Source organism: Megalobrama amblycephala, linkage group LG15 (genome assembly GCF_018812025.1).
Source record: "Megalobrama amblycephala isolate DHTTF-2021 linkage group LG15, ASM1881202v1, whole genome shotgun sequence".
NCBI lineage: Eukaryota > Metazoa > Chordata > Actinopteri > Cypriniformes > Xenocyprididae > Megalobrama > Megalobrama amblycephala.
This window is the reverse complement of record NC_063058.1, coordinates 26,235,693-26,370,822: the sequence shown is the minus strand read 5'-3', so window position 1 is coordinate 26,370,822 and position 135,130 is coordinate 26,235,693. Positions and strand designations below refer to the sequence as shown.

Genomic DNA, 135,130 nt, shown 5'->3' with positions numbered 1-135,130 from the left:
AGATAGATAGATAGATAGATAGATAGATAGATAGATAGAGATAGACAGACAGATAGATAGATAGATAGAGATAGACAGACAGATAGATAGATAGATAGATAGATAGATAGAGAGATAGACAGATAGAAAGATAGAGAGATAGAGAGATAGACAGATAGATAGATAGATAGATAGATAGACAGACAGACAGACAGACAGACAGATAGATAGATAGATAGATAGATAGATAGATAGATAGATAGAAAGATAGACAGACAGACAGACAGACAGATAGATAGATAGATAGATAGATAGATAGATAGATAGATAGATAGAGATAGATAGACAGACAGATAGATAGATAGATAGACAGACAGACAGACAGACAGACAGATAGATAGATAGATAGATAGAGATAGACAGACAGACAGATAGATAGATAGATAGATAGATAGATAGATAGATAGATAGATAGATAGATAGATAGATAGATAGATAGATAGATAGACAGACAGACAGACAGACAGATAGATAGATAGATAGATAGAGATAGACAGACAGATAGATAGATAGATAGATAGATAGATAGACAGACAGACAGACAGATAGATAGATAGATAGATAGATAGATAGAGATAGACAGACAGATAGATAGATAGAAAGATAGATAGGTAGACAGACAGACAGACAGACAGATAGATAGATAGATAGATAGACAGACAGACAGACAGATAGATAGATAGATAGATAGATAGATAGATAGACAGACAGACAGATAGATAGATAGATAGATAGATAGAGATAGACAGACAGATAGATAGATAGATAGATAGATAGATAGATAGACAGACAGACAGACAGATAGATAGATAGATAGATAGACAGACAGACAGACAGACAGACAGACAGATAGATAGATAGATAGATAGATAGATAGATAGAATGATAGATAGATAGATAGATAGAATGATAGATAGATAGACAGACAGACAGACAGTAGCTGCATTGAAACACAAGATTGATTGATAGATAGATGAATAGTTCTAAAATGTCTGTGTACTAAAGGCTCATGGTCCTTCACTGTGTCTAGATCATCATGTCTTTGGATGAAGACCCTGCCGCCCAGAGTAAACAGTTAACACTGAGACTGCAACAGATCGCCGCAGCACTGGAGAACAAAGTGACCGACCTCTAACCCTGTCAGAGAGAGAACGCTGTACGAACACTCAGTGTGTATTTAGCTCATCACTATAATCAGATGTTCAATTTCTTCCTGTGTAGAGACAAAAGGTTTTAAGAATTGTATTCTATATTTTTTTTAATGTGCAGTCTTTATGCAGAAAGCTTTATAAGAGGAAAATAACTTTTTAAATAGACGGCCTTGTGTCAGTTGTTTTTAAAGCTTCTGTGTGTGTGTGTGTGTGCGTGAGTGTGTGTGTGTGTGTGTGTGTAAAAGGATGCCTATATTTTGACCAAAAGGGAGCTGCCCATGACCCTGCAGTGTGTGTATGCAGGGGGTGTGCCTACAGTGAGGTCATATCTGGTTATCGTCCAATCAAAAGCAGCTGAAGGTGACAGAAAGGATCGCATGGGATGTGTTTGGAAAAATCACACTAGCATACTACTCGTACTATCTCTGTATTTGTATAGTGTGCAAATTATCTGTATCCGTAACATTTGCCAAAACGTTCTGCAATTTTTTGCTGGCAAATTTCAATAGGAATCCATGTGATTGTGAATTGAGTTTGAGTACTCCTTTTAAATCATTATTTGACTGCCAAAAGAAATGTTACTAGACAAAATTGGTTGTACAATTTCATAATTCTATCAGATAAATACAGTGTATACTGCAGTTTGCTAGTGTGTGATTCCAAACATATCCATTTGGACGATCAAACGGCCGTCCATTTCATAACCACCTGTTTCAATTGAGCCATATGGACTCACTAGTAGATCCACGATAATCAACACAGGCAATAATAAATATAAAAAAAGGCATTTCATTTTTGTGTATGATGGTAGCTACGAAAAGTCTTTGTTTAATTTCAGAAAGTCATTTTATTGTGAAAGCTTCGCTACTGACTGAATTTATTCCGTACGGCACAAATAGTCGATGCACAGGACAGATTTTTGGCAGCGCCTGATACGAACGTGTCTGAGGCCTAAAACAGAACTCGATTTCAGCTTGCACAGAGTGTGCCTGGCCTTCGAGATGTTTTCGCGCCCAAAACTGAGAGGATTGACTGAAAGCTTCTCATTTGACTCTTTGTGGCTCCGTTGGAAGGGTTTAGATGTGTGATCTGGAACGTTAATGGCTTTATTTTGGCAGAGAGGATAATGACACACTAATTTGTTTGTTATCCGCCACTAAACAAGATGGTACTATAGAACTCAGCCAAAATTCTGCTCCGAGAGATGCTTTTATCTTTGTACAAAACCTTTTTTTTTTTTTTTTTTTTTTTTTTTTTTACACATTTGTGGCATTTGCATTTGATTTAGTGTCTTAAAGACAACAAGAAAAATTCAAAGCTTTTTATTTTTGTGTTACAGCCTGATTTTTCTTTTCTTTTTCTAATTGCTAATGCTAGTCGGAGCAGGTGTGTATAAGTTAGGTGGAAAGGGACACTCTCATTCTAGAGAGCTTTGTGGACAAAAAGACAAGAGTCATCAATATTTTTGGTCTGTTTGCTACGATTAGGGCCAAGCAATAATAAAAAAATAAAACCATCTCGAGATTAAACTCGTTAAATTATGAGAAAAAAACTCGTTAAATTTCGAGAAAAAGGTCAAGATAAAATGTTGAGAATAAAGTCATTAAATTTCGAGAAAAAACTCCTTAAATTTTGAGAAAAAGGTCAAGATAAAATGTTGAAAATAAAGTCATTAAATTTCGAGAAAAAAACTTGTTAAATTTCGAGAAAAAAGTCAAGATAAAATGTTGAGAATAAACTCGTTAAATTACGAGAAAAAAGTTGAGATAAAATGGTGAGAATAAAGTCATTAAATTACGAATTTGTTCTCATAATCTAACGACTTTTTTCTCGTAATTTAATGACTTTATTCTCAACATTTTATCTCGACTTTTTTCTCGTAATTTAACGAGTTTCTCAACATTTTATCTCGACTTTTTTCTCGAAATTTAACGACTTTTTTCTCATAATTTAACGAATTTGTTCTCATAATCTAATGAGTTTTTTCTCGTAATTTAATGACTTTATTCTCAACATTTTATCTCGACTTTTTTCTCGTAATTTAACGAGTTTATTCTCGTAATTTAACGAGTTTATTCTCAACATTTTATCTCGACTTTTTTCTCGAAATTTAACGACTTTGTTCTCATAATCTAACGACTTTTTTCTCGTAATTTAGTGACTTTATTCTCAACATTTTATCTCGACTTTTTTCTCGTAATTTAACGAGTTTATTCTCGTAATTTAACGAGTTTATTCTCAACATTTTATCTCGACTTTTTTCTCGAAATTTAACGACTTTGTTCTCATAATCTAACGACTTTTTTCTCGTAATTTAGTGACTTTATTCTCAACATTTTATCTCGACTTTTTTCTCGTAATTTAACGAGTTTATTCTCGTAATTTAACGAGTTTATTCTCAACATTTTATCTCGACTTTTTTCTCGAAATTTAACGACTTTGTTCTCATAATCTAACGACTTTTTTCTCGTAATTTAGTGACTTTATTCTCAACATTTTATCTCGACTTTTTTCTCGTAATTTAACGAGTTTATTCTCGTAATTTAACGAGTTTATTCTCAACATTTTATCTAGACTTTTTTCTCGAAATTTAACGACTTTTTTCTCATAATTTAACGAATTTGTTCTCATAATCTAATGAGTTTTTTCTCGTAATTTAATGACTTTATTCTCAACATTTTATCTCGACTTTTTTCTCGTAATTTAACGAGTTTATTCTCGTAATTTAACGAGTTTATTCTCAACATTTTATCTCGACTTTTTTCTCGAAATTTAACAAGTTTTTTCTCATAATTTAATGACTTTATTCTCAACATTTTATCTTGACTTTTTTCTCGAAATTTAACGAGTTTTTTTTCTCGTAATTTAACGAGTTTATTCTCATAATTTAACGAATTTGTCATAATCTAACAAGTTTTTTCTCTTTATTTAATGACTTTATTCTCAACATTTTATCTCAACTTTTTTTCTTGAAATTTAACGACTTTTTTTTCATAATTTAACGAATTTGTCATAATCTAACACGTTTTTTCTCGTAATTTAATGACTTTATTCTCAACATTTTATCTTGACTTTTTTCTCAACATTTTATCTCGACTTTTTTTCTCGTAATTTAACAAGTTTATTCTCAACATTTTATCTCGACTTTTTTCTCGAAATTTAACGAGTTTATTCTCGTAATTTAACGAATTTGTCATAATCTAACAAGTTTTTTCTCGTAATTTAATGACTTTATTCTCAACATTTTATGTTGACTTTTTTCTCGAAATTTAACGAGTTTTTTTCTCATAATTTAACGAGTTTATTCTCATAATTTAACGAATTTGTCATAATCTAACAAGTTTTTTCTCGTAATTTAATGACTTTATTCTCAACATTTTATCTCAACTTTTTTTCTCGAAATTTAACGACTTTTTTCTCATAATTTAACGAATTTGTCATAATCTAACAAGTTTTTTCTCGTAATTTAATGACTTTATTCTGAACATTTTATCTTGACTTTTTTCTCGAAATTTAACGAGTTTATTCTCAACATTTTATCTCGACCTTTTTCTCGTAATTTAACGAGTTTATTCTCAACATTTTATCTCGACCTTTTTCTCGAAATTTAACGAGTTTATTCTCGTAATTTAACGAGTTTATTCTCAACATTTTATCTCGACTTTTATCTCGAAATTTAACGAGTTTTTTCTCGAAATTTAACAACTTTAATCTCGAGATGGTTTTATTTTATTTTTTGCTTGGCCCTAATCCTCTTCCGTAGTTTGCCCAGATAAAAAAGGCGACGTGTGTATATATGCATTTCATGCATGTACACTACCGTTCAAAACTTTGGGGTTGGTAAGATTTGTTTATGTTTGTTCATCAATGCTGCATTTACTATATTTAATCAAAATAGTAAAATAGTAATATTGTGAAATATTATTACAATTTAAAATAAGTTTTCATTTAATTTAAATGTAATTTATTCCTCTGATAAAAAATAAAAATAATTTATAACATTATAAATGTGTTTACTGTCACTTTTGATGAATTTAATGCATCCTTGCTGAATAAAAATAACTTCCTTCCTTCAAAAAAAAAAAAAATCTTACCCCAAACTTTTGAATGCTAGTGTACTGTATATGCTAAAATTAAGCAATAAGGTACAAGAATATAGGCTGTGTCCCAATTCAGAAGCTGCATCCTTCAAATGTTGCCAAGTTGTCAAATGGTACGGTCTAGCCCACAGAGGATTGTTCTTGTCGTCTAGCAACTGTGACAGCTGCCACATTTAAAGGAGCCTTCGAACTGACCGTTCGCAAAGACCCACCCACTTTAGTTACCGTTGCTATGTCCGACAAGCCATGCCGATCTCTCGCCACACATCATGTTTCTCACAGTGAAAAATACATTGCAGAGCAAAGAGCAGGTTACTTTTGATATGAAACAAAGTCTCAAATTTCAAATGTTGTAATTTTTAAAGAAATTTCAACAATAAATACCATTTTGTGGCTCTTTAACGTGTCGTGACAGATCGCTGTAGTGCCTCAGTTAAAGCGGCTCGTGAACCGATAATCTCTTTTTACTAGTTAATTTATAGCATCAAATAAACATGAATGAACATCAGAAGGAATGTTGTTTCAACCGCGGAAAGACGTCAGTACACACCATTTTTCAAGTTCAAGTCCATTTACGTTAATCTACTAACTCCCCTGACTGCAATGGCAGATTCGGTGTTATGATTGGTTAGATCGCCTGTCAATCAAACCCCCCCACGTAGACTGTATTGGGACGCAGCTATAGTAATGGCTTAAGGCTATTGTTAGGAGTTACATAACATAAATCAATTACATTTAACATAAAGTACATTTCATTAAAGCATTATTTTATTATTGTGTCATCCTTCTGCCATAAAACACAGTCAATGACTCATTTAATTTGTCAGCGTTTAAGAGTACATTCGCAAATAGACGTTAGCCTCGATACATAAAAAACACAAAACTCCAATTTAAATTTCACAGGGTCTTTAAACAGGTTTTCTGTCAACGTGGCCCACAGAACTCGTGTTTTTTAGCGGTTCAGGGAGTTTCACAGCCTGCCGGTCACTGATCTGAGAGCAGCGCTATCACAGTAGCAGATGGCTTGCGATGTCGGACGTTGAGATTCCTCCCGTTTCTGTTGAGAGTTGGGCGGCGCTGCTTGGCGTGAAGCTTTTTGGCGTGTCCCTCCCTCTCTCTTCCTTTCCACTTTAATACAACCAGCGGGAGCTGCGTTTGATCCTAACTGCATGCGTGATGCTGACTCCATGCTTTCCAATCTACCCTTGCCCCTTTCGCTTTCATCTTAAAGGGATTGTTCACACAAAAATAAAAATGGAATCATCATTTACGCAACCTCACACTGCAAAAAAATGATCTTGCTCAGTATTTTTGCCTTGTTTCCAGTACAAATATCTAAACATTCTTAAATTAGAGGGGAAAAAAATCAAAATTGAGTGAGTTTATGCTTAAAAACAAGGAAAAAATCTGCCAATGTAGGATAAGAAAAGTAACCGTGTTTTCCCTTTGAATTAAGTTTATTTTTCTTACCCCATTTGGCAGATATATATTTTTTTGTTTTTGTTTTAAGCATAAACTTATTTTGAGAAGTCGAATGTATTTTGATTTAAGAATGTTTGAAAATGATTGAAAAATACAAAGAAAATAAATCATTTTTTGCAGTGCATGTCATTCCAAATTCCATGGAACACAAAAGAAGGAATTTCTGAAGAATCTTCACACATTTCCTGCCATAAAAAGACAAAAAGGACATATAAACAATTCAAACATTCCTACTTTTGCGTTCCACTGAAAAAAATAAAAGCTTTGGAACGACGTGACGGTGAACAAATAATGCCGTAATTTTCATTTTTACGACGAACTATCCCTTTAAAGCATAAGCACAGATGCAAGCCTCTGTAGTCAAGTGTAAAACGCTTCTTTTAACGCCTTTCTGTAGCCAAAACGTGCCTTAAAAGTGTTTAAATGTGACGGTGAGGTGATGTTGAAGACGTCGGGGTGGGTGGGGTTTCGGTAGTCGTGGGGCGTGTAGAGGTCAGAGGTCGTGGCGTACGTGAAGTGTGGTGTTAGACATCAGTCAGTGCAGTATTCAGAAGTGTGCTGTAGCCAGAATATGCCAATATATTTGAACATGCTGTATGTATAGAGCAAAAGCGCCGTTTTTAATACCGTGCAGATCTTTTGGGTGTTTGTGGTGAGTGTGTGTGCGTGTGCTTTTTAGGAGTTTTACTGCATTGGGAAAAACGCTCGAGCTGAATAAATGTGCGGAGGAGAATGTCAAAACGTTCCCTCCGGACAGCTGCCATTACGTTTGGTCTTTATGCAAAACGAATTATTGATTAGCACAAATGTTTTTATTATTGTACTGACCCGAAATTGTGTTTCAATGGTGTGTATGAACAAACAATCTGTACACGACCTTTTCTTACTGCTGTGCAGTTAATATCTTTATTTTATGTCCTAAAGAAAATATATGCCTTTGTATTAAAATGCAAATCTGTCTACACTGTTCTCCTATGCGTTATGCTCTGAGAAAACTTGTTTGTTGTTGTCGACATTTCTTTTTTTTTTCACCCTTTCACTTGTGAATGTGCAGAGAGCAAAGTATTCTGGGATCGCGGAGGACGACGAGTGCTCTTTCGGGCTCTCGGAGGACTGATGCCGTATGTGTGAACTGTGCCACCGCAGGTCCAACATGCCGTCTGATCCTTGTGTGAATAAATATACACGTCCATTTCTCTAGTGTTGGGTTTCGCCTCTTTTCTGGCCCCTGATCTACAGGGTCTCTAATGAATCGGGTGCCATAAAGACATTATGTGACCTTTAATGATGAGATCTACATGACATTTTGGTGTCAGCACAGAAGTTTATGTCTTTAAAGAGAGCGGAGCTCCAGGAAGAAGCTTCAAGAGCCAGATTTTGTGTTGGACGTCAGGTGAGGATAATATTCAGATTTAAGTTTGTGGTTTCTAAATGTCTTGATTTCATGTTCTCAGCAGCCAATATTAACCACACAAACCATGTTCATCCTATTTTCATATAGTTTTGGTCATGGTTTTTGTGGATGAAGGTGTGTTACACAACCTGAACATCTGCTTCGTTTGATTGGCGTCTAACAAGCAGGTTGACGGCGGCAATAATAAAAAATATGGGAAGTGTTTTGTCCTCTAGTTATTTCACAGTACTCTTTTATGAGTACTGTGAATTCAGATATACTTCTTTTGTCGCATACTGTTTTTCGCCTACTATATAGTAGGGAAGTATATGATTTCAGATGCAGCCTGTTTTGTAGCTCCGCCCATAGTGAAATACCATTGGTCAAAAAAATCTAGATTTACATAAAGCTGTCGCTCGTGTTGAATTAAATTCACTGAAAACAAATGACTTTTGGTTGCTTTGTGATTAAAAAACTGATTTCATTAAAACTATTATACAGATTTAAATCAGGATCCTCTATTTGTTTGGGCTATAAAATTATATTTTTGTCTCTTCAGAAGCAGATAATTATAAAAATAAAGGGCCTGTCCCAATACCCACACTTGCGTTCTTTGCACTTAACCACTTGTCTACTTGCATGACATACTCCTTGTATTTGGCCCAAGTGTTCAAGTAGGGATGAAGACTGCTAGTATGTGTAGAACATTTGATTACCCGATGGGACACGCTTATAGTGTTGCAAAAATACACAGCTTTATTTTGATTTTCAATACTTTGCATTTTAAAATAAACTTAGTCCCTATGTAAAAGAAGACACAATTTAAAAAATTGCGGTGCTTTAAGTGATAAAAAGCAGTTGCAAATGTACAAAATACACATACTCATCTTTGCACCAATAAAATGTGCAATAATTTGTTTTACTATCAAATTTTTATGTAATATCTAATTACTTTAACTTAGAGTGTAATGTTTTACTTGACATCTCGCAATTTTGAGGTACGTGAGTTCCCGAACATGATGCATGATGGGATACGCTTGTAGCCTTGAATACCACTTCGAAGCGATAGGCTGTGTCCCAATTCAGAGGCTGCATCCTTCAAAGGACTCAGACTTCAAAGGCCTTTGAAGAGCATTGTTACATGGGAAGTTCTAGCCTATGGAGGGCTGTTCTTGTCGCCTAGCAACTGTGCAGCTACTATTGATGTGGAAGTAACATTTGTACTGGACTTTTTTTTATAAGTTACATTAAACTGTCTGAAAACAAAACAGGGATCAGAAACTGTCTAAATATGTTCACCATGGACCATTTCTGCATATAATAAAGAGTGTAAACTATATATAATCACATCTTAGTAAGATAGAAGTCAACATTTGAACCAATTTGTATCATTAGATATTTGAGTAAGTCAAATAGTCAAACCCAATACTTATGTTTAAATGTGTAATTCGGCAATTCCTCTCAAAAAAATCCTGTCGTCACTGGTGCACAATGAATTCTAGGGTAGGCAAAGGATCCATCTGTTGTATTCTCCATTTCACGGGAAACGAAGGACGCATTTGGAGGCTGCATTTAAAGGAGACTTCGAATTGGGACAGCCTTTGCCGCGAATTGGGACAGCCTTTGGTGCTGCGTTCCAATTCAGAAACTGCATCCTTCGAAGGCCGATTGCGTCACGGCGGTGTGACAAAGGCTGTCCCAATTCGAAGTCTCCTTCAAAAGCGAACTGAACATGTTCGCTCCCTTCATATTGGAATTTTACTTAAGATGGCAAAATACCCTGTGAAGTCCACTTCGCAGTCTATTTATGGTCAAATGGAACGCACCTTATGGCTGCATTCCAATTTAGAAACTGCACCCTTTGAAGGCCGCATTTGAAGGACGATTGTGTCACCACAGCGCGGCAAAGGCTGTCCCAATTCGAAGTCCGCTTCAAATGCGAACTGAACATGTTCACTCCCTTCAGATTGGAATCTTGCTTAAGATGGCGAAATACCCTGTGAAGTCCACTTCGCAGTCCACTTACGGTCAAATGGAACACACATTATGGCTGCGTTCCAATTCAGAAACTGCATCCTTCAAAGGCCGCATTCGAAGGCAGATTGCGTCACCGCGGCACACCGAAAGCTGTCCCAATTCGAAGTCTCCTTCAAATGCGAACTGAAGTCTCCATTCGCATTCAAAGTCTCGTTCAAATGCAAACTGATCATGTTCGCTCCCTTCAGATTGGCCTTTGAATGAAGAAGTTTCTGAATTGGAACGCAGCCATAAGTGGACTGCGAAGTGGACTTCACAGGGTATTTTGCTGTGAAGTCCACTTATGGTAAAATGGAACGCACCTTATGGCTGTGTTCCAATTCAGAAGGATGCGATTCCAATTCAGAAATTGCATCCTTCGGAGGCCGATTGCGTCACCGCGGTGCGACGAAGGCTGTCCCAATTCAAAGTCTCCTTCAAATACGAACTGAACATCTCACTCAAGATGGCGAAATGTGAAGTCCACTTCGTAGTCCACTTACGGTAAAATGGAACGCACCTTATGGCTGCGTTCATATTCAGAAACCGCATCCTTCGAAGGCCGATTGCGTCACCGTGGCGCGACAAAGGCTGTCCCAATTCGAAGTCTCCTTCAAATGCGAAATGAACATGTTCACTCCCTTCAGATTGGAATCTCACTTAAGATGGCAAAATACCCTGTGAAGTCCACTTACGGTCAAATGGAATGCACCTGAATTGGAACACAGCCATAAGGTGTGTTCCATTTTACCATAAGTGGACTTCACAGCAAAATACCCTGTGAAGTCCACTTCGTAGTCCACTTGGGGTAAAATGGAACACACCTTATGGCTGCGTTCCAATTCAGAAACTGCATCCTTCAAAGGCCAATCTGAAGGGAGAGAACATGATCAGTTTGCATTTGAAGGAGACTTTGAATGCGAATGGAGACTTCAGTTCGCATTTGAAGGAGACTTCAAATTGGGACAGCTTTCGACAAACCACAAACTTTGCGATTGGTGATGCAATCTGCCTTCGAATGTGGCCTTCGAAGGATGCAGTTTCTGAATTGGAACGCAGCCATAAGGTTTTTCACAGGATATTTCGCCATCTTAAGTGAGATTCCAATCCGAAGGGAGCGAACATGTTCAGTTCGAAGGGCACTGCGAACGGCATAGGTAATAATTAGGGAGCAGTGAACACTGCGTAGGGACCCTGTAGAATGGAACACAGCTATAGTGTGTGTTCGCTTTGGCACTTAATTCCTGTCACATACACATGCTCTCAAGTGGTCAAGACCACAAGTGTGGGTATTTCGGCAGGCCCATACAGTATAAGCATTGTGTTGTCGTTTTAAGACCCCCAATGAGGGCTTAAAGTGGGTCTGTTCAAACATCATTCAAAAAGATTCAAGTGTTTTTGAAGCAGTGAAGGAATAGGACAATATCAAAACCAACACATCTGAAGTCTTGAGCCCACCAAATGGATCTAAAGCGCCGGTGCCAAACCAAAATATTTCAGTCAGATTATCAGAAATCCCCTCACGATTTACACAGCAGACAGAAATCGAATCACACCTCTTCCTTATTGGATTTTTAGAGGAGATGACGACACAGTTTAAATATAAACCCTTCACCTTTTATGCCTCTTGACTTATGTAAATTCATAAAGTCCCAGTAATAAGCATTATATGAGTCTCTGTCTTCTAGTTAAACACGGGGAAGAGCAGGTCTGTGTGTGAGACTCTCTGTTTCATAAGAGCTTCTGCTACCCGTGATTCTATAACCGAATTAATCCGATCAGACCGTGCGGCCCCCCTGCATGGGCACTGAATTAACTTAGTCACGATTCCATGCAACTGGACTTGAGCCTCGAAAAAACAGCTCAGATATTCCACATGCTGGGAAAATAAGAAGATCGGGCCCTTTCATTCTCGCTGTGAGAGCCATCACTCAAGGAAAGCCCACTCTGGCAGGTGTTTGTGTTTGTATTCACCTGCAGTGGTGTCTCACCCTCAGATATTAATGAGATTTCTTCGGCTTTGCCTTAAAGGGAGACACGGACCCTCAAACTCGCACACACTCATGGATTCTCCCTCGGCTGCAGTTCAAGTAAACCTCAGAAACTGAAAAAAGGAATTGTCATGATTAATAATGCAGTGCTTGGTCACAAACAGCTGTAGCTTGTGGACGTGTTCAAAGCATCAGCATATCTCACAGGAGCCAGAGGGAGAGTTTGAACCTGAATGGGGTTGTTGTTCCTCGTGTTCAGGGACATCTTCCCCTACTCTGGCTTGTTAGAAAGTTCATTTCTTGCTCTGTTTTCCCTTCGGGCGAATGCCTGTTTTCACCTCATTTTCTAACAGGAGAAAAATGCATCTGCATGTAAATGTAAAAGTTAAAGGTGCAGTATGTAATAATTCTGTCTGCTAGAGGTCGCTAGAAGCCTATTCAAAACAAAGGCGTAGCTCGATGACGCCAAGTTTGAGCGCGGAAACTTGGGACATGTGGTCTTCACCTCAACAGACGGCGCAAAAGAATAAGGATTGGACTCGGGAAGAAATCATGTTCATGGATGCGATTATTATTAACGTTACTGTAGTATGAAGCAGAGCAGGACCGAGTGTTGTGGGAGCTGAACGAGGCCGCTGGAGCGATTGCGCAACACACGCCTCACAAGCAGCAGGACTTTTATTATGACACAGACACAGGCGCTGCTTCTGCTTTTCCGGTCATGAGTATGAGGTAACGCATCTCTGTTTATCATATTAGATACATTTAAGTGTTGAAAATGATGTTATAACGTTATTCTGTGCGTTCGCTCGGCAGCTGCTGTGAGACATTGTTACACACTGCAGTAAGATAGATCGATTTTAGAATATCATATTAAATGCTGGATGGCTTGTGTTGATAAATGGCATGCAATTAATTTTAAAACGTATTGTATGATGGAGAAAAAAGACTAAACTTGTTGAGCTATATAACAACAATTAGTTTTCTGTCTATAAATATATCAAAACCGTTGTTCCCTTGTTTATTAAAACGTGTAATATATTAAAGCGTCTTTGGTGTTTCCATGGTTTCTACAAAATAAAACCGGAAACAGAGGGTAACGCGGGTATGACGCAATTGACAGGCGACTCCTCACACGTCCCGGAGCCTTGGTTAAAATTGCAATTTTCTCACGATTTACAAATAGTTGGAAACATTTAGGATATTGTAAATACTGAAGTGAACAAAATATATAACACTAGCCTAGTGGTTTTTGGGTATTTTACTGCAAAAATATTACATATTGCACCATTAATTTGGTATTTAAAACTGTATTATTATGAATACATTCAGAGCCATTAACCAAAACAATACTACAAGATTCATAAATAACAAACGACTTGACTTGTTGCCTATGGGGTGAATCAAAAATTTAGTGTGCTCAGAGTTTTATGTACTAACAGGCCACATCTGGACTGGAGCCATTTTGAAGGAATGTTGTTTGATGAGAAATAAAATATTAATAATTAAGAAAATGTGTATCAAATATAGAAAAGAAAACTTAGTATGAATATAAATATACATTTATGGATTAAAAAAACAAAACAAATGCATGATTATTTGCTGTGACGCCGCTAGCGGACGCTCTATCCGGAAATGAGTGCGTCAGGGCGTATCAAGATTGATCCAATGAAATTACTGAGAGGGCGCCCACATGTCTGTGGCTTAGCCAATGAATGTACATCTCTCTTCCGTTTCATCCAATGAGAGTGGAGAGAAGGCGGGACTTCTGTGTGTAGCGCGGCGGTTAAGGAAATCTAGCTCGTGTGCTTATGCTCATCAAATGCTTCTTTTTTATTACCAATAATATTAATTCACTAATGCGGAATAAACATTTGCACCTCGGACAGCTTAAACTCTCGTTCCAACGTGAGTAAATGATCTCAGACACGTATATATGAGCGTGCTGGCGTTTGTTTACTGCCTTCGGTATGAAATACGTCGCATACAATGTGTTTATCTGCTAGCTGTGAGTCTAATAAACCTTAATTGTTCATATGAAAGAACATATTATACTAGTTTGATGTGGCTTTTGGGTTTGGATCATGTATGCTTCATTCTTTGAATCAGAAAGGTATGACTAATATTACAAAAGATGATAACAATAATAAGCAAGTATTAAGACACTTTACCATTTAAAACAAAAGAAATAAAAGCATAATTAAAGACATGATCATATATTTTAAGAACTGTATATATTTTTGTATCAATTCCATAAATGTAGTTTGTTTTGTGCAGGTCTCGCTGCGTCATGATCGCGCGCTCTCGCTGAGATGTCCGGTTGCCACGGCAACAGCATCACGGGGCTGCTGGGCGCGCTCTGCGACTGCAGCATCTCCGGGTTGTCATGGAAACGTCGCGCTCTGGGCTCAGCTTCGCGGGAGTCAGCGCGTCGGACCCTGCGCAAGCGTGCGTACGGGGCGCTGCTTGCGGGTCTCTTCCAGGATGGGTTGCCCAAACCGCCACCGAACGCCCTGGCGAACACACCTGCCCATAATAAAATACTGATGATCTCCTTTGACCTGCGCGTGTCCGGTCGCGATGAGGAGGCGGAGAGGTTGGAGGAGCTCCTGGGTCAGCTACGGAACGGGGCGGGACTGTCTGAACTGGATTCCGTCCTGGAACTCCTGGTGCAGCTGGCCGGATCCGTGGCTCCGCCTCCTCTGTCTTTCAGTCGCGACTACATGCGGCGGGAGCGTCCCGTGCAGCGCAGACCCCCGTTGGGCGGGTACCTGAGCCAGGACATGCAGCGGTTGGAGGAGAGGGCGTGGTCTTTGATCTGTGGGGAGGAGTGGGGCGTGTTCGGGGGCATCTGCAGGACCGTGAGCATCATGGACGCTCCGCCGGGCACCGGGCTGCTCGGCCTGGGGCGCAGGCCGGATGTCGAGGAGAAGTTTGAGAGAGAGACCCGACTGTCACTGTTTGGTGCCCTCCAGCACTCCAGAACCGCAGATATGGACATCCGACTGGACCTGCCGCCCGTTCCCAGTAACGCAGACATTACTGGACTCAGCATACGGGTGAAGATACTATCCATTCTTCTTTATTATATATTTTAGTCTTGTCCTCCCTGGTGTCTTATATGTTGTTGTTTCTGCAGGTTCCTGCAGGTTTGGATCAGTCTGATGACGAAGGCTTCCAGTCTTCCTCTAATCTGACTCCAGATTCCCAATCCGAGCCGAGTCCCAGCCCTGAGTTCGACGTATGGGAGGCCCTTCGGACGTTCGTGCCTGGCAGACGGCGCTGTTGGGAGAACATTGGCTGGTGAGAGAGAGAGTCGAGCTGTAAACATCTGCTCTGACTGACAGTGGTTTGATTCCATTATGATTCTTTTCAAATCTGCACTACAACAATTGAATAGAGTGGTGCAAAACGTGGAAACAGGTTTGCATATTAGCACTTCCGGATCCATCATCCCAGAGTCAATGGGTTTTTTAATTGGGTTTTTGGTTAAATGGCTGAAATAAGGTCTGTGGTGAACTTTGAAGGCTAATTGGCAGTTAGCATCACACTAGGTGCGTCCCAATTTGTGTACTGTGTACTATTCTATGACGTTTATAAATAGTGCAAGTAGTGCGTTCACACTGAAAATTCCAAAAAGAAAAAGTACACTTTAAATACCCGGATGATGCACTAAATTAACGGAAAAAATGAAGTGTGGAATGTTGGACACTTCATGCACTCAACTGTCGCAGCTTTAATTACGTAGCGAAGGAGGAGAAGGTATCAGACTCCGTTGTTAATTGACAAAATAACCTTATACAATTTACGCACTACATAATGCGCACTATACACTATGCACTTGGGAAGCAACTACTGGTTCCCTCGACAAAAACGCAATAGAATTTTCCCACAAAAACAATCTGTGTGATCAACAAAAGTTTATGATACTTCCACGTTTTGTCCATCAAGATAAACAGAACTTTTATGAATTTTGAAGTCTGAATGAAGTCGCCAGAGGTAAAAAGCTAAGGGTAGGCTATAAACGAACTACACCACGGTCACCATCACTAAGCTTCTGAGAACTCTTTCAGTATTTTCAAATATTTTCCCAGGAAGTTTTAGTTAGAATAGTTTATAAGAATAATGAAGCTGTAAAAGTGGACCGAGTTTACCTGTTCGACGTGATGACGTTTAAAGGGTCATGAAACCCCAAAACACATTTTTTGAGATGTGATCAGATATGTACAGGCTGCATATCTCTGATTGTGTTCGTCTGAAAGAAGATGGGTCGAACACACATGAAATTCCAGCACCTGCCACTTTTAAAAAGCTGTGTACACAGCCTATATATTTACTCCACGAACTAACTCTACAAACATGAAGAACAGTGGTAGGTGGACCTCTGAACCTCATGCGAAGGAGAAAATCCAGGATGAATTTGAGCAGACCAAGAGAAACATGATTATGTATTTCTGCTCAGCTAGCGACATTGGGCGTGAACCACACGGCAAAAGCTAATACTTTTTTCATATACTGTCTACTTTCTTTGTATAACAGTTCTATCTAATAACATATTAGACAGGACTGTTAAACAGATCGTAAACTAATGAAGACGGAGAATGTGAGCAATGTGTGCTCAGGCTCTGTCTGAACTGTTCTCAGCGCCTTCAAAATAAAAGTAACAACAACAAGCGCGGTTTACGTCACTTCAGGCCCTAGGGGAACATTAGTTCTCGGGGATCCACACTGGTGGCAAAAGCCACTATTATTATACCATGCATATGTTGACTTTTTTTTATTATTATTTAAAGAAGAAACCAAACCAATATATAGTTGACATTTGAGGTTTAATGCTAAAGAAAAACAATAAAACATTGTTATGATTGTTTTATATATATATATATATATATATATATATATATATATACGAAGAGTCCAAAACGCGATAAACGCCATTTTCAAAAAATTGAGTTTCCACCAAAATCAGTATTGTATCTGGTCGGTATTGAAAAGTCATTTATTAATTTTGCGCAAAATGCGATATCCGTCGTGTTATTCTGTCATGTTTTCTCCATTTCTTCCCAAAACGCGACAAACGCCAGTCTCCTTTTTCTGCAGAACGCGATATATCCGCTCTCCACCAATCACAGCGCACCATTCCACACACTGTAAACATTAAAGGCTTTTTTAAAAGCCGTTTTTAATACCAATGTACTCGGCAAATGTGTTTATTTAACCGTGCGGTGGTGCCAGATACTCTTTAATCGGTAATGACAAATAATTCATAACATTAACAAGATGACCATTGGAGCGACGGCTGAATGTATTTTTAGTAAATTGGCTGAATATAAGATAAATATTGGCAAAGTTTAGACTCTGTTATACATGTGAATCAACTTACTTTGTTGTGTATTTTCAATTTGAAAAATAACTTTTATATTGATGGATTAATTGCATTTTGAAAAAAAAAGTGTCATGGATTTATTGCATTTTGGGGAAAAAATAATACGTTTTTATAATAAACTTTTTAAAATCAAAATGTAGATTTGAATTTTTTTATGTTTTTATATCCAAAAGATGCTATGTGAAAGTTTAAAACAGAAAATAGGGGTTTTCATCTTGCCAATTTTTTGGTAAAGAAAACACCTTTTTACTCAAAATAATCAAAATGGAGTTATTGCGTTTTGGAACCAAACTCTTTATATATATATATATATATATATATATATATATATATATACAAAAATATGGCATGCAGTTGCTACAAATAATAGTATAAAGCTATTCAGTTAATAATTTAATAATTTAATATAATTAATAATCACAATTACAATTTCCAGGGAATAATTGACAATTATGATTTTTGTCATAATCATGCAGCCCTAATCATTTTTGTGCGAACTATCCCTTTAAGACAAATCTGATGGTGTTTAAGCGAATACTTACCAAGCTGTGTATTTTGACATATTTCTGTGTATTTAACTGTTTGTATTTAACAGCTAACTGCTGTACTATATTTTACATCAATCACTGATCTAGATGATTTGGATGTTAAGTTTGGGCTTTTAGGGAGGAGCGAAAGTACACCGCTGTGAAGGAAAGATGCAATATCACAATCCTAGTTTCTTGTGGTCATTGCTGTAGGGTTGCTGTCATTGCAATGTCTCCATTTTCTGCAAAGATGTTGAAAATTTATTGTCCATTTCAGACAGCTGGTAAAACTGCCAGACCGGTGAATGTAGTGAAGCAAATTTAGTTCCAAATAGGGCTGGGCAACAAACTCAAGCTCCTTTTCTCTTATATCGAAATCCTCTGACATTTCTCCTTTAAAATTATCGTTTTAGACTTCTAATTTGTGACCGGTGTTTTGTTTTGCTCTGTCCTCTGCACTTCCGTGTTCATCATTATGTAATTCGTCAGGTCAGAGGTTACTCTTCCTCTGCAAATCGATGTGTACAGCTAGTTATTATAGTTAATAAAGTTTTAAATATGGATATTTTTCTTATAAAAACTTTTATTAACCCCCTGGATCCGTATGGATTACTTTTATGATGGATGGATGCACTTTTTTGGGAGGGCTTCAAAATTTGGCCCCCCTTCACTACCATTATAAAGCTTGGAAAAGCCAGGATATTTTTAAAAATATCTCTGATTGTGTTCATCTGAAGGAAGGTAGTCATATACACCTAGGATGGCTTGAGGGTGAGTAAATCATGGGATAATTTTCATTTTTGGGAGAACTCTCCCTTTAATGAATACCACAATCAATGCATTGCAGTACACCCCTGCCGACTAGTTTAAAAGAAGTAGTTTGTTCACATTTGTCATCGTTTTTCTTTCTCTCCTTCAGTCCACCGGGTCAGAAGGAACCCCCGTACCTGACAGAGGCCGGCAGAGAGGCGTTTGATCAGCTGTACCGGCTGTGGGAAGGAGAAATGAGGAACATTCTGTCCACACAGACACCATCACCGCTCCTGCCACTGCCGCTGGACTGCCAGAGTCAGCTGGTCAAAGACGTGCTCAACGTGCTGATCGGGGTCTCCTCCGCCACGTTTCCTCTCAACGAGGTAGCTGAATTCAGTATGCTTTTGTATGTATTGTACATTTTAAAAAACATATCTCATTTTATTAACAATGCATTTCTCCTGACTTCCTCTTATGCTTCATTCTCCACTCAAGGCTAGTGTGCAGTTTGATGTTCGTCCGGATATATGTGTGTCCGGGACATCGCCTGAGAGTGTGTCTCGGCTGCTGTGTGAGCTGGCACAGTACGGCACACACTATCTGCGTCTCAGCCGCTTCGCCCTGAGCAGCGGGAGTCAGAAGGGACTCGTCTTCCAGGTGACGCACGCTGTCATTTCTTACAGGTCTTTAGTTTTTTTCCCCCATAACAGCGTGTGAGACAGATTGTGTGTGTGTCTCAGGCCTTCACCGGTGGGCTGCGGCGTTACCTGCATTACTACAGAGCGTGTGTGCTGAGCACACCGGCCTCTCTGAGTCTACTCATTATCGCTTGTCATTTCCGCAAACTGGGACGTCAGCTCAGGTAAATCTTCCCTCCTGTCACACACAAAAAAAAAAGTCAAATCAGTTTCAGCAGATGTTACTCATGTTTATCAGGTATCTGTCAGAACTGTGTTGTGTGGATGGAATCGCCGGTGTGGGACGAGCAACATTCCCCATGGTAAGAAACACACACTTCACATACTTCCGTCAGACACGGTAGCTTTGAGGTCAAGTTGTTTTCAGCTCGGAAGTGTTGTAGACAGGTGGGTGTTGCAGGTCTGCGGTGCTGTGTGTGTAATTGGCAGTGTGATGTCTGTGTTTAGGGTGTAAAACTGCTGTCGTGTCTGTATAATGAAGCTCAGAGTAACTGCAGTAATGAGAATCATCCGGTGCTGCTGTCGCTGCTGAAGAGCAGCTGTGAGCCGTACACGAGGTGAGAAACTCATCTCCTCTATCGCTCTTTACTTATTTATCTATTATTCAACTCGAGAAGGTCACTTAAGAGCAGAGTGGTTTTTGACACACTATATTTTTCCAAGTGACTGATACTGTGAAATGGTTTCTGTAGCGTCTGGCTGCCATTAAATGCACAATAGAGGTTCTCTGCTGTTATTTTTCTTGTGCAACATGAACGTAGAGATCTCATGCTGCTCTTTCCCATACAACCACATAAAGGCCATGTCTGTCAAGCTCCAAAAACAACAAAAAACCCATAACTTGACCCATAATCTTGCCCTTTGCCGAAGCACAGAAATCATATTTATGTACTACATAATTATGTGCTGTTGCTCAAACAGTAGAGCATGGTGCTAACAACTCCAAGGTCATGAGTTTGATTTCCAGGGAATGCATGATTTGAAAAGCTATACTTTGAATGCAATGCAAGTCATTTTGGATAAAGTTACTTGCAAAATGCATAAATGCAAATCTAAATGTTTAATGCAGAAAAAAAAACTTTTTATATATAGTTGTATAGTTTGTAGTAAAATGCATAGGGTTAGTCTATATTGTGGTTTTATATAAAAACATGGTTTGTAAGAAAAAAAGTAGTTGTCTCTGGTATGTTTTTATTTAAATAGTTAAAGGTACACTATGTAACTTTTGGCCCTCTAGTGTTTAAAAAACAAAACTGCATGCTTTTTTGAGGAAGAACATTATTTTGGTTGTGCTTCGGATGTGCGGATGAATACGTTTCTTTCTCATAACTAAAAAAAATAACCCCTCGTGTCCTTCCAAACCTGTAAGACCTTCGTTCATCTTCGTAACACAAATTAAGATATCTTTGATGAAATCCGAGAGCTCTCTGACTCGTCCATATACAGCAATTTAATTACCACTTTCAAGGTCCAGAAAGGTACTAAAGACATCATTAAAATAGTCAACGTGGTCGACCTTAATTTTATGAAGCGACAAGAGTACTTTTGTGCGCAAAAATCAAAACAATAGTAACAACTTTATTTAATGAATTCGTCTCATCCCTGTCATTCTCCTACGTTGTTTACGTTCAGCACTTCCAGGTTCAATGTCAGAACACTGACTCATTCAAAAATGAAAATTATCCCATGATTTACCAAAGACTATAGAATAAAATAAGACGCATCACTCACGTTGTTTTGAATGGGAGAAAGTGCAATGCGCAATATGGTGGAATAAGTCCCGCCTTCTAAATAAGAGCCAATCAGGTAAAAGTCATCGTGTCACTGCAGCGGCCGTTAAAAGCTCCGGTTCCTATAGAAACAGTCAGACGTGCACTTAGGATGCGCATTAGGTTGATCCAGCCTGAAAAATACAGTTTTTTTGTCATGATTCAAGCATTTAGAAACAAAATGTATGTGACAGATGTTGTCAGATTTCATTGGTGATTTCAAATATGAAATTTAATCGAAAGCTTGGCGAATTTGATGTTTCCCCATTCAAAGAGATAGGAGCTGCACTTGGATGCCCAAGAGGCATTTCTAAGATTTGGATTTACTCGCCATCAAGCCATTCGAAGTGTATATGTGACCCGCGAAATGAGTCGGAAGTCGCAACGTTCTATTTTAAGATATGGGCCGATATTGTGGAAAAACTCTCTCTCTCTCTCTCTCTCTCTCTCTCACTCTCTCTCTCTAACTCACTCACTCACTCACGCGCACGCACACACACACCCTCTCTCTCAAGCAAAAATGTAGCACCTCTGTTCAATCTTTCTGATTTTAGTAAATCTTTGTAAAAGTGCCTTATAAAATAATTCAAATAAATACTTTAAAATAATTTGAGCTTCAGCCTGGTTTAATAGCATTTATATATATATATAAAAATGTCTTTGGTCAAATTAAGCTGTAAAATAAATAGTTTATCCCTTTAAATGCAATGGATTTTGAAAGATATCAACAAAAAAAAGGGCAAAAAACTTTAAAAGCGATTTTCTCAGGTTTTCAGTTGGAAAAAGAGGGCAGTCAACCATAATTCAAATGGGTATATCTTTAAAACCATTCAAGGTATGACTTTGACTAGGATATCATTTTAAAGCGTATTGTCTCATCTTTCCATTGATACCAAAATCTCAATTTTGAAATTTGGGTCACTGTGACTCATTTTGCTGGATCAGGTCACATATGACTATCTTCTTTCAGACTAATACAATCGGAGATGTATTTTTTAAATATCCTGGCTCTTCCAAGCTTTATAATGGTAGTAAAGAGGGGACCAGATTTTGAAGCCAAAAAAATGCATCCATCCATGATCCATCATAAATATAATCCATACAGCTCCAGGGGGTTAATAAAGGCCTTCTGAAGTAAAGTGATGGGTTTTTGTAAGAAAAATATCCATATTTAAAACTTTATTAACTATATTAAATGATGAGGATATTTTTGAATTTATCTCCGATTGTGTTCGTCTGAAAGAACATATACACCTAGGATGGCTTGAGGCTGAGTAAACCGTGGGATGATTTTCATTCTGGGGTGAACTATCCCTTTAAATGCCCTAAGGCCTAATCCTGACTTAGTCTAAGCCCTGTCTGTTAAACAGACTTACCATAGTGAATCAGGGTAAGACAAAAACATGTTTTGGAAGAAGGATTAATGATGATGATGATTGACTAATAATTAATTTAATTTTGAACAAAATAGTTACATAGTGTACCTTTTTAACTAAATGTCTGTGTGGGTGTTCAGGTTTGTTTCAGACTGGGTGTACAGTGGCGTCTTCCGTGACGTTTATAAAGAGTTTATGATTGAGGTCAATGAGGATTATCTGACCTACAGAGGTGAGTTTCTCAATCTCACGCTTTAATAAATCCATTCATTTTCTGCTGCATTATTAGATTAAATTTAAAACCCTGATGGTGTGCAGTTACATCAGTGATAACAGTCTTAAAATCAATATGTCAAAAAATGAATGAATCTCTGTTCCCTCAGATAAGAACTTTTGGACGCAGGGATACACTCTCATTTCGCGGGATGCAGAGGACTGTGTGCCGGTCTTCCTCAAACACATCGCCAACGACGTTTACGTCTGCGGGAAAACGATCAATCTTTTGAAAATCTGCTGCCCACAGGTGTCCCACTTCACTTCATAATGCTTTATGTACACTACTGTTCAAAAGTTTGGCGTCGGGAAGATTTTCTAATGTATTTATTTGATCTAAAATACAGTAAAAATAGTAATATTGTGAATTATTATTATTAATATTATTACAATTTAAAACAGCTGTTTTCTATTTTAATATATGTTAGTGTAATTTATTTCTGTGATGCAAAGTTGTATTTTCAGCATCATTACTCCAGTCTTCAGTGTCACATGATCCTCCAGAAATCATTCTAATATGCTGATTTGCTGCTCAAAAAAACAATTATTATTATTATTATCAATGTTGGAAACAGCTGCTTCATATATATATATATATATTTTTTTTTTTTGTGGAAATTGATATTTCAGGATTCTTTGATGAAGAGAAAGTTCAAAAGAACAGCATTTATTTGAAATATACATCTTTTGTAACATTATAAAAGTCTTTACTGTCACGTCTGATCAATTTAATGCATCCTTACTGAATAAAAATACATTTTTACTCGAAAGGAACTTCGGAAATTCCGATCTAACTTCATCTGTCCGTTAAACAGCACTATATCTTCTGGTCGGATGTACCGGTGCCCAGGATCGCTGTGACGTTTTCCCTGCAGGAAGTTGAGGAGATTGAGAGAGACTGCGCCGTGTACCGAGGGCGAATGGAGACGATCGCTAGGCACAGCGCCATCAGCAGGGAGGAGCAGGTACTGCACCTGTCATGATGCTGATTTGTGGAGATATTTTTGGTGATGTTGCTATATAGTAAAGTAATTATGAGCTTTTCAGAATAGCTCATCCAGGTTAAGTGTTTATATGTCTGCAGTATGCTCACTAAATTTAGAGACACCGTTGTCATGGCAACAGATGAGATTTTAAAATCTGGTCCATTAACCCAGTTTTACCAGGACAATGTGACCTGGGCTAAAATCTGCTTCATTGTTTTGCGCTGAAGTCCGTCTTCCTTTATTTTCCCCTCTCTCTATAACTTATTTTTCGTCAGGCCACGCGGACTGAACAGGCCCGACAGGAGCTCATTAACCAGGTCAGAGAGACAGCAGCCAAGACCCTGGAGAGAATCAGAGGTCAGAAATCTGTCCCCTCAAAACCCAAGCACGCACACACATGCACCTGATGCTGTTAGCGGCTTCTGTCTGGGTAAAATTAGTCTTGCGTAGCCAGACTTGACTTTCATCATAGGCCCTGTCCCAAATAGCAGCCTTCTGAATTATAAATTGAGAAATGGGACGCCCTAAGGGCCAGGAAGTTCATGTTGAGTGAGCCATTTGGGAGAGAACCGGTTTCTGCTTATCCTGACCAAAAGCTTTTTGTTTAGTTTAAAGGGTTATTTCACCCAAAAATAAAAGTTATCCCATGATTTACTCCCCCTCAAGCCATCCTAGGTGTATATGACTATTCTCTTTCAGACAAACACAATCGGAGATATATTTAAAAATATACTTGCTCTTACAAGCTTTAAAATGGTAGTTTTGATTTTGAAGCCAAAAAATTCATCCATCCATTATAAAAAAAAAAATCCATACAGCTCCAGGGGGTTAATAAAGGCATTCTGAAGCGATGGATTTTTGTGAGAAAAATATCCATATTTGAAACTTTATTAAATATAATACCTAGAGGCCACTTGTCCAAAAGTAATCTTGTCAGATTTCAGCTATCGGATTGGATTAAGTCTTGAAAATGGGTTGTTCAAAAGGAAAAAAGGATTCTGAAATCAGATTAGATCACAAAATCCGATCTTGGTTTTGATCTGGATAAAATCATCAGTTTGTGTTGTTCAAAACGTTTTAGTAAGATTTGGATACTTTTGATCCAAAAAATCTGTATTATACTGATCCCATCAGAAGGGTGGATTTCAGGAACAGAAATCTAATAAAATGTAACTTTAAAACTGGTCAAAAAATACAACATTTTTATCATGTAATATACATACACACACATTTTTTATTTTGCTCTTGAATTAGTTTAACTGTTGAAGTAATAAATTAGTAGACATTAGGCTGCATATTTAGCCTTTCGATAACCTAAAGTAAAAAAAGAGATTTTTGTGCCATAAAATAATCCCCAAAGAGCTGTAAATATCAAACAAAAATATTATATTTAAAGGTGCCCTAGATTCAAAAATTTAATTTATCTTGGCATAGTTAAATAACAAGAGTTCAGTACATGGAAATGACATACAGTGAGTCTCAAACTCCATTGTTTCCTCCTTCTTGTGTAAATCTCATTTTTTTTAAAAGACCTCTGAAGAACAGGCGAATCTCAACATAACACAGACTGTTACGTAACAGTCGGGGTGTACGCCCCCAATATTTGCATATGCCAGCCCATGTTCCCAACATTATGAAAGGCATTAGACAAGGGCAGAACGTCTGGATCTGTGCACAGCTGAATCATCAGACTAGGTAAGCAAGCAAGGACAATAGCGAAAAATGGCATATGGAGCAATAATAACTGACATGATCCATGATTACATGATATTTGTAGTGATATTTGTAAATTGTCTTTCTAAATGTTTCGTTAGCATGTTGCTAATGTACTGTTAAATGTGGTTAAAGTTACCATTGTTTCTTACTGTATTCACGGAGACAAGAGAGCCGTCGCTATTTTCATTTTTAAACACTTGCAGTCTGTATAATTCATAAACACAACTTCATTCTTTATAAATCTCTCCAACAGTGTAGCATTAGCCGTTAGCCACGGAGCACTATCAAACTCATTCAGAATCAAATGTAAACATCCAAATAAACTCTGTACTTACACGATTAGACATGCTGCATGACGAACACTTTGTAAAGATCCATTTTGAGGGTTATATTAGCTGTTTGAACTTTTTTTATGTTGTTTAAGGCAAGCGTGAGCTCTGTGGATGGGGAGCACCAGATTTAAAGGGCCACACACCCTGAATCGGCTCATTTCTAATGATGCCCCAAAATAGGCAGTTAAAAAAAATGAATTAAAAAAAAAATCTAGGGGGGTATTTTGAGCTGAAACTTCACAGACACGTTCAGGGGACACCTTAGACTTATATTACATTTTTTAAAAAAAGTTCTAGGGCACCTTTAGTTCAAGTGTACTGTTTGTAAACTACATTGGCACAATCATAAGAGAGGAACCAGTCAGAAGTTCTTTGTGAGCAAACGCAAAGTTTCTCAGGTGAACGCTACGTGGAACTTCAAAAGCATTGAAATGTTTTGGGGGTTTTTCCTAGCTCACGTTCTTTCTATCACCATGTCCCTTTAGGGTCTCCATAGAGCACTAGTAATCTAGATTTGGTAATATGAAAAAGCGATCTGGAGATCTGGATCAGGGTGTTCCAATCCAATTTTGCTTTAAAAAAAAAAACCCAGCACAAAAGTAAGATGGATTACCTGATCATGGATAGCAAAACATGGGATTTCCAAATCCAGATAATTCTGATCTAGATTAAACTTTGTGAACAACTGGCCCTAGCTTCCGGCAGACATTCGTACGCATTGATTTGTGGTAGAAGAGTAACCTCTGACCCGATGCATTACGTAATGACGAACATAGAAGCTCAGAAGATAGAGCAAATCAAAACACTTCTAGTTCACGAACTGGAAGTCTAAAATGATAATTTTTAAAGAAATTTCGATATAAGGGAAGAGGAGCTTGAGGTTATTGCACAGCCCTGTTTGTTTGAACCACAAGAGACGTCTGAGATAACGATATTCCAACATCCTGTGTCATACATCTCGTCAGGGGGTCACTCATTTGGCGTAAGTCAATTTGCGCAATGTGTGTACGGTCGTCCGCCGGAAGCTAGTTATTTGAATTTAGTTTTTGCTTTGCTTCAAAAGGCCTTTATTAACCAAAGATATTTGGAAGATTGTTTGTAACCAAGCAGATCTCGCCCCCCCATTGACTGCCATATTAGGAGAAAATACTATGGTAGTCAATGGGGGGCGAGATCTGCTTGGTTACCAACAAACTTCCAAATATCAACAAAATTAACAAAATTCATACTGGTTTGGAACAACTTGAGTGGGAATAAATGATGACAGAATTTTCATTATTGGCCTTTAACAAAAACTAATGATACAAAAATAACACTGATTTGTATAATAAATAGTGTTTTTTTACGTGAGGAGGACAGTTGTTCTCCTCGTGGAGGTCAAGTATTAATTATCAGGGCGCCCAGTGAGAGGGAGTTCCTCCCCACAGAGGCAGATGAATGGAGTTTACAGCTGACGTCCCGCTGTTTTCACTCTCGCCCCCTGCAGGCCGCCAGGTGTCGCAGCGTCTGGCGGAGGAGGCCCAGAAGAGAGAGCGATTTAAAGAGATGAAACAGCAGCTGGAGCTCGACCAGGAGGTGAGGAGCATATTAATGACCAGTCAGTAAAACCATCTTCAGCGGCTCTAACTCGTGTGGATGTGGTTTCAGTGGCGTAGTGCTGCAAGACGGAAGGAGCAGGATGATGATTTCAGCTACGCTCGGGAGCTCAGAGACCGAGAGCAGAGGCTGCAGGCCCTCGAGGAGCAGCTGGAGCGCCGGGCACGGTGGGCGGCATACAGTAAAACTCAGGAAAAAGAACGATTGAGGCTGAGGCTGTAGAGCGCGGCAGTGACTGCCCACAGGAAGTTTATTTCCCATTCATATTCTCTCCACAGGCATTTGAGCAAATTATTCGGTAAAGCATTATGTGCCATGAACCAAAAACAGCTCTCAGATGAATCATATCATTAGAATATTGGATTCGGTCCAAAGAAGTATTTAAGAAAAAAGACAAAGGTACAAGATTGTGTACTCTTTTATGAGGGAATGAACTACTCATCCCATAAAGCACTGCAAATTACCGAAATCAATGATAAAATATAAAACTATTGACTAAATGCAAGTTATTATAGGTATACGTTTTTTATTATTTATGTTTATTGCAAAACGGTCAAATATAAGTGCAACTTGATAAACCCATACAAATATATAAATACAACTTGATGGTCATTTCATTTGCAATGCATCATTTTTGCACTCTTGCAATTTTCAATCAAAGGCATTTAGTATCAAGGAAATTGAGAATTAAATGATATATTTTCTGTGTGTGTTCAGGATGGATCTGATCGCTCAGTACGGTCAGTTATCAGAAGCTGCTGCTAGACGAGAGCTCAGAGCCATGTGGAAGGTGCAGAGGATGAAACTCGACGAGCGCAGAGTGAACTTCCTGCAACAAGAACAACAGAACGTACAGGTCTGATATCATTCTTCACAATTTTTATTGTAATTTTGTTGAGTTTGGGTCATTTAGATTTTTTTTAGGACCTGTTTATTATTTTGCTCCATTATTAATAATATTATTTGTAATTTTATTAAAAATAAGTTTATATTTTATTTTGCTTTTGTAATGTTATTTATATCATTAATATTATGTTAATATTATTGACATATTATAATTGACATTATTTACATTATTGTTATTTATAATTTTATCCATTTTCAATAAATTATTTTACTAAAATATATTTATAAATATTTAATTTACTTTTTTGCATTTTTAATAGAGAATTTTTAGTACCTGTTCAGTAATGTAATAGTGATATTATTATTTGTAATTTTATCAGCTATTAGTAACTTATTTTACTAAAAATGTGTATTTTCAAATATTTAATACATTTATTTTTTACAAGAAAATAATACAAATAATTTATTAATTTTACTAAAAATAAATGTCTATTTTTTTGCATTTGTAATAATGTTATTTATAACATTAATATTACGTTAATATTATTATGTTATTATTGTTATTTGTAATTTTATCAATTTTTAATAAATTATTTCACTAAAATTTATTTATAAATATTTAATTTATTTTTTAATTACTTTTTCTCTTTTTTTAAATTTTTAATAGAGAATTTTTAGTACCCGTTTAGTAATGCAATAGTGATATTATTATTCTTTATAATTTTATCAGCTATTAGTAACTTATTTTACTAAAAATGTATATTTTACAAATATACAATACATTATTTTTTACAAGAAAATTATACAAATAATTTTAATAAAAATGTTTATTTTTTGCATTTGTAATATTGTTATTTATATTATATTATTATTAGTAGTAGTTGTTGTAGTAGTAGTAGTAATTTTATCCTATTTTCAATAAATTATTTTATTAATTATTATTTTTTTGTAATTTTATCAGTTATTAGTAACTTATTTTACTAACAAATTTATAAATATAATTTTTTTTTTACAAGAAAATAATACAAATAATTTATTAATTTGCAATTATACTGTATCTAGAAATTATGCAACTACAATCTAACACAAACCTTTGTTGGTGTCATGTGAAAGTCTGCAGTTCTCAGTTTATGGACCATCCTTTCTAAGTTCCTTCAACTTTTAACTGTCTTGTAGTTGTACTTGCATTAGTAATCATACGTCCAGCAGTTAGCAAAGGGTATATGTTTGCATTTGCCATTAAAGTACTGTTTTAAAGTGATAGATGGGGGAAATCTTTATCTCTGAGGTGTTCTGATTTATGTTCAGGCTCTTCTGGAGAAGTTTCCTTTAGGTCTGGAGGTCCCCCATCCGGAAACACCCTTTAAACAACAGCCGGCACAGCTACACGCTGAGGTCTGTGTGATGTTCTTTACATTTACACATCTATAGCATCATAAATTCTGCCTACACTGGTGTAATTGTTTTCATTTTACAGCAGAATCTTAGTGAACAGCAAACAGCAGATCCTCCTGTCCCAGAATCCTCTGCTCCTCCCTACTCTCTTGCCAATGATGTAACTCATGCTCTCATATCAGAGGAAATCAACATTGCTGACTTCCTCCCCAAGCCTCAACGCATCCCTGACAGTGGTGCCCTGACCCAGGCCCTCCGCGATATTGGTTCTGACCTGTTGCAGTTTCCTCAGAAGCCACACCCAACAAACTCCCACATACGTCTTGGACAAAATGTTTCAGAAGTCTTACAGTCAGTCCCTGTGCCTAGTCAATATGGACAAGCATCCAAGTCCAATTTCCTATTGGGCCAGTTTACTCCAGAGGTGTCAGTAGGTCAGCCGAAGGCTAGTGTTCATGGACACCCTTCACAGAGCTCAGTGCAGCTGGGAGACTCCACTGCCTCGGGGCGGAACAAGGGCCTGATCCGCTCGGAGTCAAACACCCCTGCACAAACCACTCAAGAGGTAACATGTGAGGCACAGATCGGTAGCCAGAGTACAGAAAAACAACCAACTGGAGAAAAGACAGGAATTGAGCCCTCGGCGGCCAGCACAGGTTCAGAGCCAAAGCAAGCCACCCAGGAGCCAACAGAGAAAGCCAAGTCCTGTGAGAGTGTCAGCCAGCCCTCTCACTGTTCTCAGCCAGAGGAAGAACAATCTGTGTCTCCTCTCATAAGCTTCCATGAGTCAGAGTCTGATACTCATATGAGAAATAACAGCCGTGATCCTGATCCAGCACTGATCTCTTTCCTGCCCTCCTCTGATGTCCCTGGCCACGCCTCTAATGCCCATATAAGGGTTGGTGATCATGTTTCCGAGTTGACCACTCCCATCCACTCTGCTAAAAGTTATGGCCACGCCTCTGATGCCCATATTAGGGTTGGCGTACATGTTTCTGAGGTAACCACTCCTCTTCTAACCCCTCATATGCATGGCCACGCCTCTGACGCCCATATAAGGGTCGGTGAACATGTTTCTGATGTAACTGCTGCTTTTCCAACCCCTAACATCCATGGCCACGCCTCTGATGCCCATATAAGGGTTGGCGAACATGTTTCTGAAGTAACCGCTCCTTTTCCAACCCCTAACATCCATGGCCACGCCTCTGATGCCCATATAAGGGTTGGCGAACATGTTTCTGAAGTAACCGCTCCTTTTCCAACCCCTAACATCCATGGCCACGCCTCTGACGCCCATATAAGGGTTGGCGAACAAGTTTCTGAAGTAACCGCTCCTTTTCCAACCCCTAACATCCATGGCCACGCCTCTGACGCCCATATAAGGGTTGGCGAACATATTTCTGAAGTAACGGCTCCTTTTCCAACCCCTAACATCCATGGCCACGCCTCTGACGCCCATATAAGGGTCGGCGAACAAATTTCTGAAGTAACGTCTCCTTTTCCAACCCCTAACATCCATGGCCACGCCTCTGACACCCATATAAGGGTTAGTGAACATATTTCTGAAGTAACAGCTCCTTTTCTAACCCCTAACATCCATGGCCACGCCTCTGACGCCCATATAAGGGTTGGTGATCATGTTTCCGAGTTGACCACTCCTCTTCTAACCCCTAATATGCATGGCCACGCCTCTGACGCCCATATAAGGGTCAGTGAACATGTTTCTGATGTAACCACTTCTTTTCCAACCCCTAACATCCATGGCCACGCCTCTGATGCCCATATAAGGGTTGGCGAACATGTTTCTGAGGTAACCACTTCTCTTCCAACCCCTAACATCCATGGCCACGCCTCTGATGCCCATATAAGGGTTGGTGAACATGTTTCTGAAGTAACTGCTCCTTTTCCAACCCCTAACATCCATGGCCACGCCTCTGACGCCCATATAAGGGTTGGCGAACATGTTTCTGAAGTAACTGCTCCTTTTCCAACCCCTAACATCCATGGCCACGCCTCTGACGCCCATATAAGGGTTGGCGAACATGTTTCTGAAGTAACTGCTCCTTTTCCAACCCCTAACATCCATGGCCACGCCTCTGACGCCCATATAAGGGTTGGTGAACACATTTCTGAGGTAAATACTCATATCCCTGTCGCTAATATTCATGGCCACGCCTCTGACTCCCATATAAAGGTGGGTGAGTTTGTGTCAGATGTCACCTCCTCTCGCCCACTTTTGAGCAAGTTTGGTCACTCTTCTGACAGCACTCTTAAAGTGGGTTGTGTGATGCCAGACGCCGCCCCTTCATCCACCCCTCTGCCTGGCAGCGCTTTCGGACATGCGTCCGACTCCGTGCTAACATTAGGGTGTGTTGTATCAGGCATAGACCCTCAGCGCTCCCCATTGCCTGGAAGTGAGTACGGACATTCCTCACAGTCTACTTTGGGTATTGGGTGTGTGGTCAGTGGGATTGAGACCATTCGGCCCAGCTCTCTTTACAGCGGAGCCCGTGCACATACATCAGACTCTGCTCTGGGCATGGGTTGCGTGGTTGGCGGGGTGGTGCCAGGCAGTTTGTACGGTGACAGGCTTCCAACGATATTTGACCGAGCATCAGAAGACACAGAGAAACCAGCTGACACAGACACCCAGGGTGAGAACGCAACTGCGCAAATGTTTAGCACCCTTAAATGTAACTGCCGTTTTCATTAGAAGTGATATTTTACTCAAATATCACAATATCTCTCATTTTATCATAGGTACAGATTACTTATTTTAAGAATTAATTATTTTTGTTGATGTCTGTTGGTCATACACAAAGTGAATTCACTGTGGTTGATGATTTCTTATTTGTATTTAATATGTTGTAATGCAGCGCCCCCTAGTGAGCTGTTCTCCTTGGATGAGGGACTGACTGCCTGGGCTCTGGGACTAGGATTGTCCCCTAAAAAGAGTCCAGAGGATCGCTATCTTCTCAGCCTGGCCTCACAGTACCAAGTCGAGCAGTACCAGGACTCGTACGGCCTGATGAGTGAGTACCGGAGCAGCTGACTTCATCCTGAACCACTAGAGCTTTCTTTCTTTATATCAGAAACAGAGAGGTTTGTGTTGTCCTTCCTGCTCTAGCTGCATCTCCAGAATCTGAGCTGCTGCTGCAGGTCACACGGGGCCCGAACGGCCTTCCTGTCGACCCCTCCCTGCACCGGGCCACCGATGCCACTGCTGTTCAGCTCAGCGAGATGATGCCACTTCCTGTTCTCATGAAACACTCTGTTACAACTCCACTGATTACACAGTATGTAAACTAGAGCAGGGTTCAAATATTGATTTTCTAATTAACAATCACGATCTTTATTTGAACTATCCAATTTAGCCTAGTTATTGATTGGAATCAGTTCATAAATCACATATTCATTCATCAGAAAAAGTTACTGAACTGCTATTTTACTCACTGACTAGATGTTTCTATGGCAATTTTAATATATACACACTTTCTCTCTCTCACACACACATGTGTATATATTAGTGTTGTCAAAAGCACTGACTTCGATACAAAGTCGATACTTAAATTTTAAAAATGTGGCGCTGTTGAGCGATTCGTAAACACGTCTAATTGGCCATTGTGTTCAAGCACTCAACAGATATGTCTGTGCTTACAAACGCTCCCATGCGTTGATCATTGTAGCCAATCACAAACATATCTGTTGAGCGCTTGAACACAGTGGCCAATCAGAAGTGTTTACGAATCCACTCAACAGCGCTCAAAGTGTCACATTTTAAAAAATTTCAGTATTAACTTGGTATCGAAGTCGGTACTTTTGACAGCACTAATCTATCTATCTATCTATCTATCTATCTATCTATCTATCTATCTATCTATCTATCTATCTGTCTATCTATCTATCTCTGGAAATAGGGAGGGATTAAGGGAAGTGAAAGCATATCATTTTAAAAAATAAAATTATAAATAAATACCTCACTTGTCAAATTGACATAAATTTGCATATTAAAAACTTGAATTCATATTTATACATGTAGTTGTGTAAAAATAAATAAATTTGATAAATCAGGCACTTATGTACTTTGGCCTCTTTACATTGTAACTAAAAAAATGTTCAGAATCGAGCCAATATCGAGCCCTGATGCACAAATCCCTGTACACTAAAGGACCAAATTTGTACATTTGAAACTCTCTCTCTTTCTCTCAGTGTGTCCATGGTAAATAAGGCCGTGGTGGATTATTTTTTCGTGGAGTTGGGCGTGGAGAAGCATTTTGAGACTCTCAGGCATTTCCTGTTAATGGAGGATGGAGAGTTTGCCCTCTCTCTCAGCGATCAGCTCTTCGAGAAGGTCTCGACACAGTTTCATCTTCTGATGTGAAGAGCTTGATAAAGGGGTCCTATTATGCATTTTTACATTTTCAGTGTTCTTTAGTGTGTGATGTTGCTGTATGAGCATGAAAAAGCTCTGCAAAATTACAGTGAGTTATTCTCTATATCGGTGCACACTGATTCTGAACTCCCTGAAACGCTTTAATTGTAGTCTTGAGTTTCTAGGAAACAATGTTCCTTATTTAAATAATTCCCGCCCAGGTCATATGCAAATAAAGGGGCGAGGCCTGGTTGAGTTGCGTTCAGTGTGTTGAAACACGTGGTTATGATAAGGGGCGTGACATTCCCCAAACACGCTCAAAACAGTTGACCAATCACAACACACTGGTCCAGCCGACCAATCAGAGCACACTGCGCTTTTCAGAAGGAGGGGCTTCATAGACCAGAACTAAACAGCATTACTGACAGACTGGGAAGAGAGGTGCTGCAATAATATCAAATATGTGAAAAATAATGTGTTTTTTGAAAATTCAAGCATGAAAATGTATTCTAGTAGAGCCCAAAAACAAAATCAAGACTTTGAAAAAGGGCATAATAGGTCTCCTTTACACACAATTAGATTTAAAAGTGAATTAAACATTCAGTATAATGAGGTCATGTGACATACGTGTTCAAAATGCATATTATTGTGTGTTCAGCTGGGCAGTGGTCAGACCCCCGGTGAGCTGCTGACCCCGCTGGTGTTGAACTCCATTCTGAATAAGGCGTTACAGTACAGCGTTCACGGGGACAGCGAGCTGGCGGCTCACTTCACGTTTGCGCTGCGATACCTCCCTGAGATCTTCCACCCTCACGCTCCAGACTCGCTGAACTGTCTCGAGCTCCGATACAAGGTCAGAGACTCTCACTGTCTGCATGTAATCTAAAGTTTCTGAGGAGCTGGACATTTTTTTTTTCATGATACTTCTCTGGTCCTGTAGGTGGACTGGCCAGTGAATATCGTCATCACGGACAGCTGTCTGAATAAATACAACAGACTCTTCTCCTTCCTGCTGCAGCTCAAACACATGGTGTGGTCCCTCCGAGACGTCTGGTTTCACCTCAAGAGAACTGGTGAGATTTCTGCCCCGCTTTCTTTCACTGTTCACCTAGTAAATGTATGAAACTCTTCACACAAGTACTTACGTCTTCCATCCGATTCAGTCTTCGGTTCTCATTTGAAAAAACAGCTGCTATTTAAATCTGTCAGAATGGGTATGTAAGGCTTTTGTTCCAAAACCCAAAAATAATTTTTCCTTCTCCTGTCTCTCAGCACTGGTAAAAGGTGCCGGTCGTTCCGTCCAGTTCCATCAGCTGCAGCTGTACAGACACGAGATGCAGCACTTTGTGAAGGTGATCCAGGGCTATATTGCTAACCAGATCCTTCAGGTGTCCTGGAGCGAGTTCACGCACAAACTGAGCAGTGCCCACGACCTGGACGCCATTCACCGCACGCACGCCGAGTACCTCAACAGAGCCATCTTCAGGTGAGGACTCGTGTCCCACTCAAGCATGACATATCCATTGTTTAAAGGGGACCTATTACGCCCCTTTCACAAGATGTAATATTAGTCTCTGGTGTCCCCAGAATGTGTCTGTGAAGTTTCAGCTGAAAATACCCCACAGATCATTTATTATAGCTTATCAAAAACACGCCGCTTTCCAGAAGGGGGTGGAGCTGTAACAGCTCACGCTTCGGTTGCTCAACAACAACAAAGCTGGAGAATCTCACGCAGCCATAATGAGAATTGTCAGTAACGGTGTTCAGCCTTACATTGTTCAAACCGGAGTCGACACTGATGGAGAGACTCAGGAAGAAGTTACAACTTTTAGAATGAAACTGGACGTTTCTGAATGGTTAGTGGATAAATTTATGTAGTTGCTGTGGAGTTGATTCAACTCATCCACTAGCATGTGCCGTCATGTTAATCTTTTGTATTGAATTGATCCTCGTTTGTGAAGCAGTCCGGCGTAAAATGACGGCATGATAACAACACTCTACTACAACAACTCTTCCTCTTCTCTAAAGCAGCCCAACATGACCTCGCGCCCTTTGTTGCGTGTTCCCGGGGCAGAGTTTATGTCAATTTTATGGTTAGTGATGTCACTAACCCGGGAAAAAGCTCATTGGTTTCTGTAAAAGAAAATATCTCCCTTTGCATTGAACTTTGAGCGTTGTAACTTCGCAGATGTTGTTTATGCTCAAACAGCAACATTACACGCTAACTAAAGTTAAAGATGCCCTAGATTCAAAAATTGAATTTACCTCAGCATAGTTGAATAACAAGAGTTCAGTACATGGAAATGACATACAATGAGTCTCAAACTCCATTGTTTCCTCCTCCTTGTGTAAATCTCATTTGTTTAAAAGACCTCCGACGAACAGGCGAATCTCAACATAACACCGACTGTTACGTAACAGTCGGGATCATTAATATGTACGCCCCCAATATTTGCATATGCCAGCTCATGTTCAAGCATTAGACAAGGGCAGGACGTCTGGATGTGCACAGCTGAATCATCAGACTAGGTAAGCAATCAAGGACAACAGCGAAAAATGGCAGATGGAGCGATAATAACTGACATGATCCATGATAACATGATATTTTTAGTGATATTTGTAAATTGTCTTTCTAAATGTTTCGTTAGCATGTTGCTAATGTACTGTTAAATGTGGTTAAAGTTACCATCGTTTCTTACTGTATTCACGGAGACAAGAGCCGTCACTATTTTCATTTTTAAACACTTGCAGTCTGTATAATTCATAAACACAACTTCATTATTTATAAATCTCTCCAACAGTGTGTAATGTTAGCTTTAGCCATGGAGCACCATCAAACTCATTCAGAATCAAATGTAAACATCCAAATAAATACTATACTTACGACATGTTGCATGACGAACACTTTGTAAAGATCCATTCTGAGGGTAATATTAGCTGTGTGAACTTTGTTTATGCTGTTTAAGGCAAGCGCGAGCTCTGGGGCGTGGAGCACGAGATTTAAAGGGGCTGCGTACCCGGCGCATTTATAATGATAGGCAGTTAAAAAAATTAATAAAAAAAAAAACTATGTGGTATTTTGAGCTGAAACTTCACAGACACATTCAGGGGACACTTAAGACTTATATTACATCTTTTGAAAACATGTTCTTCGGCACCTTTAAAAAAAGTGAAATCATAATCAACCACCCCTTTGATATATCTGGAGAAGGGATTTATCATCCATAATTGTTTCCCAGGGGTTTGCTGACAGAGAAAGCCGCCCCCGTCATGAACATCATCCACAGCATCTTCAGCCTGATCCTGAAGTTCCGCGGGCAGCTGATCGCGCAGCCGTGGGAGCTCCAGCAGGGGGAGCCGGTGCATCCCAGTTTCATCGCCATGCAGCAGTCCTACAACACCTTCAAGTACTACTCCCGCTTCCTGTTCAAAGGTGAGCTGCTGCTACAGGTGTAAACACTGTAGAGCAGAGATCAGAGGTCTGTGACGGGGCCGATAAGATTAGTGTGTGCTTTCATTGTGCCTTTAGTCATCAGAACAATTCCTGAGATAGAGCTGAAAACAACTATTCCTCAATATGATCAGTATTTATGTATTTGCTCTGAAATGGCTTAAAATGGCTCTTTTTAATCAGGCGAATGATGGGAGGAGCATTTGGACAGGACAGCAATTATCAAGTAGATTTAAAAAAAAAAAAAAAAGTGCAGGTTATTTTTTAATGAATGCTAGATATTTGTCCTGTATATATAACACTTAACACTGGAAAAGTGGAAACACTTCATTTATAATTTGCAATACTTAGGAAATATACATGACTATGGAAGAGGATTAGGGCCAAGCAATAATAAAAAAAAAAACATCTCGAGATTAAAGTTGTTGAATTTCGAGAATAAACTTGTTAAATTACGAGAAAAAAAATCGTTAAATTTCGAGAAAAAAGTCGAGATAAAATGTTGAATAAACTAGTTAAATTACAAAAAAAAATCGTTAAATTTTGAGAAAAGTCGAGATAAAATGTTGAGAATAATGTCATTAAATTACAAGAAAAAACTCGTTAAATTATGAGAAAAATGGCGTTAAATTACAAGAACAAATTTGTTAAATTGAGAAAAATGTTGTTAAATTTCGAGAAAAAAGTCGATAAAATGTTGAGAATAAAGTCATTAAATTACAAGAAAAAAGGCGTTAAATTACGAGAACAAATTTGTTAAATTATGAGAAAACTGTTGTTAAATTTAGAGAAAAAAGTCGATAAAATGTTGAGAATAAAGTCATTAAATTACGAGAAAAAAGGCGTTAAATTACGAGAACAAATTTGTTAAATTATGAGAAAAATGACGTTAAAAGTCGATAAAATGTTGAAAATAAAGTCATTAAATTACAAGAAAAAAGGCGTTAAATTACGAGAACAAATTCGTTAAATTATGAATTTGTTCTCATAATTACACTACTTTTTTCTCGTAATTTAATGACTTTATTCTCAAAATTTAACGAGTTTATTCTCAACATTTTATTTTGACTTTTTTCTTGAAATTTGAGTTTTTTTCTCTAAATTTAACAACTTCAATCTCGAGATGGTTTTATTTTTTTATTATTGCTTAGCCATAATCCTCTTCCGTACATGACAGTTATAAATTCATCTACTTTTTGAAAAAACGTTGGCATGCGGTGCTAGACATGACTGATTAATCATGTTGAGCTCATCCATACTGAAGACCATCGCACTCAATTAATCAAGACGTGTTGAATCTATTGGCATCTTTTTTGCTGAAAATTAAACCACCAATCCCACAAAAATATCTCTTTATTATTGCTGTCATATGCGTCGTTTGTGAGACAATGAGATGCCGTAAAACTAACCAGATGGTGCAGTCTTTAGAAAATTAAACTGGCTAAAAAAAAATACTGTATTATTGCCAGCAAAGTCATCACAAATACAGCTGGTTCTTGAGCAGAGCTCCATACAAGCCAAATGTTCCAACAGGACATTCAGATGTGTAATAAAACAGCAATATTGCTCTATATATGGTTCATATCATACACTTTTGTAGCATTTTATCTTTCCTTAAATGTCAGTCAGGATGTCTTGCACCAGGATCATTACAGTAACTTTTACATGATAATATTGCTCACTAGTGAAAAGTTTTAATGTAGTGTATTTATGATTTTTTCCAATGGATATTTGTTCCTTTTAACCTGAGTGAAATAACTGTGTTTGTTTTCTACAGTGGTGACCAAACTGGTGGATAAAGGCTATCAACCCCATCTGGAGGACTTCCTGTTGCGGATCAACCTCAATAACTACTACAAAGACTCTTGATTGTCGTGTGTGTGTGTGTGAACGAGTCCTCTGGACCTCCTGCTTCAGTGTTTGTCAGTATATATGGTGTTTATCGCCAAACATTGAACATTTCCTGTTGTGCAGTGATGCTTTTATCCACAAAGGCTGAATGATGTGATATGTAAAATAAAGTATTTAATTTTCAGATTGCTTCTTCATGACTCTTAACGTAAGTTAGAAATGCTCACAAAGCTTTATTAAAGAGTTTTACATTCTGAAAAGACGTTACATGGGCAGAATCTGACGGTCCAATAACTGCGGCACATCCACTCGCACCGTGTTCATGAATGATTTTATTGTTCAGCATACATCATGCTCAAGCTCATCGCAGGTTAAACGTCAGGCTTTTTTAAAGTTTGGTGAACACTTCAGGATCAGTTTGTGATAAATGTAAACAGTTCAACTCACTAACAATCCTCTTTCAGAACTTTATTTCGACACGTACAGTCGTAACCTTCAGTACAAGCAGACGATTACAGATGAACGAGTACCTAATGAAGCGCTGTGGATGTGCTGCTCCACCTGCACAGACCAAACTGATCACACAGGAAATACTGAGGGGGAAAAAGCCCTTCAGCATCAAAACAATTTAATTTTGTTACCAGACTCACCCTGAGATTAATTTTTCCACAGAATGAATGCTAAAATATATGCTGCAGTTTTTTTTTTTTTTTTTTCATCATCAGGATGTGTCTGAATTTCCTATTCCATTTTATGTATTATAAAATTCTCAATGGTATTTAATGTAAACAGATCACAGGAAGTAATCTTGTATTAGTGTTTTTAAATTAAAGTGTTTTAAACGCATCTAAATTGCACGTTAAAAAAAAAAAACAAAAACAAAAAATATGAAGAAAAGAAGTGCAATTTTGTTTTGCATTCTGTTGAATCCCAATTTGCATACTTCTAAGCAATGAAAGTAAATACTTAACTGGTGATTGTGAAGTCATAAATTTCATTTTGATATCGAGCCCCTTTTTTTTTAACTCTTTCCCACCAATCTATGATTTCGCATCATTCTGAATTCTAAATCTTTAGGATTTTCTCACCTTTTTGTTTAAACTGTTGCTTTTTTTAAGACACTTACCCACATTCAAGTGTTGATAAAACAAATGATACACTGTATTAACATGTTAACTCATTTCGGAGGCGCGCGTCTGACTGTTTCTACAGGAACCGGAGCTTCAAACGGCCGCTGCAGTGACGCGATGACTTTACCAGTCGGCGATTGGCTCTTATTTAGAAGGCGATCCCGCCTCGTAACTCCATTGGATCTTCAATCTGTCAGTCAAAACTCATAACTCCACCCTCCTCTATCCTGAATGAGCTGAAGTGCCGCTGCAGTTTGGACCGTTTCTGCTTGTTTGCAATGCAATGTTTTTTAATAAGTGCAGTGTTTTCTTTACTCAAGAAGCACTAAATATATATAAAGGCTAATGTTTTAGGTATTTGAGGAGCGGAGAAGAGTTTATCAGTCTAGCGTTTGTCGTCGAGTCGATCATAGCCACACATATTCATACAACAATATAGCTAACTTAAACCAGTTACCTTAAAATTCATTAACATTTAGGTTTATTCCTGTATAAACTGCTGCAGCACCATTTTACCAACAACACCACAAACTCCTCTTTCACAGCCATATTAGCTGCATGAATCCATATCTCAAAACTCCCTCGAGCAACTGTGTTGAATGTACTGAGATTTGAGCTGCAGTATGCAAATTGGGATTCATATCAGTTTTGCAAGACTTAATTATAAACAGCATCGCAATAAAAGTGGAATGGTAGATGTAAGGAATGTTAATTATGATGTGCTGAAATCAGAATTGAATGTGTCAGATGCAACAGGAACCAAGAAAGTGCAAACAAAGGTTCAGGTTTCACAATGTAGTGTGAAAAATTCTGAAATGTTCCTATGTTATGAGCAACAGATTGAACAATTATTTAAAACAAAATCAGTTTTTAGCTGAAACGACATCTGACATTAACAATTTTAACCATAAAAATACAATGTAAATTAAAATGCAAAGAGATTTGATAAAAGAAAGGCCCTTTTCTTAAAGGGACAGTACACCCAAAAATGAAAAGTTGCTCTTTTCCATACAAGTGAAACTGAAGCTGTATTTTGCACCGTAAAAGTACCGCGTTAACGTATAATAAAGTTGGTTCCCATCATTTGTCTCATGCACTATATTCAGAGTCATGCAATAACAATGCATGAGGAACGAACCAAATTTGAAGCAGTTATTTGCCGAGGAAAGGGTGAGAATTTTCATTTTTGGGTGAATTATTAACATGTAAACTCATGTCTGATGTATTCAAACTGAAGACCGAAAACTTTAACCTTCATCTTCTCCATCGTGAGCATCTAAAACTGGGTAAGTGTTAAACAAATGAGTGCCGTTCCCTCCACCACTGGTTGCTTTCCTTCATTTAGTCTGTCTGGAGAGAGGGAGGGAGGACAGGAGAACAGCAGCAGGAAATGAAAGTGTGTTTGTGTTCACATCAGGCCTCTGACTCCAGGTCGTCCTGTCCGGACGCTTCCGCTACGTCTCCCGTCTCGCTCTCCAGCAGCAAAAACTTCCCATCGTTTGTCAGGGGCATTGACTTCAACAGCTGGGCCAGCGCTTCAGGGTCCTGATACACACATGGGGGAAGTGTCATGAAAATCACAACATGAAGAAATCTTGTAAATTTTGTAAAATATTTCTGAATAAAAAGTTAATGTTATTATATATATATATATATATATATATATATATATATATATATATATATATATATATATATAAAATTTATAAACGTGAAAATTTTTTTAAAAATTTAAAACAAAAATATTAAATTTCATATTAGTATATATTATACGAAAGGCATTAGTAATCATATTTATATATATATATATATAAATAATACAGTAAATATGTGTATATATAAATATATATATATATTTTTTTTAAATAAAAATATTAAAGAATATATTATAATATAATATTAAAGATATAATTTTTATTAATAATATAATATTAACTTATTAAGAATAAATTAAGGGGAAAAAAAAAAAAAAAAAAAAAACATTTATTTAAACATTTATCTTCAAACATTTATATAAAAAAAAAATCTACATTTATTCTTAATATATTAATATTATATTAATAACAATATATCTTTAATATGTATTAGATTCATATATTCTTATTTTTTTTATATAAAAACACATTAATAATAATACCTTTTATATAATGTATTATACTAACATATTCACTTTTTTTATTTAAAAATATTTTACATTTAATTTATATTTGCACACCATGGTAAATATATTTTATAGAAACATTTAAAAAAAAAAAAAAAAAATATATATATATATATATATATATATATATATATATATATATATATATATATATATATATATATATATATATATATATATATATTTTTTTTTTTTTTTTTTTTTTATTTTTTTTTTTATAATAAACATATTAGTAATTTCTGGCCTATTTTTCACTCAGAAAAAAACAGGACATTACAGACATTAAATTGATTTTGAATTGTGTTTAAAGGTCTGTTTTTACTCTCTGGATGTCAGGTGTTCTGGCTTTACCTTCTTCGCCTCTGAGATCTCTTTCCCCAGGTTTATCGTGTAACAAATCTGAGGAGAAACAGCACAAATTCCAGGAGTTGATCTGATATTAATGTGAGAAAAAAGCATTATGGTTGGCAGACTGACCTTCTCTCCTTCAGTGTTACTCTCAAACACGAATACGCTGAAGGAGGGTTCATCGTCGCTTCCGTTGCTCCAGTCGCTCCCCTCCAGAACGAACCCCATCAGCCTGCTGTTCTCCTGATGGGCCGCAAACTGAGTCACGTCCTTCAGCTGGAACTGACACACACACACACACACACACACACACACACACACACAGCTGAGATGTTTCCAGTGTTGAGGAGTAGATGCCAACACTGACCACAGTGTTAGAAATAAATGAACACTTACACTGATTTTGGTGACTTGTGTCTGTGGATCGATCAGTCTGTCGGCAGAAACACAAACATTTTTAATTCCCCTGAGAATCCTGTAAAAATGTAAATATTTGAAACGCTCCAGAAGTGAGACGGCAGACGCACCTAATGCAGGTACTGGTGACCATCAGATGGGATTCGGTGGTTTTGAAGATGTTGTGAATTGCGCGAGCGGCGAGAACCTGCCTCATGGCTTCATAGATCACTTCCTGTGTGTGACCGGCCCGAACGGCCATCGAACCCAAGAACCGCACAGCAAACACCTGCTGCAGGAGGGAATCTGGGATAGAAAAAGGAAAGAGAGAAATTATATTTTGCAAAAAGAAAATTAAGCCTATTTTAAGAGCATAATATGTCATTAATCACAATCTTCATCATAATGTGAGCTTTTACTGTTAATTCTCAAAGCAATTCAGTGATTTTTAATATAAACTAATTATATATAATTTTTAAACAATATATTAACATTAATATAAATTCATGTAATATTATATTTAATAAAACATTAATATATAGTAATATATTCTTAATTTAATATTTTTTATTTAAAAATAAATACATAATTATATTAATATTTTGTTTTATTTAAATATATTTCACATTTAATTTATATTTATATTATATTTTAGACAACAAAAAGGAAAAAGAGAGGCCTGTTTTAAGAACAATGTGTGATTAATCATATTTCTCATAATGTGAGGTTTTGAAGGTATTTCTGTAATTCTCAAATTTAATCATTTTCATATAAAAAAAAATACATAATTTTTTAAAAAATATATTAACATTAATATAAATTCATGTAATATTACACTTAATAAAACATTAATCTATTTAATATACAGTATATTATAATAATATATTCTTTATTTAATATTTTATTATATATATATATATATATATATATATATATATATATATATATATATATATATATATATATATATATATATATAAATAATTATATTAATATTTTTGTTTTATTTAAATAGATTTTACATTTAATTTATATTTTTATTATATTTTAAATAACAAAAAGGGAAAAAAAGATTTTAAGAACAATGTGTGATTAATCATTTCTCATAATGTAAGGTTTTACATTTGAAGGTTTTTCTGTAATTCACAAATTAATTCAGTGATTTTTAATATTAAAAAAACTATACATATTTTTTAAACAATATATTAACATTAATATAAATTCATGTAATATTATATTTAATAAAACAATAATACATAGTAATATATTCTTAATTAAATATTTTTATTTTAAAATAATTATATATATTTTAAAATAATTAAATAATAAATATATATATATATATATATATATATATATATATATATATATATATATATATATGTGTGTGTGTGTGTGTGTGTGTGTGTATATATATATAATTATTTAATTATTTTAAAATAAAATTATATATATATATATATATATATATATATATATATATATATATATATATATATATTAATATTTTGTTTTATTTTTACATTATAATTCTGTAAAAAATAATTCAGTTATTTTTTATGTAAAAATATACATAATTAAAAACAAAAAATATTTTAACATAAAATAAATTCATGTAATATTTAGTTTAATAAAATCTTTTTAATATATAATAGTATTGTATTCTTAATTTATTTTTTTAGTAAAGAATAATTTTATATATATATATATATTTTTTTTTTTTTATTTAAACATATTTTAGATTTCATTTATATATTTTAGATAACAAAAAGGAAATAGAGAAGGCTATTTTGAGAACATATGTTGAGATTAATCATATTTCTTTTAGGTTTTACATTTGTTTTTTTTTCTATAATTCTCAAAGTAAAAGTGATTTTAAAAATCATAAAATTAGTATAATATAGTATAATTATATAAGTACATAAGTAAAGAGATAATAATTATACAATTAAACAAACAAAATTAAAAAGTGATTAATAATTATATTATAGTTTTATATTATTAATAATTATAATTATATATTATTAGTAATATAATCATATATTATTAATATTATAATTAACCATGTTATTTACATAGTACTCCAAAGTATTTTAAATAATAAAATGGTACATATCAAACAAATGGCAGTTTTTTGTTAGTGTTTATTTGCCGTCTCAGTAACACTGGTAAATCGTCTCACCATGTGTGTCTGAACCGTTGTCATCATCCTCCGTCTCTCCGAAGGGGTTTGTGCGTCTGTCAGAGTACAAGCAGAATTACACACATCAACAAACGAGCACAGACAGTTCAACTATAAAACACACTGTAAAATCATAAACAGGCTGTAAAACGATAAATCTATATAAACACTTCACAAACTGTTTGTTATAGACGGTTTATGTGTTCTGGTGATTTTTGACCCCTGACCTTGCTCCAGCTCGGTTCTGGTCCAGGAACTCGGACGCAGGCAGAACGATGTCAAACTGGATTGGTGTTCCCGGGGCGATCAGATCTTCGGGCTCGAGGGTCGCAGGGGGTTTCTGAGGCTCTCTAGGGGTCACACCACCTGGTTTCGCACTACAGATGAGAGAAAAACAGACTTTTTTAAACCGAATAATTTATAAACCTGTAACAGATTGCAATTAACTATAAACATGACCCGTGCTGTCGAAATGAGTGGGAATACACACGGGCTAATTTTGAGCTGCAGGCAAAACAAGTGAAAAATGAGGTTTTCACAAAAATGAGTTCATTAATCCCTCGTCTAGCGATCCCAATGCTCCAAATAACAACTAAACATCTAAAAGTATCTATATTTGTATGTTTTCTGAGAGAAGTACCTTTCCCTTGTCCATGAAAAATGCCATTTTCTCTGCTCACTTCACCACTCGCGCTTCCCCTCAGCACAAGTTTGGTATCGTTGTAAAGCGCAACAATCCAACTTTGTGAATATTTATAGCGAATTCTCGATGGCATGAGTCTGAAACAATGAAATGTGATTTTCAAACTCATACTGATGTAAACTAAACGATCTTACTCGTGCTGACTGACTGACTGATCCGAAGCGCGCGCACAAAGACGCCTCAGACAGCGCGAGATCCCGATATACACAGAATTACAATATTTCAAAAAATCAGTCTTGACAAGTATTCACGCAAACATTATCTGTTATGTCTTAAGTGAACATTTGGTTAACTGTCAGGGAAAAACATCTGATGTGTAACATTAGATCCGTGTGGTGGAGTAGGTCTGAATATATAGGCTATAGGAATAGTTCACTTTCAAATGAAAATTAGCCCAAAAATTAGCCCAAACACGTCACTTCACTTCAGAAAGCCTTCATTAACCCCCCGGAGCCGTGTGGAGTATGTTTATGATGGATGGATGTGGATGGAGGCACTTTCTTCAGCTCATACTCATTGATCCCGATCACTGCCATTATAAAGCTCGGATACGTCAGGATATTTATTAATATTTCTCTAATTATGTTCATCAGAAAGAAGAAAGTCATATACACCTAGGATAGCTTGAGGGTGAGTAAAGCTTGGGCTAATTTTCATTTGAAAGTCAACTAATCCTTTAATGTTAATCAAACAATTGTGGAATCATGGAAAAAAGTTGAATATGTAAATTTTTTTTCTATGGATATGGGTTTTAACTTGTTTTGTGCCAAATTTGGTGGTAATACCTGGGATTTTAAAGGTGCCCTAGAATTAAAAAATGAATTTATCTTGGCATAATTAAATAACAAGAGTTCAGTACATGGAAATGACATACAGTGAGTCTCAAACTCCATTGTTTCCTCCTTCTTATGTAAATCTCATTTGTTTAAAAGACCTCAGAAGAACAGGCGAATCTCAACATAACATCGACTGTTACGTAACAGTCGGGATCATTAATATGTACGCCCCCAATATTTGCATATGCCAGCCCATGTTCAAGGCATTAGACAAAGGCAGCCAGTATTAACGTCTGGATGTGCATAGCTGAATCATCAGACTAGGTAAGCAAGCAAGGACAATAGCGAAAAATGGCAGATGGAGCAATAATAACTGACATGATCCATGATAACATGATATTTTTAGTGATATTTGTAAATTGTCTTTCTAAATGTTTCGTTAGCATGTTGCTAATGTACTGTTAAATGTGGTTAAAGTTACTATTGTTTCTTACTGTATTCACGGAGACAAGAGCCGTCGCTATTTTCATTTTTAAACGCTTGCAGTCTGTATAATTCATAAACAACTTCATTCTTTATAAATCTCTCCAACAGTGTGTAATGTTAGCTTTAGCCCGTTAGCTGCAGCCTAGCTACTATCAAACTCATTTAGAATCAAATGTAAACATCCAAAAAAATACTGTACTCACATGATCCAATGCATGCATGCAGTATGCATGACGAACATCTTGTAAGATCCATTTTGAGGGTTATATTAGCTGTGTGAACTTTGTTTATGCTGTTTAAGGCAAGCGCGAGCTCCGGGGGAGGGGGAGCACGAGAATTAAAGGGGCAGCAACCTTTATATCGGTGCATAGTTAATGATGCCCCAAAATAGGCAGTTAAAAAAAATGAATTAAAAAAAAATCTATGGGGTATTTTGAGCTGAAACTTCACAGACACATTCAGGGGACACCTTAGACTTATATTACATCTTGTGAAAGAACGTTCGATGGCACCTTTAAGGTGATTTTCTTTTGGAAACTTCAGAAAACTTTTACTTGATATTTCTCAAAATGGACTTTTGATGGAGCTCAGTCATGTTTTGTCGGATTCAAACAAATCATACATCATTTTGAAGGCTTTTTTTAAAAGGGAATGTGAGAATAACAATAACACATTTCTGAAAATGTGCTCATTGTGACTCATTTTGCCAGCACGGGTCACAAATGAACACAAGTGAACTGGAATGAAATGAGCGTTTAGTCATCATCCTCAGATATGAAGTATTAGTACCGGTCCGGGTTAGGAGAGCCTTCAGCTCTCTTCTCAAAGCTGGTGATGGGCGTCACAGCCTGGAGGGCCGTCTGGTGCAACCTGATCGCCACAGCCTGAAGACAACATCACAAAACACTTCAACACAAAAGCATAAATAAAATTAAAAAAAAATCTTATATAATAAATAAAAAAAATGGTAAATTATAATTTATATATATTCATTTTTTAGCCTCTATTTAATTAAAAGTAATTCATAATTAATTCTGAATATTTATGAGCATATTCATTTACCATGCAGTTGCTAGGGTGTTGCTAAATGATACTCAGTGCTTACATTAAAAAAATACATTTGAATACAATATATATATATATATATATATATATATATATATATATATAAACATTTAATTACATACAATTGTCTCATATAAAAATGTAAAAATTTAAATTTGTAAAAAATATATATAAATTTGTAAACAGACAGACAGACAGACAGATAGCTAGATAGATAGATACCTCAGGATTGTCGGTTAGATATATCTGTCTGGAAATGTTGTTCAGGGTGCAAATCCACTGTGGATACAAATGAAAGAAATAAACATCATAATGTTGTATAAATCAATCTATATTTAAGTCTGCATTTTGTAAAACATCTTCATTGAAGCGTGTAAATACCTCCTCATATTCCTTCTTACTCTCGGCCTGAAGAATCAGAGACCTGAAAACAGAGAGGAACAGCGATGGTTACGACAGCGAGACATCAGACCTGTTCCTGAACTGACAGAGAGAGTGTGAACATCAGAGGAATCATGATCACATCTTCTTCTGTTAACACAGCAGAGATCAGCTCCTCTCTCACACACACACACACACACACATCAGGACATCATTAATCCGTGTTTAATCATTCAGCAGGAAACTGATCATGAAGGAGTGAGACTGATGGATCAGAGGAACGAGGTGAGGGGAATGAACAGACGTGTACGCTTCCTTCAGCACTATGGTCCATATTTTTGGCATATACCTATCTAGTTAACAATGGCTGGAGTTAAAACTGTAGGCCTGGTTTCACAGACAGGGTTTAGATTAAGCCAGGATTAGACTTTAGTTTAATTAGGACATTTAGCAGCTTTTATAAACGTACACTAGAAATAAACATTACATGTGTGAATCTCTAGACAAAACAATGACACTGACATATTTTAAGATATATCAGTGTAAGTTTCTTTCAGTTAAAACAGCTCAAACATGCATTTTAGTCTGGGACTAACTTAAGCCTTGTCTGTGAACCCGGGGGTATAAGTGTTTTAGTTTTGTGTATTTTGTAGTTGAGTCAGACGTAACCTGCAGTTCAGTGACTGAATCATCAGAGCCGATTTAAACTCAAAATCAAATGACTTTAATCCAGCGATGGTAACAGACAGTTTTGCATTCGTCAGATTTAATATTTAATTTCTTAATTAAAAAATCTGGATATTTTATTTTGATTCTTTTCTTTGAATTTTTTTTTTGAGAAATAATAATAATATTATAATAATAATAATCTAAAATAAATAATGATTTTATTCACAAAATACAGCGAGTTAATACTCACTATTTTATTTAAACTTTTATTCACAAAATACAAGTTTAGTCACACATTTTACGATTTTATTTTTATATATATATATATATATATATATATATATATATATTATATATATATATATATATATATATATATATATATATATATATATATATATATATATTTTTATATATATATATATATATATATATATATATATATATATATATATATATATATATATATATATATATATATTATTTTTTTTTTTTTATTTTAGTATTTTATAAGTACATCATTTTTATATTTAAATTGGAAATATATTGAAATATGTTTATATATTGAAATAAAAATAGCTTATTTTACTTATTTAGTTTTATTAAATGAAAATGTACTTATTAAAATATATTAAATTATATACATTAAATTATACATAATTATGAATGCTGTCAAAATCCTAAATCTAATTTAACATAAGTTTGTGTGTATATATATATATATATATACACACATTTACACATTATATATTTACAAACGTTTATGTTAGATGTGATTAAACAATTTGACAGCACTAATAATTAATATAGTTATATAATTATATAACAATTATAATATAATTAATATAATATAATTATGAATATATATATATATATATATATCATAATATGTATATAATGTTAACATTTATTTAAACTGAAAATATATGGATACATACATATGAATATATTTATAATAATAATTATTTTATTTAATATAATTATAATTATTTTATTAAATAATATAATTATTAAAATGTTAATAATCTATTTTTTTAAATATATTAAATTAGGGATGCACAATATATATTTGCCACCATATCAGTATCGGCCGATATATGTTCATTATTAATGTTATCATTATCGGCCCATTAAAAAAATGTGGCCGATATATTAAAGCCCATAAATCATGGACTATTTCCTTCAGCTGAGACGCTTCACATGCACACTGTTCACCATGATGGTTTTGAATTGCTTGAAATATGATTGAAATCACTTGAAAAAGGAAAATAAGGTTAAGTGAGACATGTGCAGTGCAAGTCTGTCATATTGGCTACATAAAATTGTAATGAGAACATTATAATTGTGTGCTTGAGACATGGCTTTTGTTTTTGTAATCAGCCTCTCAAAAATTATATAAAAATTTGGATTTAGATTTATCGGCCAATATATCGGTTATCGGCTTTCAAATATATCGGCTTGCCAAAATTTTCATATCGGTGCATCCCTATTTTAAAGGGCATATTGCAGGTTAGAGCTTTAGTGATTCAATGTGTAGAAAAATAATGTATGAAATAGATTTTCTTGAAAAAACACGCATAAATACGCCACATAGGCTTCTGGAGTCGTTTTTTGTGAGAGAATTTTACTTCCGCATCTGAAAAATGCCAAATCGGACGTGACGTCACTGAAGGGAACGCGATCAATATAAACTATAGGAAAACAATGGATCGCAATGACAGTTCGGACGCTGAGGAAATTGTAAATGCTTATTTATACTCGTATAACTAATCACAGCCATACAATTAGCCTGCTATGTGGTCAAGAGAGCAGGGACAGGCCAGAATTAGACAGAATAACGGTCAAAAGAGACAAATTGAGCTGTTGTGTGAGGAGAAGCAGTGGAGAACAGGACAGAGACCGGTGTTAGCTTATAGATATAACGTTAACGACATGTGCTCAGATCACAATATTGTACAGATTATTATCATGAATCAGGCAATAGCAAAGCTATTGGTCATCTAGGAGTAACTGATTACTAATAACAGAAACGAATAAACTTTGATCAAGCGTATGTCACACGCGTTAATATCCGTCCACACTAACGTTACGTGATATAGCCGTTTCTCATCACGACTGATTTGGTAGTTTAGCAAATGTAATAATCAAACACAAAACTTAAAATGTGCACCGTAAGTCTTCATCGAGCTGCATCTCTGACGGATCCGTGATCATGTCTCCCGCCGGCGGCCAAACATATACTGTATGTATTTCATGTTATCCTTTATTCATTAATTCTGTGTTATGAGTTTATTCCGTGCCCATTCACTGATTGTGTGAGGATGTATATGACGCCGTGATTATGTAGTTGTGTGAACTTGAATGTATATATAAGTTTACATACATGGCATGCATGAAATTGGAGTATTTACATTACCAGTACATCATTCAAAACTGTTTTGTGTGAGTGTGAGACTGTATGCATGTGTACATAATTTGTATTCATCAGTGTTGAAATTGATTCACGCAGATGCAGAAGTGAAGTCCCGTCTCTTCACCTGCACAAAACAAACCCCGGCACGGAAGATAGCAGCGTAGTTTTTCTTGTTAGTAAACCTCTGTACTCGATGCCCTGACAGGCTGAAGTTTGTGCAACCTCCACAAACACAATAATTTACCATTACGATGATAAATAGAATACAAAAACTACCGAAAACACACTGATTCACGGCCGCTGTTGTTAAATACCAATATATTCTGCACTGAATCAACACAGAGCTCTGCGAACATCTCCCTGTAGTGACGTAAAATGACGCGACGCTGAAAAAAAGCGGTTTTTACAGAGACCGTCACTTTATCTACTAAATTAATGCCCTTATGTCTCGCAAAACATTTTTAAACCCTGCAGTACCTTTTTATATGGTATTTTTGTACAAGGTTATATATTCATCTCGAAAAAAATGTTAAACCTGCAATATGCACTTTAAATTATATATAAATTATATTAAAATATAAAAAAACATACATTAAATTCTATATAATTACAGTTTCATAATTATGATAAAACCTGACTCTAGACTACAAACACACATTTTACAGATTCAAACACACACACACAGTGTTTCCGTACGTTTTTCCGTTGGGTGAAGTGATCTGGAAGCAGTAGCGGCGGTCCTCACACTCCACGGCCATGACAGAACTGTTGTCCAGATCCAGAACCATCCCGCCTGCCACTGCGCCCCGCGGCTGACACATCAGATTCCCCCCCTGCGTGAAGAAAAACAGCCGGTCCCACGCCGTAGTCACCAGCCCCGTCTTACTGCAGGACACACAGAGTTCAGCATGTCAAACTACAAACGTCACCTGCTAACTTGATCAAATCTGACAGATGAAGTGATCCGTACTTCCTGATGTTGAGGTAACCTGCTTTCTGGATGAGGGCGCGATTCACGGGGACTTGATCGTGATCCGGCATGTAGGCGGTGTCATCCACGGACAGGAGCTCTCTCTGAGACGAGCGCATGACCTCTGCTTCGACCTCTAGCTGAGACTCAATACTGAAGCACAGACGGAGAGCGTGAGAGAAGCACAGACCCTCCTCACATGTGCTCTGAAACAAAGACCGCTCCTTTACCTCTGATTCATGCTGGAAACTGAGCTCAGAAAACTGTCCATCTTCTTCGACACCAGCTCCATCCCCTTCTTAAAGAAATTTATCTGTGGAAAACCAATCAGGATAGAAGATTATTCAGCTACATTGACTATAATGCACACAAATAACACTTAAACTGAAGAAAAAACGTCATGAGAGGTCATGCTTTAGTCACTGGACCACAGTTAAGAGCTGCTGTTAGGCACAACCTTGAGTGTCTTATTGCTTTTAAAAAGGAGCTGTAACAATATGATAAAAAGACACCAATGTTTAAGAAACAGCTTAAATAATATTAATATTCATATAAAAGATATCAAGCTAATAAAATAGTATATTTAAAAACTATTTTATTCAGTAATATAAATAATATAAGAATCTTACTAATAAAAATAAAATATTTTTTATTTGTCTGCTTAGAATTTTATACGAAAAAAGACACTAAGGTTCAAGAAATACATGAAATAAATATTTATATAAATATAAAAGATACCAATTTAATAAGTAATATAACTAATATAATAATTAATAATATAATACTTTTATAATTTAAAAAAAAAATTTATTTTCAAATTTCTCTACTTGGAATCTAACATGATGTTCTGGAAATAACTGAGTTAATTTCAAAATAAATATTAAAATTTATCTTTAAAAACACAATTAAAATAATATTTCTAAAAAATATTATTTTGGCAAATAACATATTTTTATTAAAAATACAAATCACTCATTAAAAAAAAAAAATGAAATAATATTAATATGTACACTATTATTAATACCAAGGAAATAATTATATTTTAATAAGTAATATAACTAATACAATAATTGTATTATTAAAAAATATATTTTCAAATTTCTCTAATTGCAATTTAATATGATGTTCTGGAAATAACTGAATTAATATCAAAATAAATATTAATATTCATTTTAAAATACATGCAATTAAAATAATATTTTTTAAAATATTATTTTAGTAAATAATAAAATATTTTTATTAAAAATAAAAATCTCTCATTTTTAAATAATTGAATTAATAAGTATATTATTATTATTATTCATAATATTTAACAATACCAAGCAAATATAAAAATATTTTAATAACAAATATAATTATAATAATTATTAAATAATTTATCATCTTCATATTTCTGAACTGAATTAATATTACAATAAATATTAATATGAAACACACGCAATTAAAACCATATTTTTTAAAATATTATTTTAGTAATTAGTATATTTTTTATTAAAAAAATAAACATTTTTAACTAATTGAATTAATATTAACATGTATATTAATATTAATAATAATAAAAAATTTTTTGCATATATTATACATTTTATCTTGCTTAAAATAAACAATTTTGCTCAAATTAAGCAAAATAAAATTTTATTTTTGAAATTATTATTTTAATATCTCAAAATATTTTAAAATAATTTGTTTAAATTTGTCTACTTTTTTTACAAAAGAATTTTTGAAAAGATGTAAAAAATATAGAGAATATCAGCTACTTTCTTCATACAGCCCACCACTAGACTACATGCATTAATTAATGTGTTGTCACAAGTGTGCAAATATTATTTGCATTATTAAACCAGTGCTTGATTGTGCTGCTTGTGACGTGACAGGCAGGTGTCAGACCTGAGCGTGTGTGAATCCCAGCATGGGCTCCAGCATGGCCACCCTCTTCCTGTACTGCAGCGCGTTCAGAGCACAATAATACTGCATGGCGGCCTGATGCTGCTTCCTGCGGGAATACGCCACCTCTCTCACCACCTCCGCTTTTATCTGTCAACACACACATTTAACTGATCAATGCTGGATTCTGATTGGTGGGTTACACATAACAGATCAGATACATCACATCAATATCTACCTTTTCGTTTTCTCTCTTTTTAGGTAAACGACTATATTTCACCATGGCAGCTTCATGCTCTGAAGAGGCAAAGAGAGAGAAAGAGGTATATGTGATTTTCATTCAGTATTTTTCTATTATCCACTGGTCATAAAGAGATATTATTATCTTCATACCATCACTGGCAATGCCGAATATCTCCTTCAGTGTGCTGATCTCTGAAAACAAATGCATCACAGCTCTTTAAAATTCACTTAAGATGGAAGTCAGATAATCCGACATGTCAGGTTTCACTTCACAGAAAACAGGAGTTTCAATTTTGAAAAACATAAAAAAAAAATTGACATAAAAAACCTTATATAATAGTCTTAAAGGAATGGTAAACATCAAAGAGATGGTGAAAACGTGATTTAAGGAAAATTTAACATTTAATATTTTATAAATATATTTAAAAATAAATACATTTAATAAATAAAGCTACAAAAAAAGCTATAAAAGTTAAGACTTTTTTTATTATTTGTCTACATAAAATTTATTACGATAAAAAAGACACCAATGTTCAAGAAATAACAATTAATATTAAAATAAATATCAATATTAGTGCTGTCAAACTATTATTCGCAATTAATTGCATCCAAAATAAAAGTTTGTTTACATAGTTTACATAATATGTATATATTTAAGAAATATTTACTTAAATAAAATTTTATATTATACATTAATACATTTTGTTAAATATATTATATATAATAATATATATATTATTTTGGATGTGATTAATCACAATTAATCGTTTGACAGCACTAATCAATATTAATATTAATTTAAAAATAAAAAGAATCAAGCAAACAAAATAGTATTTTTGAAATTATTATTTTAATAAGTGTACTATAAATAATATAATAATTTTATTATTTAAAAAAATCTAATTTGTCCACTTGAAATGTAATATGATGTTTTGGAAATAACTGAATTAATATTAAAATAAATTTAAATAATTTAAATTAAATTATTTTTTAAATTTTGAATTAAAATAAAATAAAATAAAATAAAATAAAACATTAAATTAAAAAATTAAAAAAATATCTAACACAAGCAGTATGTATGTGTGTGTATATATATATATACATCTCAAAAATAAATAGTAAATAAAGAAACCCTACAGCAGTGAAGAACAGGATCTTTGAAGTGAGTGTTGTACCTGTGAGGTCCTTCTCTCTGAACTGCACCATGGGAAACACCATCTTGTCAGCGATCTGTGTGGCCAGTTCAGTGTGCAGAGAGTTCAGCTTGAGAGAAATTAAAAGAGGTTTATTATTAAAATATTAATATTATTATTCAAATATTTATAAAATATTACTGTGATGTGTTTTTACAGTATAAGAAAAACTGAAAAGTTGACGCTTTTCTTTATAATCCGAATAAAATGAACTTAAATTCTGCTGTATATGAGGCAAATGATGAAGGTCATGTGATCTCGCTGAAGGTCATATGATCAGGTGATCTCGCCATCTTGGCAAACATCAAACAACCTGCATGAGAGAAGCAACCCAGACCAGCTGCCACACGACTGATGGACTCACTCTGACCAAAAGCCCCCGCGGTCACACACACACACACACACACAAACACAAACACACAGACAGCAGGAGTCTCCTCACCTCTTCCACGCTTTTAGCAAAGTGCTGTAAAGTGTTGATCACCTCTTCATCGCCTTTCGCCAGAGCAAAATTCTGCACTCACAAACCATCATGTCAGATTCATCCATAACGCATCTGATATTCAGACATTCCCAGAACTCTTCACGGCTGCTAATGCACCGCTGCCATTTACAGAGAAAGTAAAAACCACTCACCTGTTTCTCATAATCCAAGAGCTGTTTAGAAAGCTGTTCTGTCGCCAGAGCCATTTCATTCTGTATACAGGAAACTCGTTTAGTCAGATGAACAATCAGAGCTAGTGTGAGTTTCTTTGCATGTCAGGAGGAGTCTTATGCTTACACTGTACAATGATGGGATCGTTGAGGAAACAAGGGTTTCTTTTAAGATTTTTTTTTTAAGATCCATCTCAGGACACCCGAAGCGCAACTGCGCTATATATCGGTGCTGCCCACTAGGCTATCGGCACCAATGAAACAAGCTTCTTAAAGGGCTTAATTCACTGATTTTCATTAGGCTATATAAAAAAAAAAAAATTATATATATATATATATATATATATATATATATATATATATATATATATATATATATTTATTTATTTATTTATTTATTTTTATTTTTTTTTCAAACAGGAAATTATTATGTGAAATCTGAATATATAAATGTAAATCCAAAAATATAGTTATAAGTCTAAATAAAGATATAGAATCTATCAAATTCATGAATATATAATCTGGAGTTATGACAATTTATTCAGGATTCACATTTACATATTCACGATGAATAACTATATTTTATATATATAAAAACATTTATATTCAGTTATAACAATATATTCAGATTTTTTTGTCATATATTACGACTTAAAAACTGCATATTTAAACCTATAACCTGTATAACTGTATATATATATATAGATTTACATTTATATAGTCAGATTTGCATTTACATATTCAGAGTTAGAACAATATATTCAGATTTTCAGTCATATTATGACTTAAAACTACATATTCAGATTTTCATTTATGTATTCAAAGTTATAATTACATATTCATATTTGTAAATAAAACATATTTAGAATTATAACTTTATATTGAGAATTTTTATATATACATAGAGCTATAACTACATATTCAGATATATATATATATATATATATATATATATATATATATATATATATATATATATATATATATATATATATATATATATATATATATATTTATATTTCATATACTGATTTACAGTCTGGACCATCATAAAATATAATTACATTTAAAGACAACAATCCATTTAACATTTATAATGTGCCACATTTCCAAGTATGACAGCATATTCAGTGGAAAATTATGCAGGGTGGAACTTTGAACTAGGATTTGATTGGATTCTAGTTGCTATGCTGTGATATTATTGGTTATTATTTTTTCCCCACCCCTGCAGCCTTGATGACATTAGCAGAAAAGAACATTTGTTTCATAAGTGCAAAAAGTTTGCATTTTTTTCTTTAAAATAACATGCAATGATAAGTCGTGCACAATAAACTGAAGACAGATATAGTACACTTCAATTTCACTGTTGAAGTCGATGTGGAAGTGTGTGTGTACCTGTGCTCCAAACACTCTTTGCATAGACTGCAGCAGCTGGTTTGTGTAGTTAGTGAGCGTGCCTGCATCCTCCTCAAACACACTGAGCAGGGACCGCGTCTGCCACACAAAACACAAACGCCAGTAAATAAATACTCCATATTCACACAGTGTTAAATGTGCTAAATGAACCCAATAAGCATTCATGCAGTGTGAAGCATGCTGGGTGTATCCACAGGTGTGTACTGTCAGGAATCAGGACAGACTTCTGGGTGTGTTTCCAACGCAAACAAAGTGACTGGCCGGGCGGAGACCAGCTGTGTGTTCATAATCTCAAGCACAGAGCATTATGGGGTATGACTCAGACACATAACTCGTGTGTATGAAGTAAATCATTAGTTCACTGAGAATATCAGAAGTATGTGGGATAGGCTGCACGGTTTGAACTGCAATAACATAGCATGCAAATTAGGGCTAATTATGATTTTTGCATAGCCAATAATAATCAAAACCTGTTGCAATAAACATCAATGTTATATCAAACGTACATGTGTGTGTTTCACCTGATGTCTCAGTGCTTATAGTAATATATTCGATCTAATACAGCATATGTGATCTCATGTATCAGACTTTTGTGGGTTTGACCAACTAAACAACATCTCACTCCTCCCATACAGGCCCCTCCATTCACAACTCCACTGCCAGCAACACATTTACAGCTTTAAAGCACCAAAGCCGAAAATAAGACGCGCGTTTGTAGCGTCACATGCACGTATGTTTGACGCGAGTCTCTCCTTCATAAACATATGATCAACATACGTGCAGAATGTGTCTCGTCTCATCTATGGCCCTTATCTGATAATAAAACATTTGAATAATAAACTATGCAGGCAACCTAAGGAGCTGAGGTGATTCTCTAATTATTCGTGCACTTAAATGTACTGTTTTATTTAGATTAGCTCGCGCATTCGCTCTGCGGCCAGCGACATACGCGCGTCTCGACAACTACATCATCAGTTTTGCAACGCAAAACGCACAAAACCAAACAGTTATGAGTACTAAAACATTGAACTAAGATACAGGAAACACATTTTTACCTGCGGACTGTCCTGCAGGGCCTCCTCGAGTAATAATTTGTGGTGGACGGCAGGCATCTTTCGCGTCGGAGACGGTGGGAACGGAGTACAAAGATGAGGACTACATTTCCCAGCATGCAGCTGCTCAAAGACGATCCGGAACTACTTTAGTTGCATCCTGGGAAATGCAGTCCTCTTTACTGGGTATTGACCCTGCTTCAAAAATACACATAAATTAAGCATTAATGATAATAATAAAGTTTGTTGTCGTTAAAAACGAGGTGGAACTCAAAAAATAAATTTCATCACATAAGAAAAGATAAAATCTTTTGGGTTGGAAAGTTTCCTTTCTTCTATCCAACAATACCCTCTGCTGGATTACACTGGTATATTGTCACTTTTATAAATAACAACATTAACATTTTGTTTTGTTTTTCTTTTTTAATAATTATATGAGTTAAGGTTTATATAGGTACGTTTATAAGTTATTTTTAGGACAACCATAACTTCTTCATTGAGGTAAAAGTTAAAATGTGATATATCGATTCAAATTTATTTTATATTAATTATAATTGTTAATTATTTAAATTAATTAATTAATTTATCACATTTTAATAATAAGTATTTTTATTAGTCTATTATTTATTGCTTTTTACTAGGCTATTTTATTTATTTTGTTAGAATATTTCACATTTTGACCAGTGAATTGTTTTAATTTTTTAATTAATTATAAATATAAACAGCCTAATTTATATTAAATATAATTAATTCCCTTGATTAATTGTATTACATTATTGCTCCTTTTTTGGGGGGGGGTCCTATTTTGATTTAATTAAAATGTTTTTTTTAATAATTATTTATACATTATAAATGTAAATTATTTTTGCAAAAGTGTCTTGATATGTTTTATTACATTTTTATTGATTTTATTATTTATTGATTTTTTATTTATTAATTTTAATAATATTTTTCTCATTATTTACTTGCTTTTGCCATTTTATTTATTTATTTTGTTAAAAATACTTTTACATTCTGACCTGTAAAGCTGTTTCCAGTATTTATTGCTACAAACATGCTTGTATTCTTAATAATTAATAATAATGAATAATTATAATAATTATAATGTAATTATATTAATTATAATTGTTAATTATTTAAATTAAATGTAATCAAGTCTTTTAATTAATTTATCACATTTTAATAATAAGTATTTTTATTAGCCTATTATTTATTGCTTTTTACTAGGCTATTTTATTTATTTTGTTAGAATATTTCACATTTTGACCAGTGAATTGTTTTAATTTTTTAATTAATTATAAATATAAACAGCCTAATTTATATTAAATATAATTAATTCCCTTGATTAATTGTATTACATTATTGCTTCTTTTTTTTGTGTCCTATTTTGATTTCATTAAATGTTTTTTTAAAATAATTATTTATACATTATAAATGTAAATTATTTTTGCAAAAGTGTCTTGATACGTTTTATTACATTTTTATTGATTTTATTATTTATTGATTTTTTTATTTATTAATTTTAATAATATTTTTCTCATTATTTACTTGCTTTTGCCATTTTATTTATTTTGTTAAAAATACTTTTACATTCTGACCTGTAAAGCTGTTTCCAGTATTTACTGCTACAAACATGCTTGTATTAATAATAATTAATAATTATAATGTAATTATATTAGTTATAATTGTTAATTATTTAAATTAAATGTAATCAAGTTTTTTAATTAATTTATCACATTGTATTTATTCATTTTAATAAAAAGTATTTTTATTAGCCTAGTAATTATTGCTTTTTACTAGGCTATTTTATTTATTTTGTTAGAATATTTCACATTCTGACCAGTGAATTGTTTTAATTTTTAATTATAAACATAAATAATTGATATTAAATATAATTAAGTCCCTTGATTAATTGCATTACTTTATTGCTTGCTTTTTTTGTTTGTTTTTATCTTTCCTATTTTGATTTCGTTAAAATGTTAATTATTTTTTATAAACTGAAATTTAAATAATTTTTTACAAATGTCTCTTGATACATTTGATCACATTTTTTATTGATTGTATTATTTATATATTTATTTTTATATTTTTCTCATTATTTACTTGCTTTTACTTTTGCTATTTTATTTATTTATTTTGTTAAAACATTCTGTTTTCTGTACATTCTGACCTGCAGAGCTGTTTTTACTGCTCCAAACATGCTTGTTTGGACGGAGTTCCTGCAAACTCAGTAATTTAATTTATCTTAGTAAAACTAGAGGCTGGCCACACCCCCTTCTGTTTCCACAGCAACCCTGTCAGGGTGGAGGAGAGGAGCGAATCATGTGAGGCTCGGGCATCTCTCTCTCTCTCTCTCTCTCTCTCTCTCTTTCTCACAGCAGAATGATCGAGGGTGCGTTCAAGGGAGCTCGTGCATCACATCAGAGTCGTCCTTCACTCATCCGTCCTCCAAAGCAGACGCGGAAAGCTGCCAAAATGGGCTGTGGAAATTCCTCCGCCACCAGCACGACAGCAGGAGGTGAGTGTGTGTGTGTGTGTGTGTGTGTGTGTGTGTGTGTGTGTGACTCACGTACACGCGCGCTGCCTTTTATCAATGGACGTGTCGTGTTGTGGATTCTAGCGCGCGCGTGTGCCATCGGATGTTTGATTAAACACTTGATTTCTGGAGGTTAAAGTGCGCGTATACCTGCAGGGGGCCTCGTGTCCTCGGTTATTAGCCGGCGGACAGATGTGGAGGAATGTTCCTTTAGTCTGAGAGAGGTGAAGGATGGAGATTTCGTCCCTCACGTCTAATATGTATTCAGGTCAGACCTGTGCTTATAGACTTAATGAAGAAAGCGTGTGTGAGCGATCTCTTCAGCATCTCAAACGGTTCTCTCAGACGGCAGTGCTTCTCAAAAGAAGCAGATTCTGCTTATTTTCTTCTCTAGAGGTTTAGAAGAGATCTCAAACTGTGCTTAAATTTGACTTAAAAGTCAGAGATCTCAGTATGAACTCAAATATTTGCCATCCAAATGATCTGAGCCTTATGTTACACTAAAATAAAGGTTCTTTATTGGAACCTTTCATGGAATCTTTCAAATGCACAAAAAGGGTTCTTTAGAGTATTAAAATGTTCTTCACACTAAGAAAAAATGATTCTTTTAAGAACTGTTCATTGAAAGGTTCTTTTGGGAACCAAAAAGCATCACTGCAGGGGGGAAAAAAACCCTTTGTACTCTTACCGTTTGTGTCTTTTTATTTCTCAGTTTTAGGAGAAACAACATTCATATTTAACTGAAACATACCTGAGAATACTATTATGTGTCCTGAGCTATGAAATTTGAGCAATAAATGTTATATGAATAAGCCTGGACATTGAAAATCTGATACAAGAACAGCTGGAGATGATTCAGCTGTCACCCCTGAAGAAGCCAGCGAATGAATTTAAATGTGCAGAGAATTTCAATTCAAAACGCTTCACGGGTAATCAGCATTTCACATTGAAATGCAGACTGGATCCAAGAAGAGTATAACAGTTATGTTTTATTATTCCTGTTGGGGGTAACACATTACAAGTAACTAGAGTTTTGTAATCAGATTACTTTTTCCAAGTAACTAGTCAAGTAACACATTACTTTTAAGTTACTTTTTCACATGTATTGACCGACAGCTCTCCTGTCCTCATGTTGAGAGAAATAAAAGTTGTGTGCGCTGTGTGAACATGATGGTTATTGTAGTCCTGGACTAAATGTGAACATGCATTTACTCATCGCACTTGCACGAAAACATTCAGTATTCCTTAAAATGAATAAAAACAATCTCAGAATTGTATGCAAACCTGTAATAATTAAAGGGTTAGTTCACCCAAAAATGATTTATTACTTACCCTCATGCCGTTCCACACCCGCAAGACCTTCATTAATCTTCGGAACACAAATTAAGATATTTTAGTTGAAATACGATGGCTCCGTGAGGCCTCCATAGGGAGCAATGGACACTTCCTCTCTCAAGATCCATAAAGGTACTAAAAACATATTTAAATCAGTTCAATATTAATATTATAAAGCGACGAGAATATTTTTGGTGCGCCAAAAAAAACAAAATAATGACTTATTTAGTGATGGCCGATTTCAAAACACTGCTTCAGGAAGCTTCGGAGCACAAATGAATCAGCGGTTCGGAGCCCCAAAGTCACGTGATTTCAGCCGTTTGGCAGTTTGACACACGATCCGAATCATGATTCGATACGCCGATTCATTATCCTCCGATGCTTCCTGAAGCAGTGTTTTGAAATCGGCCATCACTAAATAAGTCATTATTTTGTTTTTTTGGCGCACAAAAATATTCTTGTCGCTTTATAATATTAATATTGAACCACTGTACTCACATGAACTGATTTAAATATGTTTTTAGTACCTTTATGGATCTTGAGAGAGGAAATGTCATTGCTGGCTATGGAGGCCTCACGGAGCCATCGGATTTCAACTAAAATATCTTAATTTGTATTCCGAAGATTAATGAAGGTCTTACAGGTGTGGAACGGCATGAGGCTGAGTAATAAATGACAATATTTTCATTTTTGGGTCTACTAACTCTTTAACTATATTAAATTAAATAAATATACTTTATGTATTTAATCTCACTTTATTAAGTAATAACGCAATATTGTAATACATTACTTTTAAAAGTAACTTTCCCCAACTTGGCGTTTGGTTTCCCTTTCTGCCTGCTTGAGTTCCCTAGTTAGTTTCCCTGGTTGCTAATTAGTTCCCACATCTGTTCCAAGCCCTGTGTTTCCTTAGTTCCTTTGTCCAGTATCGTCAATGTTAATGTTGTTGTGTTTACATTATCTCCTGAGCGTTCTGGTATGGATTTTTTGTTTTTGTTCCCTACTCCTTTTGTTCTGTGCTTCATTACAACCAACCGTGACAAAGAGAGCCAAAGAAAATGAGCTTTGGTTAAAAATAGCATTAGCCTTGCATGTCCTGACAGAGAAAATGATGAATGATTGACAGGTGAGATGTCAAAGTGGTGACATCCATTAGAGAATAGAGCCTCAAAAAAAGGTTCTTTAGATTTTTAAATGGTTCTTCACACTAAGGAAAAAATGGTTCTTTTAAGAACTGTTTTCACTGTTCTTTTAGGAACCCAAAATGTTTTTTCTATGGCATCACTGTGAAAATCCCTTTATTTTGAAGAGTCTTGTGAAAACAGACTTTGGTATCTTGGACTCTTTTTCTCAGGAGAAACATCTGAGTAACTGAAGAGTTAATCAAAAGCACAATTTCTTCTCGTTGTTCTCTAGAAGAAACAACTGAGCCAGTAAAGAGATCTCATTTGCGATGCCTTCGAGGAGTAAGATGTCAAGATGGATGGTTGTTTCTCGGCCCAGTAAAACTGACCTGGTTTCTTAGCTTGGTTTCCTGAGGACAAGAAAACACTCAGAGAAGAGTCTTTGATGAAACAGTTTTCCGGTTATGCATTAGTCTAAAATAGATGACTGAATCCTCCAAAAAACGAGGATAAACACACTTTAATGATTCAAACTCCTCAGTTGATTCTGTCAAACGACAGCTAAGCATGTGTGAGAGAGAGCGAAAAGCGAGATCTCATGAGAACCTACTGTAGCTTCTGTCTTGAAGGGTGAATTAGGAGTCACTGTACAAATGAACGTTTGTAACCAAAGAATTGAACTGCAGACTGAATAAAACTGCTGGAAACATCACTCTTGTGACCACTAAAATCAATACAGGCATAGAAAGGACCGAATCAGATGAAAAAAAAAAAAGAGTCAATGTCATTCTTCTTCTGTGTGCTTTATGTGTACAAACACAGTGGGAATTTGTTCTCTAAAGAGGCCAGAGTCAACTTTTTTTTTTTTTTTTTTTTTTTTTTTTCTAAGTCCGCTTATGAAGTTACTCAAGGTTTCTTTCACTAAAGAAAAGTCTAAGTAAAAGATTATGATTCTCTGCTCCATGTTACTCAGTTCAAGAGTCTTTATAATACATCAAACCCTCTGATGCATGAATTATTAAATCATAAAGCTACACACACACATTTTGTTTTATTTAAAAAATATTAAAAAAAAAGTGTGTGTGTGTGTGTATATATATATATATATATATATATATAAGGGTTATTAAAATGTATCATATAGAAATAAGGTATTATTAAACTAAAACTGAAAAAAATTATATGTCACAATGATATATATTTTTTACATATCATTTAATTATAAATTATATACATATAATCATTAAAATATAATCATTCCCCTAATATAATGTAGGGCTGTCAATCGATTAAAAATTTTAATCTAATTAATTACATACTCTGTGATTAATTAATCTAAATTAATTGCATACATAATTTTTGCTGTGAAAGTATTAAATATTTCAATTCAAATGAATCAATGCAGGGTTTTTCCTGGGTCAAAAATGGTCTTTGGTGGTGACAGACATGGTCATTCACACAAACAGTAAAAAGTGCCCTACCCACGTGATCTGTGAGCCCGATACTGACAATAAAGTACCCGTCACTCTCACTGTAATTCTTTCTTGCCATCTTTGAAAAAAAAAAAAAAGAGAAGATGCTTTTTTGCTAAACCTGAAAATTATTAAAAAGTAGCATTTAGAAGTTATATTAACTAATAATATAATTTTCTACCATATACAATTGAATGCACCTAGCTAACAACAGCTTGCTTTGTTCTGGTTTCACCTCACTCCAGTCTAAACTAACTGATTTTATAGGTAGGCCTAATTTACTACACATTGTCATTTAAATAACCTGAAAATATTGTGGATTATTAAGGCTAATTTTACTAACCACTCTTGCTAAATGGGGTAAGCACACTTATGTTCTCATTTCAGAGTTGTTCGAGTAAATGATTCATTATAGACCGTGTGGACAGATCAGTTCTTGTCATGATTCATTAAAATGAATCTGTTCAAATTAGTCATTTGGTCGCGAATTGGACATTAGCGGACGTTGACGCGTTGCGTGCGAATCGCGACTGTTATTAGGACATCGCAAAAGATTTGTCAACACAGAAAACACTTCACCACTGGATAGGATTTTCTTTTTGTTTACTGAAAGTGTGGTTTATGTCAGCTGCACGTGCAGGGCGCCTGTCAGAGAAGATGAGGTGACGTTCTTTTGAGCACTAGTCACGCCCAGCGGTTATTCAGGAAAAACATTCTCCGAATGCGCCTCGTGAAACATGGATTCGGTCTTACGAACTTTTAGCATCGTGTCAGTTGATTTACATTATTATGTGTGAGGTAGAGAGAGTGCAAAGACGGTGCTTACTTTCTCGCGCGCACGAGGGAGGAGCTCTGCTCGTTCTGTCCGTCAGCGCAGCAGTCGTCTCCCTCCTTCATTTTACAGTCGAATGGTGGCTAGAATGGCTCCAGGTTCAAAGGTCAATACGGAATGGATTAATCTGCATTTTTTTTACGCGTTATTTTTTCTCAGATTAATTAATCGAAATTAACGCGTTATTTTGAAAGCCCAAATATAATGTATTATAGTTGTAACTAGAATTTTAGATTCAATACTTTGTTGAAGCACATTTGGCACCAATTACAGTCTCAAGTCTTTTTGAATATGATGATACAAGCTCTGCACACATTTTTTTGGGCAGTTCTTCTTTGCAGGACCTCTCAAGCTCCATCAGGTTGGATGGGGAGTGTCGGTACAAAGCCATTTTCAGATCTCTCCAGAGATATTCAAGTCTGGGCTCCAGCTGGGCCTCTCAAGGACATTCACAGAGTTGTCCCCTAGCCACTCCTTTGTTATCTTGGCTGTGTGCTTAGGGTCGTTGTCCTGTTGGAAGATGAACCTTCACCCCAATCTGAGGTCAGAGCGCTCTGGAGCAAGTTTTCATCAAGGATGTCTCTGTCCATTGCTGCATTCATCTTCCCCTCGATCCTGACAAGTCTCCCAGTTCCTGCCGCTGAAAAACATCCCCACAGCATGATGCTGCCACCACCATGCTTCACTGTATTGGCCAGGTGATGAGCGGTGCCTGGTTTCCTCCAGACATGACGCTTGCTATTCAGGCCAAAGAGTTCAATCTTTGTTTCATCAGACTAGAGAATTTTGTTTCTCATGGTCTGAGAGTCCTCCAGGCGGGCTGTCATGTGCCTTTAACTGGCTTTCGTCTGGCCACTCTACCATACAGGCCTGATTGGTGGAGTGCTGCAGAGATGGTTGTTCTTCAGGAAGGTTCTTCTCTCTCCACAGAGAAACACTGGAGCTCTGTCAGAGTGACCATCGGGATCTTGGTCACCTCCCTGACTAAGGCCCTTCTTCCCTGATTGCTCAGTTTGGCCGAGAAGAATCATTATAGGGTATTGTTTGTAGAATTTTGAGGAAAATAATGAATTGAATCCCTTTTGGAATAAGGCTGTAACATATCAAAATGTGGAAAAAGTGAAGCGCCGGGAATACTTTCTGGATGCACTGTATGCATGCATACATACAGACAGACAAATAGCTTGTTTCTAATTCTGTTCAGGGTGGTTTCTAGGCGGTTGCTATGGTGTTCTGGATGGTTGCTAGGCGGTTGCCAGGTGTTAACTTAAATATACTGTATAAATGTAATGTATTTAATCTGTCCATTGATATAGACAACAGTATAGATGGCAAAAAGTATGAAAAACAGAATCCACACACCAAACAAATTCGAAGTTCAAGGTCTCTTGAAAAATATTTTACTGAAGTTTCACATAGAAGGTGACAACAAAATACCAAAGTGCACTAATAAATATGTGACAAGTAAACAAAGAGCAAAAAGTGCTAAAGTTTGAACATTAGTCAACAACATTTATACATGTCAAGGCACCAGATCAGCTGGATAATTAATTGATTATACAATGACTGATTAATTGATAATTACGACCCACATTGGTGTAGTCTTAGGGTAAGTTTACACGATAACGATATACTAAAAACAGAAAAGTCCTCCCTTTGCATTTTTCGTGTACAGACGACAATGTTGTCAAAACGATCCCCGTTCACACAAATCCACAAAAACGACTTAAAACGCTGTATTCTGCTGCCAGGCCAGTAGTTGGCGATGTCACTTTGTAAAGAAACACTACGCAACACGTAATACGCATGCTCATGACGTCACTGTTTTTGTAGTTACACAGAGACGATAACCAGCGGTGGAAATGCAGCTTTAATCCATCTCTTTCAACCACTTCTGTCCTGATTTCTTCGAGGGGAGGGTCTATGGGTGGGTGAATGTATGGGCTTTTTCTTATCTTTCAACCTAATGGACAAAATAAGCTTGCGCAATTTACATATAAACGCACAGAGACGACGGAAAAACATACGGAGAGCAGCAGCTTCCGTTTCTGCTCTGACAGCAGCAAGAGCGGCCGAACACCATGAGTGTGTTTTAGAAATCAGGAATGATGAGAGAACATTGTGCTTGGTACATTTTTCTTCTTCAAACCAAACTTGGGTCTTGGGCCGACAAAGTTTAAATCCCATTTTGCTAGCACGCGTCTCATAATGTTTAAGCATTAGGTCAGTAGGTGGAGAGTAGACGACTTTTGTGGCTGTTCGAACACTACGAAAGCAATCTGGTCGAATGCATTTTCAACTACCTTTGGAAGTGGTCGAAAGTGGACAAACTCAAAACTTTTTAGACCCCGTTTATACTTGTATCTAGCGTCATCCACTTGTGATCCAATCCAACCAAAACACTTCTTAAAGGGTTAGTTCACCCAAAAATGAAAATAATGTCATTTATTACTCACCCTCATGTCGTTCTACACCTGTAAGACCTTCATTCATCTTCAGAACACAAATTAAGATATTTTTGATTAAATCTGATGGCTCAGCGAGGCCTCCATAGCCAGCAATGGTACTTTCTCTCTCAAAATCCATAAAGCTACTAAAAACATATTTAAATCAGTTCATGTGAGTACAGTGGTTCTTACGGAAGAGGATTAGGGCCAAGCAATAATAAAAAAATAAAACCATCTCGAGATTAAAGTTGTTAAATTTTGAGAAAAAACTCGTTAAATTTCAAGAAAAAAGTCGAGATAAAATGTTGAGAATAAACTCGTTAAATTACGAGAAAAAACTCGTTAAATTTCAAGAAAAAAGTCGAGATAAAATGTTGAGAATAAACTCATTAAATTACGAGAAAAAAACTTGTTAAATTTCGAGATAAAAGTCGAAATAAAATGTTGAGAATAAACTCGTTAAATTACGAGAAAAAACTCGTTAAATTTCAAGAAAAAAGTTGAGATAAAATGTTGACAATAAACTCGTTAAATTACGAGAAAAAAAGTCGAGATAAAATGTTGAGAATAAAGTAATTAAATTACGAGAAAAGTCGTTCAATTATTAGAACAAATTCGTAATTTAACGAATTTGTTCTCGTAATTTAACGACTTTTTTCTCATAATTTAATGAGTTTATTCTCAACATTTTATCTCGACTTTTTTCTTGTAATTTAACGACTTTTTTCTTGAAATTTAACAACTTTAATCTTGAGATGGTTTTATTTTTTTATTATTGCTTGGCCCTAATCCTCTTCCGTAGGTTCTACCTTAATATTATAAAGCGATGAGAATATTTTTTAAATTAAACAAAATAATTACTTTTTAACAATATCTAGTGATGGGCGATTTCATATCACTGCTTCTTGAAGCTTCGGAGCTTAACGAATCAAATCAGTGGATCGGAGCGCCAAAGTCACATGATTTCAGCAGTTTGATACACGATCTGAATCACTGATTCGACTCAAAAGATTCATAATGCTCTGAAGCAGTGTTTTGAAATCGGCCATCACTAGACTTTTTTTGGCACACAAAAAATATTCTCGTCACTTTTTAATATTAAGGTAGAACCACTGAACTCACATGAACTGAATTAAATATATATTTAGTGCCTTTAGTAGATCCTTTATGGATCTTGAGAGAGGAAGTACCATTGCTGTCTATGCAGGCCTCGCTAAGACATCGGATTTTATTAAAAATATCTTAATTTGTGTTCTGTAGATGAACGAAGGTCTTACGGGTGTGGGACAACATCAGGGTGAGTAATAAATGACAGAATTTTCATTTTTGGGTGAACTAACCCTTTAATACCAGGTGGAAACAGGGCCTGTGTGATGTTCAGCTTTTCTGTTCTGTGTTAATGATGTCCGCCCTTGATTGACAGCAGGGCTTGTGTGATTAGTGCATTATGTAACACTGAGTTGAAGCTGAAGGTGCAGAGACCTCAACGGCCCTCCAGTTTAAGGCCTGTTGACCTCTTGTCTGAGGATACAACTATTAATTAAAAGTATATATATATATATAATTTCACTTATATTTATGTAGGACTATGAAAAAAATGTTTTTTCTTGCTTTAATATTGACTTAAAAACTTTTTATTAAAAACTTCTCTGTCTTTTACAGGTCCAGAAGCTGCTAAGGATGTGTGAGTAATTTAATTTATGATATATCCAAACATACCATATTCATGAATCTGAGCCGCAGAATGAATGTCACGACCACTAACGTCCCCCACTGACCCGACAGAAATGAATAAACTGCGAATACGGAGCGCTGAGCTGAATTCATTAGCACAACTGGTACAGAACAGCTCAACACAGCATATACACACAGATGTATTTCACAGAATCCAGGGGGAGAATCACTCGGCCTGTTCCAGCTAACCGTTCAGCAGCTTTTGTGGTGCACATGGGCCCCTGAGGGTCCGAACTCATGCTAACCAATCAACAATCATTACCCATCCCCCCCAATGCCCGACACCTCACAGTTTACTGTCAAAGACAGCAGACGGCAACTGTGGCATCAGTGGAAAAACGCCCGAGCGTGTTTAGACAGCAGATTTCTGTTATGACATCAGCGTGTGACTTCTTTTTGAAGTGCTTTTAGCATTTGACATCTATAAAAAGATAGAGGAGTTCAATAAATGCTCACCGTGTGAAATATTTAACGATTTTCCACTCTCAGCGCAAGCCGAAACGAATATGCTGTCGCTTACTGAGTGAAACCATTTAGCTTCAGATTAGATTTCATAAGTATAATCCTATTTAAAATCTCCATAGTGAAATTAGAGAAATTATTTTGTGCCCTTATATAACTGCCCCTCCTTCTTGCAGCTGCATCCAAAATCGCATACTTCCCTACTACATAGTAGGTGAAAAACAGTATGTCAGAAAGCATTGTGAAAATTGAATGTGCATTGAAATCTATTGAACAGGCTTTACAAAATATACCTTGCTCTTACTAGAGTCCATCAACAGGGTCTTGAGATGAAAACTGCTTCTGATTGTGGTATGAAGTGTTTTGATGACTGATCTTTTTGAGCAGAGAGGACATTGACATAGTAAAATACGATAAAGTACATGCATGTATTGATATCTGATGTGTCAATCACAGAGATGGCTTCATCTTTATTCTCTTGATGCAGGACAGAAGAACCTTCACCAGATGATGAGAAACGAAGGTTAGACAGTCTTTTGAAAACATGATAATGTATACAAAACCTCTGCTAGTATGAAAACATCAATATGAGGCTGAATCAGGACAATAGTAATGGATGATTTGAAATCTAAATGTGTGTTGTGCAGGAACTATGGAGGAGTGTATGTAGGCCTTCCTGCGGATCTGACCACAGTAGCTGCCAGCCAGTCAAAATCCACACGTAAAGGTGAGGAGGACATTAAAGCCACTTCCAGTGACTGGACCAAACTTTTGCTTCTGCTGTAATTAGTTGCTGTAATGTTGAATGTGTATTCTTCAATATAAACTTATATACTTATATGTATTAGAATGCCCATAGAACCGCTTTCAGGAAAGTTATGAAATTTGGCACACTGATAAAGGACAGTACAAACTTTAAATATAACAAATTTGGTGTCTCTAGATCAAACTCTCTAGCGCCACCACTTGTTCAAAGTTTCTGATTCCTTGGCTCAATACGATTCGATTGCACTCTATGACGTCATTTTCCGTCATGAAAATTTTCCCTCCAAAAAACTACTTTTTAGACAGTTGCTCCAATTTTCAAAATCAGAACATCTTCAGACTATGCTGGCAAAAAGCTATCAAAAGCTTTTTGATAAACCCAACCATTCTCGATAACACAGAAACAAATTCGAAGAAGAGCATGCCATATTGGACGCAAGGCTATATCTATGCAACGCTTTCGCTTATTCAGACCAAACTTGGTACATGTCATTACAAGCATGATCTGAGGCTACATGCTGCGTTTTGGCACAGTGCCACCTACTGGTCCGGAGATAGAAAAAATGGCTATTTTTGCTTATAACTTCCGAACGGTTTGCCAAATCTTCACAGTACTTTAGACGCAGACAACAATGGGTCTGGGGGAAAAAAGTTCCTGGGACAAATATGCATTAGGGGAGAGTATCTTTTGCACTGTTCAAACACATTTAACCACATGAGCGTCTACACTATGAAAGCAATCCGATCGAATGTGGTTTCGACTATCTCTGGAAGTGGTCGAAAGTGGACAGGCCCAAAATGTTTTACACCCTGTTTACACCTGTATTATAAAATTATAAAACTGGTCTTGTTAGATTCAGGGCAGCATGCTGAATTGAATGATATCCAATTTTACATATCAGCCATTTTGGGTGTCAGCCATTTTGCATTTTGTAGCAAAATGCTGTATTTTTTGAACGCATTAACATATCATTACAAAACTGTGTATGGGTCATCAGCACAATGCCCTGAAGGAGCCTGAGAAGTTTCAAGACAGTGTCACCTAGTGGTGAAATCAAATATTCATATGCTCACAACTTTTGTAGTTGACTTATTTTCATGGGATCCTTGCCGAGTCCAACAATACCTAACATGCTAGGTTTCGCCTTATGGTTTGTGCAACGTTGCGATTTAGCATTAAAACAACATTCACAAATATCTTTGAAACTGTTAGTCCGATCGAAACAAAACCACTGTAGGAAATTACAGCCCAAATGTGGCAAAAAAATGCAATCAAAGTCATGCATGGGTAATTTTTTATGTACTCATACATATACATGACTATAACTCCTAAACGAAATGAGATATTTTCACCAAATTTGATACTTATTTATGGGCACACTCTGAGGACACATAAAAAAAGTGGTGAGATTGCGCCTGTTGGTGGTGTTAAAACTAAACAAAATATTAAAGGTGCCCTTGATTCAAAAATTGAATTTACCTCAGCATAGATAAATAACCAGAGTTCAGTACATGGAAACGACATACAGTGAGTCTCAAACTCCACTGTTTCCTCCTTTTTATATAAATCTTATTTGTTTAAAAGACCTCAGAAGAACAGGCGAATCTCAACATAACACCGACTGTTACGTAACAGTCGGGATCATTAATATGTACGCCCCCAATATTTGCATATGCCAGCCCATATTCCCAACATTATGAAAGGCATTAGACAAGGGCAGCCAGTATTAACGTCTGGATGTGCACAGCTGAATCAACAGACTAGGTAAGCAAGCAAGGACAATAGTGAAAAATGGCAGATGGAGCAATAATAACTGACATGATTCATGATAACATGATATTTTTAGTGATATTTGTAAATTGTCTTTCTAAATGTTTCATTAGCATGTTTTGCCAATGTACTGTTAAATGTTAGTTACCATCGTTTATTACTGTATTCACGGAGACAAGAGCCGTCACTATTTTCATTTTTAAACACTTGCAGTCTGTATAATGCATAAACACAACTTCATTCTTTATAAATCTCTCCAACAGTGTAGCATTAGCCGTTAGCCACGGAGCATAGCCTCAAACTCATTCAGAATCAATGTAAACATCAAAATAAACTCTGTACTTACGCGATTAGACATGCTGCATGACGAACACTTTGTAAAGATCCATTTTGAGGGTTATATTAGCTGTTTGAACTTTTTTTATGTTGTTTAAGGCAAGTGCGAGCTCTTGGGGTGTGGAGCACGAGATTTAAAGGGCCACACACCCTGAATCGGCTCATTTCTAATTATGCCCCAAAATAGGCAGTTAAAAAAATTAATTAAAAAAAATCTATGGGGTATTTTGAGCTGAAACTTCACAGACACATTCAGGGGACACCTTAGACTTATATTACATCTTTTAAAAAAAGTTCTAGGGCACCTTTAAATTGCCACTGACTATAATAAAAGTACAGAGTATATAGCCATTTTTTTATTTAAATAATTTTAAGTCACTGAATCAACCTCATAAATCAACTAGTTGATTGTCAGACTAGCTGACTACATGACCATCGTGAACTATCTCTATAAAGTATCCTGCCATATAAAAGCAGACTTCTGAAGCCTTTATTTGATGAATAGAGAGCAATTTAAATAATTTCACTGAAAAGACATGTTTCTCTATAATGCATCTGGCATTTTGCAGCCATATACATTAACAGACAACAGAATATAACTAATGTTACCTTTTAGGCTATAATGCATGTTTGAAAAAAAAAAAAAAAAAAACATGATGAAAGACCTCACGACAGCACAGTCGTGATGAAGGGCTATAATGGCTGGACTGATTACCCATAATAACCCTGTGTAAAAGGAGGCAGCTTATGAGAGGAGCAGACTGCGGTATTACATTTAGATTACGCAGCACACATTACCGCACGGCTCCAGAGAGACTTTACATTACTGCTTAAAACCAAGTTTAATGTTTATCTGGAGAACAGGCCCTCGACGTGTCTGTAAACTCAAATTAGAGCATTATTTAGTGTTATTAAAGGGATAGTTCAAGCAAAAAAAATGTCTGTTAATATTATTTCTGATGATCAACATGTCTAAAAAAGGCAAAAAAGTTCCAGGATGGTTACAAACCTAAAGAAAGTCATCAAGAGCAGTGCATGCTATTCTATCGCTCACCACATTGGTAATTGATACCCTAATATTCTGTGGTAATCAAGATAGAATGTTGCTGAATGTCAGTCTGTGCTTTTGTGAACAGCAGGTGCCGGTCGTGCCGGTTCTCTGAACAGAGCTTGAAAAGAGTCCCGACTGCAAAAAGTGTGTATATGTGTGTGTGTGCATTCATGACCCATCACCTTCTCTTTAATAACTTGGTTAAAGCTGTCCAGAGAAGACAGCATGCACACTTTAGTGCACGAGTTTCCCAATTAGTGGTATCTGTTGAAGCTCAAACGAAATTTAATTGTCAGATCGCTCATGCTGTGATATATACTAACAGCTTTTTCCTTTTTTGGCAGACTGACAGCAGATCACATGAAACTACAAAGCCAAGGCCTCTTTAGCTCCGCAGACACTGATTTACAATGGATATTAAGATAATATTCGAGAATCGAGCCGTTTTTGGAACTGAAAGCAGAGCCGCTTCGGAATGACATCACCGTGACATCATACTGGCTGGCGTACAGAAGGGTTCTGTTTGGAACACTGAGCATTATTGTGACTCTGAATGTAGACACTGTTGCCATGGTAACCGCCGACCCCCTGACCTCACATCCTGGTATTTTGGAGTCACCACGGCAGGGCATTACCAGACCCGATCTACTGTATGTCTCTGCAATAACAGACTTTTCTGAAGCTATTCCTTCAGCTGTTTCTTAGACGCATTAATTAGAAAAAAGGATGCGGAAATAAGGGTGGTGCGGGTCCTACTCGACCTGCTCCGAACGGGACTTGAACCGGCATCTCAGGCATGGGAGTCCAGGGGAGTGAGGTTTACACGCACAGCTCTTACTAGCTTGCCTCTGTTACACTCGCCCCCATCCGGGTCACGGCACCGACGGTACTCGACCCGCTCCGATCGGGATTCGAACTGGCGTCTCCAGCATGGGAAGCGGATGCACTAACAAGGACGCTAAAGACCGCTTACTAGCTTGCTTCCGTTACATTTTACATATGTAAGCACGAAAAAATAACAACTTAGTCAAAATGTTTAGCACTAACATGACTAGAGCTGTTGACATGACTACTAAATGGAAATAATGACATTAATATATACTGTAGTTTTCTTATACACTTTGATAGTCACATCACTATTACAATTAACACCATTCATAACATTTACTAATCAAAGAGTTCTTATATTTATTCTATTTCAGGTTATTGACCTGTGATTGTACCAATTTTTTTGTGACTGATGTGAATTCTGTATAAGAAATTAAAAAATATGAGATTTTAAGAAACTGAATTGGTGTCTGCATCTGGAAAAATAGTTTGTTTGCATCTACATTCTTAAAAATAAAGGTGCCAAGACAAACTAAAACAGGAGTTTTCACAGGGATGCGTTAGAATTATTTGGGCTTCCCAAAGAGCTTTCCATTGACTCTTATTTTTAAGAGTGTAAATAGAAATATTTTTGGCTGTATACATGGGCTACACTACCGTTCAAATGTTTGAGGTCAGAAAGATTTTATTAAGACTTTTATTCAGCAAGGATGCATTAAATTAAACAAATTAAAAGATTAGTTTACTTCAGAATTAAATTTTCCTGATAATTTACTCACCCCCATGTCATCCAAGATGTTCATGTCTTTCTTTCTTCAGTCGAAAAGAAATGAAGGTTTTTGAGGAAAACATTCCAGGATTATTCTCCATATAGTGGACTTCAATGGGTTGAAGGTCCAAATTGCAGCTTTAAAGGGCTCTACACAATCCCAGCTGAGGAATAAGGGTCTTATCTAGCGAAACGATCAGTCATTTTCTAAAAATATATAAATTTCTATACTTTTTAACCACAAATGCTCGTCTTGCAATGCTCTGCGATGCACATTACGTATTCAGGTTGGAAAGGTTTCTCCTCCAACTTCAAAATTGTCCAACATCGTTGTTTTTACAACGTCTTTGCATGTTTGTTTGTGGTTAAAAAGTATATAATTTTTTTTTTTTGGAAAGTGACTGATCTTTTTCACTAGATAAGACCCTTATTCCTCATCTGGGATCATGTAGAGCCCTTTGAAGCTGCACTGAAACTGAAATTTGGACCTTCAAACTGCTGATCCCCATTGAAGTCCAGAAATCCTGGAATGTTTTCCTCAAAAGCCTTAATTTCTTTTCTACTGAAGAAAGAAAGGCATGAACATCTTGGATGAAATGGAAGCGAGTAAATTATCAGGAAATTTTAATTTTGAAGTGAACTAATCCTTTTAAGCAAATAGATAATTCAAAAGAACAGCATTCATAAATTTAAAAAAAAAAAAAATTTATATTATTTAAATTACTAATATTATAAAAAATTCTTTTATATATATATATAAGCAGCACAACTGTTGGTCCAGCACATCCCACAGATGCTCAATTGGATTGAGATCTGGGGAATTTGGAGGCCATTTACTATGTAAATCTTGTAAAACTATAAACCGTACCCACCCAAAACTTTGGTTGTCTGGAGATTAAAAGTTTTTGATGTTTCATTGGTTCTTCGTTCTTCAAAACACTAGTCCAGCACATGAGGGTTTACTAAAGAACTAAACTAAAAAGGTTTTAGTGGATGTTAAAATGGCATTAGGCTGTAAAACCCTTTTGTTTCTAACTTGAATGTTTATTTTAGAAGTAAAAATTACAAACAGACATTACTAAAGAGACACTCAAGGAAAACCACTCACACTTATGAATTCTGTACCAACCCCCATTTAATTCTATGAAAACGAGTCCTTGCAGAACATCACACAATGACAGGGATGTCATTTATCATATGACCGCTGCTCAAAAGAACCTTGGCAACAAATGCTATTTGTTTTCAGCTTTATACATGGAATTATTTACCTCAGTGGAAAAACCTTGGACTTAGAAAAAGTAATACACACCACTCAGAAAGACGCATGATTTGAAGAATCATGTTATAGAACAAAGTTCAAAGCTTCTTGAACAAGAAAAAAAGTTAAAACGATGTTGTCCATTGGGAATTGATTGGATGGTTGTGGTTTGCAATTGGTTGATCTCATGCGAGTGACAGTTTGCCATTTATTTTTAGATTACTCTCCTTCCTGATCGTACTTGCAGATTTAAAGATGTAAATGTCGACGAGCTTCAGATTTGTAGTGTGCTCGGCTTTACGTGATCAGACGCACACTCTCAATCTCATTACCCACTCTGCAGCTGTCTGCCTGTTAGTCATCAGCTGTAATTGTTCTCTTCAGATCTGCATCGCAGATCTGTGACTCCGATACCATTGGTGACAGATGTGCTGCATGCTGAAAACACATAAATATCCTGTGGAGACACATGTGGGGAACAATAAGTTGCTAAAACAAAACAGGGAGAAAGTCATTTGAAGGACCACTGAGGGTTCCACTAGTCACAGAGCCTGGGACAATATCCCAACTAGCAAGTGAGGAAAGCCTGCTGTTACTTACACAGCCACTAGATGTCACCATAACACAGTAAAAGTATACCATGCACTTACAATTGCTAAATGCTGAATGTTAAAGTTCTGTTTAAAAATATATATTTACATTTCTCTGAGAGTGTTTGGAAGAATAAATGGATGGATTTAGCAACTTAAGCAGTTAATTCCCGGCATAAATTACAAGATAATTTTCTATTGCCAATTATCCAAATTATATCATTTCATATGTGACCAATTTGAACCATACATAGGAAAGCATTGGCAGCAGGATAAAGCATGAAATGGACACCTGCTTGGCTAATCGGGAGCTCTAGCAGCAGCACTAGTTGGACTGAGATGGCCTACATGAGTTACAATGTGCTTCCCAAAACCAACAGCAAAAGAGGTTTTGCCCAGTTTTGCATGTCTGAAAGGTTACAGGTTTGTTCACAAGTTAGCTCTTCATGTTGAACAAAATCACACAAGTCGACTAGTCCACACTGCTGAAGAAGAAACAAACATTTTAAACCAACTTAATGTTGTTTGTTTTGGTCTCGGCTTAATGGTCAGCCTGGCCATGCTGATATTCATATTTTAAAGGTGCCCTAGAATCAAAAATTGAATTTACCTTGGCATAGTTGAATAACAAGAGTTCAGTACATGGAAATGACATACAGTGAGTCTCAAACTCCATTGTTTCCTCCTTCTTGTGTAAATCTCATATGTTTAAAAGACCTCAGAAGAACAGGCGAATCTCAACAAAACTCTGACTGTTACGTAACAGTCGGGAACGTTAATATGTACGACCCCAATATTTGCATATGCCAGCCCATGTTCAAGGCATTACACAAGGGCAGCCAGTATTAACGTCTGGATGTGCACAGCTGAATCATCAGACTAGGTAAGCAAGCAAGGACAACAGCGAAAAATGGCAGATGGAGCGATAATAACTGACACGATCCATGACATCATGATATTTTTAGTGATATTTGTAAACTGTCTTTTTAAATGTTTCGTTAGCATGTTGCTAATGTACTGTTAAATGTGGTTAAAGTTACCATCGTTTCTTACTGTATTCACGGAGACAAGAGCCGTCGCTATTTTCATTTTTAAACACTTGCAGTCTGTATAATTCATAAACACAACTTCATTCTTTATAAATCTCTCCAACAGTGTGTAATGTTAGCTTTAGCCCGTTAGCTGCAGCCTAGCTACTATCAAACTCATTTAGAATCAAATGTAAACATCCAAATAAATACCATACTCACATGATCCGAAGCATGCATGCAGCATGAATGATGAACATCTTGTAAAGATCCATTTGAGGGTTATATTAGCTGTGTGAACTTTGTTTATGCAATGTATTATAGTCGAGAGCTCGGGAGGGCAGGGAGCGTGAGATTTAAAGGGGCTGCAGCCTGAATCTGTGCATAGTTAATGATGCCCCAAAATAGGCAGTTAAAAAAAATGAATTAAAAAAAATCTATGGGGTATTTTAAGCTGAAACTTCACAGACACATTCAGGGGACACCTTAGACTTATATTACATCTTGTGAAAGAACGTTCTAGGGCACCTTTAAAGTAGTTTTGGTAGTAGGTAACAAGTGCCTAAAACACTTCTAATACCATCAGAGATGGCCATACTGACAAGTGAAAGTCAGTTTGATGGCCGGTTAAGACCAGCAAACTACCCAAGGCTGGTTTACTAAGTTATTTACTGATTTGCTGATAAAAAAGATAAGCACACTAGCCTGTAGTGTCTGTTTCTTTAGCAGTACACTCACATAAAACAATATAGCAAATCTCAACTGCTTGATTGTTTATAGCATCACAAAATGTAAGTTATATTATTGCCCAGCTCTAATCTGCTAAATGCGACTATAAGACATTATAAAGATTAACATCATGACTTTCTGTAAAGCTGCTTTGAAACAATGTGTATTCTGAAAAGGCTACACAAATAAAACAGACTTTACTTGACAGTCTACAATTAAATGGTGTCTCTTTTAACATAAATCGTCATATTTGGCTTGGTGATTGTTTTCTGGCCTCCAATCTGTTGGAATTAAAACTTAGCTTAAAAGGTCTCACCCCAATCAGCTCTACTAATCGCAAACCAGTGATTAAGAACAACGTCTTTAACACTAGGAGATCAACACTAGTAGTGTGCAGAAAAGTTTAGCAATGAAGAAAAAAACATGTAAAGTTCCAAACCAGCGAATCACCATAATCTAAAGAACTGAGACCTATCGGATTCCTCTGTAACCCTACACAGCCTGGAGACTGATTGGGCTTTGGATTTTGATGGGACTTCCTGTCATGGCACTGCCCCATAATTCACCTCTGATTTGTGGTATTATCTCCGTACACTGCCCTTGTCTTCCTCCGAGTGTCACGCTTTGGTCTAATGGAAGCCCCCTGGCTGTCTGCGGCTCCTTGCAACCCCCCAATATGCTTCCCATTACGGCCGAAAGACCGTTGAGACGGTCCCTCGCAACATGTGGTTTTATTTAGAGCAGGTGAAACAATGTAAGAAAATAGATCCGCCATTCACTGCATTCCAGGGGTCAGGAGAGAGCAACGTTAAATCATGGAAAGACTAATCCTGGAAAGATTGTGGTGGGACTTTACGGTGGTGCTGGGTAAAACTCTGTAGGGGTCTAAAAGTGCATCGAACCATTGCTAGCATGACTGTTCTGGTGATGTGGAGCGAGATGGAGGCCTGAAAACATGCAGTCCACTCATGCCGCATTCACAACCAGGTGTTTTCACTCAAATCTCAGTCTAATTTGATTTGGAGAGTTTAGGGGGTGTTTTGTGACCCTTTATATAGAACATAAATGCTGTAAGCCATGTGTTTGATTGGCCCTTTTTGAGGTTTTAAATGGGACTTCCATTAATTGGGGATGGATGGATGGATGGATGGATGTTTTGTATAGACTAAAATGGACTAAAATTACTGAATATAATCAACAAGAAATATTGACCAAAGACCAAAACTGTAGCTGGGTCAGTGACGTGACGGGTAATTTCTTTGTCCAAAGGCCTTAATAATAATAAAAAACAAAGATATGTTATTCAAATTATGTAAGGTAGTACAACTAGATCTCTTTTATTGAATACAAAAGGTTTTAATTATATTTTGCTACATATAAAGGTATTTTAAAGATGTTGAAGTGTCAAAAAGTCATTCGGTTTAACCGTCCAAAGGCCAATACAGCCATTTCATTTGTGATTAAAATATCTTAAAATGTAATAAATGTATATATTTTTTATTCTGGCATGATTTTATAACATCATATATCTATATAGTGCAAAATTGTATTAAAATTATGTGTAGAAGTCGTTTGTTATGAGAAAGAATGAAAAATGAATTTCATCGATGTCATTTGGAGTAACCAATATAAAGGGACCATTTTGGATCAAGTCATGCGGTCAATATCATGTGACAGGATGTGACATCATTCAGACATCTGCAAAGGCCACATGGTCATGAAGCAAAGTAACTAACTCTCTTTTAACTAATTGAAAAATTAATGTTTTCACTTGCTCATACGCATGTCTCGAAACAGCAGGTCATTCGGTACAACTGCTATAAAACATGGAAAATGTTGTAATATTTTAAAAACTTGTACTAAATATAAAATGTTTGATTGCCCTTTTACTAGCTAGCTAGATATCAGCCTGTTAGCATTGTTTGAAAATATCGTCATTCGGTATAACCAAAAGTGTCATTCGGTAAAACCAAAATTTTGGTTAAACCGAATTACTTTTTTGGTCACAAATTTTGTAGAAAATGACAAAAGCAGTGTTAATTGATTATAAAAACCACATGATCTCATTGTTAACACTTAATGAAACTTCAAAATTAATTATATCCCCATTATTAAACCTTATTCGTCAATGACCCAGCAACAACAAAAAAACTACATAAAAATTAACAGAACACTTGAGAGGAAGATTGCATGTTGAATGCTGAATGAGGGCCCTTCACATTTGTAACTAGCGTTAACGTTAACACGAGGCTTGCAGCAGTAACTCTATTAAAGGTCATGTGTTCTGTGGCCTCACAGGTGTGTATCACTCATCCAGAGGCCATGTAAACATTTTACATGCACAGAGACCTGGGATAAAAGAGCTTAGCGTTGACCTCCGAAGGTCTGCCTCCAATTGGGTTAGCCGTTTACCTCTTGTTTGTGAATTCCACTCTCACCTGGACTGCATTCAGTCTTGGTTGTGAGTTGCTAACCTCTTCCGTATGAGCAGCATAATGAGAAACACAAAGGTCGTTTTAACGAGAGCGCTGACAAAACCAACCCAAAGGTTTAAAAATGTGGCCGCTCGCTTTCCACCGACTTCTAAAAGCAGCCGCGTCTCCTCCTGCACATTCCAGGCTCCTTTTTATAGAGCTACTCCTGTAAAAGTAGAAATTAAGGTTAGCATTAATTTGTTCTGCAGTTTGTTTTCTCTTTAAGCTAATGAACAAGAGGAGCGCAACTGTTTCCCTCCAAAAATAAAGAAAACCTGTGGTGCCACTTCAACTTTTCCATTTCATTAAGGAGCATGGGCGAGGTACGAATGGAGAAAGTGTAGGAGCTATTTTCAGTAAAAGTGTTTTTCTAAGATCATGAATGGCTGAGCACTTTGACCGCTGATTGGAGCTGATATCAGGAAACAGACCATTAAAGGCCATTAAACTCGCATCCCACGACTGATTACTCGAATGAACAGCACAGGCTATTTTACGGTTAAACATTTCTCTCTCATTCTACGTTATGTTTCATTGCATAGTGCAGTAAATAGCTCTTTAACCACATACGCGCCTGGTCATCTCATCATCTAAATTCAACTGCTGCTGGCACAACCTGCACCAAATGAGTTTTCCTTGGTACCAAAACTTAATTGTAGATTGTAGCGCTACTCCAAACAATCCAAGCAGTTCATTTCGACTCCTATGACCTAGTGTTCTATCAACAGGATGCCGCTGGAATTCCACAACCTCAATTTATTAACCAAGGTCATGGAGACGCCAATCATCTTCAGATGATGGCCATTTAAAAAATTGTACTAAAGGGGTGTACACGTGATTCTTCATTTCCTGCAGTGTAACGAGGCCTGCGGTTTGGATCGGAGCCAGTTCCGCTGATGGTTTACGCCTCTGCGGGGCAAGACCCATTAGGAAGCTAATGGTCTGCGTCCCTCAGGAAGGATAACTGGTATTTGCAATCAGGCCTGATTTTTATTCCCTGTGTTTAAAGAGTTAATTACATGTCCTGCATCAGGCAGGCTGCTGTAAGCCTTGGGGTTTGGCATTGATTATTGAGAGCCTTAAAATAAGGCTCCGGTTTCACCAGCAGCTTGTAATACAGTCCAATTTAATTGGGTTGGTGAATTTACAGCACGTTTCCTGCAAATTGCATCCTATTTAGTTCTGCTACGGCTACAATATAAACACAACATTAAGCATGCCATTTGTAAACTTCATCACTTTTGGGACCTTTAAAAGATACACCAAATCCTGCTACAAACACTAACAACATTGGACTAGCGATGCTACTAACTACTTTTTCGGCATGAGAATGCATCAGTTGTTTTAAAATAGTTACAAGCCAATTTTTCTGACAAGTACTGGTGTAGTAATTCCTATTGAAACAGGAGGTTTGGTCAGGACATATTGAAGGCCAACATTTCAAAATAGCCTTTCTTTCAGGATTTTACACTTATTTTTGCTAAATATATTGCTAGCATTTAGATGGCCTCAAAGCTAATACACATTGACAAAAAACTTGGGATCAATGTTATTTAGCAATTAACGAGTAGCGGGTATTTCAAATAACGAGTAGCTTTTAGCTTGGCAAGCTGAAGTTTCAAAGTGGCTTCCCCAACATTGAAAGCTGGATACATGCTATGGTCAAACAACATCTTTCCTTGTTTTCACTTTTAAAATTCATCTTGAAAGAAACACTGATTTTCTTTCCCATAACACCATCAGATTTTCCAATAAATACTAGCCTTAGGGTTAGGATTAGTCAGGGTTAGGGTGAGTTTAATTTTGGCTAGGTCATTTAACCTAAATCAATTCATCAATGACCACACAATCAAAGAAATCTAAATTTAGGGCAAAAAAATATGAATGCTAGCGACAAAAAAGTAATTCAGCATCTTGAATAAATTTTGCAGCAATTCAGATCAAACATCGATATCATTAATCAGTGCTAGTTTAAACCATTCAAAGTACAGATGTCAGTGAAATACGAGCACTCTGGGAACGATTAAACTCAAATGCACCAGAAGAGAATATCCCATTTGATTTTTTTCTAATTTTGACCATCTTTGTTTCCGGACTTTGGTATATGACCTGGAAAACAGAAGAGAAATCAATCGATCTTGTTTAATTAGTGCATGTCACTTTTATGAGCAGTCAAGAATAATCAAATGGAACTACTTAGTGAGCATCAAGCTAAGATCCTTTTTTGTGGCTTGTTGTAGGAAATGAGTCCCAGAGGAAAAACGGCCCCTCTTACATTGATTGATGTATTGGGTTTTTCAATGTGTTTGTTGAAAAAGCTGTATATTCCTTTTTAATTTTACACACATACTTCAGGAAGTGCACTGTTCAAATGAGCACCATTCCACTACTTTGAAGCTTTCATCACAACGTCAACAAAAATTTGTCTTTCACTCGGTTCATTCCTGTGTCTAATTCCCGTCTTTCAGATCTCCACTGTAATCACACACAAATACATTATATTAATGCACAACAGATACCAAGATAACCAAATCTGGGTTTTAAAAATACACAGAACATTTCCGTGGACAGACATACACACACAAAAGCATGTTTAATGGCATCTGACTGCCAAACTGGCTTATAATTGGCCTAGAAAATACAATAAAGGTTGAAAAAAATTCTGCTACACCTACACTGAAAGACCATAAAAACCAGAAAATGATTTAGACGTGGGCTCTTTTTACTACCTAGCTTGAGCCACCTAGCAACCACCTACTACACCCTACCAACAGCTTAGCAACACCCTAGGAACCACCAAAAATACCATAACAGCCAACAAGGAAAATCCTAGTAATGCATAAGAATGCTCAAGCAACCACCCAAGAACAGTCTAGCCATGCCTTATAAACAAACAACTACCCAAGACACCTTACGCCCAAGCAACCACCCAGCAATAATTAGGGTCACCCTACCAACCACCCAAAACATCCTAGCAATGTTCTAGCAACTATCCAGAACAGACTAGTAATGCCCTATAAAACAACCCAAAACATCATAGCAACTACTCAGAACTAGTGACTGCCTAGCAAGAACTTAGCCATCCAGTATACCATAGCAAAGGATTTGTCGGTAACAACCATTTAGCAACAACCTTGCAACAACTCACACAATCCTAACATGCTCAATATTATGTATTACTTCCTGCTCTGAAAATGAAGATTTCCCTCATTTAGCCTCCAAATCGTCCAAACATAAAAACAGACAAAGAAAGTAACAAACAGAAAATGGTGATAAATGGCTGGTACCGGAAGAGCATCAAGAGTAAATGGCTGTACTTGTGGTCAGTACAGGCAGAGGACCAGCACACACAGCTCCTCTAATTATTCTATTTTAAGTCCTGTAATGATTACTGTCTCTCACTCTCTCCTTCCATCTCTCCCTTACTGTGCCTTTTTTTCCCCATTTCCTCAACTGACATTGACTACTCTTTGGATATAGAATAAGTGAAATCTCAAAGCAAGATACATATGAACATGTGTGTAACGACACATTTACCAGAATCCAGTATCTCTGTTTTTGGCCCTCATAAACAGTTTTTCTCCTCGTCTGCTCTTCTCAAGCTTGACTTGCACCCAATCATTGGATGAGGGAGGAAAATCCAAAACATGGAGAGGATTTACCTTTGTTCAGAGCTGATGCATGAAGAGATTGGAAGCTTGCGTAAGATCCCAGCTGCCACCATGACGCTCGTCTCGATGCCCCAGAGCGACCTGTAGAAAGAGGGAAGAAGAGAAGGAAGTGTTTAGATGGATCACAAGACAAGGTCTTACCTTGACAGAGGACAAGATGGACCCAAGAATTGGAGAGTTTAGTCCACAAAAATTATCTTACCAGATCATTGCTATGACCCGGGTGAGTAGGACCAAACTTTGTGTCCATGTTGCCATGGAGTGGTAAATAAAGATCTGGCTACAAAGACCTAGTTGTTCTTTGAGTCTGCAAGGGGCAATCCATAAGTCATCCTGAGCAAGACACCTGACCCCAAGTCATTCCAGGAGGGTTGTGCTTGTAATAAGTGTACTTCAAGCCATTTTGTATACAAAGCAGGGATGTCCACACCGGTAAATGTACTTGTGACAACGCCGGTTTTACTGATAACATCGGTATTACCGAATTATTGTATATAATTTGCTAGCATCAGGGAGCCGCTATCAGTATCTGGGGTAATGAAATTGCTTTTGTTTTTTATCTCCCAAAGAAAGCAATGAAATTACCACATTCAAGGTCCCGAAAAGTAGTAAAGAAATCGATAAGATAGTCAACGTGACTACAGTGGTTTAACCTTAATGTGTCTTCAACGTAAACTGCGTAGGAGACTGACAGGGACAAAGACGAAATTGTTAAATAAAGTCATTATTTTTGTTTTGTTTTTGCGCACAAAATGTATTCTCGCCGCTTCATAACATTAAGGTTAAACCTAGTTACGTTGACTATTATAACGATGTCTTTTCTGAACCTTGAATGTGGTAATTTGTGTTATGAAGATGAACGTAGGTCTTACAGGTTTGGAATGACATGAGGGTGAGTAATTAATGACAGAAGTTTCATTTTTGGATTAACCAACCCTTTAAGCCAAATGAGAGGGTAGGTATTTCAGAGAACTGTTTGGATCAGTATTTAACACTTTTAGAATAAAAAGAATCTTTCTTCAACTGGAAAACCTCCATGAGGATATGCCTCAACCTACAGACCCTTTGCAGTCAAACCCGTCTTTGCAGTCAAACCAGCGTGGACCCTCTAGCCCTAAAGACCGCAAAGTGCCAAAGCTTTCAGACGGAAGCTCACAATGCCATTGGCTCACCACTTTGCAATTTTGGGGATGCAAAAAGGACCAGCGCTGTGACACAGGCCCCAGGAGAATGACAGTATCTGGGCAGCGAGCGAGCATGGCTGTGGCTGGCCCTAAAATAGCCTGCGGTAGGGCTGGTATTTCAAAGCTACGGCTGGGACAGCATAGAAACCGCATGCCACTGCTTTCAACATGCCTCTGACACTGCTGTACTGGAAACAGGGCAGACAAACCCAAATGCCCTCAGGGGATTGGCTCCCATATAACTGTGGTGTGATTGTTGGGTGGTTTTGGGTCCCATCAGATGCAGATGTCCATGCGGTTTTATGGCATTGCTGATGCGCCATGAGTAAAGTTTGATTTGGGGCCTGAGGGTTGATTCAAGCACGCCAGATCTTACAAAACAGGAAAATCCCATTGAAAATGGACATTTAATCTAAACAATGCTTTCAGGCCACACTCGTGTAGTGGTTTAGTGGCTAAAACTCAAAGCTTCTAGTTTGATCACAGTTCTGATTGCTCCAGGGGAACCGCCCCTCTAATCAAGCATTCAATGTCAGATATGGTATATTCCTAATTGATATCTCAAAGTATGATTGATAATCTCAAATGTCAGATATTGGACATTCCTAATTGATATCTCAAAGGTGTTCCATTGCCTGGAAGACAAAAATAGCAGTGCTGCCGTTAGCTTTGCAGTCAACAAAAAAAGTACACCAAATTGAGGAGAATAAATGACGCTATGCAATGCTAGAAACTTGCCCTGTTTAGCAGTGCACATTTTCATGGAGGCTGCCATGTTTGTGTCATACACCTGCAGAATGGAGGGAGTTTGAGATTTCCAGGCAAGTTTCCAAGTTAATATATACCTTATATACCTTCTATTGCCATTCGGTTGAACCTTTTACAAGCAGTAAGTTCTCGATGATATTTTGGATAAAGGTGTCTGCTAAATGACAATATACACTTCTGTTTTGCTGTATTTTTTGGGTCAACCTGAATCTTTTGAATGGTTGAGTGTGTACTTCCTAGAGTAAGATGTAGCAGACAAACATAGCAACAAAAAAAAAAAAAAAAAATCAACAAGTGTGCGTGCATGTGTAAAATGTTCCATGATTTGGTGTTCATCCTGCCAGTGAACACGCATATTGTAGCCTATCATTATTTTGAATACTCACTGGTCACATGCCCTTCGGCGTCTAGTGCATCCACACCTGTTCCAAACGAACCTCCTCCGTCCACAGCTGCAGGTCTACATGTGGGATCACCTTAAAATGTTTTAAGAGGCTGCGAATACTCTAGTGTGGTAATGTCCCAGAACATGTGAATCACTCTGTAAGAATGTATGAGGGCCCTATTATGTAATGAAGGTTTACATGCTGAAAACATGTAATGAACACTTATTTCATGTCTGGACATGCCCGGTCGCTCTCTGAGCCTCCTCTGTGAAATCTGACAACAGTATCCTAATCCCCAATGCCTAACCCCTGAGCCATGAGGACAAACACCTTTGTGTGAATGTCTGTCCTCCCTTGTGAAATGCTGCACAAGCCGTGTTTATGTCATGGCATGTACATGTAGACAGGACAAGTCTGTTTAGCAGATCTTACAATCTCTTGAGACTGATCCCATGATGTATCATGCACTGGAATGACAAAAAGTGAGAAGGAAAACACCAACAGGTGAACAGGTTATGCAATGCTGTTGTGTTTTATTGGGAAAAACTGCAGGAGCTCAGAGAGTCATCTGCTTTTATACTTATAGTTCCGTATTTGGAACAGAGTCTTTACTGAGCCTTATTTGGTACCGGATCCGGCTGACTACGGTAACCTCAGGATAAGGATGTATGGAAAGGATTCCATAAGGATTGTATGGAAAAGAACAGTGTGAACATTCTTCCTAATGTCTCTTTTTGTGTTCTTTGGAAGAGAGAAAGTCATATGGGTTTAGAATGACATAAGGGTGAATAAATGATGACAGAATGTTAGTTTTAGGATGAACTAACGTTTAAAGTCCTTGCTCATCCAGCACAATGCTTTATCTGTGTTCAACACCATCCCTAAATGTCCTCTTGAAGGACTCATCTATTTGTGGTGGACTTGAGAAGGATCTGGACATTCAGATAAAGCATGGCTCCCCTATCAGCAGGAAGATATTAATCCACAGACACTGAAACCACTGGATTCAGCAGCTCTGCTCCACACCCCCTCGGAGACTCTACAGAGCTTCATTCTTCCCTCACAGCCGTTGGCTGATTTATATCATTCTCTGCAGAGACAAAGGCGGCGCTGAGCACGAGAGGAGAAAGGCGAGCCCTGCATACGTCCAGAGAAAAAATTCAGCCCCCCGGGCGCCTCTAATAACTCATATTCACCACTGGCAGAAAGTAGGTCAGTGAAAATCTTGACAGCTACAGCGTCTGCAGGTACCACGAAGCCAAAAACAGCCTGAGCTTCCTGACTGTGTGCCAGGCTTCGGCCCGATGAATGGGGGTGTTCATACTCACCTCATGTCTGAACACCCCTTCTTACATGATGAAAGCACGGCTAGATTGGCATACGGGAAAAAGGGGAATTAAAACATGAAATGGAGGGATTGAAACAGAGAATGTACAGTGTGCATTCCTCCTTAATGATGTCAGGCAGGAGCATCAGGCTCAAGCAGGGAGGAATGTCAATCCAAGACTTTCCAAAACCCAGAGAAGATGATAAAAACGGACTGGCTCTTATTTACAGACCGCGGGCCCCTCTTTTCCTCCTCCCACCTGGGCTGAGCTGTTTCGAATTAATGTCAGAGCACATTTGGCCAAAATCTCAAACCCTTAAATAAACCTAATTTTAGATCAAACTCTGTACCAGAGAGAGGAAAGAGGGAGAGAAATGCTTCTCTGCATTCCAGACACAAAGTTCTCCTAGAGAACAGGTACAAGTTGACAAGCGTAAGAACAAACTTGTCTCTCAAACGTGTTTTAAAAATTCTTTGTCCAAGACGTCGGTTTGTTTTGTTAGAACATTCTTTTCTTCTCCATCATTTAGTGGAGAAAACAGCTAAACACACTGTCCTTCAAACATCACATTGTTTTCCAGCAGATCAATTTAGAAAACCAAACCAGTTTTAGCAGGCCTGTCGCAAGTCCAATTTGGTCCACCAAGTCTAAGCTGCTCATTTAAAGGATTAGTTCACTTTCAAATTAAAATTTCCTGGTAATTTACTCACTCCCATGTCATCCAAGATGTCCATGTCTTTCTTTCTTCAGTCGAAAAGAAATTAAGATTTTTGATGAGAACATTCTATGATTTTTCTCCATATAGTGGACTTCAATGGGCACCAAACGGTTGAAGGTCAAAATGACAGTTTCATTGCAGCTTCAAAGCGTTTTCTCCACGATCCCAGATGAGGAATAAGGGTCTTATCTAGAGAAACCATCACTCATTTTCTAAAAAAAAAAATATATATTTTATACGGCAGTAATACACTTAGCAGCATCTACACTGCTGGAATTCAAATAGAGAAGAAGAGAGCTAATTCAAGATGAGCATTTATGGTTAAAACGTATAAAATTTTTATTTTTTTTAGAAAATGAGCGATGGTTTCTCTAGATAAGACCCTTATTCCTCATCTGAGATTGTGTAGAATGATCATTGAAGCTGCAATGATACTGTAATTTTGACCTTTGGACAACAATTTGGGGTCCACTGAAGTCCACTATATGGAGAAAAATCCTGGAATGTTTTCATCAAAAGCCTTAATTTCTTTTCGACTGAAGAAAGAAGGACATGAACATCTTAGATGACATGGGGGTGAGTAAATTATCAGGAAATTTTAATTTGAAAGAAGGTCTACAAAGGCCCCCACTCTTGATCAGTGAGCTCTAGATCAGCTTGGATCTTTGCAATATAATTGAAAAACTAGGGCAAATAAAAAAAAGCAGTGGTCAAACTGTTTTTGGAATGTATCAACTGGTTTGTTGCTAGTCCAATGTGATCTACAAACTCTAACCATTTTGACCAAGATGGTCTACTAGGTGGCAACCAGGTGTAGTCCAAGTGATAATCCCTCTGACAAGCTAATAACCATAAATCACCAGCCTGGACCATCTCTGCCTGAAATCATACTAGTTATGGTGGATAACTGGTTTATAGAACTTTAAAAACAAAAAAATCTGTGATTTTAGATGGTTTGCTGCTGGTCCAAGGTGATCTACCAGGTCAACCAGCTGGTAGTCAAGCTGATCAACCATCTATTCCCGTTTGGACTTGCTAATGACTATAAATTGGTAGCTAGAAACCATAAAAGCCACAATGTATCCTTAGAAGCTGCTTCTAGCTGGATTTGAAAAAAACGGCAAAATGTTCCTGCTAACACATGCATGTACAAATAAACACACTTCACCTCTTTTCTGTCATCCATCTGTACCTCATTCTCTAGAGAGAGAGAGGTCTAAATATCTCACTTACACAACCACGTCAAACAACAGCACCTCAATCTCAGCGTGGGTCTGGGGAAGACTCCGCCACACTGTCAGGGTCAAGTTCACAGCCAGGTCTGAGATTTTGGGTGGGCTGGAATGGAAGATCAGGACCATCTGAATGGCAGCCATTTATTGTTGTTAGAAATGGAGAAGTTTGAAGCTGGTCAGTAGCGACGCAGGACAGAGAGAGGAGAAGAAAAAAAGAGAGCGTCTGGACTGCATTACGGCTCTGGCACTTTCTTTCCGAAAAAATAAAAGGGCTACACAAAGTCTCGTTTTGTCCTAGACTGCAGCACACTGCCTGTTCTGTTTAAACCTTCCCCTGGTATTCGACTGATTTAGTGCAAGTTTTAATACATTTAAAACACGAGAAGTCATCCATACATCATTAAGATCATGCTTGAGTACTCCAACCAATCTAATCACCACTTTATAAAAAAACAACCACAAATAATACAAACAAAATGCGACTTAGGAAAATCAGCAGTGCGAATCACATTTACGAGGTGTGTACAGAGAAACAGTGAGGTAATTATGGCTGTCTACTTCATTTTGTGATGGGAAAATAGGCCTTTTAAATTTGATTAGGCCTCCATTTAAACAAGAGAACTAAAGATAATAAATATTTAAAGGGTGTTTTTGCTGTTGTACTTGATGGCTTTGACTTGTTGAAGTTTTGCGTCTCCAATAACAGGCCTCTCAGGTTACTGTGGTTAAGTTTTCTTTTGTTCAAGGATGTTATTTCTAGAATGTGAAGTGTTGATTCTTGAATTCCAGCACACCTGAGCAGATTCCTGTGTGTGAATCTGCGGTTTGTTAGGTGTGAAGTCGTAATAAATCACAAAGACACACTTCTGCTGTTGCTCATTTACGAGGATGTGTGTGACACATCCTGGCAGTTTAAGAGATGTACTGTAGGTTAGAGCAGACACCATATTTAATTTGATGCAAAGGCGTTAAGGATAATGTTTGGTACCTGGAAAACATTGAAAATATCAGCGCATAAATGTTCAGCGCACAAAAACTCATCTAACATGATGTATACTTTTAAGACCATAAAACAAATTGAATAAACTGTACTTCATCCCTCACAGCCACCCCACCCATCCAAAAAAAGTCCAGTCCTTAAAACAAGATAGATTTTCTTGTGAAGTAAGATATGAAGACTTGTTTTCAGAGTGATAGTACCTGTAATGCAAGTGTATTTTGTTTTACTGCGCTGGAAGATTTTTTCCCCCAGAGTTGTTTTAAGTATACTTTTAATACTTTTAAGTTAATCTGTCAATACAATAAAATAAGTACAATCTCTCTGAAAACAAGTCTTATTCTTGTGAGTTATCGTATGCAGTGTCACTTATCAAGTAAATTTATCTTGTTTTAAGGATTTTTAAATATTTTAACTGGAAAATGAGGTTGGCGCCGATAGCCTAGTGGGCAGCGCATCGACATAGCACCGTTGCGCTTTGGGCGACCCAAGTTCGAGTCTCTCTCACTTTGCTTACTTTCCTATCATAATAAAGAAAAAAACACCAAAAATATATCTTTAAAAGCAAAAAAAAAAAATGGAAAATGAGACAAAAATATTTATTAATAATAAAATTTCTTGCAGTGTACTCTTTCTGATGGTAAAAAAAAGACCATAAGCATATCGTAAAAGTACTCCAATTGATCAAATTTTGTGAGGAACAGGGCAAAATTTAAGCTTTATTCACAGAATAATCTTTCTCCAAAAATCATATGCACTTGTGTTCAATTAAAAATGGCGCATTTCGACACGTCGCACTGGGTTTGACACAAAAGACCATTGCATATGATATCTGAGAGCTTCAGCCAAAGGGAAGATTATCAGTGAACAACAACTTCAATATTGCAATACCATCATAAAGCTTTAGATGACTTTGTATATTGTGTACAAGATGTACACTAGCTTTTTTTAGTATAAACCACCAGTGCAGCTCATACATTCTGCCTGAACAAGTCAGTCATACAGGGTTGGAACAACAGTAAATGATGACAATTTTCCATTTATGGGTGCGCTATTCCTTAAATATGTTGTCTAGTCTAACTAAAGCCTTTTGGTGGTACCACTGTCTTACTGAATCACCCCACTCCTCTATTTTGCTTTCTTGTTAGTTTTGGAACCCCTCGGCTCAGATGTCTAATGCGGTCCAGTCCACCTCAGCCCCTGTAGGGCTCACGCGAGCGTAACCCGGCCCCTTTTGATCTCGACAGCGAGTTTGGCGGGCTTTGATCCGCCGTGATGACTGCATCTACATGTGGTCCTGATTCTGCGTTTCCTCCCGCGACCCTCTGCCCTCTTTCTAACTGTACACCTGTGTAGAGTTTCTGCCCTGTTCTTACCTGTTCATAAAAGTGTCTCCTGATTGGATGGAAATGATAAACACACTTGGATTTATGTGGGTCTCGTAAATGAGAGTGAAGACGGAGACATGAATTCCACCGCAACACCTGCAGATAAACACGCAAACGAGAGTAAAACACCTGGTGATGAATCAACAGAACATGTGATGCATTACAGTGTTTTAAGATGGCATGCAAATCACTTACAGTACATCTAAATCAAGATTTCCTTCTTGACTCTTTATTTGATAAATCTGCCAGAAAGACATTTTATGGTAAAAATGGTGCAAAAGAAGAAAAACCTTTTCCATAATAAAAAATTACCATCTCAATTGGAAAATATCATATCATTTTCAAACAAAGCTGTATTAAAAAATAATTTCTGAAATGAAAAAAAAAAAACACATATTGAATTAAAAGGAACAAATTTCTCAACAATAACCATTTTAGTCATCATTTACTCACCCACATGTGCTTCCAAAATCTTTTTTTTTCCTGTAAAACAAATAAAAATGTTAGACAAAGTCCAAGTTGCTCTTTTACACACTACAAAAGAGAACGATTAATTACACAGCCGAACTCCAAAAACCACCATGAAAGTATATGACATTAAATGGGTTAAAGGATTAGTCCACTTCAAATAAAATTTTCCTGATAATTTACTCACCCCCATGTCATCCAAGATGTCCATGTATTTCTTTCTTCAGTCGAAAAGAAATGAAGGTTTTTGATGAAAACATTCCAGGATTATTCTCCTTATAGTGGACTTCAATGGACTCCAAACGGTTGAAGGTAAAAATTACAGTTTTAGTGCAGCTTCAAAGCGTTCTACACGATCCCAGACGAGGAATAAGTGTCTTATCTAGCGAAACGATCAGTCATTTTCGAAAAAAAATACAACTGTATATGCTTTATAAACACAAATGATCGCCTTGCATGTGCTTATAAAGCATATACAGTTGTATTTTTTGTGTTTATAAAGCATATACAGTTGTAATTTTTTTTGAAAATGACTGATCGTTTTGCTAGATAAGACTCTTATTCCTCATCTGGTGTCATTTAAAGCCCTTTGAAGCTGCACTGAAACTGTAATTTTGACCTTCAACTGTTTGGAGGCCATTGAAGTCCACTATAAGGAGAATAATCCTGGAATGTTTTCATCAAAAACCTTAATTTCTTTTTGACTGAAGAAAGAAAGACATGAACATCTTGGACATGGAGGTGAGTAAATTATCAGGAAATTTTATTTAAAAGCAGACTAATCCTTTAAATATTCCTTTTTAGCAATGAGGCACCTGTAGTAAAGAAAAAATCACAAATGAAATATCTCAATTGTTACTCCTAGACATCAATAAGTAGAGCAAATTGACGTTTACTTACAATAAGCCTCCTGCTCCTCAGAATTATATCAAAAAAAGAATCAAATAACAGTGTTTCTGAAGAGACAAACTGTGCTCAGATTTGCCAAGTCTGCAATCAGAAGTCAAGTTCAATATTTCTCATTCAATTCTCCCTAGACCAAATGATCTGAGCTACTATTCTCAGTCATTTTATAGCTTTGTACTTTTATTCAACATTGTCAACATCTTAAGGAATTTTAAGGAAAAAAACTTGATTACTTACCCTAAATAAATCATGACTGAAAACTCCATTAAGTCTCGTGAGCTATAAAAGAGAAACATCTGAGCAATAAAATTTCTCTTTTGGCCATTATATACGTTGCAAAACGCAAGTATTGTATTCCACACGAAGCCAAACGGAGAAAAAAATAACCTTTAGTCCGTAATAGAGATGGAGTCTCATCTCATTAGCGAAACCGGAGCCGTCTGTAAGAGCAGTCAGTTCACTTCACAATCACAGATTTACAAGCAATAAAAGCTCTAGCGATTTCAGATCGTTGTTGTGAATCAACAGCACCAATTTGTTTTATGCCCGCTCAGGGACTGTTTGATGTTTAGCATGACATTACAAAAACAATTTATGACCGTCCATTAACGATGATAATGGTAGCTTTAAAACCGCAAAACATCTTTTCCATTAAAACCGCTACACACTACGAATAATGTCTGCCATTTCACATACTTTACCATGATAAAGTGTGACCTGACAAGCAGTATGTCTCTAAGCAACCATAAACTCTGCTGTGTTAGCCTAGCCGAACGAGCCGAACACTTTTAGCGCCATTTTGAAAATATAACAATACAAAAAGTGCCTTAAAATGTCTGGTAATATGTTAATAAAGCAGGAAGAAAAAAAGGCAAACCAAACCTTCCTCGGCTGTCAGGGTATGAAGTGAATATATTCTTAGAGGTAACGTGTTTGTTTTGGCAGAGGTTAATGGTTAAATCAGACTTTAAAATCAGTATTTAAAGTAGGTTTTAAAGAAATGTGAGGATCCAATAGAATATGTTTACTGTGTGGACAAAATATAAGTTTTCTGAATGTATTGTTTGAAATACTGTTTGCATTTAATTCAAGCAATCATAAAAAAATTTACAATATCAGCTGTGATGTATATTCTTCTTGACTTTTTGACAGATTAAAGGGTTAGTTCACCCAAAAATGAAAATTCTGTCATTTATTACTCACCCTCATGCCGTTCCACACCCGTAAGACCTTCGTTAATCTTCAGAACACAAATTAAGATATTTTTGTTGAAATCCGATGGCTCCGTGAGGCCTCCATAGGGAGCAATGACATTTCCTCTCTCAAGATCCATAAAGGTACTAAAAACATATTTAAAAAGGTTCATGTGAGGTTCAATATTAATATTATAAAGCGATGAGAATATTTTTGGTGCGCCAAAAAAACCAAAATAACGACTTATATAGTGATGGCCGATTTCAAAACACTGCTTCATGAAGCATTGGAGCATAAATTAATCAGTGTATCGAATCATGATTCAGATCGCGTGTCAAACTGCCAACGGCTGAAATCACATGACTTTGGCGCTCCGAACAGCAGATTCGATACACTGATTCATTATGCTCCGAAGCTTCCTGAAGCAGTGTTTAGAAATCGGCCATCACTAAATAAGTCCTTATTTTGTTTTTTTTGGCACTCCAAAAATATTCTCGTCGCTTTATAATATTAATATTGAACCACTGTACTCACATGAACTGATTTAAATATGTTTTTAGTACCTTTATGGATCTTGAGAGAGGAAGTGTCCATTGCTCCCTATGGAGGCCTCACGGAGCCATCGTATTTCAACTAAAATATCTTAATTTGTGTTCCAAAGATGAATGAAGGTCTTACGGGTGTGAAACGACATGAGAGTGAGTAATAAATTACAGAATTTTTATTTTTTGGGTGAACTAACCCTTTAAGACGTCTACAATTTGATACAAAAATGCAAAAATTTATTTTTGTTTTGTTTGTTTTTTACTGGAATCCACTTGAAGAATTAAACAAGATCATACGATAAACTTGCTTTAAAATGTTTGTCGCTGTATGATACATACTACATACTAGCCAGTATTTAGTGTGTACTACACAGTGATGTAAGAGAAAACCATCTAATCCAATGTTCTGTTTTAATTCTTGCTGTATTAAAGTGATTGGAGGACATAATAGTCTTTGTTCACCACAGTCTGTTTCTATGTATGCGAGTAAATTACACAATGAGATCAAGAAGCTAATGTGTTGTAGGGTGACCCAGTTTGAGTGGCCCAATGGGGTCCAGCAGGGCCCATCTGTGAGTCATTAAATGCTGGAAGTCCTGAGCCAACCGGCGATTCCTTTAAACCAGACCAGACTCAGTCCAAGAGCCTTGGATACTTCAAATGTTTCAAATTCGGGAAACCAGCAAACCCTTCCCCCCACCCCACCCCACAGGCTTTTCAAATATAAATCCCCAGTCAATCAATGGAGGACAATTCTTTGTCCACATGGGGAAAAATTGCATGCATACGGATGAGGACAATGTATTTAGTAAGGAAAACTCAAACTCAAAGGAGGATTAATCTAACTACAGTCCTGTATGTGACGTCAAAAAGCAGAACAAAAACATGTAATACGTGTGTGTTGAAAGTATGTTGAAAATAGTATGCAGAAGGTGACAGATGTGGTACTATTTCACTGTTTTTATCTGTGCATGCATTCTCATCTAATATTTCCAGAAGAGAAAGACCTTATCTTTTAAAGGGTTATTTCACCCAAAAATGAAAATTCTGTCATTACTCACCCTCATGTCGCTCCACACCCGTAAGACCTTCGTTCATCTTCAGAACACAAATTAAGATATTTTTGAGAAAATTCAACAATATTCAACAATATCTAGTGATGGGCGATTTCAAAACACTGCTTCATGAAGCTTCGAAGCTTTATGAATTTTTTGTTTCAAATCAGTGGTTCGGAGCGTGTATCAAACTGCTAAAGTCATGAAAAGCATTGAAATGTTGAAATATTTCGAAACACTTATGAAGTAACGAAGCCTTGTTTACTGAAATCACGTGACTTTGGCAGTTTGATACGTTCTCCGAACCACTGATTCGTAACAAAAGATTCGTAAAGCTTCAAAGCTTCATGAAGCAGTGTTTTGAAATCGTCCATCACTAGATATTGTTGAATAAAGTCGTCATTTTGGTTATTTTAGCGCACAAAAACTATTCTTGTCACTTCATAACATTAAGGTTGAACCACTGTAGTCACATGATCTGTTTTAAATATGTCTTTAGTAGCTTTCTGGACATTGAAAGTGTTAATTATCTTGCTGTCAATGCAGGCCTCACTGAGCCATCAGATTTCATCAAAAATATCTTAATTTGTGTTCTGAAGATGAATGAAGGTCTTACGGGTGTAGAACGGCATGAGGGTGAGTAATTAATGACAGAATTTTCAGTTTTAGGTGAACTAACCCGTTAAGGCCTATTCTGTTTAAAAGTAATGAAACTGAGCGCTGATTGGTTCCTCTAACGCCGTGGCATAAGCCAACTAGACATACTTCCTAATGCACATAACCATATATTTCCCTAGCCTGCGAATGCAAAATTTACAACACACACACAGTACATAACAAAAGTGGTATCAATTTATTGTTGTAGCATACTATCAGTACATGCTTCATAAAGCTTTCTTTAAGGAAGTATATAGTAAAAGTATGCAAACTGGGACACAGCCATATAGTGTAAGACACATTTATCTTTGAGAACAGCAAATTCTTGGCAAGACTCTAAAGCTAAAGCAAAATTAACGATGGAGAAACAGTTTGATCCAAAGGAAATACATGACGATTTGGCAGCAGACTAATGAATGAGCAGTGTGGTTGAGGCTGTAGTTCACTAGCTTGGCTCCAGGCATTTATTTGACTTTAAAGTGTCTGACTGACATTCGCAGTCTGGACGGTGAAGCACAGATAAGAAGAGACTTTAACTGTTTGCTCAGTACTGTTAACATGTCTACCTCTTTGTGTTGAGGAAATCCATCTCACCCTGTATCTTGTGTGTTTTTAGGGTTCTGGGTTGGGATGGTGTCCTTCCTGTCTCCGTGTTGGTTCACTCATTGTGTTGTTTTCTGGCTCGTATCTGTCTTTTTCCCATGCTGTTGTGAGGTGAAGTTGGGAGGTTTGACGCCTCACATGATAAAGGACCCACCTGAGTAAACGGGTGTCAAACGGTTTACCCGCCACCCAGATTTATGGTCCGTTTGCCTCCACTGCTGAGGAGCTCCATTTTCCATCAGCTGTTCTGGACTTGTGTTTGTGTGGGAATCAGACTGTCTACGGCTGCCATGGCAATGTGACAGCCATGGATATTAGAAAAGATAGGTGAGGTCAGGAGGTCAAAGAACTGTTACACACACACACAACATTAATCACTGTACATGCTCTCAAATAACAGGCAGAAAAGCTGTTTCACACATGCCACTATGACAGGAAACAAACCTGTTTCTAAATGTACATGCATCAGGTTTACATTAGTTTATACCATATCAGTTAAATTGTGCTTCTTAAGGCAGGAACACACCAAGCTGACGGTCGTCCGACTAAGTTTTCTCAGTATGTTCCGCACCATTGGCTGAAGTTGGTCCTCATCGGCTTTTTTTCGGCATGCCGGTCCCTCAAGCCATCTGATTGGCTGTTCAGCTACTGCCACCTGCTGGTACGGAAAAGCATTTCATCTTACGCAGGCGCAGAACGGACATGCTACTTGGCCGTTGGCTGTCGAGTGTTGGTTTGGTGTGTCAGGCCAGCTTTGAACCCAGACGCTGCCGACTTGAGCAAACCCCGCAGACTGCTTTCATCGCCAGTAGTTCGTCGGCATCGGCTTAGTGTGTTCCTGCCTGTAGATAAATTTATACAACAGTTCTTTCTGGTTCTTGAATCTGATTGGCTGAGAGCCATGCAATATTCTAATGATAACAACACTCCTACCTTTCACCGTTTGTATCACTCCACTTGAAGCAATTGTCATGGCGGCCGAGCAAATCCACCGAATTTACAAATACTACAATTGTTGTACCACAAACTGTAGTTTTTAGGCAAGAATGTAGTTGTTTAGACCTTAAATATGTGACTCATATTTAATCATAGTGCCTATTTTACAATTTGTTCAAAGCTCCAGGCCATCAGCGGCTGTTCAGTGCTCGTGTACCCGCCGAGAACAGTGCTTTGGGGATTTCCAAATCCACCGAATTTACAAATACTACAATTGTTGTACCACAAACTGTAGTTTTTAGGCGAGAATGTAGTTTGTTTAGACCTGAAATATGTGGCTCATACTTAATCAGAATGCCTATTTTACAATTAGTTTAAATTGTAAAGGCCGTCAGCGGCCGTTCAGTGCTCGTGTACCCGCCGAGAACAGTGCTTTGGGGATTTGCCGCTGTCTCTCATAGTGGTTAAACTTCAGATATAATTAATTTTGGGTACATAAAATGGGCAATCTTTGGTCTTATTAATCTTTTACTTGTTCCTGAGCAAATCAAATTGGGCTATATTAAATTTAATAATTTATTATTAAGGCTATATTTAACTTACATCCTGTAGAGCACTGCTTTTGTATGTTTGACTGAATTGTACAATTGTGTTTATTTCCTATTGTCATTTATAATGGCTATTGTTGTGAATTTAAATATTGTTGTTCAATAAATATTATTTTACATAAATAATATGTTGTATTTGGAGAAAGGATCCTTGAGAAAGGATACATCAATGCATAATATGGATTGAGTGAAAGTTACATTAACATGCTATTAGATGGCGGCAAAACTTTACGAGTTAACGAGTCAGTCTCAAGAGACTTTTAAATTGAAAGGGACTTTTGTAAACAAAGGAAGTTGTTTTAGCACTATATAATCCCTTAGCTGTAAAAAGGACAAATACAAAGATCGCTTTCCTCAGCGGACATTCAAACTTATTTTTATAATGGATATAAATTATGGACATTGACCTGAAGAATCAATGTTATTACAGACACAGACACTTCTTTATATTTTTGTGGAAACTGATACATTTTTTTATGAAAAAAGAAATCTTTTGCTACATTATAAATGTCTGTACTGTCACTATTGATCAGGTTAATACATCCTTGCTCAATAAAAGTATCTACTTCTTTCAAACAAATCTTACAGACCATAAATTTTTGAACAGTAGTATACAGTATATGGACCACTTTTATGGTACTTTTTAGAGTCTAATGGAGGGGAAAATGTTGTAAGGAAAGAATTGTAAATATTCTTCAAAACTCCTTTTGTTCTTCAGAACAGAAAAAGAGACACACAGCTTTGGAACAACATGAGCGTTAGTAAATGATTTCACGATTTTCATTTTTTGGATGAACTATTTCCTTAATGTCAAAACAAAGAAAACTGGCTAGTGTAATTCAGAAACTCTGTGGTGTGTCTCTGCGGAGTCGGCCAAGAGCACATCAGACTGCATGAACATGTCAAACTTTGTGTTTAGACGATCCAAAACGGATCACAGTTGGACCAGAACTCCGTCTTCAAAATCCAAACTCAGTTCTTCCAACGGAAACACACAGGGCTGTGTTTTGTGGACATCTTCTAATGTGTGTGAGAGACTAGAGCTGGATGTGTGAGCGTGTAAATACCATGGTGGTTCAGGCACCTCTCCCTTTACCCAGAATTCCTCTGTCCCACTTCCCTTGACGTCACAGCTAGAGAAAGTGGGCCTACTCGTGGTCACTGTGGAAGAGGAACTGCTCCGAAGCGACTCGAGGAATTTTAATGGTGGAGTTGGAGACCACTGCAGAGAGAGAATCACTTTAGGGTTTGGACAACCCTGTCGGAACTAAGCGATTTTCATACGCATGTAAGTGTGGACGTTCAGTGAGCGTTTCTCTGTCTTTCTCTTTTTAGAGCTGATCTCCTGGCCAAATCTCTGCATCTGGAAGCATGATCATGGCATACAGCCATTAATGACATTAATATGTACGCCCCCAATATTTGCATATGCCAGCTCATGTTCAAGGCATTACACAAGGGCAGCCAGTATTAACGTCTGGATCTGTGCACAGCTGAATCATCAGACTAGGTAAGCAAGCAAGGACAACAGCGAAAAATGGCAGATGGAGCAATAATAACTGACATGATCCATGATAACATGATATTTTTAGTGATATTTGTAAACTGTCTTTCTAAATGTTTCGTTAGCATGTTGCTAATGTACTGTTAAATGTGGTTAAAGTTACCATCGTTTCTTACTGTATTCACGGAGACAAGAGCCGTTATTATTTTCATTATTAAACACTTGCAGTCTGTATAATTCATAAACACAAATTCATTCTTCATAAATCTCTCCAACAGTCTGTAATGTTAACGTTAGCCACGGAGCACCATCAAACTCATTCAGAATCAAATGTAAACATCCAAATAAATACTATACTCACATGATTAGACATGCTGCATGATGAACACTTTGTAAAGATCCATTTTGAGGGTTATATTAGCTGTGTGAACTTTGTTTATGCTGTTCAAGGCAAGTGCAAGCTCCGGGGGCGGGGAGCGCGAGAATTAAAGGGGCCGCAGCCTGAATCAGTGCATATTTAATGATGCCCCAAAATAGGCAGTTAAAAAAATTAATTTAAAAAAATCTATGGGGTATTTTGAGCTGAAACTTCACAGACACATTCAGGGGACACCTTAGACTTATATTACATCTTTTAAAAAGACGTTCTAGGGCACCTTTAAGGAAAATCTTGTAAATGTTCACTTACATATATGTATTATCTTTTGTCACATACTGTTTTTCGCCTACTATATGCGTTTTCAGATGCAGCATCACACTACACCGGTTGCGTGGTAAATCTTGCAGTATTGACTTCTTTTCTCAGAACTGAGTGATATAAAGTCGCAATTGCAAGTTATAAAGTCAGAATTGTGTAAAATAAAGTTGCAATTGTGAGTTAAGTTAGTCTTTTTTTCCCCCTCAAAACTGGACTTCATAACTCGCAATCACGAGTTTATATCTCACAATTCTGAGAAAAGTCAGAATCGCGAGAAAAAAGTCAGAATTGCGAGTTTAAACATCTCGCAATTCTGACTTCATAACATGCAATTGCGATCACAAAACAAAATGCACAAAAACGTGTCCTTGCTCTTGATATGCAATCATTGAAGAACATCTTTAATTTTAATGAAGAAAAAAAACCTATACGAGGGTGGATTAGAACCTGGAACCTTTGACACAGTTAACAAAAACTCTACCACCAGACCACTAGGGAATTTGAGGAGTAATAGTGGATCTTTGTATTTATTGACTGAAGTGAAGAATCTGAGGATTAACAATATATTGTATTATAGTAGATATAAGAAACTTTCACATTAAACATGAGTTCTCGATGTACTATTGAAATTGATTTTTTAGACATCGTAATGTTATTTTCTTCTACAACTGTTATTGTACATGTCTGATATAGCATTGTCAGATTTTAAAAGTCATGTCTGGTGCGCAATGTTTTTGATTCATTAAAAAGAATCAGTTCACATTATCATGCTACTAGTCAAGTTGAATGTTTATAATATCAGATATTTAAGCCAGATGAACATGATTTCTTACCTTTGTCTTACATCACACCATATTTTTATCCAATCACATTCAATCCAGACAACATTGTTATTTCTTGCCTTGGCACTGGAGATTCAAGCGGCGGAGCCGCGCAGGTGGGAAACACTGAATGAGAAGCAATGCGCATACGCAAGTCAGCAGTTACCCTTTTGACACGATCCAAATAAAGCAAGAGGACATGTCCTCAAAAAGACACTGTTTTTCACTTGATTGCAACAAAAGTTTTTTTTATATTAATAAATTATTTCACATCATTTTAAAAGTATTGTAAAAATTCTTACAACAATTTATTTTATATGGCAGACAAGGGGGTTGTTATGGAAATGGTAGAAATGGGGGGAAAAAAAATAATTAACTGGATTTATTTCCGATGATGCCCTTTACAAAAATAGATATGTAGGCTAAAATGCAGTATGTAAGATACTACAGTACACTCTGTGCCACTTTTTTTTTTAAATGGAATCTGTTTTTTAAATTTATCTTTAATTTTTCTGTCAAATATGATGCAAAATATAAAATAAACTGATGGCTGTCAGCTCCACTAATTCTCCGTCTTGACCGGGAAATGAATCTTGGCCACCGGTTTAAGTGGACGGCTGGTTTCTTTCATTACTCTAGGGGTTTGTTTGTCTTAACTGCCCATTATTAGGACAGTGAACTTCCGCGCCCGTGCTGGAATGACTACCACATGTTTGTGCTTTGAAATTCCAGCCAAAACAAAAGAATAAAAATTCAGCTCACAATTCCCGTGAGGAGCAGTACGGAAATAACCAGGCGGCCTTGCCGTGGTATATAAAAGGAAATCCATCCTTGTCTTAACCATACTGCCCAAGGGGTTAAAAACTCCTGGTGTGGATGTTTTACGGAATTCTGCACCCGTTTTCTCTGAATCTTCCCCCTGGAAACATTCGGCAATAATGCAAACCTGGAAATAAAACACTTTCCCTTTGGCGCCGACATACTGTACATTAACCTGAAAGCAAAGAGGCCTCACTACAAAGCAAAACTTTACTCAGATCTCTATGAAGGGTTAAAGTATCTCCTGCGCCAAGGAATCTGCTGGTATTTGGTCTTTCTGTTGCACCCCGGGGCATCGGGTTTGGTCGGATCCAATCTGACCGTGTCTGGATGCAATGAATACCGCTGATGCAGTGAAGAGGAGAGGAGATATAAAACACACACTCTTGAGATGAAAGGAGCTGCGAGCTGCGGCTTGAAGTGTCTCGACGGGTGTGTCTGTGGACGTGCCAGTCATTCCTGGTTGCAATCAAAAAAGTGAATCCAAATGAGGGTCTCTGTGGGTGGATTTGCGTGTGAATGTGTGTAAGGTCTGTTGGTGGTGAATGATTTTATGATGGATTGGACAGGAGGAGGAACTCACATCTGTGCTGTTAACAAGAATGACTCAGAGAAACAGAAACCAATTTCATTAGTTCAGCAGATTTTGGTGTTCCTCCCGTCAGAGACATTTAATGTGCAGCAGGAAAATATCTGCATATCTGTTTTTGATGGTTTGCATTGTCACAACCTTTAAGAATTCTGAAATAAAGGAATAATTTGTATTCATTTAATATTTTTCATCATATTTAAAACATTTTTTTGTGGACCTTTTACCCAAATGCAATAGAGGGTATGCACATGACGTCACCGTCGGCTGTTATGACCAATGAGTGGCAAAAAGACTGAGTGGCAGCATTGGTTTTCAGCGTGAATGCTGCGAAAAACACACAAAACACATCCAAAATGGGAAAAAGTTTTGCGACTGACTGTACAAATAGCTTTGACACAAAACTCCAGGCAGAGAAACATGGATTTGCAGTTATTATTTTGTATCAATATGTTGGATTTTGGGGTAAAATCATACCCTATAAATTGTATTGTTATATATTGTGTTGACAACTCATCAATTAAATATACACCATCTTATATTCTGCATGTTTTTAAATAAACTGAAAAAAACTACACAAGTTTTTAGGACTGGGTGATATGATGATATAACATTGATATAAGTGATCACCTGGATTTAGACCTACCTATATTGTTTTTATGTAAAGTGTTCACAGGCACACGATTCCTGGCTGCATGTCAATATCCACGGATCACTGGATCTTTTAGTTAATATCGAGTCCAGCCTTTAGTTTAAACTGATAATCATTTGTTTTACTCACGTTTTTGCAGTTTCCCCTATTAAATCCAGTCATGCAGCAGGATCTTTTGCCACTCAGGCTGAGGAGGTGTGTTTCGATGGGAAAGTGATGTCAGTGCATATCCTCTATTACCTGTTCTGAATTGCTTTACATTTCAAATCATACTAATGTAGGGAACAGCACATTCCATGTCTTTTTCCCATCATGATTGGTCTCTATTTGTTTAAAATATTGCCAAAGGTATTCTGGTGGTGGTTTGGAAAGTGAGAAATGCATTGGTAAACTTAAAGACACTTCAAAGACTTCCATCATTGTGCTTTATGTAAATGAGTTCCACAGGGGAAAGAAGGGTGGGCCTTACTGTGTGTGTCCTCTGATGCCAGCAGCCAATCACAGTACTCAAATGGAGAAGCGCCAAATCTCCTCATCAGAATATTTAACCAAAGCATGTCGCGATAATATAAAACTCCTTTGATATTAGAGTAACAATTACAGAAGAATAAAATAAAGAATATTTTGTTACCTTTTGGAGCTTGAAAGGGTTCAGTTTGAGCAGATGTTTTATGCCATCACCATTGTCCTCGTCAGAGCTCATTTGCCAGTTCAGCAAATAATAGGCTAGTTTTATGTTTGAGGTCATGAATATGAGCCCATTCGCGATCTCAAACGTATTCTCAAAACTATATAATTTTCAACATCTTCAAAATCAATATTTCGATCGCTAACAGCTTCACCAGATCCATCCAGTAACAGTTACAGTCATATTTGATTGCGTTCAGTACTTGTTCTGCAGTAAATCGAAATTTTCTTCTTATTTCGTTTTCTGTCTGAATCAAGCGGCAACCTCCCCCTTTCTCTCGTGAAGCCAATACGGAAGTAACTTAAACTGCGATTCATCGACTGGCCGCTAGGGACAGGCTCCAAAAGAGAGCAGAATCTCATAGAGTCCCATGTTAAATTGGCCAAGTTTACAGCAGAAAAAAACATGTTTACAAGTTGGTTCAAATTGTGGTTTTGGTCTATACTGCTATTTTTGCCCTTCATGACAACTCTGAGGGGGGTGAATTTTTTTATAACTCATCCGTTTAAATTATATTAAGCCTTAAAGTTCTGCATAATTAAGGGCGTGGTCACTTGAGTGACAGGTAGATTGCGCTGCTGTCTGTGAGCCGTCATGTTACCTCAGCTGCCGCTGAATTTGGCATCTCAGCCGTATTTGTGCTCGATTATTTTATACAATTATAAAATATGGCTTGCTGCATAATATTCGAGACTGATGTGTGTCTGTGTAGATGTGCATGCATGGGGAAGAGACACAGAACACACGTTGTTGGATCGTGGCTGAAAGTTTTGGTTGTGAGATTTACTACAATGACAATGGCGGGAGGATATCAAAATCCGACAGCACTGCTTGGATATTATAACTAAAACTGCTGCACTATTTTGAAAAAAATATACTTTGGACACAGGCTCATTTTTTGTTAGATACGATCGTATACAGTTTTACAACATAAATGCTGCTCAGATTGCATCCTTTCTTGAAGAACGATGACAGAGAGCAGATCATTCAGAAGAAATGTGACATGTTTTTTTGTTTTGCAATGGACACTCATATTTTACCCAAGTGCCACGGATTGGATTCATCTCGCGATCTCTATTTCATTATAAAGGTATGAAGTCCCATTTGATTTTCCATGTTGTTATTTGCACACCCAACACTACTGGTGTTGGAGCATCTATATCTTAAAAAACACCGTAGATTGACAGTAAACTTTTAGAACGTTCTGATGATAAAACTTATCTTCATTAATATTTTAGATCGTATCTAAGATAGATATATAGCTCCTTTGCTGCTAACATGGTCACGTCGAGCTAGGCAGGCGTGGTTTCAGCAACCAGTCATATCAGCTCAAACCACCTCCCCGCCTCTTTGCCCATTTTCAGTTATCTGGGAGTGACGTGCGGTGACGCGCAGCTAAGATGGCCGCGGCCTCATTTACGCGTCAAAACTGCTGTTCAGAACTCTATGGGTGACGTCACGGACGCTACGTCCATATTTTTTTACAGTCTATGGTCTGAATGAGTCGTCACTTCAGCATTGTGTATCAGACATTGCCACCTTGTGGAATAAAGGTAAATTGCACTTATTCCGTCATCTAAGATTCAATTATTGCTGTGCAGAAAAAAATATACGTACACTCATACACACCTCGGGTCGTTTGCGACCCTATACAATTTTAACTAATTTAATGAATCTAAACACAGGCATTCTGTTATTATTTTATGATTTTTTTTCTTGTTATATACTTTATAATGAATTGATTGAGGAATACCAAGAAGGTTGATGTCTAACTTTAAAAATGAACGAGAAGGAGGGTAGTGAATGACGTCCCGGGTCACTAAAGACCCGATGTATGCATTTAAGGTTATACCTTTTCAACAGTAACTCCTTGTTCTCCTTGTTCTGGGTTGTTCTGGGTCCTTGTATGGAGTGAGACATTAACAGATATACCAAGTTTTGAGTCATGACCTGTGAAGCTGCTGAGACACTAACAGATACAACACCATTCTGAGCCTGTCTTGTAAGGGGATAGACATTAAGAGATATGACCTGAACCACGTTCTGAGCCATGTGAGTAGAGAGACATAAACAAACACTATATTCAGAGTTTTTGTCCAGCGAGAGAGTAATGAATCCAGAGAGACAAAAGCAGATTGTTCTGAGTGTCTGGCCCAAAGAGGCTGAAGACGCACAGATATTTGCTACAAGGTTAAGCTCAGGAGAGCAAACCTTCACGTCAAGGTACCTTCATCTGCGTGTTAAGGACCTTCTGCACCTACTCCAGGGCCTCCTCTGCGTGTTTCAGATTTTAGAACCCTTTGGTGCTCCAGGAGATCAGCATCCCGCAGAGCTTCGTGTTGAAACTGGCTCCTCTCCCCACTGCATTGTCACAGAGAAGACGTCACTGTCATATGACTCTACCACGTGGAACGTAAATATCACTTAACCAAACCTCTTTCCAGAGACCTTGGCATTGTTGCATGTTATCAGTATATGATTTTCTAATTTAGGTAATAGCTAATGATCTTTCATATATCTGTTTGGTGCATAATGAAGTTCTTCAACTTATTATTTTCAGAGAAAAAGTTTATCTTTCCATAACACCCAACTTCATCACTTGTATTTTATGTATCTTATGCACTTTATTCCGTGATCATTCATGGTATTCATCTAGTAGTTGTGTTAGTTATTCTTGTTTATCTTTTGTTAATAAAATTTATTTTATTACACTTGTGTATCTTTGTAACAGTGTGTGCATAGGCAGATGAGGACGAAGACAAATAAAGTTCCAACACACAGTTTAATATAATAATCCAAACGGGTACTGATCAGGGCAGAGTTTCCCAAAAGCATCGTAAGCTTAAGTTGATCATAGCTCCATTGAAACCAATGGAGCTACGATCAACTTAGGTTTACGATGCTTTTGGGAAACGCTACCCTGAACAGGCGTAAAGGTTCACACACATTATATGAAATGAGACCGGACAACTGAGAACTAAAACAGAATAACAGAAGGGGGTGTGAACACAGCTGAACTGAAAGAACTAATAATCACTGTAACCAAGGAGACAAACGAGTGGCGGGAACCAACAAAGACACGGAAAAAAAAAAAGTCCATGAAAACTGAAACTAAACTGAACATAATGTGACAGTCTTCCTTGTGCTGATAATATGGAAGAGGTTCTACAAGTTAGCAATCTCACCAATCTTTCAAGTTTTTCTCCGTCATAACCATGAAGTGAAAATAGAAAGTTGACCTGTTATGGCAACACCCACTGCAAAAACTGAGTGATAAAACGAAGTGTGCAGGCTATTCCAGACTTCACACTGAACAGATTCATAAGCTCTTCATAAGCTTGTTTGTGAGTGTAAGTATATGCCTTTTTTGTCTTCCAAAATGTATTTATAAATTCTAACTGTTATATTTATTCATAGCATTTAGATAAACTACTCAAAAAATGTGAATTACTGAGAAAGATATAAAAAATACTGCCACACCCAGAGAAAATGGAACCTGAAGATTATTACAAATAAACTAAAGATTACTTAACACAATTATATACAGTACAGTCCAAAAGTTTGGAACCACTAAGATTTTTAATGTTTTTAAAAGAAGTTTCGTCTGCTCACCAAGGCTACATTTATTTAATTAAAAATACAGTAAAAAACAGTAATATTGTGAAATATTATTACAATTTAAAATAACTGTGTACTATTTAAATATATTTGACAAAGTAATTTATTCCTGTGATGCAAAGCTGAATTTTCAGCATCGTTACTCCAGTCTTCAGTGTCACATGATCCTTCAGAAATCATTCTAATATGCTGATCTGCTGCTCAATAAACATTTATGATTATTTTCAATGTTGAAAACAGTTGTGTACTTTTTTTTCAGGATTCCTTGATGAATAGAAAGTTCAAAAGAACAGCATTTATCTGAAATACAAAGCTTCTGTAGCATTATACACTACCGTTCAAAAGTTTGGGGTCAGTAAGAATTTTTATTTTTATTTTTTTGAAAAGAAATTAAAGAAATGAATACTTTTATTCAGCAAGGATGCATTAAATTCAAGTAGTGGCAGTAAAGACATTTATAATGTTACAAAAGATTAGATTTCAGATAAACACTGTTCTTTTGAACTTTCTATTCATCAAATAATCCTGAAAAAAAATATTGTACACAAATATTTTGTACAATTGTACACATTAAATGTTTCTTGAGCAGCAGATCAGCATATTAGTATGATTTCTGAAGGATCATGTGACACTGAAGACTGGAGTAATGATGCTGAAAATTCAGCTTTGATCACAGGAATAAATTACTTTGTGAAATATATTCAAATAGAAAACAGTTATTTTAAATTGTAATAATATTTCACAATATTACTGTTTTTTACTGTATTTTTAATTAAATAAATGTAGCCTTGGTGAGCAGACGAAACTTCTTTTAAAAACATTAAAAATCTTAGTGGTTCCAAACTTTTGGACTGTACTGTAATTCAGATTTTATTTCATTCAGATCTCATTCCCTTTAATTTGCAAAAACAATTTTTGTATTTTTGTATTTTTTCTTTAGATAACAATGAATAAATTAGATGTCATAAAATTATTCATCTTTAAAACCAACAAAAACTTCGAACTAAAATTGGATTCTTCAGGTGATGAACTTGACATCTCACAGCTTCAGGCAGGAGACCTTATTCTGAGAGGAATAAATGGCGTAAATTTAAAGATTTATCATGCTGGAATTTTCTGTGGGCAAAATGATGTCATTCAGTTCACTTGTGCAGGTAGAGAGTTCTTGGTGTTAATTTCTCTTTCTCTCTCTGTCTCCCTCTATTTATAATATATATATATATATGGGTCAATGACGTGACGCCTAATTTAACATGTTAAATTAACACTGGTGTTTGTATAATCCGGTGTGGATATATAAACACTGGCAATTTGTTAATGTTAATTTAACACTAACAGTGTTCATTTAACACTGGAGGTTTTACTGTGTGTGTGTATATATATATATATATATATATATATATATAGCATAAATATTATTAGTCAAAATAAAATCACTTTGGATGGTGGTGCAACACTATTCAGCAACAATGTCTCTGCAAACAAAGAGCTTCTGCAAATCTGAGAATGAATACGTGTACAAAGAGCCAATTTAAGTAATTTTTGCTATTTTCTTTCATAAAGTTACAATAAAAAATATATTCTAAATTGCACTGAGTATATTATTGATGCTTTGAGAACAACTATCCACAAAATAAACATTTATATATTTTTTACATTTTGATTTCAGGCAATGTGAACCAAAATCCAGTGTCTATCCGCTATAGTTCACAAAGCAGCAATTCAGTATCGTCAACCCAAACTGGAATTGTGGACAAAATAAGCGTGAAAAAATTCATCCTTGACCAGAAACACTATGTTTTCCGTTTGAAGAATGGTCCCCCTGCAGACCTCGCTGAAAGGATTGACGAAGCAATGGATGAAAATAAAGAATATCATTTACTTAGAAATAACTGTCTGCATTTTGCACTGAGAGTGCTGGGGGTAGGCAAATGCAAATTTAATTAGTTTTATAAGTGAAATTAACATTGATCTCTGAAAAAAAGTATAAAATTTTTATTCTTCTTTGCAGTTCACACCAGACACCATGCCAGAAAGGTATGCTGCAGTATCTATTTAGTTCTAACTTTACTATTTGTGCAATGTTCTACATTCAATGTCTTGAAAACTACAATTTATTATTTTTGGAGATGAGAAGTTAGTGAGGATAGAAGTCATAAAGGTCATATTTATAACAGAAGTCATTATTATGTGAAATAAAACTCTCTCTCTCTCTCTCTCTCTCTCTCTCTCTCTCTCTCTCTCTTTAACTTTTCTACAGCCTCTCAGATGACACAGGTGAGATCCTACTGTCTGTTTCTGTGTTGGATAAAATGTATTTATAATAAACTAAACAGCATTACTGTGACACTACATTATCTGATTGATCTGTTTATCTCCTTCAATTTCCTTATTTTATTCTAGATGAGGAAAAGGAAGAATTTGAAGATGATGTTCCTTTACAACCCTCCAAAAAAAAAAAATTATAATTTAAAAAATAACAGTAAAAGGTGTCAAAGTAAATCTGACATTTATAATTGCATATTTTACTGTCAGAATATTTCTATAAGATTTTTAGTTGACCTGTGATTTTGAAATAGATTAACACATCAAACTTCACATTAAATATATATTAGTGTGTAAAACATTCTCAGATCAGAGTAAAAATTAAATTATATATGTTTGATTTATATTGATTGAATAAAAGTATTCGAGATTTAACAATGACAACGCTGTGGCTTGAAGTGTCTCGATGGGTGTGTCTCTGGACGTGCCAGTCATTCCTGGTTGCAAAAGTGAAACAGAATGAGTGTCTGTGTGAGTGGATTTGCATGTGAATTTGTGAATGTTTTATGAAAAGATCTGTTGGTGGTGAATGATTCTATGATGGATTTGAAGCAGAAACTCACATCTGTGCTGTTAATCAGTTTCATTAGTTCAGCAGATTTTGTGCCCTCTTCATTTACAGCACTGTACATGCTACTTTGGGTTTTAGTTTACAGTGCAATATGTACTAATGTTAACAGATACAACCTTTGATTGTAAAATGTATTAGTAAATGTTGACGTTAACATTAAATAAGATTAACAAATGCTGTATAAGCATTTTTCAGTGTTTGTTCGTTTACTAAACTAATATTAACAAATGAAACCTTATTGCAAAGCACAATAAAATACAATTAAAATGAATTGAAATACAAAGAAATTGTAAAAAGTTCTTCTTTTAAATGAAAACAATATTGCCGTCAAGATTAGACCAGTTTGTCTGGTCAAAAGAGAAGGAATTGAACATTGAATATTATACGTTGCTGGATTTCCAACAAAACAATACCGACCATCATTGAAATCTAACCCAACAAAACTGTCTGTCTTTGAAATCTTGTAAAAGAACAAATGAACAAAACCAACCATCATTGAGATTGTAATGAAACAAAACCATATGTCTTTGAAATCTTGTTGGAAAAAGGAAAAAAACCAACTGACACTGAAAACTGACTGTCACTGAAATCTTGTGACGAAACAAAACCGACTGTCTTTAAAAAAGGAACAAAACTGACTGACACTGAAAACCGACTGCCATTGAGATCTCGTAACTGAACAAATGAAAATTTGACTGACAGTGAAAACTGACCATCACTGAAATCTCAAAATGGAACACAACCAACTATCACAAAACTGACTGTCACTGAAATCTCATAACCGAATAAACAGAGGTCATTGAAATCTCAGAACCAAATAAAACCGGCTGTCATTGAAATCTCGTAACGGAACAAAGGAACAAAACTAAAAACTGACCATCGAGATCTCATAACCGAACAAAACAAACATCACTGAAATCTTGTAATGAAACAAAACCGGCTGTCATTGAAATCTCGTAACGGAACAAAGGAACAAAACTGAAAACTGACCATCGAGATCTCATAACCGAACAAAACAAACATCACCGAAATCTCGTAACGAAACAAAACCGACTGTCTTTGAAATCTCGTAAAACAAGGAACAAAACCGACTGACAAACCAACCGTCACTGAATTGTAAAACAGGGTTTGTAATTCAAAGTATGGTACAACACAATTATTACATTCAAATGACATCAGTAATTCATGCTATTTCACAATGATTGTAAAATCATCATCTGATCGCATTTCAGCTTTATTTACCACAAACATATTTGACAAACACACGATCAAATCATCCAAAGAAGACAAACATAATATAATATAATAGTTAAGAGCCCAACTAATGGAAATACCAATCACCATTATGGTGACTTCAAATGAAACAAACATTAGCGTAAAACTTCTGTAGATGAATGACAGAAATAAAGTCAATCTGGTTAGTAATATGTGAAGCTGTAATGCTGTTTGTGGAGTTGTTTAATCCTCCTCTGCTGAGGTCTGAAGAGTTTTAATGTCTTCTTTTATCTTCAGTTGATTTCATCTAATGCTGTGTCTGAAGTCAGCTGTAGCTCTTGTGTTTCTGTTTGTCTGTTTGTCTCATGTAAAATCAGGATTCATTTTTGCATAGCATTTTTGCACAAACATACCTACATTCTTAAAAATAAAGGTTCTTTATTGGCAATGGAACACATCCTTTGCACAAAGTTTTTTTTTTTTTTTTTTTTACAGTAGGAAAAGTGTTCTTTGACAAAGTACCCCTGCACAAAAACTCCTTTTGGTTCTTCCTTGGCAACACAGAAATTATGGTTTTAGCATGCAAGCTGTAACTGGACAGAACAGAAACTGAAAGCGAACCAGATGCTGGAGAACAAAGTAGAAGCTAACCGACTCTGCAGGTCTTATCAATAAATTTTAACATAAAGAAATCCATCTTTAAGAGCTGCAATGATTACGTGGAATGAGATTGTGTTCTTACTAGATGGAACCCACAAGAAGTTTGAACTGATTGAGAAAAATGACACCGGCGTACCATCACAGCTTAGAACTGGAGACCTTCTTTTGAGGAAAATATATGCCCATGGACCTTACCATGTTGGGATTTACTGTGGAAAATATGTTCTTGAGTTTACAGGTAATCATTTCACTCTGTTAATTTTGAAATAAGCTATCACTTGTCCATCTTGAGGTTAAAAATGAATGATCAAAGGGTGTAAAAATATTCTTTACTTAATAGTTGTGTACCTAAAGACATTGTTGTTTCTGATAGCTCCTGAGAACTCAAAATTTTGTGATCAAATCACAAGTTTTTCATCAACCAGCCAGTCTGGCACAGTGAACATGAAAAGTGTGAAGAACTTCATTGGAAACAAGCCGTACCGTGTCCTCCGTCTGAAGATGGATATTCCTCAGAATTTCTCGGACTTGGTTGATGCTCACATGGAATATGATGGGGTCTACCATCCTTTGACGAATAACTGTCTGCATTTTGCACTCAGACTCCTGGGGGTAGGCAATCAGCAGAAATCATTTACACATTCATTTATGAAAGTATTATATTACATGAAAGAATTGAATAAATGTTTATAATTCCTTTATATGCAGCTGGAGTCAGGGTCTATTCCAAAAAGGTATACATTCATTTAATCTTTATTCATGTATTTAATATTATAATAATTTTTAAATGACAGCATTTAAGTTTAAAAGTATATTCAATCTTGAGAAATATTCACCAACTATGCTGATACATTTCTGATCTCTTCTGCAGTTTGTCACAGCAAAGAGGTAAGATCATTTTCTGACATATTTTTACTATTTTGATTCATTCATCTTCCTGATATATATTTTGTGTTCTTTTAGATGAGGAAATCGCCATGGATGATATGGAAGAAAGAGCTGCTCTGACAGATTCGCAACAACATGGAACTGAAGTGAATTAACCTTACACTTTAAAACTCGTGGAGTTTTAAAACGAGTTATATTTGTAACAGAATATTAGTGCTGATTAAATATCACTGCCTCAGAGATAAGAAATCCTAATCCTGTCTGATTTATGGAATGTAAAAAAAAAAAGTCAAATAATAAATCAGCCTCAGCCTGTTATTTTCTGTGAACAAATAAACAACAATTGTTTTTCATTTCATATTTAAAGTTGAAATAAAGATAACTTAGCACTGGAAGGACTACATAAACTAAACAAATCTCCTACGGAAAGAGGATATATAAGGTCATCAGATAGCTTGTATTGACATCAGAGAGTGAACTATCAGAGAGAACACAAAGTGGTGAAACAACAGCACCTAATTTCTCATGCAAGAAATTATTATTATTATTAAATTACATAATCAGACATTTAATTCTCTCAATTACATTGCAAAGCATTCTTATATATTATATAGTTACTAAAGTTTTAAATATGGATATTTTTTCCATCTTCAAAATGCCTTTATTAACCCCCTGGAGCCGTATGGATTATTTTTATAATGGATGGATACATTTTTTTTGGCTTTAAAATCTGGCCCCCCTTCACTACCTTTATAAAGCTTGAAAGAGCCAGGATATTTTTAAATATATCTCCGATTGTGTTCGACTGAAAGAAGATGAGGGTGAGTAAATCATGGGATTATTTTCATTTTTGGGTGAACTAACCCTATAAACTTCAAACGTCTAACCATATCTGTACAAATTCACACTGTCGCAGACACGTCAGGCTCCACCATCCACCAATCACAACGCACTCAATCACCCGAGTACTGATCACCGACACCTGCATCTCATCATCACGGCAATCACCCACAGTACTAAAGACTCACACTCACACACACTCTTCATCCGGTCTCATTTGCATCAAGACTTACCTGTATGCTTACCTCAAGGACTCCTAACGATCTACTTACCTGTCTCCAGCGTCTCCTGTTCTCCTCGTGTGAATCCCCATCTGTGTGTGAGTGTTCTCCGTCTCCAGCGTCAAGTTACTCCAGCGTCATTCAAGTTCTTCTCTTCTACGATCACAAAAGGACAGTATTACTTATCTGCACTCTAACCATCATCATTGCATCACGTTATATTCACCTGCACTGCTGTTTCACCTTGTTGGTACCAATAAACATCACTGTTTGTGTATTCCTGTCTCCGAGCCTTCTGTACTGTAACACACATATAGCGGGCAACAATTAAAAAATCTGATTTCAAATTCATCAATAATGTAGACATCAACATGTTGCTAGAGGGAACGTTCCTCAACAAATGTAAACCATCAGATAGAGGGTAGAGTGACAACCACTGTGACAGGAAATAAAAGTATCCAATCACAAACATTACAAAACTATGTTACAGAAAAGATTACAGATTTTTTTTTTTTAAAAAAGATGCATTTATTTCATGTGACTCTTCTGAGAATGAATATATTTGTAACAATGTCAAAAGTTCAGGGAAGAAGAAGGCGGGAACTAGTCTGGCTATCACCAGAACAAGCTCAATTTAAAATTGAACATTGGTCTGGGGAGTCTGTATGTATTTTCTACTGCACAAGAGGCGTGATCAACGAGCATTAGTCACGCAATTGGATAGTCCTTCAACCAATCAGATCAACGATCCGGGTGACGTACTTTTGCAGAGCGATGCGAAAACTCCAGACAGGTTTAGTTTGTATTGGTTTGTAGCATTGATCAGCGGTTTGCAGAAGCAGAAATGGCATCGAGCGATTTTTGCAGGTTGTGCAAAAAAACATGAAGTGAGTGGTATTTACACCCACTCGAGTGATTTGTTTGCTAAACTAAAGAAGTCATTTAGCATAGTTAAAAGGAATTGGATTGACGGTCATGCGAGAGACGTCATCGTGTTATACCCGCCCAGAGCCATAGAAAGAGCTCTGTACCCACCAATAGCGAGCAAGGTGGATAAGCCAGTCTGTGATTGGTTCCCGCAAAAATGTAAGAGTTGCAGCAAAAATGAATGTACGGGTTTCCAGACTGAGTTGCTGGGCGAAATCAAATCGTCGGCAGATCAGGCTGGGTTTACCCAGACTAGGCGGGAACTGGTGAACGTTCAACGAAACTTTAGTCAATAAACGAACACAAAATGAAAGTAAAGCAGCAGCCCCTCATGGACAACTGCCACACAAACATAAACAAACAACTTTTTACTTTCACTTTAAAAACAATGTAAAATCCAGGCCTGGTTCTCTCTCATCCTTCACTATCATCACTCTTCCTTTTATCCTTCTGGAGCTTCTCCGTTCCCATGGCTCTCAGCCCCGCCCTGCTTGCCACAATATTCATTTAGATTGTAGCAAAACAAAGTATCTTATAAGACAGACTAGTGCACATTGATACGTTTTGGTGTGTGCCTATGCTGCCTAAAAAACTGTCTAGTTAAGCTGCTCACTATGGTCTGGACCAGAGCTAACATCTCTGCTGCTAATTTGACTTATCAGGCTGAGATGTGAACACTGAGAGAGATACAGAGCTGTGAGTTTGTGTTTTGTTAGGTAAAGTCTGAGGGGGTGAAGTCAGCTGTAAGGAATGTGAGGCAGTGTGTTAATCTCTGCCGCTCAGCACACTCGCAGGATTGTGATTACCGTGCGATTGATGGCTGTTTGGAGAGCGAGAAGCCCTTCATTACCTGCTTTGATGTTTTCATGACTAAAATGCTTAAACATTTAACTGCTCAAAGACTTAAAGAGGCACAAAGCAGCCTGCAGGTGCTCGCAAAGACAAGCCCAAAAGCTCTCAGCACTCATGTTTTGATAGAGACCAGCATAAATCAACTGAGAACCAGAGCTGGCCGAGATCCACGCCTTCATTCAGACCGTCTGTGGAGAAACAGCGTTTGAACCTCCAGAAGTCTCCAGCTGGATAGAAATTAACTTTTCAATCCGGCATTATTTTTGCAGTACCGGTTGTTGGCACTAGTGGCGCACATAAAAAAACATTTGAGTGTGTCACCTGCTTTTTTATATTTATCTTGAGAACATCTCGCTCCTTATCTCGTTTCTTCGTTCTGCATCTCCTGTCCTCGCTTGTCTCACCCCTTCCTCTCATCTGTCTTCCTGACCCTGTTCTCCTCCTCTAAGGTTTTCCCGAGAGTTGCGTGCGATGGAAGGAGGGGAAGGAGGAGGGAATCTTTCATCAGCCTGCCTGAGCGACAGGGGGGGTCAGACCGCTGAGAGAGGGATTGCTTTTCAAAGGACTATCTCTTCATTTGTTTTTCTGGCAAAATTTCACTGCTGTTTAACAGAGGAGTAAAGAGCAAAATCCCTCCCTTTTAAGAGAAAAAGGGGCAAGATGGCCATCCGTCATCAAGGGTAATTTCAGAAAGGCCAATTTAGCTTTGATATCAGGAGTTTTCCTCCCTCCGTGACAGCTAAGGAAGATGGTATCTTAAACTTTCCCTTCCAAAATAGCTGTTCTCACATGCTCACACTAGAGGAAATTAGGTTGCTGGGTTACACAAATCCAACGAGCCCCCAGTCTACTATGAGTGATATTGCTTGTACATTTTAGACACAATTATTGCCAGTTGCTTTGTTCATTTCTCCTTCTTCGCAATAGTTCCAAATGAAGCCAAAGCAGGATCAATTTACGCGAGTAATGGCATTCCTGAAAGATTCAGTGTTGTTGAACTAATCGGTTGAGTGAATGATTCAATGATTCATTCATAAACGTGGTCACTTGTTTCCTGAATAAATTACTGTTGCTGTACTAATTAGTTAAATAAATGATTCAGCATTAAGATACAAAAATACCCGGATCACCTACTTCTTCCGGCGAGATTCTGAAGTGTGCGTATGATGGACACTTTACTATCCCATGAGGCCACGGGAGAGAATTTGTGAATGGAAGTGAAGCGACGCAACTGATGCTGATGGGTCACTTGATAAGGGCAACATAGTGAATGTAGTATGTCCAGATCACATTACTACACACTATATAAATTCTATATATATAAAGTTCTATATAGAACGTTTAGCGGTCATAAAGTAATTACTTATTCAAAATGAGTACCTAAGTGTACAAGAGTATACTATTTCGGACACAGCCATTGTCACTTTCGTTCTTGAAACATTTGTGTCTGTACGAATCGGTTGAATGAATGATTCAATGATTCACTCATACAGTCACTTGTCGACACCTACTGGCGATGTAACCTGCAGAAAGAGTTTGAAATTGACTATTACTGTGGTCACAATCGGCTTCCATTCTCTTAGAATGTTAGCTATTAAAATTAAAATTACTGAGCCCAGCTCAGTGCTTACACCATTTATTAGACTATGTTGGATGCAAACACTCAGGATGGTTGGAGATATGTTTGAGTGTGTGTGTGTTTTGTAACCTCATGGAAAAGAGATAAAGACTCTGTGTGTTTTTTAGAGAAGTGACCTCACAGATTTTTACTAGAGCTGTGAACCACAAGGGCCAAATCTGGCATCATAAACCTTTAACTGTGATAGGTAGAGACCACCGTGAAGACAAAACCCTACTGGCCTTTAGCTGAGAGTTCTTGAATCCCATCCCTCTTTATATTCCCTCTTCTGTTGGATCACTTCTGCTTGTGTCTATTTTGTGGCATGAGCCTATCACGCTACCTCCAAATAGCCAGAGGGCGCTGTCTCCAGCATTCTTCATTACCATTGTTGCACATTCTGCTGCAAACTATATTTGTCTTGGCAATGATTATACAACAATTCTGAGCCTTTATATTATTTTTTAATTAATTGTACATTTGTTGTTTATGACGTACACCATATATAAATGTTGTAATTACTTTTATGCATTAATACTTATGATTATTATCTTGTGGATTCACTCTTTTAAGAATGATTTGGACTGTTAAAAAAAAGTCAAAAAGTAATTTCCATTTTTTAAAATGACTCTGAAATTCTGCTGGTGTAACCAAACCTGTATAGGAGGATCCTATGGAAGCTCATTTCCACCATGAAATAAAAAATAAAAAAGGTAACTGCGACTTTGTATTTTACAATTCCAACTTTTTTTCGACTTAGTAAGAATCTATAACAGTAAGAATTGTGTGATATAAAGTCAGAATTGCGAGTTTTAAAGTCAGAATTACGTGATATAAAGTCAGAATTGTAAGTTATAAAGTCAGAATTACATGATAAAGTCAGAATTGCGAGTTTTAAAGTCAGAATTGTGAGTTTTAAAGTCAGAATTACGTAATATAAAGTCAGAATTGTGAGTTATAAATTCAGAATTGTGTTATAAATTCAGAATTGTGAGTTTTAAAGTCAGAATTACATGATATAAAGTCAGAGTTGAGTTATAAAGTCAGAATTACGTGATATAAAGTCAGAATTGTAAGTTATAAAGTCAGAATTACATGATAAAGTCAGAATTGTGAGTTTTAAAGTCAGAATTACGTGATATAAAGTCAGAATTGCGAGTTTTAAAGTCAGAATTACATGATATAAAGTCAGAGTTGAGTTATAAAGTCCGAATTACGTGATATAAAGTCAGAATTGTGAGTTATAAAGTCAGAATTGTGAGTTTTAAAGTCAGAATTGCATGATTTAAAGTCAGAATTGCAAGTTTTAAAGTCAGAATTACATGATATAAAGTCAGAGTTGAGTTATAAAGTCAGAATTATGTGATAAAGTCAGAATTGTGAGTTTTAAAGTCAGAATTACGAAATATAAAGTCAGAATTGTTAGTTATAAATTCAGAATTGTGAGTTATAAAGTCAGAATTGTGAGTTATAAAGTCAGAATTGTGAGTTTTAAAGTCAGAATTATGTGATAAAGTCAGAATTACATGATATAAAGTCGGAATTGCTTTATATAGTCAGAATTGCAAGTTTTAAAGTCAGAATTGCGAGAAATAAAGTCAGAATTATGTGATATAAAGTCAGAACTGCAAGTTTTAACTTTAGAATTATGTGTTATAAAGTCAGAATTGTGAGTTTTAAAGTCAGAATTACATGATATAAACTCAGAATTGCATGTTATAAAGTCAGAATTATGAGTTTTAAAGTCAGAATTAAATTATATAAAGTCAGAATTGTGTGTTATAAAGTCTGAATTTTGAGATATAAATTCGCATTTGCGTGTTATAATGTCCAATTGTGAGGGAAAAAAGACGTTTTTTTCTCAGAACTGTGAGTTTATGTCTCACAATTCTGACTTTATAACTCACAATTGCGAGAAGAAAAGTCAGAATTGTGAGATAAAAAGTCACAATTTCCTTTTTATATATTTTTTTAGTGGTGGAAACAAGCATCCATAGGATCCAATCCAATGATGGATAAAATCAAAGTCCCGTCCACATAATTTCTAAATGAATACTCAACTTCACTGAGACACACAATATTGATGCTTTAAATGAAAATGAACACTCTAATTGAGAGATGATTCCACTATGAATGAGGAATGCAAAAGAGAGGTGTGGGACACATGTAACCGGCTCAATCCAGCTCTTACTGTTCTGAAGCTTTAGTGAGCTCTTAAAAAACAGAATCCTGCACTTTTTACAGGACGAATCAGTCACACATCTTATTTTCCTATGGCTAACTCTCTCTATTTCCCCGTTTATCAAGGGCTGGGCTGAAATCAGGCCACGCTTGTAATCCCGCCTGAATGAAGGTTAACTAGAGTCTTCACATGCCAAACGCTCTCGGCTTCGGCTTTAAATCTACGGCATGTAGAATCCATCAGCAGTTTCTTTAGCGCTTTCCCACAAATAAAATCTCAAAGATTCCACTCGCAGCCCTTTCCAAACTGCTCTCAGCATAAACGCTTTTCCTCTCTCAAATTCAGACGTTAAAGTTTATTTGAAGGAGGCTGAATAAGAGAAAGCGAGAGGAATGGAAAGAAGGATAAAAGAAGCTTTAATCACAGAAAACGGCCCTGGAAAAAAATCGGAGAAGTTGTAGCTGGGCGATGCATTCAGAAGAAGAGACCATCTACTTCATATATTTATTTGGCCTATAAAATATATTTTAATGACCCCATGGTATCATCTCAGTAAACGTCACTAAAAAGGTGCTTTGTTTAGAAGATGCATTTTGTAGTGCAAACACTTTTAATGATTTTAAACTCTACAAGCTATGCTTTAAAAGAAAACAATGTTTTTTTTTTATTAATTGGTCCAATGATTCACAATTTTGTAAACAAATCTGTCATTGTGGATCAATTTGTTGAAACTGCATAGCCATTTTAAGGCCTATCTGTCTTTGTACTGAATCACTGACTCTCAAATAAAACACAGCTGCAACCCCGAGTGTTTGCTTTAAAACTGTTTCCATTCCTTCTTAAAAAGAGGGCAGATGTTCCAAAAACTCTTTCTTCCTCCACCAACGAGAGACATGAAGCTGAGTGTTTCCTGCAGCTTTAAGTAGGATATCAAAAGATGGAGCTCAAGCAATCGGATGGAGGAAATGAAGGCTTCCCAACATCCACAGAAGTTCTGTCCTAACTTCCACAGAAGTTCTGAACACAAAACTCAAAAGAGTTTCAGAGGAAAGAGCTCTTGAGTTGACGGACAGGAGTTTATCCTGTATAGAGATGTCTTCCTGTGAATATTTTGGTGGTGTGATACTCCTCACTGAGCATTTACAGCGCTGGTTAAAACACAGCAGGAGCTCAGAAACTGAGCCAGACACATGCTAGAACTTACAATAAAGGTACTGTAGAAGTACCATGGTTCATTGATCGCATCAGATGGAAATATCATACAAAAACTACCATATTTTGGTCATCCACCATGGTATTCTTAGAAGAACCATGGAGTACAATATAAAAACCATGGTACATGATTTATATTTAAGTAATATTACCATCTGATATCATGGTAATGTTACAGTACTTTATTGTGATGGTATTTTTTAACACATGTGTTTTGGACATGTTACGGCAATACCATGGTATACGTTGAATATACCATGGTATCAAAATATGGTAATCATTCAGGATTATATCAAAAAATACCATGCTTCCATGGATTTTTAGACATGTACTATGGTATTACCATGGTATTCTTGGAAGTACCATGCAAATACCATAGCACAGCATTATTTTCAGTACCATTGTATATTTTTAAGTACCATAGTATTACTATTTGATACCATTGTACTGTCACAGTACTTTTTTCTAAGGGTATAATTTTTGACATGGTACTTTTTGGACATTTACTGGGGCATTGTCCTCGTATACATTGAATTACCTTGGAGTATCATGTAAATACATTGGTATATAAATGTGGTAATCATTCAGCATCATAATGACAAAATGTACCATGGTTCTACCATGTTTTTTGGACATGTACCATGGTATTCTTAGAAGTACCATGGTATAGTACCTTAGTATTACCATCTGACTTACTACAGTATGGCAATTCCATGGTATATGTTGAATTACCTTGGAGTACTGTGTAAATACCATAGTATATAAATATGGCAGCAATACTACAATGGTTTTTGGACATGAATACCATGGTATTCTTTGAAGTACCATAGAATACCATGTAAATACCATAGTAGCCCTATTATTTTTAGTACCATGGTATATTTCAAAGTACCATAGTATTACGATCTGATACTATCACTGTACAGTGTAAAGGTAAATTTTCTGGACATGAACCATTGTATTTGTTGAATTAACTTGGATTGTAGTGTAATCATTCAGTATATTAAAAAGTATAAAAATAATATATATAGTGCATTGTATTATGTTCAGTACCATAGTATATTCAATGTAACATAGTAGCCTATTAGCATACTAGACTATCTGCCATAGTACTTTTTCACAGGAAGACATCTCTATACAGGATAAACTCCTGTCCATCAACTCAAGAGCTCTTTCCTCTGAAACTCATTCAGCCCCATCGAGTTTTGTGTTCAGAACTTCTGTGGAAGTTAGGACAGATCTTCTGTGGATGTTGGGAAGCCTTCATTTCCTCCATCCGGTCGTTTGTGCTCCATATATATTATTAACACTTTGAAGTACCATAGAATACCATGTAAATACCATAGTAGTCCTACTATTTTTAGTACCATGGTATATTTCAAAGTACCATAGTATTACCATCTGATACTATCACTGTACCATTGTACCACCACAGTGTAAAGGTAAATATTCTGGACATGTACCATGGTATTTGTTGAATTACCCTGGATTGTAGTGTAATCATTCAGTATATTAAAAAAGTATAAAAAAAATAATAATATATATAGGCCTGGTGCATTGTATTATTTTCAGTACCATATTCAGTGTACCATAGTAGCCTATTAGCATACTAGACTATCTGCCACAGTACTTTTTTGTAAGGGTACATTCACTGTATAGCCAAATAAAATGAGTATTTGGAAAATTGTGGTGTTATTACCATGGAAGAGTAACTTCTTTTTTTACTTATTACTTTGTTATGATCTCTTTATGGTTCTAATATGGTAATCATTTCGTACCATAGTACCGCCAGAGTATTTTGGGTAAGACTTCTTTCTTACTTTCATCAAATCGTCCTCGTCTCTATTTTTAGCCGTTGTCCTGCTATTCTGGAATTCATTGCTGACTGGCTGCTGCCGAGCGGAATCCTTTCAGGAATGTCTGGAACTTTCTCAAACCACTACAGAGAGAGAAAGCGAGTGAGAGGTTGATCCGTGGGGAGGGGGAGAGGAAAGAAGAAAGCAGATGTGTCTGTTCTTCTGTTGTGGACTATACAGTAAGTCTGAATATGCGCGAGTGCGATCAGGTCCTCGGCAATGAGCTTATACACGTATCATGTATTGATTAGCACATGTGAGATGACTCGTCTTTCTGTGTGTGGTCCACTTAGCAAAAATAATCAGCCGTAATCGCTCACAGTTCAGTATTTCAGCATCAAAGAACAAGTTTAGTTCCCGTGGGTCAGGTTTGGCATACAATGTGGAGACTAACTGTTAATAATTCTAGTTTAGAAAAGGAATCCCATCTGAATAGTGCTTTGGACATATCTGGCTAGTAGTTAGCACCCGATTCCCGATGGTTTTTAAGGTGCTTTCTGGGTGTTTTTCTGCAGTTTTGACAATGGTACTCCCTAGGAAGTATACTACTGAACTAGACAGAAGATTGAGGGTCTTTCAGATCTTTTCAAACTCAGAAAATGAAGGACTGTAGTAGCACAACTGTATTTGGGTCAGTCTGGTTCGTGCAGAAGGTCTGCTAAATTTCTTTTTCTCTGGCACGCGGCTAAAATGGTCTCTTGTTCTGTTTCCTTGGGTCTCTTGGAGAGCAGCTCTGGATCAAATTAAAGCTGGCAAAGACTGCTGCCTCTCCTTTTTATATTTATATTCCCTTCAGATCTTGTCTCTCTTGTTCATGTGCACTTTTCCGTACTCTGGTCTTGTGTAAAATCTTTGAAGGGGGAGTTCAGGCAGAAATGAGAATTCTGTCATCATTTAGTACTCACCCTCATATTGTTATAAACCTGTTTAACAGAAAAGAGGATCCAAATCAGTGATCCAAATGGTTCATTGGTCTACTAAACAAGTTGCAGAATAGACCTTGACTTATGCATGCAAGAATAAACCATTAGTTCATTCAAATAAAGTAGACACAGACAACAGCTCCTTTGAAATGATCCGTTTATTGAGTTGGTTTTACACAGATTTGGTTCTGTGGTACAAAACACTGCTGGTTAGTGAGATATCTCCACCAAACAACAACCAAAGCAGCTGAATACACAACCAAAGCTTTACAACACAACCACAATGCACCATCTTTCTGTTACTTTGCTCTTCCAGTTGTCTTTCAGTGTTTGTTTGTGTCTAAACACACACTCACACATGCACACTTTGCATGAGTGCTGTTAAATGAAATTAAATGGCTTCACCACCAATAAATAGAGTATAAAAATGCAATTGTAATAATTTTATTATCAAAAAAAAAAAAAATAAATCATAAAAGATAGCAAAGGCACTGAACGAAAAATACCTTGGCAGTCCAGGTTTTTCAAACTGATACCAAACCCCCAAAAAAGATTATGGCATTGACCAACAAAAGTAATTAACCATAATAAAATAATGCATAAATAACATAATACTAATATCCAGTCAAGTTTTCCTCTATGCTGAATTTGGACTAAAATGCACCAGGTATTTCCAGTTTGGCTAAAAGCATGTTTGCATTTGATTTGCAATGGCCGCCTCTCTGTTTATCTCAGTTATGATGGCACTATGGTTAGCAATGGCACATTTAAGTGGATGCACAACTTTGTCCCAAAAAACATTAAGACAAAAAAGGTTGATAGTGAATATCGTGACACCAAATATTGGGTCAGATCTGTGAGGCGGCTTTTGAGATTTCGGACACACATCAAATGACCCTGATAAAACTGCAGTAGTTGTGTTTGATCGTCTGTTTCTGCAAATGCTAGACATTAGCATTAGCACTGCGTGTTTGCACTGAAAACCTGTAAAGACCAGGAGAGGTCGTTGATTATACGCACAACGTCCTTCTGTAAGGTAAATCAATAATAACAATATTTTGGAGAATCAAAAACAGAAGCGCAATAACATAAAAATACTAACATAGTATAATTTGATCACTGAATCCAGTTGACAATACAATGCAATACAGAAATGCAGTACGATAAAGATACACATTAGGTGTGTCTATAATATCTACCCAGGACCTCCTTTGAACAAAATGCCTCCCATTAGTTGAAATTTTTTGGTGCAAAATGTATTTTTCTATTCATGCTGATAGCTAACTTAGCATCTCTTTCCTCCTGACATTTCTACCCATAAACACCTTCTTTGGTACAAAATACTTCCCTTATCCTTTCATCTACTTGCTTCAACTCACTATTTCTACACTTGCACTAGTCTTTCTTCACATGCAGCAAAATACAAAGCTACGTCGTACTTTCCAGTGAATAACTCTGTGACCCTCTTACTGGAAAAGTGTCCTCCATCCATAAAAGCATTCATGAACATACCTTGTTAAATACCTCTTTCTACTACAGCTACTTCACACTTACCTTCTAAAAAACATTTAGACAACAGCCTTAAAACTAAAATTGAACTTTCGTTCATCTGATATTCTGCAGGTAGACAAGAAACAAAGGACTAAAGATTCTGAAACAATAAAGCTTCTATCCCATTAAACCTATGACACAGGGAAGCTCTCTAGTCCAAACATGCCTCTAAAGAGCCTTTGGAATTTGCTGCCTCATCACAGCTTTGAAACTAATCGGTCTACTTGGGGGTTTTTTTAGCCCTAACAGGAGTGTTTTGGGCATCAAAGTTCAACAGAGAACCAATAATCCATTATTCTTAGAGCTGAGCAATTATGATCCCTAAGCATCAACAGATAAACACTGGGAGAGACAATGTTCCTACAGTCAAAAACCTTTGAAATAGTCAAACAAGCTTGTCTCCTCCTGAAACATTCTTTAGAGCTGAGACTGTGTCTGACATTTCTACCTTGTGTTAAACCTTGTTAAGGTAAAGTTGTCCAGAAACCCCAAACAGTCACCTAACCCAATCAAGAAACCACAAAAGTATCATTCCAGAGAAACACATGCTGCATGAACACATGTTCCTGTCAGGACTCGATCAGAAACAACCAATCCAGCATGCTGGAATTTTGAATTACCCAACAGGTTCTGGAAATAAACTCCTTTTGAAGGTGATTACAGACTGACTATGCACGGAAAAGCACTGGTCTCTCATCAGTAGTGGGGTAAATTTAACCTTTAAGTCAGGTAGTTCTGTAGGGTAGGCTTTGTGTTCAGAGATCCTGGGCCTCTTCTAAGCATTCAATACAAACTCAAAAATAAAATAAAAATAATAAAACGCTGTTCATCTGATGACAGCTTCCTCTGGCATCTCTCTCCACCTTAAGGAAATGACATACATAATTTAATTTGAATAAAACAAACAAACAAAAAGGCACTTCTATAAGTCAATAGATATGATTCTACTCATAGGATCAATATGATTTTGATCGTTACATATGCAGTTTAAATGACATATCGCAATAACCAAGAAAGGAAAATAACAATTATATATGTCAGTTCCAATCAAGGACAAGGAGAGATTTGAGTTTTCTCATTCTTCCAGTACTGCCAGACCACACCAGTTTTGTATCACTAAATCTACAGAAAAAAATAATAAATAATACACAGCAACAGTTCATTTGGAGCAAGACCCTGGTTTCTTTTTTTGGAAGTAAAGACCACAAAAACGACATGTGCTCTGTGAGAGTTTTAAGGTGCTTGATAAACTCCGGTTGGCTCTTATTTTTGTTTCATCAAGGCTGCCGTTACATGATGCCTTATTGTGATGCTAACTCACCTTTTACTTATTATGTAAACATTTAATTTCATTTCTTGCCTGTAGGGGGATATTGTCACAGAGTACCAACTTAAATTTTACTTACTTCAAACCCTTAAATCCCCCAAGGCTGTAGTTCCCCAAGTTGTATTTGATACAAATTTTTGAATATGTATAAAATTGGGTATGGTTAAGGTAAGGAAGGATAGGGTAGGGTTAGGAGTTAGGTTTAAGGTTTAAGGTTTGGTTGTACACAACCTCCAATATCATCCCATTGAAAAAGGACTCACATTCATAGAATCCCAGTTTTGCACTGGTCGTCAACAACATGCCAAACAAACACCTTCCACTTGCTCCTCCTCCTTCCTTTCTAGGCCCCTCTCAACTGGTCCCTACCCCTATGACAGGTTGTTGCTGATGTCCAGGGCTTGTTGGTACACCTGAGTCATATCATCAAGATCTCCTAACAGAGAGAAGCTGCTGTTATCCCCCGGAGAGCCCTGCGTTCCTCGACTGAATTTCCCACTATGTAGGGGAGGAGCTGCCTGGAGACCTTTAAAGTTGGCCAGCTGGAGAAGGTTTTCTGCAGACACGCAGCCTCTGATGTTGGGGCGGGTTCTGGGCGGGGGCCAGTCAGCGCCGCTGAAGGAACTGTTGGTGATGGTGTCGCTATCCTCCCTTACAATACTGGATGGGCGACTCTGACTGCGAGATAAACCTGAATCGCCAGGTGCTGGTTCCCCAAGGACACTCATAGGAGGAGCACCGCTGTACGTAGAATACTTCCCGTTGCGTTTCAAGATGCCTTTTCTACCAACCGCTCGCTTTGGTGGTGAGCTGGCGGCGAGAGGTGTAATGTTGCCACCTAGCAGGTCAGAGGACTCACTGCGCTCTGGGGAAGAATAGTACCCTGATTCCCGTTGTTGGTTGTTCTTTAGAATTCCCTTCTTAGGAAGGATGGAAATCGCCTTAGTAGGAGAGTTGCCTGTTAGCCCCTGCTCCTCCTCACCCTCTTCACCCTCAGGCCCAGATTCCTTCTCTGGGGTTCCCGCACCAGACTCTATCTCCTCCAGACTTGGAGAGCGTTGCTCTTCAGAGGTTCTTGTCTTCAGGATGCTCTTTGGTCTCTTGAGGCCCAGGCTGTCCTCGCCATTACAGTGAGACACTCCAACATCATTCTCTTTCTTGGACTTTTTGGGCCGTTGACGGACAAGCAGGAATGGTTCGGACCGGATGGCTTTAGTGGGTCGTGGCTCGGTCCGGTTCTGCCAGTCAATGAGACGAGCCAGCATGGGCGAGCCAGAATCCCTTTGTGATTCACAGTCACACACACTGGTCTTCCATCCCCAGTTTACCCACCAGTGATTGGCGATGTCTTCCACTGTTGCCCGCCGCTCAGGGTTGACCATCAACATCCACCGGATCAGACCACGAGCATCTAAACAAAAGACGAAACCAGCTTCTTATTTAGCATAGTCAGAAACAAGTTTACCTGAATATTCATTTCTCTATACAAAAGGCATTCTGAACTGTGTCTAAAAGAGTTCAAGAGTTCAAGTCCAGTACCTGATGACTGGGATGGTTCTCGATACTCTCCATTGCTGATTTGCCGAATGAGATTTTTGTGGTCCCCTCCATCGAACGGCATACTGCCATAGACCAGCGTATACAGCAACACTCCCAGAGCCCAGCTGTCCACCTACAAATAATGGATGGCATTGATGTCAGCTGACTCTAAAAGAACATTGAGTTACTGCTAAATGTTGAATAAACAACACTTCAGATATCCTGTCATACAGAGGAGGGATAGAAATCACATGACAAGGTTGGGTTGGGTAGACTGTGCTTTCATGCAAGAATCTATTTAAAGCATGACTTTTTTGGAAAGCAATAGGACACTCCAGCAAGCGGGAACAGCATCAGATGGTATCAGTCTCCCACTTTTGCTGGTTTCAGGGTGTTTTTCAGCGTCAACTCTATATGCTATCAGCCTGCTTTGAAAAATTCTGTTAAACAACATATCACCCTGAGCAGTCAGTTATGCAAGTCCTGTGGAGGGTGGGGTGAAAGGACAAGGTATGTAGGCTAGAAATCTCATGACCGCCCCAGCAACATGAATGGTTTTCCAGGTCCTTAAATTGTCAGTTCACAGGAAATCACTTATGGAGTGATTGTTAGCTCAAGGCGACCACCATGGCAAGAGACTTTATTTATTTTATTGATTGCAAGGTTTGGCTTTTTGATTACATCCTCTACATTGTAGTGTTTTCTCTACCCCTGAGGAAAATTGCAGCAAATTATTGCAGGCTAAAGTCTATAAAGTACACTGAATTACTTCTATCTTAAAATGCCCTGGGCTGAATACCACAAGAAAGACACATGTAAAGCTCTAAAGAACCTTTTAACTCTGACCCAGGATTGACACATATAATCAGGGATACTTGGAGAAAGAAACTCCAGCTGTGCTCCATGTTCAGTAGGGAAGCACCAGCTTGTGTTGCCTGATCCTAGAGGTCTGTGGAAAGATAATCCCATCAAAGAGCTGAACGTGGCTTCACTAACCACACAGACTGTCTCTGATAGATCACAGCCGCTCACAGTGGATTTCACACACTAACATAATGAAACTGTGGGGTGTTTCATTTACGATGATGCAAACCTCAAGGGTTTATGTCTGTGCATCACGTCATGTAGGCCTGTAGTAAACCATTCCAGCATGTTTTTATGACCCTGGAAAAAAGGTTCAACATAAAGAGCAGCTTGTGTAGCTTTCCTTATCTGACCATGCCTTACCTCTGGACCACGGTACGGTCTGCCGTTGACGATCTCCGGGGACGCGTACAGTGGACTACCACAGAAGGTCTGGAGGAGCTTGTCTTTATGATACAGGTTGGACAACCCAAAATCAGCAATCTGGATGAACAACAAACAAGTTGTTCTGTTTTAGAGAACCAATTCAGCTAAAATTGTATTTTACTGGTTTAGTAAGTGTTTGTTTTCATGAGAAGTTTTTTTTGTTTCAAGCTGTTTTGCTTATTAACATTTAAATCCTACTGAATTCTACAGAAAACAGCATCTTTTCATTTTACTTTTATTTGGGATGTACTAATTCGAATGTGTTATACTATAAAGTACGGATGTGAACTAGGACTAGCCACGGTTTCAGGACCATTCTAACGTTAAAAAAAAGTTCTCACCTTTATGTTACAGTTTTCGTCCAGTAGCACATTTTCCAGTTTCAGGTCCCGGTGAACAACACCATTCTGTAAAGAAAATGTCAGAATGCACTTTAGAGATTGGAGATAATACTGTCATACCCAACAGAATACGACCAATTAACCACTGACATCTGTTCCACAAACATTATCTCTAATTACAGTTCTGTTCAGACACCAACTCTTGATTGGAACATGATTGTGCAGTTAGTCCTTGTGTTTCCTTTAAAGTAACAAACAGTATTTGGGTTAAAGCACACCCAGAAACCCAGTCACAAGGGGTTTAGATTCTGAGAGAGTTACAGATGTCTGATGACCATGAAAGACGCATGTGTTCAGCATGCACAGCTTTTAGCAGATGGACTATAAATTGACAGTTTAACAGGCTGCTTTCTTGTGTTGTCTGGTGGACCCCACCCAAAAATCCCCCACATTGTGGTTGCCCATGGTGATGATGATTCATTACCCTCCCCTCTGGTGTTTGGGAGCTCCCCTGCCCTGAAATATGACATCACGTCATCTTCAGCTGCAAACCAGCCCACCCAGTGCAGGTCCACAGAGACCTTGATTGACTCTGAGCAGTGCATCATGGGGGAACAGGACTGTCTCAATTGTTAGATGTGATGCAAAACTCCAACTATATTTCAAATCCTGATCTGCCTAATTAGACAGCATTTTGATGTGCTGTTCTATAAGGTAGGTAAGTATGTGAATGCAATCCCATAATGCATTGCAATGAGCCCAGTGACAAAAAAAAAAAAATCCACCCAAAAATGGTGGACGAAACCAGAGAAAATGTCAGTTATACATATGTAACCAGTCCTACTCTACCCGCTACAAGCGGGATTCGAACTGGCTTATCTGGCATGGGAGGCAGGCGCACTAACAAGGACGCTAAATACCTTGAGGCCAGGGGAGTGAGGTTAACATGCACAGCTCTTACTGGCCTACGTTACACTCACCCTCCTAAACCTCACTCCCATCTGGGTCACGGCACCAAATATATCCGGTCCAACTCAATCCGCTCCGATTGGGATTCGAACCGGTGTCTCCAGCATGGGAAGCGTGCACGTTAACAAGGACACTAAAGACAGCAGCCTCTAGCGCCACCTCTTGAGGCAAGGGGAGGTTTATAAGCACAGCTCTTACTAGCCTACGTTATATATACACAATGTATATGTATTTTCTTCTGATTACAATGGCTTTTTTTATCTAGTATTTTTTTTGAGCTATGTATTTTTATGCTTAGCTTTGCAACAAGCTAATTTAAAACTCTATTAAAAAAGACTTTAAAAGAATAGGTCAGACTGTAAGGAACTGGAAAGACCTTATTCACGGAAATATACAGTTGGCTGGTGTATTACTCCATGGACAGCTCTGCTAAAAGCTGAAATGTGTGACCCATGATGCAAAGCTGTTTCACATCAGTTGTCTGTTCCAAGATTCCTCCCAAACTGACAAGAGCCAAAGACTCGCACTACACAGCCCGATTTCATCGGATAACTGCACATGCAGCTCTGCAGGAACCCTGATGACACATGAGGCTCTCTTTGGAAAGAGAAAGGGATTGAGAAAGA

The 135,130-nt window shown here is 36.8% G+C and overlaps 5 protein-coding genes across 15 annotated transcripts in view; 3 read left to right on the top strand and 2 right to left on the bottom strand.

Annotated features, from left to right (window-relative positions):
• plxnb2b (plexin b2b) overlaps positions 1-7,972 on the top strand; it is a 219,685-nt gene extending 211,713 nt beyond the window's left edge. For 5 of the 6 annotated variants that reach the window (XM_048158977.1, XM_048158979.1, XM_048158975.1 and 2 more), the window contains one exon: positions 1,070-2,760. In XM_048158977.1, the coding sequence (XP_048014934.1) occupies positions 1,070-1,174 (105 nt within the window). In that variant the 3' untranslated portion in view covers positions 1,175-2,760. Of the gene's footprint in view, positions 1-1,069; positions 2,761-7,826 lie in introns of those variants that run through there. The other variant, XM_048158974.1, reaches the window with a different exon arrangement.
• Positions 7,973-13,912: 5,940 nt separating this feature from the next.
• On the top strand, positions 13,913-39,683 carry tubgcp6 (tubulin, gamma complex associated protein 6). Of its 5 annotated transcripts, none has more exons than XM_048159513.1 (25): positions 13,914-14,180; positions 14,450-15,231; positions 15,312-15,475; positions 19,005-19,221; positions 19,334-19,495; positions 19,579-19,700; positions 19,775-19,838; positions 19,984-20,093; positions 22,822-22,913; positions 23,065-23,204; positions 23,770-23,919; positions 24,216-24,297; positions 27,475-27,563; positions 27,636-27,751; positions 28,302-28,440; positions 29,739-29,825; positions 29,908-32,479; positions 32,702-32,857; positions 32,953-33,121; positions 34,035-34,176; positions 34,856-35,050; positions 35,138-35,270; positions 35,470-35,683; positions 37,437-37,630; positions 39,426-39,683. In XM_048159513.1, exons 2-25 carry the CDS (start codon positions 14,485-14,487, stop codon positions 39,515-39,517), a joined length of 6,348 nt encoding a protein of 2,115 aa, XP_048015470.1. In that variant the 5' UTR covers positions 13,914-14,180; positions 14,450-14,484; the 3' UTR covers positions 39,518-39,683. The 5 variants fall into 5 exon arrangements, with proteins under 5 accessions (XP_048015472.1, XP_048015470.1, XP_048015471.1 ...); XM_048159514.1 differs by having other exon boundaries at positions 13,914-14,285; positions 29,911-32,479; XM_048159511.1 differs by having other exon boundaries at positions 13,914-14,285.
• An 813-nt stretch (positions 39,684-40,496) lies between these two features.
• Positions 40,497-59,777, bottom strand: appl2 (adaptor protein, phosphotyrosine interaction, PH domain and leucine zipper containing 2). The gene is made up of 21 exons (XM_048159516.1): positions 59,625-59,777; positions 58,549-58,647; positions 57,136-57,195; positions 56,942-57,013; positions 56,482-56,569; positions 55,457-55,498; positions 55,302-55,360; positions 55,067-55,213; positions 53,410-53,492; positions 53,180-53,332; positions 52,906-53,094; positions 49,128-49,170; positions 48,969-49,025; positions 48,471-48,565; positions 45,944-46,093; positions 45,717-45,772; positions 43,666-43,840; positions 43,535-43,571; positions 43,268-43,420; positions 43,142-43,189; positions 40,497-42,174 (listed from the first exon to the last, which is right to left on the bottom strand). The coding sequence occupies exons 1-21, from the start codon at positions 59,679-59,681 to the stop codon at positions 42,043-42,045; spliced, it is 1,995 nt and encodes a 664-aa protein (XP_048015473.1). The 5' UTR covers positions 59,682-59,777; the 3' UTR covers positions 40,497-42,042.
• Positions 59,778-61,900: 2,123 nt separating this feature from the next.
• LOC125247791 (overexpressed in colon carcinoma 1 protein homolog) lies at positions 61,901-76,777 on the top strand. 2 transcript variants are annotated; one of them, XR_007180176.1, is made up of 6 exons: positions 61,901-62,139; positions 71,030-71,051; positions 71,871-71,914; positions 72,051-72,086; positions 72,211-72,290; positions 75,831-76,777. XR_007180176.1 is itself a non-coding variant. In XM_048159276.1 (5 exons), exons 1-5 carry the CDS (start codon positions 62,004-62,006, stop codon positions 75,833-75,835), a joined length of 279 nt encoding a protein of 92 aa, XP_048015233.1. In that variant the 5' UTR covers positions 61,925-62,003; the 3' UTR covers positions 75,836-76,777. The 2 variants fall into 2 exon arrangements, 1 of the variants encoding a protein (XP_048015233.1); XM_048159276.1 differs by lacking the exon at positions 71,871-71,914 and having other exon boundaries at positions 61,925-62,139.
• Positions 76,778-127,627: 50,850 nt separating this feature from the next.
• nuak1b (NUAK family, SNF1-like kinase, 1b) overlaps positions 127,628-135,130 on the bottom strand; it is a 19,997-nt gene continuing 12,494 nt past the window's right edge. The window contains exons 4-7 of the mRNA XM_048158939.1: positions 133,536-133,601; positions 133,132-133,251; positions 131,905-132,037; positions 127,628-131,776 (exon numbers count right to left, since the gene is read on the bottom strand). Of these exons, the coding sequence (XP_048014896.1) occupies positions 130,737-131,776; positions 131,905-132,037; positions 133,132-133,251; positions 133,536-133,601 (1,359 nt within the window). The 3' untranslated portion in view covers positions 127,628-130,736. The remainder of the gene's footprint in view (positions 131,777-131,904; positions 132,038-133,131; positions 133,252-133,535; positions 133,602-135,130) is intronic.

Bases quoted from the DNA above. Each gene is read 5' to 3' on its own strand.
- tubgcp6 (XM_048159513.1), top strand. From the start codon at position 14,485: ATGTCCGGTTGCCACGGCAACAGCATCACGGGGCTGCTGGGCGCGCTC. The intron at 19,496-19,578 runs GTGACGCACGCT...TGTGTGTCTCAG, and splicing joins AGAAGGGACTCGTCTTCCAG to GCCTTCACCGGTGGGCTGCG. The intron at 35,684-37,436 runs GTGAGGACTCGT...ATTGTTTCCCAG, and splicing joins CTCAACAGAGCCATCTTCAG to GGGTTTGCTGACAGAGAAAG.
- appl2 (XM_048159516.1), bottom strand. From the start codon at position 59,681: ATGCCTGCCGTCCACCACAAATTATTACTCGAGGAGGCCCTGCAGGAC. The intron at 53,333-53,409 runs GTAAAGGAGCGG...TCTGTGCTTCAG, and splicing joins GTTTCCAGCATGAATCAGAG to TATTGAGTCTCAGCTAGAGG. The intron at 45,773-45,943 runs GTCAGGGGTCAA...GTACTCTGACAG, and splicing joins CAGAACCGAGCTGGAGCAAG to ACGCACAAACCCCTTCGGAG.
- LOC125247791 (XM_048159276.1), top strand. From the start codon at position 62,004: ATGATCGAGGGTGCGTTCAAGGGAGCTCGTGCATCACATCAGAGTCGT. The intron at 62,140-71,029 runs GTGAGTGTGTGT...TGTCTTTTACAG, and splicing joins CACCAGCACGACAGCAGGAG to GTCCAGAAGCTGCTAAGGAT. The intron at 71,052-72,050 runs GTGAGTAATTTA...CTCTTGATGCAG, and splicing joins CCAGAAGCTGCTAAGGATGT to GACAGAAGAACCTTCACCAG.